Source organism: Panthera uncia (assembly GCF_023721935.1).
Source record: "Panthera uncia isolate 11264 chromosome A1 unlocalized genomic scaffold, Puncia_PCG_1.0 HiC_scaffold_17, whole genome shotgun sequence".
Lineage (NCBI taxonomy): Eukaryota > Metazoa > Chordata > Mammalia > Carnivora > Felidae > Panthera > Panthera uncia.
In genome coordinates this window covers 16,704,390-16,843,792 of record NW_026057577.1, presented here as the reverse complement: position 1 = coordinate 16,843,792, position 139,403 = coordinate 16,704,390, and the positions used below count along the sequence as shown (strand labels likewise).

Sequence of the window (139,403 nt, the reverse complement as noted above, 5' to 3'; positions counted from 1 at the left end):
CTCTCTCTCTCTCTCTCTCTCTCTCTCTCTCTCTCTCTCCCCTTCCCGATGATCCTTTGTTTTGTTTCTGAAATTGCACATGAGTGAAATAATATGGTATTTGTCTTTGACTGACTTATTTTTCCTAGCATAATACTCTCTAGCTCCAACCACATTGTTGCAAATGGCAAGATTCCATTCTTTTTTTTTTTTTTTGGCTGAGTAATATTCCATTGTGTGTGTGTGTGTTTGTGTGTGTGTATGTTTACTACAACTTTATCCATTCATCAGTTGATGGACATTTGGGCTGTTTCCATAATTTGGCTACTGTAGATAAAGGTTTTTAATTTTGATAGAGTCAAATTTATCAATTTTTTTGTGTGTATGAATCCTGCTTTTGGTGTTGTATCTAAAATAACTTTGCCTAAATCAAGGTCAAAAAATGTTTCCCCTGTGTTTTCTTCTGGAAAATTTATAGTTCTAGAGTGTACATTTGAGTTCATTTTTGTATGTGGTGTGAAATATACATTGAAATTTATTTGTTTGCATATGGATAGCCATTTGTTCAAGCGCCATCTGTTGAGAAGATAATTTGAATTGTGTTTGTATCATTTTGAAAACCAACTGACCATAAGTGTGTGGGCTTGTTTCTGGACCATCTACTCTGTTCCACTGATTAGTTTATCTATATTTAAATCAATACCATATTGCCTTGTTTTCTGGAGCTTTATAAATGTTCGAATTGGGTAGTGTTGGTCTCCTGATTTGGTTCCTCTTTTTCAAAAGTGTTGTGTCTGACTCTTTCATTTCCATATGAATTTCCATATGAACAACTTCTCAGTTTCTACAAAACCACCTGCTGGGATATTTTTGTTGTTGTTTTGTTTTTTAGATTCAGTGCAACTATACATTAATTGGGGCGAATTAACATCTTTATAGTATCTTAACATCTCCTGAGTTGTGAACAAGCAGTATCTCTCTGTTAATTTAATTCTTCTTGAATTTCAACACCATTTTATAGTTTTCAGGACTTATAGTATCTAAAGAAACAGGAAATGATACTGTTTTTAATTTTGATCATTGATGGATTATTGCTAGCATAAAGAAATACAATTGATTTCTGTATATCAATTCAATATTCTGCAGCTGTGTTAAACTTGTTTATTATTTCTATAAACTTTTTTTTGTAGATTCCAAGAGGTTTTTTGCAAAGATAATCATGTCATCTGTGAATACCATTTTATTTCTTCCTTTTCATATTGGATGCCTTTATTTGTCTTGGCCTGTTGAACTGGCTAGATCCTCTAGTATAATGGTGAATAGATGTGGGGACAGTAGACTTCCTCGTTTTGTCCCTTGTCCTTGGGGAAACATTCAATATTTCCCCATTAAGCGAGATGTAAGCTGTAGTTTGTTTGTTTGTTCTTCTGTAAATCTCCTTTCTCAGGTTGAAGAAGTTCCCTTGTATATCTGGTCCATTGAGAGTTTTGAGTATTTTTTATTTAGTTTTAATCAGGAATGGATATTGGATTTTTCAAATGACTTTTCTGCATCTATTCAGTTGCTCCTACATTATTTGTTTTGTAGTCACAAATTTTCGGTTGTTTTCAATATCTCTCTCCGTGCTTTAGAGTTAAGTATTTTTATGTTTCCAATTTTCACTCCTTTTTTTCTGCTTATTACTTATAACCTTTTGTTTTGTTATTTTACTGGTTTCTTTCAGATTTATAGTATACACCTTTTACTTATCACATTTCACTATCAAGTGTTCTTAGACAATTTTATGTATAGTTTAAAAACCTTAGAATAATACATTTCATTTCTCCCCCTGTGGTCGTTATACTATTGTTTTCATACATTTTTCTTACACATCTATTACTCTTTAAATAGTTATTTATTCATTCATTCATTCATTCAGACAGAGTAATAACACATGAGCAGGGGAAGGGCACAGAGACAAAGAATCCCAAGCAGACTCTGTGCTATCAGCACAGAGCCTGAGGCAGGGCTCTATCTCATGAACTGTGAGATCATGACCTGACCCCAAATCAAGAGTTAGATGCCTAACTGACTGAGGCACTTAGGTGCCAAAACAGTCATTATCTTTTAAAGATATTTAAATAATTTTTAAAAATATTACATACTTGCCTCTATATAATTGTACCTTTTCTGGTGTTCTTCTTTTATGTATATCCATATTTCCAGCACTATTATTTTCTTTCTTAGGGTCTTGCTGTAAATTTTTATATTATACGGGTCTCTTGGTGATGAATTCTTTCAGCATTTGTACCTTTTAGACAGTTTTTATTTTACCTTCATTTTTGAAAACTATCGTGACTGGGTATAGAATTCTAAACTAACACATTTTTTTTTTTTTTTTCAAAACCTCAAAGATGTTCTATTGTCATCTCACTTGTATTGTTTCATTAAGAAATGTGGTGTAATTCTGGTCTTTGTTCCTAGTTAGGTAATGTTTCTTTTCTTTCTCTGGCTCTCAAAACAATTTTTTATCACAAATTTTGTGCCACTTATGGGGCTTCTGGGCGGCTTAATCAGTTAAGCATCTGACTTCGGCTCAGGTCATGACCTCGCAGTCCATGAGTTCGAGCCCTGCATTGGGCTCTGTGCTGACAGCTCAGGGAATGCAGCCTGCTTACGATTCTATGTCTCCACCTATCTCTGCCCCTGCCCCACTGTCTCTCTCTCAGAAGTAAATAAACATTAAAAAAAATTTTTTTTAAATGCTGTTGCTCAGAGTTGAGTCTAAAAGCAAATTCTTTTGAGTCTTTTGTGAAATAACAGCATTGAGATCCAGACCTTGTTGAAATAGAGTTTTTAAAAGTAAATCCTAAACTTCCCTTTATATATAAAGAACAAAATGTGAAGGTCTGAGCATATTTATTGTAAACCATAATAAAGCGAAGGATGAAGAATGGTGTGAGGGAAGGCTCAAACCAACAGAATAAAGGAGAGATTCTTCCAGTTTGTATGCATCAGAGCCAAGAAAGGTCGAATTGGGTAAGGGGTCATGGCCAAGTATTCCAGCTTACCTCTTAGGGTCAGTGTTCCTGGGCTGAAGTGGAAAGATATCAAACAGGTCATGGGATGATTCAAGAGCTGATAGTCTCTGTCCACAAAACCCGTCAGGGAGAATACATTCCTTAGCAAAGCCCCACATCGAGTTTGGTGAGAGAGTAACAGCGAAGGCTGAGGGAAGGACCTTGAGCTGACTCACAGAATCCTGCACCCTGCCATATTGTGTGCAGAAGGCAGGCAAACACTCTGGAGTTTCCCGGTGGGACACTCATGAACAAGACACACAGACCCAGGAGACTGTGGAACGGGGGTCACTGTAAATAAAGACAATGGCTACATCCATGATCACTGGCGTATGCATGCCAGCAGAACACCACAGCACTAGTACAGACAAGACCCACTCCAACTCAGCAGACACCACACACTTTCCCAGGAACAAGGCAAGATGAGGGCATCTGAGCAAAAGGTGGTGAGAAAGACTGCCCTCCTCCGGTGTTCAAAGGCTGCTTTAGCTTCCCCTTATATCCAGATGCCAGTGTGGGCAGAAAGAAAGGAAGCACAAAATCTTGAAAGCGAAAGTTAACCCTGATTAACATTTTTGAATTTTAAGGGAATAACGTGCCTTTAATTGGCAAGTGCCATTATTTTTCTGGCATCAGCAGGAATAGGGTTGCCAAGGCAAGAAGAGAATTTTAAAGAAAAAAGAAACCACATTTGGTGTAGATTTGAGTCTTGGTGTGTACTTTTTAACCCCTTCCCTCACTGTATTGTACATTCCTAAGTGTTAGCAATCACCTCTGGGGCAGAACTCTCTGGAGAAGTCTGGTCCCTTAGGGTGATGCAGATTCCTCCAATCTCCTGAAGTCAGAGCCTAGAGCCAGATCCTGGAGCACCAGGGCCACTCCCCTCTCTGAGCAACTCATACTGCTGCCCAGTGCACAACAAGAACCTCCTGAAACAGGTAAACACAGATCATAGAGCCTTGTTGGATCAGTTTCCCTTTTTCTTGCACTTTCTCCCACACAGGAGAAGATGAAACATTAGACTCTTGTTTGGACTCCTCTTCAAACACGAATAGTGTACACGGGAGACACAACGTTTATATGCGTCTCTAGTCCCTTCTGTTAGTCTTATAAATAGTTCTATATAGAACATTTATGACTATAACAAAACTCATACTTTTAACTTCTAGTTGGTTCTGTCACATACAGTAGAAATCCTGATGTAATCTGAATTGATAGTTGGTTATTAACTTAAAAATTCAGTTCAAGCACTTATTCACAAAAAATTGGGCTTATCTTTAACTTTATTTTTCAATTTAAAAATAGACATTTATTCACTATTATGCAAATGCATACACATTTATACACAATCTTTTGATGTGTAGCCATTAGGTCAAATGATTGAATACATGCTGTTTTTTTTAAATAAACCTCTTCATCATGCATTACCTATAGTTTCTAATTTTTATTTCTTTAACGTTGAGAGTTTGAAGATTGCTTGTAAAGCAATCTGACTGTACAATCTTTCTCCCCTATCCCAATTTTTTACACTAATTGTCCACATGTAATGCAAATGCAGTTTTTAGTGACTCACCTCCATCAAGTGTTTTAAAAGCTTTCAACTTAATTTTCTTGGGAACAACTATCTTATTTTATTAACTTATATAGTAACTTATAAGTTAAAGTTGTAAATACATCTTCCATCAATTTTACTAATTTATGTAATAATTTATAAAAGTTGTAAATACAGCTGACAAAAACAGACTGGAGAAAGAATACAGCTGTTATATACGGGTAGGCATTTACCTCAACTGGTAAGAGCTTGATAGCCTGGAGAAGAGCCTGATGTCCATGAACATTCAGCAAAAGCTGTGAGCACCAGTAAGGATGCTTTCCAGAGAGGAAGGTAAAATATTGGTTAGCATGGCAAGTGGATGAAGTAGTCATAAGCTAATAAAATTTCTTACAAAACCATTCTTGGCAAATTTATATTGCATTACATAAGCAAATTTTTTTTTCTTTTCTTTCCTTTGTTTTACAGTGCCTACCAGCAGCATCTTTTATCAACAAAGTCAACTGAGCTTGGGAACCTGGGTAGCTCAGTTTGCTAAACATCAAACTCTTGATTTCAGCTCAGGTCAAGATCTCACCATTGTGAGATTGAGCTCTGCATTGGGCTCTGTGTTGGGCCCCGTGCTGGGCATGGAGCCTATATGGAGCCTATTTAAGATGTTCTCTCTCTACAAAAAAAAAAAAAAAAGGAAAGGAAAGGAAAGGAAAGGAAAGGAAAGGAAAGGAAAGGAAGGGAAAGGTAAGGAAAGGGAAGGAAAGGAAAGGAAAGGGAAGGGAAGGCAAGGGAAGGGAAGGGAAGGGAAGGGAAGGGAAGGGAAGGGAAGAGAAGGAAGGGAAGGGAAGGAAGGGAAGGGAAGGAGGCAGGGCAGGGCAGGGAGGAAGGAAGGAAGAGAGGGAGGGAAGAAAAGAAAAAAAAAGAAAAGAAAAGAAAAGAGAAGAAAAGCTAGCACTCTTTATACAATCCTGTGAATTTTTTTATTATTACCTCTATAATCTATTTCTGGTCTTCTCACATTGAAGTAAAAAGTTCCTTTTTTTTTTTTTTTTGTAATGTACATAGGAAGCTCTTAGCCAGGCTTTCTAGTTATCTCCAACCTGCTTTTCTGGGACTTGCCTTCTTTTCCTGCCACAGTTTGTTCCACATTTCTATCTACTCCCTGGATCAGTTCTATATCATCTTCTAAACTTGAGCAGGTTTTCAAAATATTTACAAGCAGTGAGGCAATCAGATCATGGAAGTGCCTAATGCTAGGAACAGGGTCATGCAGGTTCTCAATGGGGCTACATTCTAACCTTTTAGTTACTGGATCATGGGAGATCCAAGAGCCCGATGTAGCAGAACGTAGGAGGTTTAGAAATGCAGCTAGTCTCCTGTAAGTATCTTAATATTTTACCAAGTATGGCCAAACTTCTGTGTGCTGACTGAACATAAGCTAACAAACTATAGCATTATCTTACAATTCTAAGGCATTTTCACTGTGTGTTTACATAAGCACGCAAATACATACACACACCAACATCACTTCCCAAAATTGTTTCTTTTGACAAATTATAACAACAGGAGTTTTTTTAAAAACACGTCAGTGTGGCTGTTTTAGTAGACAAAAATAATTATGTTAGGATTTTCCTTCACAGAGGTCAAATATTAACAATTTTACCCTAAAAGTGGTGGTAACTGGAAAATATTCTTACTTCTGATGGAAAGCTTTATTAAAATTGAAGTGCTTTCATTTGGGTTTAATAATGTGGATCTAGTGAAATCATCAATATATCCTAAATTCAGTGATACAAATTAGAGGGGAAAAAAAGAGCAAGGAGAACTTTAAAATTTCTTGGGGTACCTGGGTGGCTCAGCCTATTAAGTGTCTGACTTCGGTTCAGGTCATGATCTCACAGTTCCTGAGTTTGAGCTCCGTTTTGGGCTCTCAACTGACAGCACAGTGCCTAGAGCCTGCTTTGGATTCTGTGTCTCCCTCTCTCTCTACCTCTCTCCTGCTCGCATTCTCTCTCTCTCAAAAATAAAATAAAAAACGTTAAAAAAAATTTCTCCCTGCTTGAGTAGAAGTAAGAGCTGGTCATACCAAAAATGTAATAGTACCTTTTAGGGTGAAATACCATTCTTGCTCATGCTTTGCTTTGACTAGAAATATTAAGTTCATGACAATCATCTATCCTTTCTGGCATATTTTATATTTTTCATTAACAAGTACGTTTGTTCTGAAGAATGTGTAGATAAAGTGATATGCACTCACGAATTGCTTTCAAAATAATCCAGGGGCAGAGTGAGGGGTCTCCAGATGAAGTGAGATTGGCATGTTTGGTAAGTGCTGAAGCTGGATGGTGGGTGCCTGAGAGTTCATCCTATTATTCTCTCTACTTTTATTGATGTTTAAAATTTTCCATAATAGAAAGATTTTTTTTCTCTTCCATTTTCTGGTTTTAACTTTAGGCATAATTATACTTACGCTTCTAATTCATTTTCTTAAAATGGAAAAGAAAAGACCATTGGAACAGTATGTGTTCAGTTAAAATAAAATCCATCTTAAAATAATGAGTCCTTTCCCATAACCATACCCATCATTATTTGTAATTTACTTATGGTAGTCATTTTTATGGTGACTGAAAAAATTATCTTGGGCTTGTTATCACAGAAATAACAAAATTTAGACTATTTCTTTAAAAAATTTTTTTTAATGTTTGTTTATTTTGAGAGAGAGTGATAGCATGAGCAGGGGAGGGGCAGGGAGAGAGGGAGACACAGAATCTGAAGCAGGCTCCAGGCTCTGAGCTGTCAGCACAGAGCCCAATGCAGGTCTCAAACTCACAAACTGTGAGATCATGACCTGAGCCAAGGTTGGACACTCAACCAACTGAGCCGCCCAGGCGCCCCTAGAGTATTTCTGTTCATAAATTCATTAAACAAACATTAATGGAGGACCTCCTTTGTACCAGTAACAGTGCGGTGGGCACTAGGGTTATCTGTGGTAAATGAACAGATACATTTTCAGAATCTTAGTGTGAGAAACAAACATTTATCAAATCTGTGCTGGATTTTATCTATTTTCCTGTTTGGAAGAACAAGGTGTACAGAATGCCTTCTTAAAATTTTCCCCAAATTTTGCTTTCTAATAGGAAATACACTTTTTATAACATTAACATATTTTTACATTACTTCAAAATTAATTTTCAAGAATAGCTTCTCATCACAGTGGGATAAACTGATAAGATAAATTAATCAGCTTCTGGAATTGGTCAGCAAAATACTAACTGTAGAATGGTACAGTATAAAAACATTAACAACTTGGGGAGGAAGCTATTGTCAGGTCAGGGATTTGATTTTACCCCACTTACAAACTAACAAATGAGCCTGTTATATTTCATGAGCGCTGGCTGAAGACTTGAGATCCTGAATCAGAAACACAGGACGCTATGACTCATTGCACAGCAAGCAGCATGAGGTTCAGCATATTTACACTGGCTCCCTTGTCCCCACGTCCCCCCAGTATGACCCAATATGCTCACTGGATTCAATGCATACAGTGGGTCTGCATCACAGCCAAAGAACAGTGAACTTGGAGAACCCACTACTTTGTTTTGACAAACAGGAAGCGAGCCTGTTCTTTGTCTGGGGGAATACACTTACCTCATCCTTTCAGAAGAGATTGGAAGTTCAATTCTATCCTAGACTAGAGTGTAGACTACAGGACATGTGCATTCACCCTGGTATGTATGCTAAGCTCTGTGATCAAAAATTGTGTTTTCCTGTTGAGATATGAGAGACCGTAATTCAATCATGATTTTTAAATAGGCTTATGAAGATAGGCTTTTGCAGTTATAGATCTCACGTGATTTCATGCCAAAAACTAGGGTAAAATGAGTAAAATTCAGCTGATTTCACAGATACTGAAGATTAACACACAATGGCATTGGAATGCCCCCCTCACTGCCCCCCCCCCCCCACCGGGGTTTGAAGCTCCTGAGGCTTATTATACAAAGGTCACCACCTTTGTATCAGCGACAGTGGGGAAGGTGTTCACTGCCCAAGGCTGGCTTCCTGTTCCACCTGTCACTCTTGTCACGTACAAATAGGCCATATGCGGGATGCTCTCCGATTGATGGTGAAGTCATGAGAAAAAGAGAAGAGATTAGCAGGTAACAAATGAAAATATTACCCTACCACACACAGCTAAGCAAACACCGTCTGATGATCAAAAGGGTGAGGACGTGGAACGGAATGAGGTCACTTACCTTCAGGTTTCTTTCCTCACATAGGAAGCCCGGCATGGAGTACCTGTGCGGAGGCACCTCATGCTGCCTAGCAAAGCAGAATCTAGAAATAAGCTCCTGAACATTACTCTCACTGACCAGGAGAGGGCACCTAGCACTAATGAATGAAAAAATCCTGTCCACAACAGATTCCTCGTGGACTCTACTACCTGTACTTTACAAATCAATTTATTTCATGTGTCTGTTGCAAACACCTTTCGATCTCAGGATAATTGCAGTCACACCTTCTTCTTGATGACAGTCCTGTGCGATATAATGTACCAGGTGGCCGAGATAACTGATTTTCCTGTACAGGGCACAGAAAGAAGTCCTTATGAGTAAAAAATAATTTCAGAGGGAAGAATTTATTTGTATTGACAATTTCCCAAAAAAATGAACACATTAGACAAATTAAAATGTATTTAAGTAATCTTTCAGAAGAGGGAGAACATACTTATTAAAACCTTCCTGTACCGAAGCACTTCTGATTCATTCTCCCTCCCATTTCTTACACACACACATGTGGCTTGGTTTAGACTGTGAGTTCAAAGAATTCACCTCTAAACACGTTAAAACAGGGGAATTCATATTCTACCATAAAACAAAATGTGACACTATATTTGTACCACCCTTTCCCATGCCAAAAAGAAAGAAAGAAAGAAAGAAAGAAAGAAAGAAAGAAAGAAAGGAAGGAAGAAAGAAAGAAACTTGAATTCTATGTATTTCCTTTTAGGTCTAGCACAGACATAAACAACAATAAATTGGCCAACCATATTCTTCAGGCATATAATTTTCTTTCTTCCCAAAGTGGACACTCCCTGGGAAAATACAAATAACTTCTAATTGCAAAGCCCTTCAACACAAAAAAAGTAGGCCACCTTGACCAGAGCACAAAATAATCTTTTCCAAGAGCACTTGAATGAGCACCTCATTATCCAAGGAAAAAATACATACCAAGATTTTTTACTACTTTATTTTGTTTCATTTTCAAATACTTTTTATAGCCATGGAAAAAAAAACATATTGATGAATCGATTTTTCCAAAACAAAACCATGATGTCTTTTAATTTTAGCCTGAAAGTAGCTCCCCATCTCCAGCATTTGAGAAATAATAACACTGTGGCAGAGTGTGGCTGAAAGACTTGCTCAGGGACACACAATGTGTCCAACTCTGGGGGTAATATTTCCACACACCAAGCACTGATTTCATATTATAAAATTACCTAGAAATTCCCAACTATTTGTGTCCTACTGGATATAAAGAAATCTCTGTAATCCAAAGTCGTGATGGATTAATTTACATTATAGCAACTGGAACCAACTTCAGTTTAGGAACCTAATTATTTAACACTCAAAGAAAGTACATTTGGCTCTTGGTTGACAATTATCTTCCCTGTTATTAATGATAATAAACAACGCCCTTAAGGAGTGGCTGCTATGTGTCACTGTCCCCTCGATTATCTTCCAAAGTAGTTTTTATTGTCTCCATTTTATAGAAGACAAGACTGAAAGGCTCAGAGATGTTACGTAACTGTCCCAAAGTACACAGCAATTAGCAGCAGAGGCAGAAATGGCACCAGCTGTGTCTGACTTCTCGACATTGCTGTCTGTCTCCAGTACCCCTCACTTCTCCTTAACTGCATAAATTATTCTATGAAATTGAACCATAGATGCCATTTTCTATTAATCTCATCAGTACCTGCTTTCCTAATTCCTAATTTTTTCAGTTTAGGGCAGAAAGAGATTGCAAAGCAAATTACCTGTATAGGGCACCTCATAAAAATCCAGAAAGGACTATGAATTCTTATGATAAAAAGTATACTTGTATTACTAGTTTGAGTACAAAATACCACAATATCCATTTTCTGAGAGATCTTGTTATTACTATTAAGGCATTTTTGCCTACTTATTTATTTATTTCACTTTTAAGCACAGGTAAAACTCTTGTTGTTAGTTACAGCCCTGATGATCTAATAATCAAGTTCTTGAAACAACAATGCACATTTACCTGTGATCAAATACAAATTTCAGGAGGTTTCAGCAGATCCTCTCAAAAATCCGTCCATGAGCTTATGCTTGGAGAACCATACAAGTGTTTAAATTGCTTTTCTATGCTTTCATCAAGTTCAAACTAGGTGACATTATCCGCTTTAGCAAACCCAGGGCCTATTTTTAAAGTATTAGGTACATAAAATCTCAGAAGTGCATACAATCCTTTCTAACAGTTGCCATCTTCCCAAGAGCCACGAGTGTCAAAACAACAGGCAAGGTTTTTCATGTGGTTACTGGCTGCCCGAGTCACTCCTTGGCAGGAGTGTTCAAGACCAGCTGAGCCTTGGGGAAAATACTCAGAAGATGAAAAGACAAAAGATAGAATTCTGGGGCTTCAAGCCATGTCAGACTAGCCCCCCCACCCCCGGCCCCGGCTCCTTCCCTCTCCCACGGGTTATGGCAATCGGAGCCCAGCCCTTACCAGGTATCTGGAGGAAGTGTCTGTAAGCGGCCTCTCTGTGGTTAGAGAGCTGGTGTGTCCAAGCAGATGCAGGAGAGAGGCTTTTCCTGCATGTCTCCGGAGCTCTTTATGGACATGGAGGAAGTGGTGGGCTCCCAGCCAGGGCTGGCCTGAGGGCGGCTTAGCCGTGGGGAAGGATGGGATCTGGCATTCCCTCTCACCAGGCTGTCCACCTGTTTTCTTCACACAAGCTACTCCAAGAAAGGGAATTCACCACCTTCTGTTCTGCTGTGCTCACTCCAGCTCTGCCCTCTACCTTGGGTTTGCTCCTGGGATGGAAACAAGGGAGACAGCCAGCTGTGGGGGTATGCCCCCTAGGAGGACTGAGCCCAGGCCCCGGGTCACCAGAGTGGCAGATAAACCGGTAGCTTGAAAGGCCGGGGTGTAAGGGCAATTTGTTTCTCATCATATATTCCTTGAATATTGAATATATTGAATATTGAATATAGTGAATATTGAATATTCCTTGAATATTCTTTTGAATTTTTTAGCATGTGCGTGATTTACTTCTTTTCCTTTAAAGTGGCCAAACACCTCTCTATAAAGTCTCATGTCTACTAGTCTAGACAGACAACTTAACCTTGGATCTGTACAATGATGATAAAACCCTAAGTTAGAACGTGCTCACCATTTTTAAAAGGGGCAAAGCTTACATATATTAGTTATGAGTGGCTTGTGATAGGTTTTCAGGCACTAGGATGGTGTGTGGTATACATGGGGCAGTAGCTTCCCGGATGACACAACAGTTGCTTTCCCTTCTTCTGGCAATCATATCCACATATTCCTTTGGAGAACTACCATCTTCCCAATTCTCAAGCCCTGTGTTTTGAGTGGACTTCATGTTCGCTACTGGAGGCTGACAATTAGACCTGGCCAATCAGAGCTTTGCATGCCCCAGTCATACTGAGACAGAAAGCAACAATTTGGCAAGATGGTCCTCAACGTACCATGAATAGTTCCCCCCCTTCCTGCCCAGACCACACATACATTGGGCACTGGTGGGAAGACATTTCCTCTTCTATGTAGACCCCAACTCACAAGAAGTTGAGCTCCATCTAGCACCAGAAGCATCGTCTTCAATAAGCCATTTCTTTCTTCTACCAGGCCAGATCCTTCTGTGCAATGAGGTTCCTGGTGAGTTCTCTAAATCTTGTGAGCATCAGCACATTTCTTTACATTAGTAAAATTTTCAGGGTTTGGAAGTGCAAAGCATTTGTTTCTAAGGTGTGGCTTTGTCACTGGCACCCTCTGGTATCTGAGATTAGATTCTACTTATGGTGGTGTACATAGGATGGGTCATGAGGCAAATTAGCATCCCCAGGAAGGGTGACTACATCAGCAAAGGTCATGACAGGCTTTTAAAGCACTGAAAGACTAGTACACTAGGTAGAAGGAGCTGTACCTGCTGTCATGGGAAGGTCAGGGGCTTTAGTTTGGGATATTAGAAACTTACTCTTCCCAAACAATGTATTTTAAAAATTTTTTTAATGTTTATTTATTTTTGGAAGAGAGACAGAGAGAGCACAAACAGGGGAGGGGCAGAGAGCAAGGAGACACAGAATCTGAAGCAGGCTCCAGGTTCTGGGCTGTCAGCACAGAGCCTGACATAGGGCTTGAACCCACGAACCATGAGATCATGACCTGAGCTGAAGTAGGATGCTTAACCAACTGAGCCAGCCAGCCACCTCTCAAACGATGGATTTTAACATAAGAAATCTGGCAAGTCTTTGAATTCAACCTATGGAGTAATTTGACAGGCTGTAGGGTCAGACTCTGTGATTGATTTCTGTACCAACAACCACAAAAAGAAAATTTGTTTAAGGCTAAAAAAATCCCTGGCTCTCTAGCCATACTGAGTGGAAAATTTAAAGCCCTCAATTTCTCATTTCTTTAATCTCGCCAGTGCACTTTTCAGTAGCCAGTTTAACCCCTATTCCTCATGTCATACTGTGCCATGGCCCTTATCACTCGGTTATGAAAGCTGTATTCTCTGTAGGTGCTTTATTCCAGGTGCTGTGGATTATTATTATTCCATCATTTCATGGTTAAGTCAGTCCTCATTTCCGTGAACCCCAAATTGGCTAAATATCTAACCTATTGCCTCCACTGCTATTGTCAATCAGGATACAGTCAGAGATAACAGAAAACTCTCCATTTTAAGCAGGATGTAACTTAAAGCAGGGAGTTCGGTCTTTATAAAATCCTTGAAAGAGATGGAGAATTGGATGCTAGCCTGGCCTCCAGCAATAATTTCAGAATGATTCTGTAACACTGGCTCGCCAAAGGCGCCGTTACCTAGACCACATTTAGAAAAGCTGGGAATCTGGAAGCCGTCCCTGGAGCTTTTGCTCTGGGAACACGTACCTTAGCAGCAGTCCAGGGATCTGGAAAGTATTGTCGGCTCCAGAGCCATCTTGCCCCTCCTGGGCTCTCTACTAGCCCTAGACCCATAAAGCTACAGAATCGATCCCGTGACCACATCATCACTCTTGCCAGCAAACTCAGCAGAAACGCAAAAGGGAGAAACCCTGCCTTGCCCCAGTGTCGGGTTTTGTGCAGCCCATCTGACTGCAGAGGCAAATTCTCTAACCCCAGCTTCAGGGGGCTCTGATAGGTGTAGATGTTAGCTTTCCTACCTCAGCGGTTCAGAAAGGCTCACGAGGGGGAACCGCACCCCTGACAAAATCCCCAAGCAAAATTCTAACAAGCCTGAAACAGATGACCTTGTTTCTTCTTGGATTTGGAATAAATGTAGTTCTTGGATGCCTCGCAGTTACAAAATGTTAATAAGCTGCATTCTGAGCCTAGCATCGGCTTAAGCACCATGTTTTTTCCCAGCTAACTGCCATTGGGTTGAGCCTAAACTATTTCTTGAGCTTTCTTCCTGATGTGGTCAAGGGCTGAATTCTAAGCAAAGTAAATTAACTTCTAGGGATTTATGAACTGAAAGGTTCTACAAACATCCTTTTAAATAATGTTTACATTTATTTAAAGTAGTTTTGAGGGTAGGCTTCCTATGTCTCAATGGAGGAGGTAAGGAAATATTTCAGATACTACGGATGTAAGGGAGGACTCCTATTTCCTTGAGCATTTTTTGTTTTACCTGTTTCCTAGAAAATGTATTGATCTTTTTATTTACATTAACTGACAAAGAAGCCAGATAATATCCTGTTTACGTATAACAATTTTCCAAAATAATGGATATTAAAGTGGATTATGTGCAAGGGAAAAATAGAATGGATGAGAACCCAGAGGTGCCCCTATAAAGACCCAGAGGTGCCCCTATAAAGACCCAGGTCCCTGGGCAAGTGGTGCCACATATGTACAAATTCTCTGATGAGAGACCCACAACCACATTACATGGTTTAGCATTTTTTAAAGTATGGATTAGTCAGAGAAAGACTTTGTACTTCTTAGTTGCTTATGTTAATGGTTTGACTTTTATTTTTTCTATTTATTTATTTATTTTTTCAACGTGTTTTGTTTATTTTTGGGACAGAGAGAGACAGAGCATGAACGGGGGAGGGGCAGAGAGAGAGGGAGACACAGAATCAGAAACAGGCTCCAGGCTCTGAGCCATCAGCCCAGAGCCTGACGCGGGGCTCGAACTCACGGACCGCGAGATCATGACCTGGCTGAAGTCGGACGCTTAACCGACTGCGCCACCCAGGCGCCCCAATGGTTTGACTTTTAAAAGCAAAAATGAGGGGTGCCTGGGTGACTCCATCCACTGAACATCCAACTCTTGATTTGGGCTCAGGTCATGATCATACAGTTTGTGGGATCAAGCCCCACATCAGGCTCTGTGCTAACAGTGCAGAGCCTGCGTGGCATTCTTTGTCTCCCTCTATCTCTTCCCTAACCCTGATCATGTGGACACATGCATGTTCTCTTTCTCTCAAAATAAAGAAATAAACTTAAAAAAAATTAAAAATAAAAGCAAAAATGAATTGTTCACAAAGATGTTCAATAGATTGAAATACCCAGGGGGAGGAAACAAAAGTTACTCTAACCACATTCAGAACCTCAAGAAGGTACAATCATGAAAAACTATTTAAAATTTAAAATTGTTCTTTAATTGTTCTCTACACTTGGGCACATGCCAACGAGTACTTTGGAGATAAAAGAGCCCATTCACAAGTGAACTTTTTGAAATGACCTTTGGAGCTCAGGGTATATACCATTTGCTGCTGAGGTGCTTACCTTTATAGTCTGCCTTTCCCCAGGTTTGGTCCACACACTGCCAAATTGGAAAGGGCAACGAGGAAATTCAGAGAGAAAAAGGTCAAAGCTCAGACTTGGACACTGTGACTGAGAACTGTGTAGCCCATATCACGTGGTTTAGCAGTGATGCCTATGGTCCTTGTCACTGCCTCCATTCCTCTGCATTTCTCGAGTTCCTCACAGCTCTGGGGTTAGTCCCGGTCCATGTATGTTGTTAAATAATTGACTTACCCTTCTTAACTTGACTAACTGTGGTCTTTGTACTTACACATCTAAAAGCATATAAGTTAATAAACAGTGTATTGTTCTAGTATAAAGAATAACAACCAAAAAGAGGAGTAGAGGAAAAAAAGGCAAAGAAATGGTTAAGAGAAAAGGGGAACTAATAGCAATAGGTGAGTGAAATTCAATGTTCAATTTGCAGAAAACATATACTCCTTTTCTTGGATGTGCTGAGTGAATCCATAAATCTCTTCTTCCAGCATATGGGGTTGACCTACCCACCAACTTTCCAACAGACGAATGTCTCCACCCAGCTACTCGCTCCAGAGTTTTAGTTATTGAGTCAAATGCCTTGGCCATTCTAAGAAAATTCCACAAGTAACAATTACTGTACTTGGCAGGCAGCCTGGTAATACCCGGCTGGAACTTTATTTTTTTATTGATTTAAAAATACATTTCTAAAATATTTCTCAGATCTATTGCTACTTAGGAAAGTGTATTATTATCAAAACATAAAGTGAAGAAAGAGCTAGAAGTAATTTTGGCAAATGAGTAGATAATAGTATTCTAAATCAGTATGTTATTTAATTATAATCTAAATGTAATTGAGTCCCTGTCCCCAAATGGCCTATTTTCAAATAGTAAATAAAAGCAGTTGGAATCTTCAGTAAGTCTCTTGGTGGGGGAAAATGCCTACAAACAGATAGTGTGTTGTTAATACAAGCCACATGACTTAACATTCTTTTTAATGGATAGTTTTCTTACTCCTCATCTCTTTATAAATTTCATCTCAGCCCCTCAGCATGGTCTTTCCACTGCTATCCTCTCTCTCATCTTCCTCCTCTGGAGGAGACGGACCCTGCGCCCAGTCTATAACCAACAGCTCGAGCTGCATAGACAGACCATCCCTGCTGCATGACTTTCCCTCTGTCACGTTTACTCTTGTCCTGTGCTTTGACTATTTTTCTCATAAGAATCATCCCATCACTCCAACTCTGCATAGAAAATGAGATGTAACCAGTAAGACTTTTTTCTCCTTGGAAGAGAACAAAGCAATGAGGGAGTCTCTGGATATTTGCCAAGTACACACTTCTATTTTCTCTGTTACCTTTGGCCCACTTAGATCTTTATTCCCACTACCAAGAGGAGAATGCCATATGTGTTTGTACAACTCACCACCACCAGGCATCACACGCCAACCTGGTTTTCTTCTTTGCTTGGGTCAGACAGGTTACTACCATGTGCTGAGGAAAGTGTAGCACGCCTGTGTCCATTTAAGTTTCTCCTATAAAACTGGAAAGTAGATGCATCAGCAGTTAGATTTTAACGCCCACCCAGTGTCCTTATTTTCAGTAACACGAGGATAAAGGTGATTTCACATAATTCTTTCTATTACATGGGCATGTGACCACTAGATAACCTGCACCAACAGAAGTGAGGCAGTATGGGGCCATGAAGAGCCATCAAAGTTTTGGGGAATCAGAGGTGGTCCAGAGCACTTTTTCTCCTATTCTAGGTACTATCAACTGTAGGGAATTGGGTAGCTGGAAAATTATACTGCTGTTAAATGAGGAGAACCCTTCCCAACCTGGCACTCCTCTAGTAAGATATGGTTAGAAACCTCACTTTAAATAAAACAACGCGCCTAACGAGGCTGAGTCAGCCTTGCCTCATCCCTTTCTCTTGAAGTCCTCCCTAGATCTGGGGTTTAGCCTCCTTCATGTGTAATGCTCTTGTAGGGCAGCTACACTCAGCTCATGGTCTACTTCACTAACCACAAACATTCAAGGAGATTCTGAGTGACTATAGTAAACATGAAGCCTGCTTAATGTATTCTCCAGTCTAAGGCTGTTTAACAATTCTTCCTAATCAGTCCTTCCCTCAGGAACTTGATCCTGGCAATTAGGAGCCTATATCAGACTCTATTGCCCCCTAGAGGATGACTCATTTCAGTGGTTTTCTGTAGGAACGCAAGAGCAGTTTCTCCCCACTCACAGTTAGGAACTTGACATATGACCTCCAGCAACACTCCATCCTGCCATACACTCATTCCTGAGCAGTGAGGAAGTCCACTATGGAAAGGAAAGTATTGTGTGGCTTCAAGCCCACAAGACCTATAGAAAACATTTTTCTGTCTGCAAGGAGGTCTACTAAAGCAGTTTTAAGTCATTTGCTAGCCACACCTAAAATTCCACTTCTTGGGTTCCTGGTGAGACACCTCCCAAGAATTTCTCAAATTCCTAGTAGTAAGCAGCCTGCATCAGTAAATCCAGAAGCTGTTTGACTTCAAGTGTCCCAGTGGAAGCCATGTTCTGAGGACAGGAAATTTTCAGAAGGGGAGTAGAAACATTTAAATAATAGGGGCGCCTGGGTGGCTCAGTCGGTTAAGCGTCCGACTTCAGCCAGGTCACGATCTCGCGGTCCACGAGTTGGAGCCCCGCGTCGGGCTCTGGGCTGATGGCTCAGAGCCTGCTTCCGATTCTGTGTCTCTCTCTCTCCCTGCCCCTCCCCCGTTCATGCTCTGTCTCTCTCTGTCTCAAAAATAAATAAACATTAAAAAAAATTAAATAAATAAATAAATAGATAAATAATAAAAGCATGTCTGCTATTGTCTTCTTTTCTTTTAGGAAAAATTGTTACAAAAAGTTGAGACAAATACCAAGCAACCGAGAGTCTGTTTAGAATGGATTAAAAACCAAGCTCAGAGATCCCCTCATTACAATTCTACATAAATCTAGTTCTACATGAGAGCATCCTGTCCCCAAAATTGACATTTTGCCCAGTACGTCTCCACATTTCACTGGCTTTCAGTATTACTCTAAAAACTACTGGCACTTTTTTGGGACCATTTTCTCATTTATAACCATTCTGTTAGTAGTATGGCAGGCATGGGGTAAGTATGTAGTTCTAGTAATTATTATATACTAGCCTCAAAATTCTAAAAAGTGGTCCTTAACACGTGACTCAAATAGAACTTGGGCTCCATGCCAACTCAGCAGGATGTCAATTCAATAAACAAAAGTCAATCATCCTAATAGCAATTAAGCAATTAGAAACTTTAGTCAATCTCCAAGGAAAATGTCAAAATAGGGGGTACATTCTTAAGACATAGACAGTTTTCTTATAAAATCTCTTTAGACATCACACAGTCTCAATCTCTAGCCAATATGAAATAAACATTGAATATTTAATACAGATCTCTGTTCTCAGAAATTAATTTAGAGCACCAGCATGACAGAAAAATCTTTTTGTTAGAGGTGATTCAGAATAATGCAGCACATTGTAGCAGTATTTTATTTAGTGGTCCCTTAGTATCATCAGCAAAGTATATTATTTTCTTCCAGAAATAAATGACTTAATAATAATACCCATTTATCAATACAGAAATGAGCAAATTTTGTCAATTCATTCTCACTAATCACTTATTTAAACTGATTATTGTTTTTTTAAGGTTTATTTTTGAAAGAGAGAGAGAGAGAGAGAGAGAGAGAGAGATGCAGAAAGAGATGGAGACACAGAATCTGAAACAGGCTGCAGGCTCCGAGCTGTCAGCACAGAGCCTGGTGCAGGGCTCGAACCCACGAACCATGAGATCATGACTTGTGCTGAAATCAGACGATTAACTGACTGAGGCACTCAGGTGCCCTAAAACTGATTATTAGTACAAGGTTATAGCACAGTAAAAATGTATTGATAAAAAAAAGCAGTAATTTCTGTTTCTGTTTACTCTTTGTTCCTATAGCTACTTCTAGGCAATATTTTTCCATTTTGAAAGCAAGCCTTTAATGGAGACACTTAGAGAAAAGCCTATTTGATTGTGTACATAAGTGTCAACACAAATTCTGCTGTAGTAATTTGTGGATTTCCTCTGTGGTTTGCTTGAAAGATCACTAAATGATCATTTAGCACTTCACATATGAAAATATCACCATTTGGAATACAGCTGGAACTGCTCTTAGCAGGGCTTTGTTATTTCCCAGGACAAGTCACAGCATTTTTAGGAACCCTATCTCAATGCTCATGCATGTATTTTGCCACATAAGCTTTGCAGTTTACTGTTAGATCATCTTCAAGTTTCTTCTCATCTCATTTACAATTCATCACATAGTTATGTGATAGTTATGGCTGCCTAAACACCATTCTCAATAAAGGGCAGTGCACAAAATATCCAAAATGTCCTAAGAAGATGTGAATAACAGTTCAGTTGAATGAATTATTCAATTTATAAATGAAAATTTAAATAGGATAAGGCTAAAATTCTTTATTATAGAACTGCTTTGTTTACAATTAAGTTACCCTTACCCTTTTTAAGTTAAGAAACATGTAGGTATTGGTACATGTAAATGTGAGAGCCTGACTAAACTCAGCTTGGTGTGGTCAAGTATTGGGTAAGATTTCCCATTCACCTCCGCCAAGACCCTGTCATTTTAGTGAGATTAAGCTTCCAATTGCTTCAGCCCAAGACCTCTGAAGCAGATGCTCTACTAGTCTGGTTAAATTATGCCCATTTCTCTCCCAAGTGAGAAAACACAAGTTCCCATGCTGAGACAACTGAAGGGATTTTTCATGTGGTACACTGATTCTGGGAGTGTAATACATGTTTGTTGAAACCATACCAAGCTGAGACAAAGTATTCTTATGATTAATGCTTATTAACATGTATTGAGAACAGATATTGTACTTGGTCCATACACAATACATAAAGTCACCATTCCTACAGATGGAAATAAACAGCTTGGATGAATATATTGATGAAATTTATATCCTTATGGAAATGATAGTTCAGTTGGGAAGACAGACACTGAACATGTAATTACAGGCGAGGCCAGCTTTACAAAGAAGGGCAGTATACTATATATGAGCAAAAGATAAGGAACTGACATTGTCTAGAGGTTAAGGGAAAGTCTCCAGAAAGAAATTCTGAATTGAGACTTGAAGGAACTGATGAGGCTGGTTAGCAAAAAAGAAGAGGGAAGTGTGGTTTATGTAAAAAAGGTCCTGTTGGAAAAAGGGCAGTTTGGCCTGGAAATTGCAACAAATAGTAGCAGGTGTAAAGGACATAGCACTGTGAGGAGAAGGGGGTGGTGGTACCCTTGAACCCGAGAGGTAGGCAAGAGTAGGGTCCATGAGGCATGGGGTTTCCACTTTATCTTAAGGGGTGTGAGATTCTCCTAAACCATTGTAATGACAGGAATGATATGGTCAGAAGTGTGTTTGTAATAAAATCATCCTGGCTGCTGTATGGAATATGTGAATGGTGGGCATGGGTGAATATGGGAAAATTGGTTAGGAAGTTATTGCCTAAGAGAGAGACAATTGGTGATGTGGACAGGGGCATTTGAAATGAAGATGGGGAGAAGTAAATGCCTAAAAAATTAAAGCAGATCCAATGAACAATTTGGTGGGTTGCATACTGAGGGTAAAGGACAGAGCAACTTGCAGGATGACTTCCTGGTATCTGGATTAGCCAGATGGGACTGTGGTTATTAAGATAAATGACAATAAAGGAAAAACTAAGGGGCAGAAAAATAATGTTTAGACATATTATATACTAAAAGTTTTGGAATAGATCCATATGTATTAATGTATTATTAACCATTCATTTAAAAATTATTTCCTTCTTATTCCAGGATTAAGCACAACTTTCATATATATAAATATTGCTCCTTCCTCCTCTTGTGAAACTCTTTAATTACTCTGTGTGGGGTTAAAATTATTTAAAAAGTAACTATAACACCTTATAATATTTTATCTTTTAATGAATTACCATAACTATTTGAAGTATTAATATTTTAGATGAAAGAACAAATGAATATTTTTGAAAACGTCTGGCCATTTTCAATATTCTGATTATGTGAAATGAATTATTCATGTTCTTTTCAATAGATTTTTTTATGGTCAAAATTATTTTCCCCAATAAAATGATTCATTCACAGACAGAATAAAGTATGTATCATATATATCTCTGAGAAAAAGATATAACTGAATATGAGTGACTTCATGTGAAAATAGCAGAAGAACCACTCAGCTAACTCAAAGATTGTGAAATAACAGTATGTGCATTCTTTTAAGCACAATGTTTTGGGTTGGTTTGTTATATAGCAAAAGTTAACTGATATGGAATTGTTTTTTTCATTACCTATTTCCTAAAATGGCCTATATAGAATCATTCTGGGTATTTCCTGATATTTTCTTTCTCTTATTTACATCCATCACACCTCTTCTGCAGTGTCTTGTTACTCTGCTCCCTAAATCTTAAAGAAGAAAAGTTTTTAAGAAGTTAAAAAATCAATTTATAAAATCAGTAGTATTACCATAAACTAGCAACAAACAACAAGAAAATTAAATTTAAATATTTTCAGTTACAATAACCTCAACACACATAAAATACTTAGGAATAAATTTAAAACAAAAGACACGAATGTAATGTTCTATACTGAACATTACAAAACAGTGCTGAAATAAATTAAAGAAGACCTGAATAAGTGGAGTGATATACCATGTTCATGGATTGGAAATTTTATTTATTTATTTTGAGAGAGAGAGAGACACAGAGAGCATAACTGGGAGGGGCAGAGAGAGAGGAAGACAGGTAGAATCCCAAACAGGCTCCACACACACTATCAGTGTGAAGAGCCTGATGCAAAAACTTGAACTCATGAAACTGTGAGATCATGACCTGAGCTGAAATCAAGAGTTGGACGCTCAACCAAACAAGCCACCCAGGCAGCCCTAGAAAACTCATGTTATTTAAATATAAATGGTCCCCAAACTGATCTATAGATTCAATGCAACCTCAGTCAAAATTTCAGCAGTATTTTCGGTAGAAATTGACAGGCTGTTTCTCAAGTGCAAGTAGAAATGCAAAAAACCTAAAACACTCAGAATATTTTTAGAAAAAAATGATAAAATTGGAGGACTTTCACTACTTAATTGCAAGACTTACTATCTATGATAATCAAGACAGTGTGGTACTAGCATAAGAATAAGTAAATACATCAGTGAAAAACAGTAAGAAGTCCAGAAAGAGATCTACACATTTAAGGCAAATTGATTTTTGAAATCGGTGTCAAGGGGCCTCTTAGAGAAAGAATAGTCTTTTCAAAAAATAACGCTGTATCAACTGGATATCCATGTGGAAACAAATAAACCTCAACTCCTATCTCATACTATATCCCCCAAATATTTCTAAATGGATCACAGACCTACAGATAAAGTTAACTCATAAAGCTTTTAGAAGAAAACATGGAAGAAAATCTTGTGAACTTGGGCTGGAAAAAGATTTCTTTGACAGGATATAAAAAGCACTAACCACAAAAGAAACAAACTGGTAAACCAGATTTTATCAAAATTACAAACTCCTGTTCTTCAAAAGACATAATTAAGAAAATGAATAGGTAAGCCACAGAGAAAATATTTGTAATACATACGTCTCACGTAAGTCTGTATCCAGAATATATAAAACACTCTTACTCCTCAGAAGGAACATAAAAAAATTAAAAATTGGGCAAAAGGTCAAAACATATATTTCACAAATGTGTAGCGCATGAAAAATAGCACACAAAAGAAATGCTCAAAATCATTAGTCATTAAAGAAATGCAAATTAAAACAACAATGAAATACCATTATACAGGCAATTGTTAAAATGGAAAAAGACTGAGCTATCAGGGGATGCCAAGGATGTGGAACAATGGGAACTTTTTATGTAGCTTCTATGAAGGTAAATAATACAATTACTTATAAAAATATTTAATAGTTCCTTATGAAATTAAACATGTACCTACTCTAAAGCTGCAGCAATTCTGCCCTTAAGTATTTATCACAAAGAAATGAAAAAATACATCCACAGAATTATTTGTAGATGAATGCTCATATCAGCTTTATTCATAATACCGATCTGGAAAACAAATCATTGTATGTTCATAACATGAAATACTACTCACTAAGAAAAACAAATGAACCTCTGATTGAGCAACATATGTATGAATTTAACAGACATGCTGAGCAAAGGAACAGACACAAAAGGGTACCCTCTGTATAATTCCCAACCATATGAACTTCCAGAGGAGATAAAACTAGTCTAAGTGGAAAAAATAATTCAGAACTGTGGTTTCCTGGGGCAAGGGTGGAGTGGGCTCACGGGGACTTTGTGAAATAATAAGGAAATAACCTGTGTATTGACTGTGGTGCCAGTTTCAAAGGCATACCATTTGTGAAAATTCTTCAAAGTATACACTTAAAAATTATACGTTTTAATTTATTTAAATTATATCTCAATAAAATTTATTTTTTCAAGGAATGTTCATGCCCCAAAGTAACAAAATGGGCACTTTAGAAAGTAAAGACTGTTTCTGTTTCTATATATATAGAAAGCCTTTTAGCTTGATTGTCTATATACAAATAGTCTTTGTTGACTTTTCAAGTTGAATACCCAAGTACCAAGTAGTAACAATGGTCATTATGTACTTAGTGCCTGCTATAAGCTAGAATCTCTGCCATACACTTACATTTAATCCACACAACAATCCTGCAAGGTAGGACTTACTATCTTTATTTCTGGTGGAGTAACTTAAGTCTCAGGATAAAGTAATTCGTCCACGAACTACTTAGTAGTAAATAGTAGAGGTAAGAGTTTCTCCAGGGACTGTCGGTCTCCATCACCCAGCTTCCTTCTACTATGTGCCACCTTCCATTTGACTTGTATGTCACACCTATTCCAAAGCCATTTAACTACAGGCACTAGGTAAGTAGTCACTGCTCATCTACTCATTTAGTTGGCCTGCCCACAATCTCCTTATCGTGTAACCTTTAATAAGCCTAATTTCTCCAATAATTAACACACTGAAAATCCCCCCAAAATTGATACTTACCTCCTTTCTACCTCACATGGCAAGAGTTTCATATAATGTGTATCATAGGATAGAGCTGGGTTCAAGGTCCAGCTCTGTCAGTTTTTAACGGAGCACGTTACTTAATCTCTCTAAGATTCAGCCCTTTATCCATTAAATCAAAGTATTAACAACTACTTTCACTGGGGTATTGTGAGGATAAAATGAGGTAATGCCCTTAAGCATTATGCATTGTGCCAAAAACGTAGTTAATGACAAGAAATAGAAATGTGTCTTATTAATGAGAAGACAGGTATTGTCCTTTTAGAGAGGGTGCTTATTTTTCTTATTATTGCATATTTCCTTATTATTTCCTTCCTCTGCTAGGGAACAATTTAGCAAGTGTGGAAAGGCTCTGGGTAGTCAACTCAATCATTCCAGCACTGGCGATTCCTTAGCTGTGGATCATTTTGATGTATGTATTCATTTAAGATTTTTCACTTGATATTTACTATCTACATTTAATATTTTTCAATATGCCACTGTTACAGGCCCCTGTACTAATTACTTGCAAAAACTTACATAGACCAGGGTCAATAGAGTATAAAAGATGGGTCAGTGTAGAAAAACCTGTCTGGTTCCCATACACATGTCCCATAAACTGACAGTTTCTACCACTCCTCAAAGAGTGGTCTTTGAGTGGTCAAACTGTCCAGAGGAGTGGAAAAACTATCCAGGGCCATTAGATGACCTGTAGGAGACACTACTACCAAAGACTTTATGAATTTCAGTTTTTCTCTTTTTATCACCTACCTTCTGGAAGAAATTACTATGATCCATGAAACAGCAGAAAGGTACAAAAATAAAACAGGTAGAAGGCAAAAAAAAACACCCATGTTTACAACAATGTCCTAACTGTAACTAACTGGGTGTGCTTTAAGAGACTCCCACTGCTTTAAGAACCATTACATATAAAGCTTTGATTCTGTGCTGAAGGTGCTATATCATCAAGAGGAAGTAGATGGTTTAAATGAGTAGTGTTCTAATAATAACAAAAAGAGAACGAACTATGATTCTCAAAACTGATGTCAAGTAAAATCAGGAAACAGGTTTTTTCCTTCATAGCCTCACCAAATCTTCCTTCCACTCTGCCTCTACTCCAAACACACATAACACTCTCAAATGTTTTGAGATCTATTTCTTTGCAGGGGAGGAAAAAAAAAACCCCTCCATATAATTTGGATTAGGTTGTTAGTAATTTGTTGTCTTGTTCTTCCGGGCCCTAGGGTTAAGTTAAAACAGAGAGATGACTCATGATCGGCTGCAATCATTGCATGTGATGGGCAAAGAAAGAGATGCCCGAGTTAAGCATAAACGTCCTCCCAACTTCTAACCCACCCTCTCAGAGGATCACACCCAGGTTATATGAAATTCAGTAACTTCCAGGGTTCTAGGACGGTAGAATGCGGGAAGAGATGAGGGGCAGCTAATAGACCAGGACGTGGACTGAGGAGATCGGTGGGCTCTCCGTTAGAAACAGAAATGAGCCTAGTACATTGCACGGTGAGACGAAGAGTTGCTTCTTTGCCATTGGACAGTCCATCAGGCCCAGTCAAATCACTTGGACTTCACTCATGGGCAGTTTTGCCAACTGGCTGACCCCTCATTTTTGTGGTCAATATAACCAAACTACTGTGAACTCTGGGTTCAGTGAATTTCAAAGAGTCATTCTCCTATCATAAGTTCATCTCTTCTCGTTTTTCCATTTTGTTATAAAGACTACCATTATTTACTTAATCACATATGAATATGCAGACAGACACTAGAATGAAATCCTTTTCCATTCCCTAGGGTTAAGTTCCACATTTCCATTCCCTAGGTGGCCCAAGGGGATGGGTAACCAAACAAGATATATTTAAAATTCATAATTTCTGGAATTCTTCTACTCAGTCTGTTTACAGATTTTTTTTTTCAGTTCCGCCTTGACACACAGACAAGTGTGTACCAACTGTCTACTTTTTATATTTGGGTGAGTACCTGGAGGTGGTAATGTGGCATAAGACAAGAATGAGGAGAGAAAACAAGCACACTGTGAACTTTAAGGCGAACTCACTCTCTTCCATTTTACTCCAAGTCAAATGATTTCTAGCTCTTGATTTCACTCTGGTTACCCTTTCTGAACTACTTGTTAAAAATGTGCCTCTTATTCACCTCTCAAGACCCACCTTGTGTTGACGGCATACTTCCCTCTTTCCTCGTTTTCCCCTACGCACCTCCAAATTCCCACCTTCTTTATTTGATTCCCTGTGGTGCTTCCCAGGGACGTGGCCCCAAAGCACATAAGCACATTCGTCTTTACCAAAGAACAAGTTTGATATGAGCTTCCTGAGCCCCAAACAAAAGAATTAATGCTCAGCCTGAGTTCTTTGACTATAGCATTAGTGTTCTGGCCTTGGTCATTCAACAGCACTGTTATATGGTTTGGGCTTCTTGCATAATTCTACTTTCCATTTATATGAATTATCCCAGAACTATAAATACAGTTAACAAACATGGTGTACATAGCTTTAGGGCAAATTCCACTTCTTGGTCAATGGGCCAAACAATATTTCTGTTTAAATGCTTGATATTGATCGGGTACCTGGCTGGCTCATTCAGTAGAACAAGCGACTTTTGATTGCAGAGCAAGCGATTCTTGATTGAAGGGTTGTAAGTTTGAGCCCCATGTTGTTTGTAGAGATTACTTAAAAATGAAATCTTAAAAAAAAATAAATTCTTGACTTTGATAGCCTAGAATAGAAAAAGAGAATTAGTATCATTTCAACATTCTTCTGCATATGGTATATGCCATATGCAGAACTGTCTATGAAAAGAAAGTACCAAGGTCAAAGTGGAATCAGATATGGCTCTTAGCAAAACTAAAATGCTAAAGGTATTTTGATGTAGCTACCATTGTTGTTGTTGTTGTTGTTGTGATTGTCATTATTGTTATTATTTCAGTGTATAGAAGGAAGTGTGGTTTCTCCAATTTTGTGAATAATAGTTTTGTCATTGAACAGAGAGCACAATGTGTGGCTAGACTGTCTCCTATAGGGCTTGCACACACTTTACATTGTCCCCCATGTGGTAGCCATATGTTTGTTTTCACCTGGCTGAGTCTTAAGTCACAGAGAGTTTAGAGAAAGTGGAAGAGAGAGAAAACTAAGTAAACACCTCATTAGGATGGGTGACAAAGGGTAATGTGTCTTCTCCCCTAAAGTACTATGTGTGTGTTTTAAAGAAAATAAAAATAAATATTGAATACCAAAAATAAAGATTGCATACCACTATTGTTCTAGTTATTTATACTCTAGTTATTTATACTTGTACTGATAAGAATTTTTAAGTCTGTTAGAGCAAATTTGAAACAAATGATAACCCTCATTCAGCTATAAATTCTCCAAATGAGTGCATCAGTTGACATTCATTGAGTATTCATGAGTGTAAATCAGCATTATGATATATTACACTTCAGAGCATAAGTGTATTCAAGAAATATTTGTAAAACAAAAATGTAGACTGAATTTCAGTGAAGGGAAATCTATAAAAAGGGAAGATAGTCTGCAGACTCTAACTCACATAAAATACATCCAATGTTTTAAAGTCCAACTAAAGGAGTAATTTAATGAAATATTAATAATCATAATGCAACATTATAGTGAATGAATTGAAAGTTGCTGGAATTACTTAGACACACAAAAATCAGCAGTTTTAAAGCTAGGAAAAAACACTTCAGAGAGAATTTGGGTTAACCCTCGAGTCCTACAGATAACTAACAGCCAGGGAAAGTAAATCAGCTGTCCGAAGATACACAGCTTTTCTTATTTGAGCACCAGGATGGGAAACAAGAGTATTTTACTCAACATCCAGCATAAACTGTCTACCCTCCCATTAAGGGCTGCTCTGGTCTGCCAATCCGACGGTCACATCTCACAGAAAAGATCTTGCCTCAGCGATGTGTGGTCAACCACTGGCAGTTATGAGACTCTTTCCTGAGGAATAAGCTGTTCATGGGCAGATGAGAGATAATTACAAATTATACTCTCTCCCTTCCTGCTTCCCCCATCATTCGGCCTGTCCATCCAAATTATATACACCTGTTTCTTCTTTTTAATCCATCTTCTCTTAGGGGGGTTGGAGAAATTGAATAGTTTAAGCACTGCAGAAAGTCTATAAAATGTCTCTGACTTTCAGAAAGAGATGCGGCACTGTCCACCTGCCATCAGTGGGATTTCCACTTGCATTTTTGCCTTTATCATATAAGCAATAGACTTGCCAATCCACTGAGAAGCGTTCATCTGAAACTCTTTTGTAACCAAGGATGCTGTGCAGTCATGGGCAGAGCAAATCTAGCCTGACTGAAAAAGAACTAAACCCATCATGTTTGGTGCAGAGTCATGAGATCTGATTATCTGAGAGAACCAATCACAACCCCCTTCAGTGTCAGCCATGGTTCTTAAGTGGCAGATAACAGCAATTGACTCTGACCATGTCATAACAGCTACACACACACACACACACACACACACACTGGAAAAATTGTGTGTGTGATTCTTCAGGAAAAGCTGAAGAATCAGTTCTTGGAAGGTACTGGCCTGAAACAGCTCAAGGGCAGTCTGTGTAGCAAGAAGTCATAGAAACTTTCTCCAGTAGTGGGAAGGGTGAATTCCAACATTTTTGACCCTTGTGTCCCCCTGCTCATAATCCAATTGTAGGGAGATGGTTTGATGAGCCAAGCTCGGATCTCACTGCCATTGCTCGAAGTGGCAAAACTCTCATGAATTCTCAGTAAGTCCCACCATGCAGTTGAATAGGAGAGTTTTACCAAAGGAAAATACAGTTGCTCTTACCAGAAAATAAATAAATAAATAAACAAACACATAAATAAACAAATAAATAAAGGAAGGAAGGAAGGAAGGAAGGATGGTAGGCATTCGAGTCAGCAGCTGTCCACCACATCATCAAAATGTGGTGATTAGGGGCACCTGGGTGGCTCAGTCGGGTGAGTGTTTGACTTCACTCAGGTCATGATCTCGTGGCTTGTGAGTTCGAGCCCTGCAACCGGCTCTGTGCTGACAGCTCAGAGCCTGGAGCCTGCTTCAGATTCTCACTCTCTCTCTCTCTCTCTCTCTCTCTCTCTCTCTGCTCCCCGCCCCCACCCCCCGACTCATGCTCTGTCTCTCTCTCTCAAAAATAAATAAACATTAAAATTTTTTTTTAAATGTGGTGGTTAAATACAGAGAGACAGAGACCAACAGTGACAGACGAATAATGAAGTATATGTAGACAACATCTCAATGATGAGACCAATAAAAAGGTTATTAAAGCCTGGTTTTGAGTCACAGCTTTAAATCAGGCTGGTTAAAGATTCTTTTTTTTTTTTTTTTCATTGAATGCTTCCAACACTACCTAAACCCTTCCTCCTATGTGAATAACTGCTCCATGAAACATCTCTTTCCAGTGGGCATTACTTACCTCCAACCCATCTTCCACCCATTCTTGCCTGGCCACTCCTACTCCCTTGTCCTTACCAGAATCTGAACCCCAAGGCTGTTTCTTCAGCACCCTCTTTGTTTACACTGGAAGATCAAACAAACACCATAGGGTGTTTTATGGGACTTTTCAGCATTTAACAAACAGTGATTTAATTATAAATTCCAAAGTCTATCCTCCTAAATAGTCGTACAAGGAGAAAAGTCAGATAAAATGCTTCTTTGAAGCTGCCTTCTGAGTGCTATAGCTCGCCTTGCTGAAATATCCTGGGAGACACTGTCCAGAAGAAGGATGGTTCTTCACTCCCACTCACAGTACAAATCAGGCCGGCATTTTGAAAAAGAGACAGGTTTATTCATCCCTTCAGCGTTAGATGGCTTGGTTCCCTGCAAAATTTCACTTTTGGTTATTAAAATATTCACTGTAGGAAACAAATTTGTAACCCATTTCTCATATTACCTACACACAGAAAAACAAAATCTGATATCTCAGGGTTTATTTGCCGAGGGCGCTTCCCATAAAAGCGAGTGAGTATGCATTGGGAAATTTGTCTGGTTAACTCCTTATGGATAAACGTTAGTCACAATCGTCCCTCCCCGCCCCCTCTTCCCCGACTCTCTCGCCCCCAGCACCCTCCCCACCTCCCGACTTCCCGCCTCTCCAGGGCTGGTGACCTAATAGCATTTTTCTTCGTGCATATTTTGGCGTCGCCCCACGGCCTGGCTGCCTTCGTCTGTCTGAGTCTTTTGAAATTCCTGCATGTTCGCCCCAGATTAAGCCGAGTGTGTCTCAGGATGTGTGTTCCGTTTTGTTCTTTCCCCTTAACGCTGCCTGTGCAACGTGTCTGGGGGGAGGAGGACAGGACGGGGAGGGAGGGGCAGAGGCGAGGAGCTGTCCGCCTCGCACGTTTCCAATCGCATTACGTGAACAAATAGCGGAGGGGCTGCCGGGCCAGAACTGCTTGTGTAACTTTGCAAACGTGCCAGAAAGTTTAAAATCTCTCCTCCTTCCTTCACTCCAGACGCTGCCCGCTCGCCGGGGCCGCCGCGCCGCTCCCCGTCGCTTTCCAGAAAGAAGGACTGGGAAAAAGGAGCCGGGCGGGTGCCACGTCCCGGCAGCCGCCTGTACCGGACGAGGGTCTGCAGCCCACCGTTGGCGTCGCTCGCTGGGGACTGAGTTACCCGCGCTGCGCCCGCCTCCCCGGTTGGAGAGTTGTCCCTCTCTCTCACGTTTGGGCCCCGTTTTTCTGGTCTCCGAGCTACGTCCTCCCGGAGTGGGGACAACCGAGCAAAGGGAGCGATGCGCTTCGCCTGGACCGCGCTCGTGCTCGGGCCGCTGCAGCTCTGCGCGCTCCTGCGCTGCGCCCAGCCGGCCGCCGGCCAGCAACAGCCCCCTCGCCAGCCGCCGGCGGCCCCGGCCGCCTGGCGCCAGCGGATCCAATGGGAGAACAACGGGCAGGTGTTCAGCCTGCTGAGCCTGGGCTCGCAGTACCAGCCGCAGCGCCGAAGGGACCCGGGCGCCACCGCCCCGGGCGCTGCCAACGCCGCCGTCCCGCAGCCGCGCACGCCCATCCTGCTGCTTCGCAACCGCACGGCGGCAGCACGGGAGCGGACCCCGGGCTCGTCGGGGGCCGCCGGCCGACCCCGACCCGCCGCTCGCCACTGGTTCCAAGCCGGCTACTCGCCGTCCGGGGCCCGCGACGCTGGGGACTCGCGCGACGGCAATGGGACGGAGCCAGGAGAGCGCCCGGCGCTCAGTAACCTGAGGCCGCCTAGCCGCGTAGACGGCATGGTGGGCGACGACCCCTACAACCCCTACAAGTACACCGACGACAACCCTTATTACAACTACTACGACACGTACGAAAGGCCCCGGCCTGGGAGCAGGTACCGGCCCGGATACGGTACCGGCTACTTCCAGTACGGTAAGGACCCCCAAGTCGCCCGAAGCAGCCGGGCACCCCTTCCCCAATTCTGGCTCCCCGACGTGGCTGCCTGGGCGCGGCAGGCCTGAGTCCCGCAGATCCGATCCCTCCCCCTGCGCCTGCAGAGGCAGCCCTGGAATCTGGTGCAAACCGCACTCCCAGCCCCTCCTGCTTTCTTTCCACTTTGCTTTGCAGCCCAGGGCGTCCCGTTCTCCTGCTACCCGCAGCCCGGTTGGGAGAAGGGTGAAGGGTAAGGGGCATGGAGGGACCCAAAGCCGGGGAGTGGGGGTGGGGGGCTGGGTTGTCTCACTGCTACCTCTCCCCCTGCCCCCCCCCCCCCATCGCCTGGTGACGTTTAGGTCTCCCGGACCTGGTGCCAGATCCATACTACATCCAGGCTTCCACGTACGTGCAGAAGATGTCCATGTACAACCTGAGATGCGCAGCGGAGGAAAACTGCTTGGCCAGGTACCGACAAGGATCTCCTTGGCCTGGCTACATGCACCCGTCTTGGTTCAGGCGCTGCTCAAGTGCCTGGTTCCCACAGCTCTTGTTCCATGCAGACAAGAGTTGGGCAAATGGGGCAAGTGGAATGCGGAATGTGGTCTGCTGGGCATGCTGACCTGGATGGAGAGTGTTTAACATTTTGAAGATGTCTGTGGGTTCTTCTGTCTTTCAAACTCTGCCACAAATCAGGGAGGTGGAGCAAACCCTTACGGTGGAGAGTTGGGATCTCATGTTCTTTTTCCAAGATCCTCATACTTTGGAGCTAAAGAACTGTACAATAACGTGGAAAAAAAATATTGTAACGGAAGAGCTTGTTAATATCCCCTTAAAAAACGGAGGGCTAACTTGCTCGTGTGGCAGCCCTCAGAGCAAAGCTTCGGTTTTCTTCTTTTGTTTAAGGCCACAGTTTAGCTTCATTGTTTTGGTATTACTTCAGCCAGAATAAGCCCGAGCAAGAGCTTTGTTTTTGAATCCGTCCTAAAATAAAATCATAGCAATTTGGGGAATGGAATCCTCTGACTTTGCCGCTGGGAAACCAGCAGAGGGAGCAAACGATGTTTTGATAGGTCTCATAAAAAAACTGTTCAAGTGCAAAGTGAAAATATTCAGTAGTATTTGAATATGTATCCACACAACATATATTAGAAGGAGCAAAGTAATGTTGATCTGTTCAGCTGGATCTTTCTCCCACTTTGACCCTCTGTAACTGTCAGGCGGAAGGAAGAGAAGAAAACCAAAGTTACCATTTTCATTCCTGAGTCTCGCATCACTTACTCCGCTGCTCTCCCTATGATATTATTACAGTCATGCCATTGTTTTGCAGATAGCAAAGTTACAAAATTATTTATCTAATCTGGGTGTATGCTTTTAGAATTATTTCCTCACTTTAAGAAGAAACAATGTTAAATTCAAAATTCTTTAAAAAAATTTTTTTAAGTTTATTTATTTATTTTGAGAAAGAGAACAAGCAGGGGAGGGGTAGAGAGAGAGGGAGAGAGAAAATCCCAAGCAGGCTCGGTGGGGTCAGCATAGAGACCAATGTGGGGCTTGAACTTAAGAACCATGAGATCACGAGCTGAGCAGAAACCAAAAGTCGGGACGCTTAACCTACTTAGCCACCCAGGTACCCCAAAATTCAAAGTTCTTAATAAGGGCATACTTTTTTCTTTTTTTTTCTTTCTTTTTTTTTTAATTTGCAATCATTTCTACTGATTCATGTGGTTCAACAAGAACTGATTACAAATACAGAATTTACTGATCGCGCATACACATTTAATGCTGATTTTGTTACTTTTTTTTTCACTTTTTAACTGCAGATGTCCCTAGTTGTCATGCATTTACTCATTCCACAAACATTCACAACTGAGATCGGGCCACTTGCCAGGCACCATTCTGGGACCCGGGGATTCAGCAGTAAACAAAATAAGCAAAATGCGCTGGGCTTTTGCAACTGATAGTCTAGTGGGGGGTGGGAGGCAGTCGCCATTATAAACTGGAAAGGTTTTGCTTGTACTTTGTCTTGAGTTAATATCCTGTGGAAATTAAAGTGCTTCCTTTTTCAAAATCACAGCTCAGCATACCGGGCAGATGTCAGAGATTATGACCACAGGGTGTTGCTGCGATTCCCCCAAAGAGTGAAAAACCAAGGGACGTCAGATTTCTTACCAAGCCGACCAAGATACTCCTGGGAGTGGCACAGCTGTCACCAGTAAGTGGATGGGCCTCCTGTCACCAGTAAGTGGGCGGGCCTCCTGTCACCAGTAAGTGGACGGGCCTCCTGGGTACTTGTGAGTTGTTTTTTCCTTTTTCAGGTGGTCCTGGAGGTGAAAAATGCCAAGGTTTAGTTTTTATAGAAGAGGGAGAACACTGCTGTTGGGTATTTCACATTTAGAATTTTCTCTGTGTAATGTGACATCATCAAGGGAATCTGTATTTAAGAAAATACATTAGCTACAAGATCCTTTTATCTTTTAAAATGGAAACTCTAAGTCCAGCTGATTAAAACTGCTATAGGATACAACAGTGGGCTTCATGAGAATTTTATTCCAACATACTACAGGTAAGATTTCTAAAAACAACAATAACAACAACAAAAAACTTGTTAACAACAGCCAAGATCATCTACAGTAAGATAACATTTCAGAAAGACCGCAAGTTGTTAGTAGAAGGATTTATATGCCAATTGCAAAGAAAGAGATGATATACTCCATGAGGTGACAAGGACTGACCTCTGTTTTACAAGGCCTGTATCAAACCCAGGGTAAATGCCTGTTCTGTCCTGAATTTAAAGATCCTTACATTAGGCAATTCTATAATTCGCCTTGGTAACTTGCCCAGGTATTTAATGACAGGAAATTCTGAAGGATGCCCCTTAAACCTTCTGCAATTTGAACGTTTTTTTTTTCTCGTTCTTTCCTTCTGTGAGAAGATAAACAGCTCAGCACCTTTCCTTTAACAAGATGAGAAAAACAGATATGAACACCCAATTTTCTGATCAAGTAGAATTATTTTATTTATAAATAAAAGTTTACACTAGTTAAATAACAGTGGTGGGGAAAACACACCATTATTTCTCCTTTGTATTTGAGTAAAGGTTTTAAATATGTGAGAACTCACTTTTTTAAAAACTCACAGAAACCTCCCAAGAGTGCTCTTCTTTTATTTGGAATGAAACATGAGTACTGGCAGCCAAAAGAAATATACTAGAGAGCATATGGCAAGGTCTACTTAAACACAGATAGTTTAATGTCTATTTCTATTAAATATTCAAAGATGAAACAGGGTATAATAGGAAAGCAAAATGCTCAAAATAAGTCTGTTTTTCCTAAAAGCAAAGTTAGATCGCTGTCCCTGGGGTGGGGAGGGAAAGCTAGCATGAATCTGGCTTTAAGATAAACTTGATCTTGGGGTGCCTGGGTGGCTCAGTCAGTTAAGTGTTGGACTTCAGCTCAGGTCATGATCTCGTGGTTCATGGGTTCGAGCCCCACGTCAGGCTCTGTGCTGACAGCTCAGAGCCTGGAGCCTGCTCCAGATTCTGTCTCTGTCTCTCTCTGCCCCCCCACCCACTCGCACTCTGTCTCTCTCTCTCGAAAATAAACATTAAAAAAAGGTAAACTTTATTTCAATTTCTGTAAGTTTCTTTTTTTAAGTTTATTTACTGTGAGAGAGAGAGAGAGAGAGAGAGAGAGAGAGAGAGAGAATCCCAAGCAGGCTCTGCACTGTCAGTGCAGATCCCGACATGGGCTCACAAAATGTGAGATCAGAGTCGGATGCTCAACCCACTAAGCCACCCAGGCACCTCAAACTTGATCTCAATTTTAATGCGAAAACAAGTGTGGGAGGCAGTGGGGAATTCATCTAAAATCCTCATGGCTTTCTCTGTATGTTCTGTCTCTGTGTTGTGTGGGACATCAGACATTACCACAGCATGGATGAATTCAGCCACTATGACCTACTCGATGCCAGTACCCAGAGGAGGGTGGCTGAAGGCCACAAAGCGAGTTTCTGTCTTGAGGACACCTCCTGTGACTATGGCTACCACAGGCGATTTGCATGTACTGCCCACACACAGGTAGGTTGGCTGCCTGAAATCGGGAACCCACAGGGGGTCATCTGGTCAGGATGGAAAATAATTGGGAAAAGGAAACTGGTGGCTTGGTGATCTGAATTATTCTTAAAGCATTTCCTCATCACAGAAGGTCAATGTGCATGATCGCTATGCTCCACGATGAAAAGTAGTGGTTTAGCCTCTGAAAAAATCCGAATGGTTTCCAGTATCTGCACTCATTCTGTATTCTGTAACTGGCTTGGTAAGTAACTGTGGAAAAGACACCTCTGTGTTCTCCCCTTCAAAACCATTCCTCCCTCCACCTATTAAGTTAGCAACAGAATGGTGATTGGGGCTCGCCAACAAAGAGAAACCTGTTTCTTGAAAAGCTCCTCAAAATCAGTCTCTTTTAAGCATGAAAATAAGAATAGAAGGACACAGTTTCTTTCTCCACGCATATATATTTAAACTACAGTATAATTGATGTCAGATGTCCCTTGGATGGATTTTTAAAAATAGTGCTGACCTCAGCAGTGTGTATGCCTTATAACGGGAAAATGTGTGTCAGTTAAAAGCCAGGCCAGTATTTCCATAAGAAGCCCTCATTTGTAAAAGGACATTATAATTTTACTCTAGCCGGAATCTTGGCAAGGAGTAGTGAATGTACATCAGGCAGGGCACAAAGGGATGAGCAGCTGGTATCTTGGGGAGTAAATTCTAGGGCTGTGGCAGGAAGCTTTTTGGTGACCTAAATGTCACCACTGCTTCTTTCTCTGAGCTTAAAACACCATAGCAATTGGAGGAGGCAAAACGTTCAATTCTACATGCCCTGGAGGCAGCACTTATTGTTCAAATAGAAGATGTAACCTACCCACACATTACACATATGTGGGCAGAGAGGTTCCCTTTTCATTCGGCAATCTCCGGCCCCATAGTAGCCGCCTGCCTATGCACGGCACCTGGAGTTTATTCCCTCCATGTAGGAAAAGAGGCGCTCTGGAAAGCTCTCTGTCGACATATTTGAATTTAGGTCTGTAGGTATTTATAAGACTTCTAGTCTTCCAACTCCTTGGGGTGACCCCATTTCATTATTTATGGTAGCTTTCTCATCAGTTACTTTCCATGTTGTATGTCCTGTTTAAACACTGTTCACCAGGTCTTGTATTACAAGTGATTTTTGTATTCGTGTTTTTCACTAGACCGATGTTTCTTCAACACAGACTTTATTTAAAGGGAAAAAAAATTCTGACAAAGCCCCAATGATAACTTAGACTAGTTGTATTTTAATGTAGTTTAAATGTACCCAAACATAAAAATAGATATAACTTCCTTTTATCTATACTTTCATCTAACTTGTAAGTTCTTAGATAATAAATTTACATGTTCAACACACATGAAACTAGAAACAGTTAAATTAACTTCATTAATTTAATGTAACCAATGGTTCTCTTTTGCTAAAACCAAACAGCGAATTTAGACAATGTTGGCTAAGGTTCTACGTTTCATTTGTGTTTACAGTTTGACTTTGAATATGTGAAATGCCTGTTTGTTTGTTTTTTTTAATGGCCTTAAAAATTCCTGTTCTTGGTGTGGTAGTTCAAATAATCAAAGTTAATCACTTAAATTCTGCCAGCTGATGTACCAGTTTCAGAGCTCTTAAAGCTCTTTTGGTAACAAGGTGATCTTAAGCACCAAAGAAATTTTGGGTGCTGAAATTCAGTGGCAACAAGGAGTTAAAATGATTCCAACATATGCTTTAAAATTTAGTATTCGGATGAAAATATAACAGTTAAATTTCCTCAAGAAGGGGCTAATCGCATCAAGAATATACCTATGGACTCCAATTTGAACAGATTTCCCTAGACTGTAACATTCTGGAGAGCAAGGACTGTACCTTATTGGAATTCTCCTCCTCCAGGCCGGTAGAAGGCACTCATTTCCTCATTGAAGTGAATATCTTAGCAACTCGAGTGATGTGGTATTCATTCATTGAGGCATACATTCATCCCTTTAATTTAATAAAATATTTCAGTGACAATGTGAGAGAGAGGGAGGGAGAGAGAGAGACAGAGAGAGAGAGAGCATGAATAATGTGCTGGTTAAGAATAGGGATCCTGGACTCCTGAATGCCTAAACTCAAAACCATCTCAGCCACTTACCAGCTATATATCCTTGAGTGACTTAATTGACCTTACAGTGCCTCATGTTCCTCATCTGTAAAATGGGGATAATAACAGCTCCTGTACTCCTGTAGTTGTGAACATTGAATTTATAGATGTAACATGTTTAAGATTGGTCCTGGCACATGATACATACTTCATAAATGTTAGCTACTCAAAAATGTAACATAGACACCACCCTAAAGGAGCTTCTAATCTCTAGTGAGATAAATTGTTATACAGTACAATTATAATGTAGAGCATGAGAGCACAAACACTATAAAATCCAGGCACTCAGAGTGAAGGAGGGTAATTCCAAGAGAGACTGGAAAGGCTAGTTGAGCTGAGGTTGTGTGAGTTAAGGGGATTATTACATGGCCTTTATCCCTGAACTGGTGCTATTCTAGAATTTTGGTGGAGGCCTGTCCTGTCACTTAGAGTGTATTTATCACTGGTAACTGATGACACGTGCAAGAAGCTAGATGTACTACTACTTATATTAGTCCTGTGTTTTTTTAGCTGGAGGTTCTATAAGGCTGGGTAATATATACTTCTCAAAGGAAATGTGATAGAAGTGTAGCTTTATGTCAAACTCTTAAGTAAGTACGCACTTAAAATTTAATTTGCAACTACTAAGCACATTCTTTAACATGTTCTAACCTTATACCATCTTTTTAAATAATCTTTAAATTTTCTTTCTTCTAGGGGTTGAGTCCTGGCTGCTATGATACCTATAATGCAGACATAGACTGCCAATGGATTGATATTACAGATGTAAAGCCTGGAAACTACATTCTAAAGGTAGAGAGACCTTTGAAAATAGAAACCTGCAATTTATTTTGATTGCAACTCAATGGACCTCCCCTTCTGAATCCAATGTTAAATAATCACAACCCTGCAAGCAATTATATATCTCATAGGACTATTTCTTTAAAAAGTGTTTTTTTTTTTTTTTTTTTGAAGTTTATTTGAGAGAGAGACAGATATTCTGGTAGGGGCAGAGAGAGACAGAGGGAGACGGAGAGAGGAGGAGGGAGGGAGGGGGAGAGGGAGAGAGAGAGAGAGAGAGAGAGAGAGAGTGAGAGTGAGAGGGTCCCAAGCAGGCTCCACACTATCAGCACAGAGCCTGATGTGGGACTCAAACTCACAAACTGTGAGACCATGACCTAAGTGGAAATCAAGAGTTGGACGATTAATCAACCGAGCCACCCAGGCACCCCAAAATATTTTTTTTAAATGTTTATTTTTGAGAGAGAGCAAGAGAGAGAGAGAGAGAGAGAGAGAGGGAGCGAAAGCGAGTGAGCAGGGGAGTGGGAGACAGAATCCAAAGCAGCCTCCAGCCTCTGAGCTGTCAGCACAGAACCCAACATGGGGCTGGAACCCTGAGCCCCAAAGTCTGACCCTTAACCAACTGAGCCACCTAGGCATACGGAAATATTTCTAAACCAACATACGTATATGAAAAAGTTATTTTAAGAACTTCAGTGAAAAATATATGGCCGTCTTCTGTAACTTCTCCAGAGTTTGACCACTTGCCTCACTTTTTAACCCCCCGCCCTGCTTGATGAAGTTGACGCATTTCCTTGTTGTAGCCTTGTGGAAATAGGAAGCTATTAACCAGCAAACACTGCTGATGAAATCTGAAATACGGATGATATTTACATTGCCTAGGTCAGCGTGAACCCCAGCTACCTGGTGCCGGAATCAGACTATTCTAACAATGTCGTGCGCTGTGAAATCCGCTACACGGGACACCATGCGTATGCCTCGGGCTGCACAATTTCACCGTGAGTCCTAACTGCCTAGCTTAGTTGATTCTGTTCTCAAAGCGTTTTAGCGCACTGACAGGCGTTATACATGTGTCTCTTTCTACTACTACTGCAGCTTGCCTGGAAAGCAGTCTGTGCTATCCCGTGATTAGAGCTGATCTTCCTTTAATGATGGTGGAGAAGGGGGAGGGCAGATGTCCTCTGGTTTTTATCATCCTAAAGCTGAGTTTGCAGGACAGGATATACACACAGAACAGACTGTTTACCCGCAAAGCCCCTGGGGCGGATGAATATGTAAAACAGGCCATATGCAGTGTGGGTGACCTTGGGGGATCCCAAACAGTTGGATTTCCTCAATCTTCACCAGAGTCCATGAAGCAGCCCTGAAGAAATTCCTAGAGTTCTTTAAAGTACATTTTGGAAATCACTGCCTTAAAGTACTCCACCGAAGAGGTCAGACCGCCTGTTCTGTACAAAACCAAGATTTTACAAATTTGAGTTCTAAAACCACAATTACTAGAGAAATATCCTAGGAAGGGAGGCGTGTGTGGAAGTTCCTGCACACTTTTCCTAGCCCCGAAACTCTTCTTTGAATGCAAGCTCAGAGGGACTCCCAGCACATAAATATTAACAGGGGTGGTGCTGTGATGAAAGTAACTGAAGGAAGGTTAGGGAGTTTGGCCTGCTGGTCTCTGCCCTGCACGATCCCTTAAGCCCTGCCTGCTCTGGCGGTACTGGCTTAAGGACCCAAACCATCACCTGTGTGACCTGGGAGTGCTACATTCCCAATCATACAAACACCGTTGGAATGATACTGAAAGTGTCCAGGTGGGAGAGGCACCAGTGCCACTGGGCCACGGTAGAAACGTGTCACAGAGCTGCACTGCAAACTCACACTTAATACCCCTTTCTCCTTGATACACAGCCCAGGACAGTGGTTGGTTGGCCCCACGTAAGTCTGTGGTTTGCGGGATTTCCCAGACCTACCCAAACCCAGTTGTGCAGGCTTTCCCCCACACCTGGGCTCCTGGCCAGAGGAGGTGCGGGGTTCAGAGCAGCCCACGTTCCATGCTCTGGGCCGTGCGCTGTGGCTCAGGCTGTATTCACCTGAGAGGGAGCCCTTTCCTTATTCTGTAAGGGAGTCGAGCCTGTGCTTTACAAACGGCACCACGGCTTTACAGATACATGCAGCCTAGGATGGCACAAGGACGGCACCGAGAAAAGATAATCAAATGTATTCTTGGGAACATGCCCACAATGCAGAAAACCTGGCTGGGCATATGGCCCATATTGTATGGAGTTCATCAAAGGATAACTGAAAATCCTTAGCACACCAGTGTAATTAAAAGGAAAAAAAATATGCTTATTTTTGAGAGAGAGACAGAGCACCGGGGTAGGGGCAGAGAGAGAGGGAGACACAGAATCTGAAGCAGGCTCCAGGTCTGAGATGTCAGCAGAGCCCAATGCAGTGCTTGAACTCACTCATGAACCGTGTGATCATGACCTGAGCCAAAGTCGGACTCTTAACCAACTGAGCCACCCAGGTGCCCCCACATCAGTGTAATTTAAGCTAAACTAAAATAGCGTAAAATGCATAGATTAATTAATTTCTCTCAATTTTTATGATTCCTTATTTACTCATTATTTGTTGGCATTCTTGCTTTTGCACTGCGGATTCACTGAGGTCCTAAACTAGCTATTAAAGACTAATGCAAAGATAAATACGGTTTCTAACCCTTTACTGTGTGCCCTTGGAACTGTATGACAGGAATTCTCAATTACTTTACATGTGAATCTGCTGTGTAATGTCTGTCTCCTATCTGTCCCGTCATGGCTGGGACGCAGTCTCTTGTCCATCACTGTATATACCCAGGTACAAACCTGCCACCAAGTAGCCTCTCATTCAATGCTTGGATAGGAGAGAAATGACCCTCTCTTTCAGGGAATTTAGGATGTGGAATTGAGAGGCTCAGAGAAAGACACATAGAACTGTAGGAGAGCTACACTCTGAAAATTCCACAAGGGGTAAAATAAAATGCAGGGAAACAGAAGGATCTCTGCTACAAGCCAGGTGACTTTGCAGGTACAAAGGCTGAGCTTGTGCTAAGAATGGGTCTGGAGATGTGACTGTTGTAGCACAGAGTGTGTCTTGATTTTCATCAGTAGAATCTATTGAATTGGTTATCGCCAGGTGTTTGAAACAAATAAAAAACCTTTATATTGCTCCAGCACAGAGTTGTTTTATTTTTCCTTCTTTCTTTCTTTCTTTCTTTTTTTAAACCAGTTGTCATTGACTGTAACTAAAGTGCAAGACTGGTTGAGGTAAAATTTTAATAAGTAGTATTGATCAGATAGATGGAAATATGAGAAGGTGAAATGATCTACAGTGATATGTAATCAGATAACAAGATGGTACTTCTCGAGGGGTGGATAATAATGGGAGATGTGCAGAGACCTTGACTCGAGAGAGGAAGCCTTGCCTTCAGATGAATTATGCCTGCCTCCTTTGTTAGGACTTTTGCTTCTGGTCTCCCTTGCTAGGGATAAGCATTCAGAGGAAGGAGCCATCTTCTCGAGCTGAGATTCAGGACTGGCTTTAGGAAAGAATTTGAACTAGGCCTTGAAGGTTGAAGAGGACTGAGCTGCAGGGGGCAGTTGGGGAAGGGCATGCCAAGAGGAGTTAATATCACTGGTCCCCCCCATAGCAGGAAGAAACTGTAGGGACAGATTTGGAAAACCAAGTCTTCTTGTGTGGCTAAGGCATGTGTTTCATGGGGTTAAGAACTGGGCTAAAAGGATGCTAAATTGGGACCAGATCAAAGGGATCACTGAAGAGGAAGCCAGAAAGTTTGAACTTCATTCTGAAGGCCATGGGGAGTCTTTGAAGTTCCTTGATCAAGGAGTGTAACTTGCCTAAAGCCATGGGGTCAGTCTGGTGGCTTGTAAGTGGCACTGCACCTGATTCCCTTGGTAATGTTATAGTACTTTTTTAACTTTAAAAAAAATAATTTTTAAAAAATGTTTATTTTGAGAGAGAGAGAGAGTGAGTGAGACTGGGAGAGAGAGTTCATGCATGCATGCACATTCACAAGCAGGGAGGGGCAGAGAGAATCCCAAGCACAGAGTCTGATGTGGGCTAAATCTCATGAACCATGAGATCATGACCTGAATGAAAATCAAGAGTCAGACACTTAACTGACTGAGCCACCACCCAGGAATCCCTACCGTTTTTAACTCTTTAAAGACATATCATCTCTCGGTTCACAGATTGTTTTTCATGCTAATCAAACACTGGAGAGTATTCCACTGGTGTGTAAAAACTACCCAGTAAGACAGGGTATGCCTTTGATATAGCCTCTCTCCCTCATTGTCCTCACTGTAAACAAAATGTATGGACCCAGTGACTGTGGCCCAGTTCAGTTTTATGATACTGTGATTAAGTTCTCCACTCACAAAACTTAGTATCTGGAAATTGACGGTCTGTGACTTAAGACTGCTTATTTTCTTTATGTGGGGATCTGTGATCATAGTATAAATACTGTATTTCATTGACTGGCTTTGACCCTGTATCTGCCTATGAATGCATCATTCTACATCCAAAACTGTGCTGAGAGAGGAGTAACGTGGGACAGTGCAGAGGCCAAGACCCTGCGTCTAGGTGGACATACTGTACTTGCTCCCTGGAGTGAACTCATCTGGGCAGGGCTTCTGGTCCCATAAGGCCTGCTTTACTCTCCGTTCTTTTAGAGGCTGTTTCTTTTACCTCTACACATCAAGTCTGTAGATACCAGACATACACTTTCTATTAACAAAGCTACTAACAAAGTCACCTCCTTCAAATCAGTATTAAAAGAGTGTATTCATGGGTAACTTCATACGGTGACTGTTGCTTAGGTGGAGAGAAACTGCTACAGATTTTTTTTTTTTTTAAGGGTCAACTTTAAACGTGTCTACTGTACTCATTCATAATATTATCAAGTTAATAACTTATCTTATTTTGTTTTCTTAATCTAGGTATTAGAAAGCAAGCCAAAACTCCCAATGGATAAATCAGTGCCTGGTGTTCTCAAGTGGGAAAAAATAGATTAACTTCAGTAGGACTTATATATTCTCAAAAACAGAACAGAAAACAACAAAAGAATTTTTTTTTGGACTCTTTTACACCCAAGCACATAACTGGATTTTGGACATTTAAATTGGCATTATTTGGGACATTTTTAATATTATTATTTGTATTACCTTGCGAATGAACACAGTGTTTCCATTCTGTAGATGTACACGTGGCCCTTTCAAGGAAATCCAAATTTCTTAGGCTCCTTCAGAAATTACAGTGTAAAAGTGAAAATAACATTTCAGTGAATGAGCCAAAATTACTATGAACTGAGAATTTTCTTAAGTGCTGAAACTTCAGTAAACCATAGCAATAACTGGCTTGTATATGTCTTAGCATAGATCCGTTTAGAAAGGAGGTTCCTACTGTGCGAATAGATACGGACACATCTGGTGCTGAGGAAGGACCAAACATGTTACCATTGGTGTCAAGAAATATTATTATATAGCAGAGAAATGGCAACATATGTATTCAGATAGTTACATCCCTATATAAAATTTATGTTTACATTTTAAAATTAGTAAACTCCTGTCTTTCTGTTTAAGTGTACCATTTCATTCTGACTTAAGTCAGCTTTGTTTTGGAACAAATTAAGTAACTGAGCTGCCCAACTCCTGTCTGACATTCACTGTTGCTGCCTCAATTCTTTAATTTTCCTATGGGCAGAGACCTTTTAAGTGGCATTCTTAGAATCACCATTCTGGGGACTGGTATACGGAGGACGACTGTGTGAATGGGAAGTCATTCTGATGATAGATGTGATACATTCAGAGATACTATGTATGCATTTAAGTATATGGACCTATTAGCTAAAAATATTTTCCTTGTTGACATAAAAATCATAGAAACAAGTCCCCAAAACCACAACTGTCTCTCAAATACTTTAAAAAAAAAATTGATGAAAAAATCTTAGGATTTTCAACTTTTCTACATTTTTTTAATGTAGAAAATGAAGAATGCTTTAAAATGAAGAATGCTAAAAAAAATTTTTTTTAATTATCCAGAATAGAAAACATCATATCTGGATATAGGAACATTATCAGGTCATCCAGGAATCAATCATACATTTTTTTTTTCTTGTGTGTCTGAAGTGTAAACCAAATTAGCAAAGCATGTAACACTACATACTTGAGGGGTTGGTGAATAAGGGAAAGAGAATACTTTCTATACAACGAAGGGCTGTGCTGCACCATGAGACAGCTGTGATTTTATTTTCAAACTGTGAAACCATGTGCCACAACAAAATTTGGAAGATTCCTTTTTTTCCCCCCTAGATCCAAAAGGTGCAGAGAGAAATCAAATGACACTTTTAAGTTAGTGGTGCTCAGGCAGAAGTCTTCCTACGTGAACCAGTATTAAAATCTCAAGCAAGGGATTTCCAGTGCCAGGACATGTTTGGTAGAATTTAAAAGTGAGGTGGCATCCCTCACTGTTATGTCACGTATATCATACGTCATAGACTCGTAAAGTCAACACCAACTACTAAGAATCGTTCCCTACTCACTAGTGCCTAGCGTGGCAAGAGGGGCTAGAGATGGACCATCGTCCAGGCGCCGATGTGATCCTCCTCTACCAGGGCACACGCTTACCAACAGAGAATGCGGCTTGATAGAGACCCAGAACTTTTACTGAGCTAGTATCTGAGCTACGGAATAGCTTCTTTGATGTACCTCTTTGCCTTATGTTGCGTTTTTTAGTTTTAAGACTGTAGAGTGACCCTTTCAAATTATTATCTTTTCTAATAGAGATATTTTAATATACTTGCTTAAAAAAAAAAAACACAACAAAACTACTGTCAGTATTAATACTGAGCCAGACTGGCATCTACAGATTAAGGCCATTGAGATTCTTATCCTTGTAAAAATTATAGCATGGCCTTTGAACACATATGAGAAGACATTTACTATCATTCATGGAGCTTTCCATCTGTCTGTCCATCCATCATCATTTAAGGGCCTAATTACATGCCAGGTGCTTACATGCTAGGCCTTGGGATATTAAAAAACAACAACTGTCCCCTAACCTCAAGAAGTATTAAAAATGTCATTATCTCCCTTTAGGTCCACTTTATTTCATTTTTAACAACTATAAGTACATGTCTGAAATTTTTCTTTTTTTAGCACTATTATTTTTCATGACCATATTTTATTTTAAAAAAATAAGTTAAAATAAATAGCTATATGCATGTATGTGTTACTAATAATTAAAACTATGTTTTCAATCCTTGAAATGTCTGCCTCTTAAATATAAAGCCTACTATTTGGTTGATTTTGAGAAAAAAAAAGTTTCAATTAGGAGGCTAAACTTTCTTGCTTATTCCTTATGTAAATATTCCTTCCTCCCATTACCCTTAAACACTCCCGAATAACTCATAAGTATTGATTTAACACTCAATATTTTTGAACCTCAAGGGATCTTGTCTCTGAATAACCACAAAAATTCACATATAGTGATTAGCTGGTCAAAGTTATTCATTAATAAAATTTAAACAAAAAACATAATCCAGCCTTACCAAACTCCAAATAAAATATTTTTTAAAAAGGAGATAGAAATAATCCTAAGAATGTGGAGTGCTGGAAAGAGATTGGCTTTTAAACTAATAAAGACTCTGAAAAAAAGGACTAAATAAGAAAATAACTTATTGACTCCTTCCATATGCCATGTTAGTAGCCTCATAATTATTTAGACTGCAGTCTGCATTAAAAGATGTCTTGACCTTTGAGGCTAGGATTCAGTCTCCCAACAGTACTATAACATACGAATCCACAAGTATCCACAAGAATCCATTGCCTGTTTCCAGGAAATCTTTATATTTTTACATAGTAATTTTATCCACAATTTCTATCATCTAATTATTCACTATGTTTTGTTTGTAATAATGAACAATTTTTTTCTCTGTGAAATCTCATAGGATAATCACACTTACAAACATTTGTAACATTCAGATTCTGAAGGAAATGCAGTCCACTAAAATGATCATGGCACTGAGAATTCATCTTTAGCAAACTGTGTGAAAATATAATTTAAAAATACTTGTTTTGGTATTAACTATATAGTAACTGATAAGTAAAAACTGCCCCTTTTCTGGATTTTTTATGTTCAGAATTCATATTCACAATCAGCATATTCAATCAACAGCTCTATCTCATTCCCAACTACCCAAAGGCCTGGGCCACTTTTGAACACTTAAAGCATTTCATTTATCCTTCAAACCAGAATGGTGCTGAAATATTTCAACTTGAATGTAAAATGTATTAAGTCTTAGCTCACAAGATAGAAACATTTAATTAATATATAACTGCTTGCTATGAACTAAATGACATGTGATTTGGTATTGTAATGTTTTTGATGAAGTTTTAGTTTCTTCCAAATTTTTCAGGAATCCTATTTGTAAAACATCTGTAACTTTTTTAAAGAGCTTTTATTTTAAATGCCCAGACACTGGCTTTATATTCTTCTTTACATTCTCACATTCTTTTATTATATGCCTATACTATGATTGCAAGATTACGTAAAAATGCCTTGAATAAATGATTTCAAGTGTCTATAGTGGTCATTTGTTGTTAAATACAAATAAATGATATGATTTTCATTTTAGGTTAAAATCTTAAAACCATGACTATGGCTGGTGGTTTTGCTTAGTTGCCTTTTGTATTAACAAATTGTTTAACGAGCTCACATGGCTTGAAACCTGTTTCTGATGGATAAAAATGTAGCTGATGTTTTAAAAAGAAACTTGCACATGAATTGATCCTAACCTCTCTAAGGATGCACAGCAGGCATTATGAGAACAACCACACTCTGATTTATAAGAAATATACATGAGCATATATATACTGCTAGGGGACTTATCCAACTCAAGCTACAAATTATTTATATAAAGAGAATCATTGCTATCACAGATGTCTTATCTAAAGGTGTATCAGATTAGCCTGGGAGCTGATAACCTGGAAGGACAAACAGGCACCAAAGTGTGGACAAGTGCTTTGGAGGGACAATTTGCAAAATCAACTCACAATTCACCTTTAATGAGCTCTTGCAGGTAAAATGGATGTAGGCTTGTGGCCAGCAGGTTGCAGACCTGAGTAGTCTGTTCTCAGTGACACCACAAATTTCATGCTTCCCTTGCTTGCTCAAGGCAAAGTATCTGAACACACTTTCATTATTAATAAAAATATGATTTCTCTTATCTCATCAGTGGTCAGTGTTTTGAGTACTCTTCATTCAACCAAAAGCTCATGAAACAAAGACAGGGGAGAGTGGACCTTTCCTTGTGTTAGAAAAGGTGCCTGTCTTATGACACTCATTTATTAATATTTCTAATCCTTGCCACAGGTATTAGTAGAGGATTAACAGAGAGGTTGAATAACCACTTAAAGCATGTATAGAAGAATTCTAATTTTGCAAGATACTGTTACTCAGAAAGAATCACATAGAAAAATAGATATGGGAGATGTTATCTCTATGGTGGAGATTCCCAATACATATTAGCATATTAAAGAGTCTCAGAGATCCTGCAGTAAAGAAATCAATTTGTCTGTGTTATCCAGTATTTCTCACATTTGTTTTGCCACAAAAGTTTTGTTTTTTGGTTTTTTTTAAATAGCACTTGTTATTCTGTTAAGCCATTTATCTTGGACAACTCTGGCATATGACATACTAAGTAATTACCAGTTCATAAAAATGAGATAATTTATTAATTAATTAAAACAAATTGAAGAGGGCATCTTTTGGGATGAGCACTGGGTGTTGTATGGAAACGAATTTGACAATAAATTTCATATAATAATAAAAAACAAAAACAAAAACAAAAAACAAATATATGATAGTGATAGTATTTGGACTGTGGGACACAGAAACACTTAAAACCCACAAATTCATTGCTTGCCTTGCTTTCTAAAAACCTAATGGTTAAATAGGATCCTTTCAGTGGAGATCATCATTTCAGTCTCTAAACCATGTTCTGTTTTAGAAGGAAACATACATCTTTCCTATCTATCCAATAATTTGAATGCTTTAGATACTCCTCATTAAAATCTCTCCTCTCCCAGATATTAGTTGTTTATAGCATTCAGGGCGAATTAATCATTTTCTTCATGGTTCATTCATTTTGTATAGTTGAAATAATTTCATATGTGATAGCATCATTTAAGTAAATTTCAAGTAAATCTTAATATTTCTCAACAAGGACAGGGAAAAACAGGATTGGGAATGAATGACTTGGAAGGATATATGCATATATTTATAATTTGCTGCCAATAATTCGCTGCTTAACTATGGGTAACAGGCACCAAATCTGGAGAGAGAGAGAGAGAGAAAAGTCACAAACCAAAAAGTGAATGAACCATCAATACAATGACCAAGAATATGGACTGTTAGAACACTGCTAGTTTTCAGTAGCTTTACAGACCAAGTCAACTCAGCGGTCATGACAACTGTATGTACCAAGGACTAAGGACAAATATAATGGTAGAGACGGGTCAGAAACAACTCCTTTTTGCAAACGGTTCAAATAATATTGGATCTTCATTGCACTTATCTTTATTGAACGAATGCAGATATCTGGAGCCAATGTTACCAACGAGTTATTTGCAAACTAGTGAATTATACCACAGCAAACATCCAAGTCAACCATTTTTAGTTATTACAATGACATTATCTTTTTAGACGGATGGTATTAGGGAAAAAAAACCTTTTATGAGAATCTATAGCTAGGGTGCTGCTGGAGGTAACATTCATGGATAAATAAACAATCTGGTAGGTGTGATCACTTCATTTTTGTTTTAGTGCCCTTTGGTTTCTGGTAACAGAAACAGATCTCCAACTTGCTTAGTCCAAAAAGGAATTCATAGGCTCATGTAACCAAAAAGAGGAAAAGCAAAGTTAGGGTTTGCTGAAGGAGCAGCTGTTATCAGGAAATCAAACACCATCAAGGCCACATTCTTACTGCCTGTTCTCTGTTTATTTATATGTCAACTTCAGGCTCTCGGTTTTAGTTTCTTCATGAGGATGGAAACCTTCTTGCCTACAGATACAAATCTGGGTGCACAACTACCTGGCTCGCTGATCAGAAAGAAAATATCAATAACCTGTAGCTCAAGTTTGAAAATCTAGGGAAGGTATTTCCTAAGCTCAGACTCAGTCATGTGAATATTATGACAGGTCTAGGTTGAGTCAAGTGCTCTTTCTTATTCAATCACCAAAGTCAAGGATGAATCGTCAGGCAAGAGACCGGCTGCTCCCATCCAAGCACATGACTGTATTTTGGCTTTATGCGTGGGTGTGAAAGGAAAGTGAGGGAAAAGAAAATGATTGCTCCAGAGGCAGGGGTGAATTATTATGGGTACTGTCAATGAGAAGTTTACTGGGAGCCAGCAAACCACCCTATTTATGTCTAACAAAAAGATTAACAAAATCAACATCTATATGGTCCAACTCATGACCTTTTCTTCCAGCTAGTCATTCAACTGATTTCTGCGAAGACAATCCCATATTATCAGTATCTAAGGGCTGATTTTTCCTCCAGAAGGAAACAGTGCTGTCCTGCTCTCCCTTTCAACACTGCCCTTCCTCCCCTACTGGCAGGTCTAAACAACCTATTCACTTTCACCCCACCTTCTGTGTTTCATGAAGTCTTAGTAGGACATTTCAGGAGGGAGGCTTATCCTTACAAGTGAGAAGACTTTAGTTCCTTCCTATCCAAACACAGTGGGGTTGCAAAAAGGAGGGTGGAGTCCAAGATAAAACAGGAAAAGAACAAGAGGAAAAGCCATTCTTTTAAGGTTTTGCTCCCCCAGGTGCTACCCATTTCCAATGACCCCTCTCCCATCCTTCTATTTTCTTGTTAATCATTGAGCATCAGTGAGAGGCTGTCTCTGGAAGCAGTACCTTGGGGAGAGGGCATTGCACTCTTTATTTCTATTAGTTACATTGTGCTTTTAACACATTTACAGTCCCTGTAGCATGGGTACAGTTCAGTGGTGGAAAAAAGTCAGAGGGAAAACTCAGAAAAAAGCGCGGCAACATACCAGTGTTCTGGAATAACTGCAGTGGTATTGAGAGCCTTGGGTGACAGTAACTAGCAGTGAACTATGCTCATCTATCTCTCAATATTCACCCCATTCATTCTTTTTAATCCAGGATATAGAAAAACTGACGTGTGGTTGATGCTGGAGAGGCGGGGGTGGTGCAAAGGTGTGACAGCTCATCCCAGAGGTTTCTGAACCTGATTCCAAGAGCATCGGTGGTTCAGCTACATTTGCTTTGCAGATCAGAGATCTAAGGAGATGAGGTCAGAGGGATGGGAACAAAAACACACACATGGTGTGGCTTCTTCCCTAATTTAGGCAACCTGCTCTCTGGAAAATTCCCTACCAAGCCAAGATTGTGTCCAAGGTCCAGGCTGACCAGGGATGCTTTTTAGTCCACAGGGAGTTATCCTGTTATTGTTTCAGAGTTTGAGAAGGCTTATCAGGCGTGAGGCACACATAGCTTTATTCCCTACCCCCACCTCCCCAATTTTCTCAGGAGAATATTCTGTGGAAAAAAATGACATACTCTCCTTTTCTCTCTTCTCATGCACAGGATTTCACAATTTAGCTACAGGGGGTCCTCAGGGATTCTTTCTCAGTGATCAACAAGAGGCCAGTGTGAGTACTTTAACCTCAGACACTGGTCTCATTTGAAAATGCAAGGAAGAAAAAAAATCCAAGACTTGGGACTTTACCCTATCAGAATATTTTGGACCTTTACTCAAAATCAATATGTCCATCCTGTTTTAATGGAAATCATTTAAGTTCGTTGCCATTAATAAAAAATACCCATTTCTCACAGTTCTCTAATATCATGAAAAAATCGAGTTAGTATTCAAACTTCAAACACTGTCTCATGACTTGTTTCTTTCTTTTCTTTTTTTTTTTTTTGAGTTGGTTTATTTAAATCAGGATCAAAGAAGGACCACACATTGAATTTGATTATAATCTGTTTTTAGTCTTTCTTTTTAAACATCTTTTTTATCATTTTTCCTTTGTCTTCCTATTAATATGTATGAAAAAATAGGGATTTTTATAGGATACCTATTCTCTCAGAATTTTCTACATTCTAGATTTTGTCGACTGTATCCTGGTGGTGTCATTTAATCCACTCCTTTGTTCTTTGTATATCCTATAAAAATTCTGGAGGAGTGACCAGATAGGGCCTGGGTTTGATCTGGGGGAGCAAGAAGACTTGACAGGTGGTAGTGTGCCCCACACAACTGCATCCCATGAGGAAGCCCAGGATGTCCCCAGCTGTCTCTCTTTTTGTGATGGTAAGAATGATCTGGGGATTCAGTGTTGTCTGATGCATCCACTGTAAAATTCCCCGCCATGTTTTCACGCACTCATTTTAGCAGCCATTAATGATCACAGCTAGATCTATTATCAAATGACCAGAATCAGTGACTTTTTCTGAAGAGCTGAGAGAATTCCATAATGGCACGTATGGTCTCTCGTTTGAAATGAACTACTTGTTCCTTTCATTAATGTACTTTATTAAATTAAATAACATTTAACATGAAACTTGATAACTGACCTTTTTTTCCCCCCTCCTTTTTGTAATTTGAGGTAATTTTGGAACCTTATGAAAGACATTTAAGGTGCTGTGTTCTTTCACAAGCAAAGCCAAAACGTTGTTTTTGGAGCTGTTTTTATCGTGCGTGTGTATTTTTCCCCCATTATTGTCAAGTGTAATTTTAACCTTACACAAATGATCTGTTGATCTGAAATATCATGGGAAAACTTTGACCTAGAACATTTTCAGAGAGGTCAGTTACTGGAAATGCAAGAAAGCTAAGGACACTTGGCAAGGTGGATATATTACATGCTTTAAATCTCTACACAAGTCCATAGCTTTCTTCTTCCTCAGACTTTTCAGTTTTAAATTTGGTTTCTCAATTTCCTGTTAACTAAATCTCAAGAACTCTAACAACATTCAAGACCTGCCTTTATCTGGCCCCAATTCCCCACTTCATCGGTTGTATACCCTACCATTTATGTGCATTTCCCTTCTAGCCAAGCTAGACAAATGTCCATTCCCCTTACACCTCTTCTCTCTGCAAGAATAAAGTACTTGTGCTCTGAACACGCAGGAGTTTTACTTCTCTACTGCTTAAGGTAAACACCTTCTTTATAGATTCACGTATATGCATGCTCTCTTATTGGACTTGCACTGGAAGTTACTCTTTCGTGGTTAACACCTTGTGTTTCTGCTTTTGTGTGTGTGTGTGTGTGTGTGTGTGTGTGTGTTCTTGCTTTTAAAAGAAATGAGCACCTTAATTCCTTCTGGGGTAATAATACCTCCCCCACATGGCCTTGATAATCATGGTGTCCTTTGCCAAATGGTAGTGAGTTCTTGGTCCCAAGCTAGATGGATTGAAATATACTTTCTCCAAAAAATTTTAATTATAAGAAAAGTAACTAAAATATTGATAATAGTTAGAAGTGATTATTGGCAGCCAGATGAGTTTTGCAAGAATAGCTAACACTCACTGAGTGCTTGTCGAAGAACCCTACGTGCTATGTAGAGACTCCTATTTGCAAATGGGGCAGAACTACGTCTTAGTGTTTATTTTGTTCTGTTCAGAGTATTTCTTATCTTTTTTTCTCTCTCATTTACACTTAATGGGTCATTTCTCTACTCCCAATTCATATTCACTCAGCAGCCAAGATTCAAAACAAACCTTAGCCCTAAAGTGCCAGATGAGTTCTTTCAGGCACACTTGGGGGGCTGTTTTCTCTGTCCCCAAAAGAACAGATAAAACTGGAAGGGGAAAAAAGAGTCAGAGGGAGGGTAGAGTGGAAGTCAACACGGAGAAGGAAATAGTCAGAAGGAAGAAGAACAAAAAGTTTCAGAGGTTCAGGGACAAAATGAAAGATTTTCTGATTTTTCCCCTACGAATAACCTGTCACTCAGTAATCCTGGACAGCCGTGGGTTCTCCTGAAGAAAAGGAATAAGGGAACTTGGATCCTTCGTATAAAGATGAGGGCGTTAAAACAACAAACCATACCAAACTTGACTGTAACCACAGTCACATTGGAACTGAATAAAATCCTATACATGAGGCAGTAGTAAAAACCAGTATTAATTCTATTTCTTCCTTTCAAGTTAGCTGCACCTATCATATTTCTTTTATTTCAAACTGTACTGGCTTCAGCTTTCAGTACAATGTTAAATAGAAATGTAGTAACAATATAATAATAGCCATCCTTGTTATGTTTCTAACTTTTAATATTTCTTCATTAAATACAATATTGCCTATCAGTCTAAGATACCTGTTTTCATTTTGATGAGTTATCCTCTATTCCTAAATTTTTAAGTGCTTTGCTTAGAAATGGGATAGATTAGTGAGTCTTCCAGTTTTTTACTGGGATGAAAAAATATTTTTTTATTGGTCTTACTGGAGTGATGTTTTTTAATTAAATTCAATAACATTTGAATTGAATTAACCATGATAATGTTGAACAACTTTAAAAAATATAGAGAACTTGGTTTGCAGGTTTGACATTTTCACATCCACATTTATAGATGATTTGGCTCCTCTCAACCCCCCATAATTTTTGTTAGTATCAAGATTAGCGAAGCTTCAGAAAAAACATGGCAGCATGATGTAGTTAACAACACAGGCTATCCAAGTTCACCTAGTATCCTGGTTTCAACCACTTACTTGCTATGTGACCTTCAACAAGTCACCTGACGACAAAGATAGGGTGACAGAACAGAATGTAAATGCTCTAAACCTTATGGTTAAAATGGCACAATTAACTAAGGTTGAGAAGGGATGGGAAAGAAAAGATGCGTTTGCTACTTCTTTATATTTTCATAGTGTGGGTTAAAATATGTAATTTAAAGCTGATAAATATATCCATCTGTCTATTCTGAGATTTATTAACATAAACAAACCCTAAACTCATATCCAGCAGTGGGGGAAAGGATGCTGAAAGGAAGAAGAAATATATTAATGTAATCATTATTCAGAATAGACTGTCAAAAGCATGGGTCGAAACATAAGAACCAGTGGCTAACTCAGGCATACCACCACCTGTTTTGGCAGATAAAATTTAATGAAATACAGTCATTTGTTTACATATTATGTATGGCTGCTTTTGTGCTACAACAGCAAAGTCAGGTAGCTGTCAGAGATAAGCTCCAAAGCGGCCAAAAACGTTTGTTGACACCTGCTCTAAAGCAACAGAGTACTGAGTAGAGCATATAAAATTACGATCATAAAGATAGCCTCTATTAAAAGATACAAATATTTCATATTATCAAAGAATCACTGACACACAAAATTGCCTAAAAGGGATGACAATGTGATTGACAGCCATCTTCTCAATAGAAACTACGTCAGAAAACAAATGATATATTTTCATAGTAGTGGAAGAAGATAACTAGCCAAGATTAGTTCCTCTACTAGACTATCGTTAAGAAAGAGATTAAAATAAAGACATTATTTTGACAGACAAAAAGTTAGAAAGCTTACTAGTGATAGATCCTCACTTGTACAAGGTTGAAAAATATGTACTTAAGAAAGTAGTTAATAATACTAGAAATAACATTGGAAACGAAGAAAAATGATGAACAAAGAAACTGGTAAGCATGTGAGATCTACATAAATACTGAATAAAACAATATTGATATTGTCTAATTCTAGCTAAAAATCAAAAGGCAGAGCTAAAATATTTGACACATATACATGCAAGATAAAACAAAGTGGACTAAATCTATGAGGCCCATGTGTCGTTCTGGTAGGCTTAATGAAATTAATTTAGATTTTAAGAAAAGATTCACTTTAAAAGTTAAAGAGTAGTTACCAAAAGAAATTCCAAAATAGCAGAGAAGAAAAATGGGGAAAACAAAACAAAACAAAACAAAACAAAACAAAACAAACAAAACAAAAACACATTTGAAAAGCAACTGAAAAACAGGAGAGAGAAAACCAGTAGCCGAGAAATCGTGATGTATCAGAGTCTGTGGGATATGGTTAAAAGAGAGCACAAAGAGAAAACTATGTATCTTACTTATGTACACCATTAATCTAGAAAGTATAAAGCAGATATGCAAAATAAGACAAAAGAATTGTGAAACTGAGTCAAAGAAGAAACCTCATTTAAGGTGCCATCGGAGGACAGAAGGGGGAGCTCTCACCCCCTTGGGTTCCCCACAGGAAGAAGCCTCCAGTACTGCTCCAGCAGGAGAGAGGAAGGATTTCTCCTCAACCAGCAACACGTTCAGACAATAAGAAAGTACGGCAACTGAGTCAATGAGAAGCCATCACCCTCCTGAATTCTCACTTCCCTCCAATGGACTTGTGTACAAAGTAGCGCCTCCCAATTTTCTCCTTTTCTCTATAAAGTAACATTCCTTTCCTTTGATCTCTGGACTTGCCTATGGTTTGCCATAGCTTGCATGTGCCGAAGTGCAATTCTTCTGCTATTTCTAAAGAAAGCCAATTTATTGGTAAAATAACTGGCCATTCTATTTTTAAAGGCTGATGGTGAATTACCCCAAATGTGCAGAGGTCATTTTAAAAATCAGAGATTACACTGTTTAGCTCTGTAAATAAAATATGTCATGAATAAAATGGTTACTTAAAAAAATGTATATATAAATTGAGTTCAGGTGAAAATCTAAAAAAATTAACATAGAAAACATAGGGAAAGCTGTCAAAATACACCAGGCTGAAATATTTTTTTCAGACTTATTCTATCCACTAAAATCACATAGAACATTTTCATAAATGGCTTGAAGGTGTTTGATAAAATTCAACATCTATTCTTGATTTACAAAAATACACCTAAGTAAGAGGAATGGTTCTTAACACCTTAAGACATATCTACCTGCATCTAAATAGACAGCACTGGAAGTATTCCCATTAATGTCGGGAACAGAGAGGAGGTCCACTCTCAGGGCTATTATTTTATGTTGTCCTGGAAGTACTGGACATTCCAGTTAGGCAAGAGAAAGAGTGTTACAAAAACTAAGAGCAAGTAAATGATCACTATCTTAAAATGATATAATTCTGAGCCTGGAAAAATGGAAGCGAAATGATGGGATAACTATGAAAAACAGTGAGAGTTCGATAAGGTGGCTGAGGAAACTAATGATATACAGAAATTCACAGTCTTCCCATACACCCACCATAACCAGTTAGAAGGTTAAAGAATTTACAACATGAATAAACCATTTATAACATTAATAAAATTTAAAACATGAGTAAAATCATATACTGTTTGGGAAAAAATCAAAGTCAAGAGACAAACGATAAGATGAATTTTGTTTTTTTGTTTTTGTTTTTGTTTTTTGGAAATCACGATAGACAAAGGGCTTATTTCCTGAACATATGAAGAGCTCCTACAAGTCAGAAACAAAAATACTACCAGGCGCAAATAATTATGGCCAAAAAACAGGTCACAGAAATGAAGATTCAAATGGCTGTGCTAATTTCTCTGACTTCAAATTAATGACAATGGACGTCAAACGGGCTCCTAAGGCTGCCCAGAATTCATACTGGTTTCTGACTTCAGTTATTCTCATACTTTTCATAGATTAATTCATACCTTCTCCTCTATAATCAGACATTACCTTCTCTCCCATTTTCATTCCCCACTGTTACTGCCCAAGTCCAAGCCATCCTATCTCTTACTCGGGTTCCTCTAATAGATTCCTAACTGGGAGCTGCAGCTAGTCAATTACAGGAGTCATTAATAAACTGAGGAGGGGCGCCTGGGTGGCTCAGTCGGTTGAGCGTCCGACTTCGGCTCAGGTCACGATCTCCCGGTCCGTGAGTTCGAGCCCCGTGTCAGGCTCTGTGCTGAGTGCTCAGAGCCTGGAGCCTGTTTCAGATTCTGTGTCTCCCTCTCTCTCTGACCCTCCCCCGTTCATGCTCTGTCTCTCTCTGTCTCAAAAATAAATAAACGTTAAAAAAAATTTAAAAAAATAAATAAATAAAATAAATAAATAAATAAAAATAAATAAATAAACTGAGGAAACTTGTATATAGCCATGATTATTTATTCAAACTAGTATTTATTCATATATTTATAGCATATGTATTCAAAAGGCAAATCTCTAACTGAGCACCTACTATATACTAAGCACTGGTCAAGTCTGGAACATGACAGAGAAGAAAACAAAGTCTTTGCACTCACAAAGGTGGGGAGGCTGACAGCTATATAAGTATAGCTTTAACGTGGTGGAAGTCAAAGAAGAAAAATCAAGTGAGGAGGATGGAATAACCAGTTGATGTTTTCAAAGGCAGGTCAGAGAAGCTCTCCCTGACAGAATGACATCTGAGCAGAGACCTGAAATACTGAGGGATGGACCAATCTCAAAGTGGAGAAAACAAATGCAAGCACCAAATAAAGTAAATCCTATGCATTAATCGTGCAATTATAGCACTTACAAAATCTGAAAAATTTGATAGGGCCTGAAAAACCTCTCCTTCTTCACAACTGGTGCCAACAATGAAAATACAAAATTCAGAACTAGTCCACATCTATTTAAGACACAAATAAGTTGGTTGTTGTTGGTATATGTGAGGACTATGAACTTTGGTCCATGATAGGGGGAGTTAAGCTAAACACTGAATTTTTATACCATGCTTAGTTTAAAAATAAACACAAATAACCTTCCTTCCTTCACTCACCCTCTAAGTTTTGGCTGTCTTTACTAAAAAACATCCTTTTAATTTAATCCTGAAAACAACATGGAGAATGACTTTCTTTCAAAACAAGTTTTCCCTTGAAGAGAAACACATGTTCAAAGTACAAACAACATTCCAGTGTCTGACTTAAGGCTACTTAATTTCTGCACGATGACGTCATACTTAGGCTACTGAACATGTTCCTGTATGTATCATTTCTTCTACAAGTCTAGAATTTAGGCCCATTCATGGAAACAGACCTATCATTTTATGCAACTAGAGAATAAAGAGAACCTGTGTACTTCCCAAGTCACAACTTCTCAGAGTAATCAAAATTAATATTCCAACATAATTTTTGAAAATAAAATTTACTAGCTACTTTTAAAATCTGTTTGTAAAGAAAAGGCCTAAGAAGAGCTAAGAAAATTTTAAGAAAAAAAGATCAATGATTAAACCAGGGTATTGAGTATCTAGGGAAAATATAAAGCTATAATAATTTTTAAAATATTTATTGTAGTAATGTTTTTGATTTTGATTTTTTTTAAGTTTCTATTTAAATTGCAGTTAGTTAACATGCAGTGTAATTATTAGTTTCAGGTGCAAAATTTAGTGACTCAACACTTACCTACGGTAACACCAGGTGCTCATCACAAGTGCACTCCTTAATCCCCATTGCCTATTTCACCCATCCCCCCATCCACTGCCCCCTTGGTAACCTTCAGTTTGTTCCCTCTAGTTAAGAATCTGTTTCTTGATTTGTGTCTCTCTTTTCCCCCCTATGATCATTTGTCTTGTTTCTTAAATTCCACCTATGACTGAAATCATATGCTGTTTGTCTTTCTCCGACTAACTTATTTTGCTTAGCATAATACTCACTAGCTCCATCCACGTCGTTGCAAATGGCAAGATTTCATTCCTTTTTATGGGTGAGTAATATTCCGGTGTATATATACCACAAATTCTTTATCCATTCAGCTATAATAATTTAGGGTGTAATACTGGATCAGAGAGATAGATAAAAGAGAGCTAGGAGCTAGGAGCAGTTCTGTAATTATAAGGTGACATTTCAAATGAGTAGTGAAAGGGTGGCCCAACTACTCAAAAATAGAATTCATATTCATATTAGAAAAACAGAATAGTTAGATCACCACCACTTATTATACATGTATCAAAATAACCCTAGCTGAGTAACAGATACACATCCTACATCTCAATGACTTAAACAAATACTCACTTCTTGCTCATGTGAAGTTCAATAGGTGGCTGGATGAAGTTCAGGTTATCTCTTCCATGCAGTCATGCAAAGACCCTGGCTGATGGAAACTTCATCTTCAAAAGCGATCCTGCAAGGGTGCCCAAGATGTCAGCACCTTGCTGGAAAACAAGGGAAGAAATGTGGAAGACTGCCTGGAACATTTTGTGGGGAGGTGAACATCATGTAATAATTTTTACCCACATTCCATTGGCTAACATTTGCCTCACTTCAAGGAGGCTGGCAAATGGAAGTTAGCCAGGTACCTAAGGAAAAGAAGTAGACGAAGTGAGCACTTAGGTTTGACACAGTACATCTTTCTGGTTACCAAGTATCCTCTACCACAACTGGAACACATTTCTTTCTTTCTTTTTCTTTTTTCAAGGGAGACAACCCAAAGTTCTATCCAGTTACTGCAAACAGCTTCAAGTGCAAGATCTCTGAATGATGGCATGGTTCTTTCCATCAGCTCTGGATATGGCTCCTTGATCTTCAGTGATACTTGCACAAACAACACAGTTACAGAAATGTCTTTACTGCCACCTGGCCCAACATACTATGATGAAACAAGGATAAACTTGTAATAAAAACGACATCTGGTATAAGGTATAGCAGAGACACACAGAAGGCACTGGTCTATAGTAGTTACAAAAAACTTCTGGCAGGAATTTTTAGTTCCCCCTATTCCAGCATTAAGAACATATCCTTGATTTCAACTTGGCTACCTGGGAGGAGTTACTTGTTCAACATTCTTCATAGTTCTGAACCTACTCTTTAGCAGGTTTTTTGTCTATTAGCACATTCGAGATACATGATGGGGACTGACTCTCCTTGGAGGCCTTTAAAGTTTTGTAACCCATATCTTCCCTGAACAAGTGTAAGAGCCCTAAAATACTTTTAATGACAGAACATCCGAAAGCTGGTCAAGTCCAGGCTTGCAATTTTTTTTTTTCGCATTACAAATAAGCAGGTTATTGTTTTTGAGAGAAAGGGGATCTATTCAGCTGCATAAGCCCATAGCACTTTCAAAGCTCTTTCCTAAATATAATTCTCAAGGTTGACTTACTTTCCCCCTCCTCTGCCCCGTCTTGAAGCTATCATCCTTAGGAGGAAATGCCACTGTTACTCAGATCTGTGCTGTAGCCAGAAGTCTTAATGGATTTTTGTGCATAATCTCTTGTCCTTTGGGACTAGAAGCAATGGCTTTTTCATCCTATTACTTTTTGTTTTTCTGTCTTTGCAGGCTAACAGGCTACTGTCACATCCCATCTCTTGTTTTCTATCACATTGATAAATGCAGGTCATAAAAGTCAACATTACATTTTCTAGCCTTTCCCTAGAGCTATGGGGTCAAGGGCTCAGGTTCAAATTCCAAGTAATTGTAAATGACCTTTCTAAAAACTGTTTTGTCATTGCATTACACAAACCTCATTTTCTAATACTGGATATTAGTTTTCGTCTTGTCTGTGGGGGCAATGCCATGTATAGTACTTTGGATTTATTTTTACAGTAGCACCCTCCTTCCACCAGCCATTTCTGAGAGTAATGATACTTATTCTATCAAAATCTCTATTGAAATCTCTAATTTTCGCTGATTGAACACGATAGGTGTTTGTTATATAACTTAAATCCAATCGGCCTAAGTGGAGGAATAAGTAGAGGACTAGAATTCTCATAGCTACTTAGGTTCCTAGGCTGATGGCTACTCCTTCATTTTAAAAATGGTGTCTTCTAGTGTCTTGCTGGGAATTGACATCCAGCAGGTGGACACAAGAAGAGTGGAGGACAGAAGAGGAGTTTATGGGCTGGACCTGGAAGTGGTTTACAAAATTTCCACATGCATTCCACTAAGCAATTCTTAAGTCACAGGACCGACCTCAACCTAACTTCAAGTGATGCTGAGAAATACAGGTTGGTTGCGTACTAACTGATTTGATTAAGGAGCATACCAATCTGTCAGAATACGTAGGGGTAAGTTCCAGACAAACTAAAGGCTAAATATAACATAAACCTATAAAAAGTACTAGAGGAAAAAAGACCTCTATTTACCTATGTTAATACATTTGCAGAATATGGGGATTCCATGGGCCTACACTGGGCACTCAGGATTCAGATGGGGAACAGAGTGGAGAAAAAGTTTTCATTGATGGTACAAGCCTGAAAGGAGAGGGTACTGCAGCAGGACACAAATGCCCACAAGGACTCTTGCTCCCTACTGAGAAAAGCTTGTCACTATAGGTCACTGTAAGGTCATCAGATACTGTCAAGAGGGCACAGGTAAAAACTCACCGTGGGTTGGGGAACGGTAAATGAAAAAGAAAGAAAAAAACCTGTATCTCTGGTAAGAGTAAGGAAGCTAATGTGTGCCCAGACTATGAGATAGATATCCTACATCGGGGTGGGGCAAAAAAAGTCTTCCAAACAAGACTCACCAAAGATGCAAGAAGAGTTTTGCTGCCACAAAGAGCTGCAGAATCAGTGGATCCACCCATAATCCTTTAACATATGAAAACCACAAAAAATTTCGAACATCAAGAACTCGAAGAATTCTTTCCATGAGTCCTTTCTTGAGGAATCTATTAGAGAATAAACCCAATCCAAACAAAAAAATGACTTGGAAAACTCTAGCACTTCATTGAAAATCTAAGATTAAAACTAATCTCAGAAGCAGAGTAATGTTATACGATAATGCTCTATATCATGCATTGTAGGTTCCAATTAAGTAAAAATAATGCAACCAGAAATGGGAGGTGAATGGAGATCAGATGAGGGAAGTTAGAATAAGCTCATTAAAGGTAATTTAGACAGTGAAATAGAACATGGGCAACACAGTGAATAAAAAAATGTGACAATGGGCATTAAGGTGTAACCACTAGAATAGAAATATTAATCTTGCTAAACACAAAACTAATTTTTTAATAGAAAGTAGTTTGAAGAGAAAGTAAAATAATAAGTATGATAATTACAGTAGAAGATGACAGAATTGAAAGCAAACGTATTTGCCTTATCAACAAATGTGCATGGGTTGAATTTGCCTATTAAGTGTTAAGATTTTGAGCTTAGCTCATGAAGACCTAACTATATACTGTACTGAAGAAACACACATAAAACAGAATGATTCAGAAAGGCTAAAAATAAAGGGATGGACAAATGTATTCCAGGAAAATGGGAACACTAAAAACGCAGGGATAGCAACACTGACATCAGATCAAGTAGGAAGCAAACAATAGGGAAAGATTTTCTATGATTTCAAGCGCATATGCAAAAATGAAATAAAAGGAGAAACTGAAATATCTGACTACATACAGTAAGTGACAGAAAAACAACTTTGACAGAAAAACAAAGTAAATAACACAAAATCAGAAGAGTTAACAAACTGGGAAAAAATACTTGCAATACCCGTTAAGAGATAAAGGGCTAGTGTATGTAATATATAAATAAATCTTAAAAATTATGGGGAAAAGTCAAAAACAAAACTCACTAGTAGAAAAATGGGCAAGACATGAAAAAAATTCACAAAACCTGATGTAGAAAGTATTTAACAATTTTGAAAAAAGTATCCAACTATACCCATAAGAAAATACATAGTAAAACCACAATGGAGAAGTTGTGAAGAAACAGGCCTCTCTCTTGTACTGAAGCACAACCTTCATGTTGGAAAATTGGCAATTTTCAAACAAAACTACATATGCACTTACCTTCTGACGTAACATTTCCACTCCAGGAATAAATCCCAAAGAGAGAACTCCAATAATATGAAAACATATACCGTTGTTTGTATTTTCTTTGCAATATTTTTTGTAACTGCAAGACAGGGAAAATAACTTGTACACCCAAACATAGATGAGTGGTTGAATAAATTGACAAGTCTACCTAATGGGGTACTAGAAAGTTTCTTTTAGTTGTTGTTCTTTGTTTTAAATAAGGAAAATCTTTATGGACAAATTTGCAGTGATTTCCAGGATACATTTTAATTAATTATTTTATTTGTTTTTATTTTAGAAAAAAGAGTGTGAGTAGGGGAGAGGGGCAGAGAGGGAGAGAGAATCTTAAGCAGGCTCCATGCTCAGCGCCAAGCCCGACGTGGGGCTCAGTCCCACAACATTGGGATCATGACCTGAGCCTAAATCAAGAGTTGGAGGCTCAATGAACTGAGCTACCCAGCTATCCTTCAGGATATATTTTTAAATGAAAAAAGTAGTTTATAAAATCATCTAGGAGTGTTAACTTCTGCATTAAAAAAGGAGAAATAAATACATACACATTTATTCATCTGTGCAAAGAGAAACACAGAAAGGATACACCAGGGACTAATGAGATGGATTATCTAGAGGGAATGGGTGGGAATTGGGTAAAAAGAAAAGAAACAATTGGAAAGAGGAGTTGCCACCATCTCTCAGAGTATACCATTTTGTGCACCTCTGACTATGGAACAATGTTCATGTTTCACACACATGAAGAAAAAATAAAGTAAAATTACCAAGGATGGAAGAAAAATCCTTTAAGGAAAATACATCAGAAACATGTGAACTAAAGTTCATTTCAAATGATGTACTTACTACATGGAAGGAAGGCATGGAAAATGCACTAACCCAGGTCACTTTTTACTGTTATTACTCTAAAAATTAAATATAATTCACATACCATATATTCATTTTCTTAAAGCACATAATTCAGTGGATTTTTGTATATTCACAAAATTGTGCAACCAACACCACCATCCAATTACAGAACACATTCGCCAATCCAAAAAAGAATGCCTCCATATCCATTAGCGGTCATTCAGTCACTACTCCTCCCTCCCCTAGCCCTTTGTAATCACTAATTTACTTTGGTCCCTATGGATTTACCTATTTTGGATATTTCATGTAAGTGGAACCATGTTTTTGTTTGGCTTCTTTCTTAACCCAATGTTTTCAAAGTTCATTCAAGTCAAGGTATATATCAATACTTCATTCCTTTCTATGGCTGAGTAGTATTCCATGGTATGTGTGTGTGTGTGTGTGTGTGTGTGTGTATATACTACTATTGTTATCCAGTCATCTGTTGATGGTTTTTGGGTTGTTTCTTTCCGGCTATTGTGAATAATGTTTTATGAACATTCATGTTTTACTTTTTGTTTGAACATTTTTCAATTCTTTTAAGGTCTACAGCTATTAGTGAAAAGGCAGTTCACATGAGACTCTCATTATGCTTGTTGGTACACTTGATGGTATTCCACACATCTTTGAATATCTGTTCATTGTCATTGTTTTTTTTTTTTTAAATAGGAAAAAAATTGACCAATCTTTAGCTTCACCAAATATTTCTTCTGCCTGCTCCAATCTGCTATTGGCCACTTATGTTGAATTTTCCGTATCATTTACTGTACTTTTCAATTCCTAATTTTTTTTTCTCTTATAATTTCTATCTCATTGTTGATATTCTCTATATGGTGAGACTGTGTTCTCAGATTTTATTTTAGTTTTTTAAACATTGTTTCCTTTGGTTCTTTGTACATCTTCTCAAAATGGTTTATTTAATGTCTTTGTTGAATAATTCTGAAGTCTGGGCCTCTTGGGGAACAGTTTGTTTGCTTTTATTTCTCCGTATATGGGGCATACTTTGTTTCTGCAGGTCTTCTAGTATTTTAGAAAACTGGTCATTTTAAGTAATATAATGGTGCAAATCTAAAAATCAGATATTCCTCTCTCCCTAGGGCTTGTTGTTCCTGTTTTTTGTTGTCGTTTAAATGTACTTTTGTGAAACTGTCAAGTCTGGATTCTTTGTTGTGTATGGCCACTGAAGTTTCTGCTTCATTAGTTTAGTGGTACACTAATAACTGGACAGAGATTTCCTTCAATGCTGGAATCAACACTTCTCCAATTTTGCTGAGAGGCTCTGTGTGTGTGTACGGGGGCACACCTTCAGCACTTAGCCAGGAAGTGGACAATTCCACCTGAGCCTTCATTTCCTGCTTGAGTAGAACCTCAAGGTCAGCTAGAAGTTAAGAGCTTAGCACCTTCTCAGCTCTTTCCTGAACAAAGACACAGCCCTATGCATGCACATGACTTGCTTAATTCCAAGAAATGTCAAAACTTATCAAAGTCCCTAAGGATACTGAATTCTCCAGATTTCCTTTTAAGCTTTTTGATAAACGCATTTGTCTCAACTGTTATTCACTGCCTTAGGCAGATGTGATGTTAAACAATTACCTCTGATAGTTTTTGACAAGTGACATCAGGATAACAGGCTTTTCACACTGAGCAAGTTCTTGGTCAAGACAGACTTGCAAGTGGGGTCTTCCAGTGGATAACCACACTGGTCAAATAATGACAGTTCTCAGTGAATGTATCTTTGAAGCAGGTCCAACCCTGTTCTTCTTCCTCTAGTGGCTGCCAGGGTGCTGGTTTTCACTATGATTGTGAGCTGCTGGTTCTCAAAACTATCAAGGATCTGAGGAGTGAGAAGTTGAAAATAGGGCAAGTTAAAATGTCACAAAGATCACTGTTCCTATCAAGATGCATCCTTTCCTGAAAAATACTCCCTGGATTGCAGTCAACCTGTGGCTAACTCCATAGTTCAGAACAGGTTGATTCTGACAATATAGTTTTCTCACTGCTTTTTAGGGAGAGAATTCCGGTATGTCTTTACTCCACCATTTTTGCTGACATCATTTCGGGTAACTTTCAAACTTCGTTTTGAGACCATTTGTCCTTGAGCTAAAGAAAAAAGAACTCTAAAACTATACTGAACTTTGGCTAGCAGACTTGTATTTTGCAGAGGCATCAGTTAGCAATTTTGAAACTAACTTCTGTGTATTCTAGGGTTGAGAAAATAAGTAAATATACTGTGGATAAGGAGAACCATCTTTCTCACTGTTAGATAGCAAAAGGACACAAGACAGCCTGAGTAGGCTCCGACTGGCCAAATTAAGGACAATTTGAACATCAAAATAAACAATGGATTTCTAATGCTGACCATTATATAGTAATAGGAATCAGACTGGCCATTCTACATTAAATGACTAGAAGACTGGATAAAATATATAAAACTTAGGTTTTCAGACAATGGACAAAAGGCAGTACAATATAGTAATAACTCAGAGAAAGAAAACAAACCAGTTGAGCGCTTTAGCTCATTGCATGGAGTTTCCAACTACACTGCTGAGGGAAGGAACCCTAGAATAGCTCAGTGGCCTTACTGAAGAGACAGAGTTCGGAGTTTACATAGACTACTGTGACTAGAATTTGAAGCAAAATACTAGAGAAGAAGGAGATGAACAGAAAACAAGTGCTCTGGAGATCTTTGGCAGGACCCTGTCAAGCCTATGGCTTAAGACTGATCTGTGCAATGTATGAGGAATCTGCCAAGGCCAGGAAAAAATTCACCAGAAAGGAGTTTGTGAAACAACCTACAAAGGGCCAGGTGTAGTTTGTGTTCTCATCTCACCAGATATAACAAAAGGATTTGCTAAATAAAAGACAAAGCATCAGGCAGGATGCTCAGAAAGGGAATGCCTCTGGAGTGGAGCCAAATGAACCCTAGGCCAAGGTTTCTCAATCTTGGCACTGCTGACATTTTGGGATGGATAATTTCTTGCTGTATACAAAGTAGAATGTTCACTAGCATCCCCGGCCTATATTCACTAGATGTAACACAAAATATTGCAGATGTTGTGAAATGTTCCCTAAGGGTAAAACTCCCCAAAACTGAGAGCCACTGCAGACAAGATCATTAAAACAGCTATTAACGTCCCACATGTTCAAGGAAGTAGAGAAAAACCTGAACGTGATAAGAAGACAAATGAAATATTATAACAAAACCAATGGCAAAGAGAGGGGGGGAGAAGAGAAAAGGAGGAGGAGGAGGAGGAGGAGGAGGAGGAGGAGGAGGAGAGCCACGGATAAAGCAAATGTGGTAATGTTACTGTTTGGAGAACCTGGGTGAAGAATATTGTGCAGTAAAGAATTTGGCTTTGCCCAAAGAGAGAACTGCCTTTGCCACTTGGCTTCTTGGAGGTAATCTGAGGAATACCTGATAGAAGTCTCTTTGTTTAGGGCAGCAGCTAGCTACAATCATTTGGGCAATCAACTGATCATGCTTACATATTGCAGCCACCACAAAAATTCTGGACACCAAAACTTGAGTGAGCTTCTAACACTGGCCAAACTCTAAGCACACTGATGCCAGGATGGTAAAGTGTCCTGAGGACAACAGAAGCTTTGTGTTAGTTAGAATCCTCACAGACATGGTCCTATGCATCTCTTTCTTTGAGAGGTTCTAATTTGTACCCTTCCCTGTAATAAACAGTAACTCTGAATAGGTTTCAGTGTGTGTGTGTGTGTGTGTAGGTTTCAGTTAGTTCTGGGAGTTTTGTAGCAAATTTTTGAACCTAAGGGTGTTTGGGGAACCCTTCCCCCACAACCCCCACCTCCAAACCTGCAGAAGTGTCAGAAGTATCGGAAGTGACAGTGGTCTTGTGTCTTGTGTGGGCTCTTCCCTCTAACCCTGTAGCTGGGCCCTAATTCCTTGCAGTAGGATAAGAAGTCTAGGGCAGACTTGGTGGTCTGGAGGACAGTACTCTCCAAGTCACAATTTGGCTAAACCTGGGTAGGCATGGACACATTTTTCTTTCACCTTTCCTGTAATAATTTTTCATAATTAAAATTTCAATGGAAATTAATTTTAATTTTATATAACTGACATCTCAAAATAAAATTTTTAAAGCAGGGAAAGTAAATTTTGCATTCAACGGCAAAAAACAATTTTCTTTCTGTATACACTCTTGAATTCCATTGCTTTAGTTATCTAAATTCTTAAGCTCTTGAAAATGACAGAAATGACTCTCCAGAGCTTATGAATTTCTGCTAACCAGAGGCCTTTTCCTGCCATTAACAGCAACAAGGAATTTCCTTATCTTTAGTTAGTTAACCAAGAACCTTTAATTTCTTCCAGAGAAGCCAAAGTGAAACATTTGAAAGGAGTTTCAAAATCCTGTCTTCCTTTGAAATAACAGTACTGTATAGCGAGAGTAGTCCCTTCCCCTGTGAGGCATCTCATAACCTCATTCAGTTCTCTGGAAATGCTCCTTCAATCATACCTCCTTCAGGATTTGTCCTTATAAATAAATTCCCATTCATGATTCCACAAAAAAAAAAAAATGTTTCTATAAAAGCACATTAAAGTAACTACATGTTATACATTCTTGATATAAGCAAGTATTTCTATGCAGTGACATATATAACTAATTTTTTGGTCATGTTGCTACACTAAAACACGTATGTTTCCTAAAAACTAGAGATAAAATTCAGAAATCAAAAACTGGGAACTTATTTTAAAAGTCAAAGAGATCACAAATCATTAAAAGTATAATAAAAATTAACATTTATTTTTATAATTTATTGTCTTCATACCCATAAAAAAAGTTAACTTAGTTTTGCTAAGAATAACTCTTAGGAAAGATGATCTATTTTAAATAACTATAATTTCCTCATATTTTCCACTATAAAATATATCTCCTAAACATTCATTTTCAAGGCAAGAAACAAGAGCTACACTTGTCATATTCACTTCATGATAAGTGCACATGACCAAGACCGAGAGAGTTGTGATCTCAGAATTCTTGCACAGAGGGAAGAGTGCGGGTATATTATTAAGAAACAATTTAAGTATGTACTTGATTTGTGCACAGCTTATGTAAACATAACTTTAATAACAGGCTGGTTCACAGAAAGAAGTCCTAATCAATCATCAAATGTAATTTTTTTCCCCTGAAACACAGCAATTTTAGATTGCTGTTCTTTCCGCCTCCTGCTTGCTTCCCATGAAGGATGAAGAGGCAGCTGTGACTGCTGTTTTGTATTTTCAAGTCCTCTCTGTGCACTCTTATTAAACGGATTCTTGAACTGAAGTTCACTTTGCCGAAAACCTGGGAGGAGAAAGCAAAATTGTGAAAACTAAATGCCTAAAGACCATACAAGAGAAAGACATTTCATTTTCTCACATCAGCGTTTAAAGAAGGAATTTAATTTTACTTCAATGGAATATACCACAATTTAAAATCTAAGTCTAACAGGAATAGTTTGAAATTGTAATATACATATGAATAGGCAATTTCGGGACACATGCCTTCTAATATTTTATACAGATGTTTATTGTGTATCTCCTCATGTATGTTGTGCTGTCTTATTTGCATTGAGGAAACAGTTTAAGAAAGGAAACAATGCAGACAACATGGAAGGCCAAGAAAAAAAAAAGAAAAAGAAAAAAAAGAAAAGAGCATCTTATATTTTCAAAGGAACATCATTAGTTTAGGATATCTGTGTATGATGTAGCCAGAAAATTCACATGTATTTACTAAAATACTCGATCTGACCATGGTGATGGGAGGAGAGATGAATTTTTAAAGGGCTACTGTTTGATTCCACTGCCTTGTTATTGAACATAAAATTATTATGAGATAAATTACTAAATTCACTCCAATTTAAGACAAAGCTCTTTTTCAATCATAAAATTATCCACCAGATACAAGAGTGGCAAGTTGCTTCTAGTCCTTACATCCTCTTAAATTATAAGATACTTAAAACTACATTATTTTGAACAAGAAAGTAGCATTTGTGAGAAACACATCAGCCAGAAAAGACATGAATTAATGCATGTTTATAGAATGAGGGTGGGGGAAAGGGAGACAAAAATGTAACAGAGATTTTAAGTAGTACATGGGAAGTGTAATTTCTCCACTGCAACTTAGACATCATTCACTGTCAAAAGCGTTCTCAAGATCTCCTTAAAAAGTAAATGTCGTAACATTACACAAACAAACGCACACAGTTTGGGACAACATTTCCAAAACATTTATTGTACACAGAATTCAAAACGTCCTGCATGCTACACAAATCACATGTGGTCTAAAAATCTGATATAATACTCAGAGTGGCTCTAGTGATGAAGAACAAAGAGTTTAAATGTTAAAAGAAACTGCTTCATAAAAAATGAGATTTAAATAAGGCAGTATTCTAAACTAATATATATTTTAGATAATTAGGTAAAGTATATTTGTAGGTGTAAACACATTATAAATTAAATTCTATAAATATATAAGCTAAGCGAAAAAACAAAAGCCCTTCCACTTGGGTCTCCTCACTGGGAAAATGTGGGGGGTGCCTGCAGTTTACAGTTACTCTGTGTCTGAATACAAGGTAAATGAGGCAGATGCCATGTGTCTGCCAGACCTACTTTTCTTTTCCTCCTGGGTGCACAGCCAGGATGCATTCCCCATCCTGGCCACAGCTAGATGAGGCCATGAAGCTGAGTTATAGCCAAAGACATGTGAACAAAAGGTCTGATCAGAAAAACCTCACATTCGATCCTTTAATCTCTTTCTCTCTCTCTGCTCCCAGAGAGCACAGAGAAATCCCAGAGGCACGAGATGGAAGGAGGCTGCAAAGAGCACAAAGGCTGTGACGAATGAGAATTCAATCACCACGATTTGGTGGCTGCTTGCTACAGCAGCCAGTCTACTACGAATAAGAGCAAAGTGCCACTCGGAAGGAGGATGCAGCCATCACAACATGTGCATTTGGCACTGGCTCGGCCGTTCAGTGGTAGGTGGTAAGGAAATGGATACCCGAGGCTGAAAAGTGGGCACATCTCCCATGCCAATGAAATGGGCAGAACTGTGGCCATTCTCACTGTTGCCAAGTGAGAACCTGGGAGGCAGGCTGTATGCCTATGGAGTTCCCAACACCAGGGTAGGTGGTGGGAAAGAATAAAAGAATTAGTGTACTGATGGCTCTTTGGCAACAGACTACAAAAAAGAGCAGCGTCCAGGAAAGAACTGGCCAGCTCATACACAGAAACTGAAAGCAACAGAGAATCCAGGTATCTGGGAACTAACTTAAGGTTAAGAAAAGCCTTTGGACTTTGAAAGTTAGACGGGAGACTAAGATTTTAAGCAGTAAAGGCCTCTGGAGATTCAGCCCCAGAGCAAAGTTAAGAGTAGAGTATGGCCTTCTCAACCAAACCTGAGAGTCTCAACACAGCAGACACATGGAATGATGCTTGGGGTGGGGAAAAAATACCCTCAAACATAAAGAAAGCAAGTTTGACAACTTGCTCTAGGAAAAAATTGGTGGTGTGGTGACTAGCTCATGGATGGACTAACGGGAAATGAAGAAGTCAGAAATCCACTAAGTTTTGGAGGGACCTGTGTTGTGAGAGAAACCCTAAGTCTGGGCTGAAAAAACTCTCTTGAATGTTAAAGACTCTGAACGGTCTCCAGGACCATATGTTTTTACCAGTCACTTGGTGCAGCCCCCAAGGAAATTATACCAAATGTCTGCTTCAGGTGTAGCCATAGAACAAAAACCTCCCAAGAAGACAGTCAGAAGCCAGGAAGAACAATGGATAAGGAAGTTCCTCCAGCTCCTCTACAATTTTTGCTCAGTAGTGGTAGACATGTTATGTGCCTCCCAATTCTCTCTTAACTGACTGGAAGTTTATATTGTGGTTACCTTGTCCCTGATCTGCCACTAAATATTTGGTTATGAGCTGGGGACGGGCAGTCTGTGTTTAAGTGGCCAGGCCACCAAACTTGGGGCAGTCCCATCCAGGAAACCGGATGGAAAGTACCGCCTCATCCAGGGGATGGATGATGCTGGGCTGGGACTCTGAGGTGGATTCCCTGGGAAGGAGAGAAGTGTGCTCTGTTTGGGGGAGGGGCAGTGAAATGGAATCTCTCACATCCGGTAAGGGACGTGTTTAAGAAATTCCACTCTCTTTTTTCCTCCTAACCACACAATTAGACAACGTTTCTTAGCTCCCCTGTGGCTAAATGGCACCATATAATTGAATTGTGGCTAATGAATTGTGAGTGTAACTGATTCCTGCCACTTTCTGGCCTGGCCCATGAAAACCTCGTGCACAATTCTCCATGTACTTCTTCCCTTCTGCTGTCCAAAAGGAAACTGCAGGAGGAAGGAGCTACGAGATGAAAGGAGCCTGATCCTTGAATTACTCTATGAAACACAGCCCCTCTGTCAATTCACAGTGGACTGTGATGTGAGTGAAAAATAGATTTTCATTATTTTAAGCCAGTGAGAGTCGGGGATTATGTATAGAAATGAGACTACCCAAATATATTTAATTTGACTTGTTATGAATTAACGTGAAAATACTTTGATTTTACTCTTAACCCAGAAAGTAACATACTTGTTACTGAATATTTAATGGTATGGTGCTAAGACATAACGTATCTCAGTTCAAGAGAAATCAAATAGAGCCAATATGTCCTGGTAAGTTTTATTTACACCTTTCCTCCTGGCACAGATAGGTAATAACAACAACAACAGAAAAACCAATTACAATTTAAAAATCACACTGATAATTAGAAAATGTTCTGTTCCCCTTTCTGTGGGTACATAATTCATTCAGACTATTAAGCAACCCGGAGTTTTTATCCTTCCATTCTGGAAAAGTATCAGTTAACTGTATAGAAAGGGCAGGAAGCCAGTAATACATACCTGGGGTTTTGCTTTTTGGAGCCTGTTCTCTGTAATTTCCAAAAGAAGAAAAGACCATTAGGACTTTAAAAAGATAAATAACTTTACAAAGATAAAATAAAATAAACTAGGGATAAAACTCAAAGGACTATCGCACTCCCTCATCCCCCCAATCAATAAAAAAATGATAACCCCCCCCCCCAAGTTTTAGCTGTATCAAAGTTTGATTTTACAATCAGTATTTACAACCAATATTACAACAGAAACATGTGAATTTCCTTCTCACCCCACTTTCTTACAGGGACTTCTGGTCATAAAATATCCTATCTTGGTTACATATGTACTGTCTCCACTCTTGAAGACCATCCAGACAAAAAATTTCGAAAGTCTTCATAAAGCAGGAAAGAGTCACATGTAACAAAAATTAAGATTTACATTTTGTGAGAGATGGAAGGGATAACGGTATGTTATTCTCAAGTGAGAAAAGAAATGGAGCCTTGTGAGGCAGGTTTGGGACACATAAAAACGATTTTAATTAATTTTAAGGTTCCAAATATGGTTGTGTGTCTTTCTACACTTACTTCCCTGGAAAATGTTAACATCACAAGTTTCTGTTCTATTAAAAATTATCCTTGACTTTACAAAAACAATTTTCTGAAGAAAATAGCTGTTACTGAAGAAATAAGCTAACCGTGTGAAGCTATCTCCTACCAGATTAGAATTACAAATGAAATTAAACTTACTGACTTATCACAGGAGAGCTGTGGAAAGTGGTGCTGAATAGCAGGGACAGAGGCAGCAACATTACCAAATACATAGGAGTCCGGAGAAGCTCAGTGAGAGCAAACATTTCATAAGAAAAAGACTGATGTTTAAAATAATGATGGCTCTGGGTTGTCAAAAACAAAGCCCACTGTTCTTTCTTTTTTTTTTTTTTTTAATTTTTTTTTTTGTTTATTTATTTTTGAGACAGAGACAGAGCGTGAACAGGGGAGGGGCAGAGAGAGAGGGAGACACAGAATCGGAAAGAGCCTCCAGGCTCTGAGCTGTCAGCCCAGAGCCCGACACGGGGCTCGACCCACAAACTGTGAGATCATGATCTGAGCCGAAGTCGGATGCTTAACCGAATGAGCCACCCAGGCGCCCCAAAGCCCACTGTTCTTTTCAGAAAGTTCTATTTAAAGAGTAAGATATGTGAGACGTTTTCAAAAGGTTTTCATCAAAAGCAAATTCAAAGTTTGAAGACTTTGGTCATCTAAGGGATAAACTTAAATTAGCTGGACAAATTACCTGGCTACAGGATAAATGTGGCACTGCCATTTAGGTATTTTTAAAAATTTTTATTTTAAGATGTCCCCCTTTTTTTTAAAGTTTATTTATTTATTTTGAGAGAGAGAGGACAAGCAGGGCAGAGAGAGGCAAAGAGACAGAGAATCTCAAGCAGGCTCCAGTCAGCGCAGAGCCCAACATGGGGCTTGAACCCAGAACCATGTGTGATATCATGACCTGAGTTGAAAGTGAGTCAGATGCTCAGCCAACTGAGTCACCCAGGCACCCTCCCATATGTGTATTTGTAAATATGATCCGAATATAACATTCAAAAGGGCCAAGTCTAAACAAAGGATGTGTTCTATAAACTACATGTATGCTGGGAGAGATTCTGTCGTAGTTAGGATGTGCAGATATTTCTTATCTTTAAAAAAATTAAGAACTAATAATTATTTTAGGATAGAAAAAATACTCTTACCTTCTGGAGATTTTAGATCCAGATAAAGAATGGAAAAACACTGACTCAAACTTCCTTGATTCTGTACTTGGCGGGTTTTTGTCTTTTCTTATATTCTGATGGGTTTCAAGTAGATCTTCTTCAGGTAACACTTTTTTGGGGGGGTTTTGTTCCTTAACTGAAGAATGGCAACTACTTTCCTTCTTTCGTGTCCGTCTGACTTTCCCAATGAAGAAGTCATCACCACTGTCACTATCCTCAGACATTGAAGACTGTTTGTAAAACCTTTCTTCTGTGCTATCATCAAAATACTCCTTTTCTTCTTCCTGTAATTCTTCTCCATCACTGTTATCACCAAGGGAGCTATCGGACCCTTTCCTTTTTTTAGTTTTACTTATTGTTTTCATTTTTGGGTCAGCAGGTGTCTTCCGCGGTTCAGACGGAACTACAGAATCCCTTTCAGAAGGCTTTGATGGAGAATCTGGAATGTCTACAGCATTGGGTCCATGTTCCATCTTGGTTATTTTTTCTTTTGAATTTCTTGGTTTCTTTGCCAATATTTTGGCTTCTTTCTCTTTTTGCTCACTGACAATAGTTCCTTCATGCTGTAACTTACTGGCATCATCATTTGAACACAAAGTGTCCTTGGAATGATTTTCTACTGAAGCATTCTTTGATGAGTTAATTTCAACAACATTTTGTCTTGCATCTTTAAAAGCTTTGACAGCAGCTGCAAAAGAAATAGCACATGACTTGTTTCAGCACTAAAACAGATAATAAAACATAACTGTTTCAGTACAGTATTTCTTCAACTATTTGGATATACTTAAGAGGAGAACTGCAATTACATTAAATATATATGATAGATCTGAACCCACAGAAGAACTCTAGTGACTTTAAAAACCAAACTGAGAAGAAATGCTCAGAGGTATTCAATTTAAAACTCTAAAATTAACCATCCTTTCAGGCCTTGGAGTTATGAAAAATAGTGGAAACTTCACTGAATACAAATAAGAAAAATAAAATGGCCACTTCAATTTCTTTAGCAAAATTGTGTTGATATGATTGTGGCACATTATAAATTGTGCTTTCAAACATAAAAATAAATATCTTCTAATCTGTGACAACACTTAATTCTTTCAACGCATTTTATAATAATGAAAATTATGTGAGTACGTGGCCACATCAAAAGTAATATTATGAATTACATTAATATTTAGCAAACCAATTGTATTCAAATTTACCATGAATATATGTTATATATATAAATACATACATATTTATATATTAGAATTTAGGAAAAAATACAGATTTAATTTTTCATTAGACATCAGATAACTTCCATATTATCAGGCACCTTACCACATTTAAAAATATTTGAAGGAGATATTTATAAAAGGTCCTCAAAATGAAAAAAAAAAAAACCATAGAATAAATAAATCAATAGCCATTTATTCAGAATCATATACCCAAGTGCATTTAGGTACATGGCTTAAAAATCATTTAATTCATACCTTTTAGCACATCTATTTTTTTCTTCAGAAGAGGATGCACTGCTAGTCTAGCAATTGCTCTTTCAGTTGCAGTAGAATCAGGCTGCAAATTGAAATAATAAACATGGGAATAAAAGCCAGATAGTACTATTAAGAAGTGAATAAAAGAAAATCTATTGTAATTTTTTTAAAACGAAGAGCTAGGTAACAGGAATTTGTCAGTATTCTCATTAGATAAATCACTTGTATAATCCATGATGAAGAAAAAATAAAGCTCATGGTGACAAAAATAATACTGCCCTGAACAATTAAATCATCTAATCAGGAACACCTTGGTGGCTCAGCTGGTTAAGCAGCAGACTCTTGCTTTTGGCTCAGGTCATGATCTCATGGTCTGTGAGATCGAGCCCAGGGTTAGGCTCTGTGCTGTCAGTGCAGAGCCTGTTTGGGATTCTCTCTCTCTCTGCCCCCCCTCCACTCATACTCTCTTTCTCAAAACAAATAAACTTAAAAAAATTATCATGTCATCCATTAACAAATATTCTTTGTGGTCTTAGTATATTTCCAGAACTGTGGTAGGCGTCCTGTGTGATGGGGGGGGGGGAAGCTCCTGCTTTCAAAGAGCTTAAAAAATCTAGTTAAAAATAGACTAAATCAATATGAAAGAACCAAATAACATATTAGTACTAAGCTGGGTGATTCAAAATATTGTAATGTTTGAAATTCCAGTTAACAGAGATATAGAAATTATCTGATGTTAAATATCTGTATTTTGAATGTCTCAATATCTCTACTGTACTCTCAGAATGTTCTACCAGTGCTTGGCTGATAGCCAACAGTTCATAAACTTGATGATGCCTGAATGGAAGCTGATTCTATATAATAGTTAATATATTTATGAATTTAGAAAAACCAATGATTTGGGATAATTTCTTTGAATATCATCTGTAGGCTGACAACTTCCAAATTTCTAACTGCTACTCTAACTTGAGATTGAGGCTCCTGTATGAACCTCCTGCTTGACATATTAAAAGAGAATTCTTTGATATCCTTCCCAAAGCTACTTCTTCAGTCTTTCCTATCTTACTGTATGTAATTTCAATTTTGCTGGTTGTTCAGAACTAAAACTTTAAGAATTCTTCTATCACATTTCTCCTTCCTTCACAGCTCACAATTATTCCTTTAGCAAATCCTATAGTTCCAAATGCAAAATAGATTCAGGGCCAGTCACTTCTCACCACTTCTGCTGTTAAGACTTTTGACCAATTCACTGACACCTCTCACCTGCAGCACCAACGAAATATCCTCAAACCTGGTCACTTGCTCCCCTACACCTGATTTTCCATATAGCATCACAGTGAGTTTTTAAAAGGTAACCAGATGATGGTATGTCCTTATCTCTTCTTCTTCAAGCTTTACTGCCTTCTGATGCTTAGGCTATTCCACTATAAGCTCTTCTCTACCTGGAATGGTATACTCCCAAATATATACATGGCTGATCATCTCCTATTATTCATATATCTGCTCAAATGTTATCTGAACTAACACAACACTTGCCATAATTCTTTATTTACTTCACATCACTTAGCACTGCATGTCAGTGAAGGTATTTTCCAATCTGTGAGGCAGGGGCTTTGTTTTCCTCATTGCTACAGACATAGTGCTTGGATCGGTAACTGGTAACAGGCTGGATTCGATAAACATCTCATAAAACAAGTGAATACATTTCACTAGTGTGTCACGTAGAGCTGTCAGCCTCAAATGTCTTTATTTTAAATTTACTCTTCATTGTTAATGGACCAATATAAAGCTTTTTTTCCCTTAGTAATACAAACTTATGAGCACATTAGTATGTGCAAGATGATGGCAGTTTGAAGTCTACTGTGTTTGAAGGACTTATCCAGGCAATGTACAAGAATCAGTTGCTTTTCTATGAAATAGCTAAAAGGAAAATAAAGAAAACAATCCTATTTACAGTATCATAAAAAATGATAAAATACTTAGGAATAAATACAACAAAGGAAGTAAAAGATCTTTACACTTAAAACTTGGTAAGACTTTAATAACACGAATCAAAGAGGTTGCAAATAATTGTAAAGGTATCTGTAATTATAGATTGGAAAAATTAGTATTGTTAAAATATCCGTAGTTCCAAAACTACCTATAAATTCAATGCAATCCCTATAAAAATGCCAATGGCATTTTTCATAGAAATAAAAAAAAATCCTACAATTTGTATGAAACCACAAAAGACCCCGAGTAGCCAGAGCAATCTTGAGAAAGAAGAACAAAGCTGGAGGCATTATGCTTCCTAATCTCAGACTATAGTACCAACTTTTAGTAATAAAATAGTATGGTATTAAAATAAAAACAGACCCATAGACTAATGGAATAGAAAGGAGAACCCAGAAATAAACATTTGCATGTACAGTAAACTGCTATTTGATGAGGGAGTCAAGAATACATGATAGGAGAAAAGACAGTCTTTTAAATAAACAGTATTAGAAAAACTGGATATTCATATGCCAAAGAATGAAACGAGACCCATATCTTACCACTCACAAAAATTAACTTAAACTGGACTAAGAAGAATGAAATGTGAGAAGTGAAACTGTAAAACTCCTAGAAGAACACGTAGGGAAAAAAATTCCATGACACTGGTTGTGGCAATAACTTTTTTTGGATGTGATACCAACGGCACAAGCACCAAAAGCAAAAATAAACTAGTGGGGTAAGATCAAACTACAAACTGGCTGCGAAACATAAAAAACAGTCAACCAAGTGTAAAGGCAATCTACAGAATGGGAGAAAATATTTGCAAACCATATCTCAGATGAGGAGCTAAAATCCAAAATATGGAAGGAACTTATACAACTCAACAGCAAATAAATAAAACCAAATAAAAATAAAATCTGATTTAAAAATGGGCAGAGGACTTGAACAGATACTTTTCCAAGTAAGAAATGGCCAACAGGTACATGAGAGGAAGCTCAACATTACTAATCTCTGGGGAAATGCAAATCACCCAAAACCCCGATGAGAGATCATCTCATACCTGTCAGAATGGCTAGTATCAAAAACAAAAGAGCTAACAAGTGTTGGTGAGCATGAGGAGAAAAGGGAACCCTGGCACACTGCTGGTGAGAATAAAACTAGTACAGACACTAGGGAAAACAGAGGAGGCTCCTAAACAAATTAAAAATAGAAGCAAATGAAGTCAGTTATCTCAGAGAGATGCTGTGTTCAATGAAGTATTATTCATGATAGACAAGACATGGGAACAACCAGGAGTCCACTGATAAATGGAGTGAATAAAGAAAATGTGGTGTCTATATACATATATATGTAAGTATATACATATATATATACACATATATATACACAACTGAATATTATTTAGCCATGAGAAAGAAGAAAGTTCTTCCATTTGCAACAATGTGGATGAACCTGGTTGGCGTTACAATGAGTGAAATAAATCAGACAGAGAAAGACAAATACTGCATAGCAGGACTTATAGGTGGAATTTAAAAATACCCAAACTCACAGAGACAAGACCAGATTGTTGGTTGCCAGAGACTGGTGTTAGTGGTGCAGGAAAAGTGGTGGAGGGGGAGACTTCGGTCAAAGGGTACAAACCTCCAGTTAAAAGATGAACAACATCTAGAGATCCAATACTCACCAGGTGATTATACATAACTATACTTTATTATATACTTGCAAGTTTCTGAAAGAGTAAATCTTAAATGTTTTCACCACACAAAAAAATTTAATTATATAAGGTGATAGATGTGTTAATTAATTAACCTTATTATGGTGATCTTTCACAATATATATGTGTATCAAACCATCAAGTTGTAGAACTTAAACTTACACAATGTTTGCTATATGTCAATTATATCTCAATAAAACTACAAACAAAAAATAAAAAAAAAAAATTACCAAAATATTTAAAGTTACTATATCAGCATCTGTAGACAAAAAGAAAAGAAATAGTTTCTCAAATTCTCATTCATTTAGCTGTAAATCTATTTAACAATAACACTGTCTTGTAGCTAATGTGACAAACCTACTTTGTGCACTATGATATCTGCAAATATACATTTCAACATGTCCTTATTACTTCTAATTTTTATAAACTGGAAATTTTGATAAGGTCAGCTACTTAACACCACCACCAAATATCTTAGAGAACAAAGTACTCCTGTTCTACTGAAATCTGAAAAAATGTCAAAGCTATTTAAGAATACTTAAACATCAAGAGATAATACAGTGTAGAAATTTCATGAAAATCTTGGTGAGTATGTGAAGGTGCACAAAACATTTCATTTTTCTGGCAAAATGAAATTGAACACTGAGAGGATCAGCCCTGTCATTTTTAGATCTGACACAAAAAGGACTTTGGAAGGGGTTGAAAATGCATTACCAGAATGTTTGATCTGGAAGAGTTTATCAGAGAAATGAAAAAACACAACAAACAAACACAAACGAAACAAAACAAAAAAAAAAAAGCAGAGCCAGAGATAGTGCCCTGTCTAAAGCCATGCAACTAATGGCAAATCAACAGTAGCCAGAATGCAGAAACTCCTAGAAATTTAAGCTTCTTCCCTTTGCTGACCAGCAATCTTTGTAAAAAGAATGCATTGTACAGATCTCCTTAAGGTACATCTAGTCCTTCAAACTTCCTTACATTTAGTTGCCAGTTGTTTTTAATTAATTTAGATCTGTTCTTGATGGTCTGTTACTAATTTGCAAATCTGAGTAGCTTATGATTTGGGGAGTAGAATTCTAACTGGGAAAAAGGGCAAACCGAAAAACTGTTAATGGCATATACATACTTACATGCTTTATCAATACTAAGGATTTCAGTTAGACCAATAAAAAATGTGACACATGTATTTCTTAAAATATTTGATTTTAAAAAAGTCTTAGTTGGGGCGCCTGGGTGGCGCAGTCGGTTAAGCGTCCGACTTCAGCCAGGTCACGATCTCGCGGTCCGTGAGTTCGGGCCCCGTGTCAGGCTCTGGGCTGATGGCTCGGAGCCTGGAGCCTGCTTCCGATTCTGTGTCTCCCTCTCTCTCTGCCCCTCCCCCATTCATGCTCTGTCTCTCTCTGTCCCAAAAATAAATAAAAAATGTTGAAAAAAAATAAAAAAAAAAAATAAAAAAAAATAAAAAAGTCTTAGTTAAAAATATCACCTTTTATAAGCGAAAACAACCATTTAAATAAACTTTATTTCTAAGGAAACAATGCCAAATTTAACATTTTAAACTTCTTTTGAAGTTTATTCTTAATACAGCAATTTGAATTCATTCAATGCATTTTTTTGAATTCAAATTTTAACAAGAGGTAAAGGGAATACAGACCAATGATTTTACCCAATAATTAGACTAAACAGTCCTGACTTGATTTCAAGATTACCCAGCAAGTTGGGAAGAAGCTAAACTCACAGTCCAGTTTCTGAACTCAGTCTAGTATTCTCTATCAGTTTTCTTCTAAAGTATGTGAGATCACTTTTCTCTCATTCTGTGACTCCCCTTCAAGCCCCCTCCAAGCTTTCTGGAAAGGAATCAAACATAATTATGAACAAAGAGGCTTGTGAACTGAGTGGGTGCAGGTTTGTGGCGCTGGCAGTGCCCTGGGTCTCCGCTGCAAGCCGCCAGGTCTCCATTCTGCTGAGGACACGGGGGGAGGTGTAAGAGCTCACAAGAACAAGCAGGGCAGAAGCTGCCATGAGACCCTTCAAATCCTTTACCCCTCCTTATTTTGTTACTGGTCATCTTTCTGCCTCACTTACATTTTCCTTCTTTATATTTACTGATACTTACATTTATATAAACATGCCTCAATATGTGAAAGAACGGACTTACACATTAAGGACACAAACATCCTCTTCCGAGGCTCACAATCTTGCCCTAATTTCAAAGGTTAAGACAATAATGTACAAAATAAGTGAATGTGATAAACCTCCTTGGACGGATGAAAAATGTTATGGTGGTTTATAGAAGAAATTCAGTCATATACCTTAAATTTAAATGAACTCATTTATTGTGAAACTTAAAATGCTACGTATTCTCTATGAACAGTTTTTACACCTGCATGAAAAAAGCCTTCACAATATTAGAGGATGTGTGAAGGAACCACAGCTTTCCTTATTTAACACTGACACAACATTTGCCATGGAAAATTCTCAGGAAACTGTGGTTTTCACACACCTCCAGATTCTTCCATTTCAAATAAATTACATAAAAAAAGGGAAAACACCTCATCTTTTTATGGAAAAATTTTATTTTGGCATCTGGGTATTTATTATGAACACAAGCATTTGGTGTTCAATTCTGAAAGGAATTTTGAGAATGTACATGTGAATATAAACAACAGTCTAAAAATGAAAAAGCTCTCTTACATGCACTATTCATTCCTGTGAAATGCTGCCTAGAACAAAGGGACTCTTAATGCAGTGGTAGAAGTAGAATGCTGGTATGTTTCTGACATTAATTAGACTTAATTTCAATTCTAGGTTTTACCTAAAGATATATGAATGTTTGTATTTATTAAAAATATCTAGGGAGGTAATATGAACCAGTCCTTTCAGCTGATTCAGAAGAACTGTGGCAACCTAAGGCTCTGAGTCCACACTTAAGGCAACGGGAGACCTTTCTAGATTTGTTCAGGTTGTATAAAACCTAGGACACCATGTTTCCAAGATGTAGTCTGACCGACAGGGGATCCATTCCAGCATTTTCTCTTAAACTTTTGTTTTATGGGCAGGACCAGGGTTTAGACCTTGGACCTGCCATCTGCTAATGACTGACTATAGGTGTATTTTTGACCCTTCTGGGCCCCTGTGTCTCATTTGTTAAATGGAATTATTATCATCTTCCCAGAGAAAGCTAATATATAAAAAGCATCTAATGAGTCAGGCAACTAGTAGATGTTAACAGATATTAATTTGCTTCCCCTTATCCTGTGGTTGTTTACTATAACTATCTTTTACTCCCCAGAAGATGACATATTCTGACATATTCCTCTAGAAAATACTCTGTGTCTCCTATTCCCTTCCTATATTCCACACTGCCCGGCTGATGGCTTTGCAAGCAACAGATGTTTTTAATTGAGAAGCTCCTGAAATTCTGGCACCAGCTGTCTGGAAATGTCAGAATTATCATCCTTCAACTCTCTAGCTTTAAAATTTCATCATATACATATTAACTGCCTACTTAACCTTTCCACCCCTTTTCTGCATTTCACTATTACGACTACACACACACACACACACACACACACAAACCCATGTGTGTGCACATATACACACCTGAATGCTTTCCACATGAGATCACTGTTGTAAGATCAATTGAGATAAGACTGTATATGGAAGAACTGTGCAAGTTGTAAGATATTACACACATTAGTTTGCTCTGCTCTGCTCATCAGACAGCCTCAAATGTGCAGAGCTCTACGTAACAGACTTCATTTCTATGAGGTTATCTTCCACTGAGCAGCTTTTCTTTTTTTTTTTTTTTATTATTTTTTTATTTTTTTAATGTTTATTTATTTTTGAGACTGAGAGAGACAGAGCATGAACAGGGGAGGAGCAGAGAGAGAGGGAGACACAGAATCTGAAACAGGCTCCAGGCTCTGAGCTGTCAGCACAGAGCCCGACGCGGGGCTCGAACTCAAAGACCGTGAGATCATGACCTGAGCCGAAGTCAGATGCTTAACCGACCAAGCCACCCAGGCGCCCCATGAGCAGCTTTTCTATGACACACTGAAGAACAATCAGTCCTCCCTCCACAACACTGCTACCTGCCTCATTTTATAGAAAATTAGCAAATTTTCATACACAAGAACCAAATCCAGTGGAAGAACACCACAAATGAAATAAAATACTAACAGAACAGGTGAAATCAAATAGCTTGGGAGGAATCTGAAATGGTTTCTAAAGCAGGGCAGTCTCCCTTGGCTTTAAATCCCTGCAGGATTCCATCAAGAACTTTGATGAAATAAAACAATTTTTCCTCCCTTCCTCTCTACCTTCCCATCCTCCCTTCCTTTGTTTGGAGGAAGGTACTAACAGGGCAAAAATATAACCAGGTTTCACTTGACACTTCACAGTGAGATCCTAAACTTTTTACCTGAACTGCTATTAAAAATCTCATGACTACAAATATGGTCCTATGCAAATGATTTTACTTATACAAAGTAACAATGATAAGCTAACATAGACATTTGTTTCCCCATTTTTTTGGACAAAAGATATTTCACACAATGGAAAAGCTGAACAAAGGGTTGTACGTAGAAGATACTCTAAAAAACTGATGTGCTTTAAAAAAAATATTTATTTTTTGAGAATACGCGCACGTGCGCGAGCAGGGGTAGGCAGAGAGAGAGAGAGAGAGAGAGAGAGAGAGAGAATCTCAAGCAGACATCGTGCTGTCAGTGCAGAGCCCGATATGGGGCTTGATCCAGCAAACCATGAGATCATGACCTAGCAGAAATAAAAAATCGGACGCTTAACTGACTGAGCCACCCAGGCACTCCTAAAAAATGTACATGACACATGTACTAATATTAACCTTCCAAAGTGAAAACAATCAGGCTAGGAAGATTTAAAAAAAAAAAAAATACAAACATTGGATTTTTTTTATCGTGGGTATTTTCAAATACTGCCAAGTTTTACTGTTAAGAGTTTAAATGGAAACGTTATTATTAGGATACTACATTGCTTTTTGGTCTCACCGTAAGTGAAACATTAATGAAATAGTTCTAGAATTCAAATTTAGCATCCAGAAAGTTCGAAAAATTTATTTCAGTAAAATCTTAAAAGATTATTTTTTTAAACTCTCAAAACAAAAATACATTCTATGATATTTTTACAGTTATCACTATTCTATTTAACATGTATGTCACCATTATGCCTGAGATACAGACCAAACTACAGTTTAAAACCATAATAGGATCATATTTTTTCCTTCTCTTCATGAATAAAATCCTATGAAAAATTACGTAAAATTATGCTGCTACAAAATAGGCTGTTGTAAAACCACATTCAAGACTTAAGTGTTTTTTTTTTTTTTTTTGGTTAATGTTGGACAATGACAACAACAACAAACTCTCCCTCCCTTCAAACAAACAAAACTCTTTTATGTTCTTACCATCTTAAAATGCTTTAAAATTCAGGGGTGCCTGGGTGGCTCAGTCCAGCTCTTGATTTTGGCTTAGGTCATGATCTCATGGTCATGGGATCAAGCTCTGTGTAGTGCTCTGTGCTGAGCATGGAGCCGGCTTGGGATTCCCTCTCCCTCTCTCTCTGTCTCTCTCTCTATCCCTACCCCATCTGTGTGTGCACTCTCTCTCTCTCAAAATAAATAAACATTTTTTTAAAAAATGCTTTAAAATTTGACATGTTTCATACCAATTGTAGAGAAGTCAGTGGGCAAACTGACATTCATAGTTGGAGATTCCAACACGTGTCTCTTGGTACCCAATAAAACAAGTAGGCAGAAAATCAGTAAAGAAAGAAATCACCTGAACAACACCAACAACTAATGTGACCTACCTGACATTTTAGGACACTGATCCCAAGAGAAAACATATCGTTTTCAAGTGCACAGGAAATATTCACCAAGGTAAGGCACGTCCTCAACCATAACACAAATAAAAATCAGAGAAAATGTGCTCATGGATCATAAAGGGAACAGTAATGAAAAGATACCTAGAAGATCCCCTAATTGCTCAGAAACTAAACAATACACTTAGAATTAAACCACAGGTCAAAGATTAAGTTTCAAAGGAAAATTAAGTTCTTTGAAAAATTGAGTTCTTTGAACTCAAAGAAGACGAGAATACAACATACCAAATTTAAGGGTGCAGGTAAAAGAGTGCTTAGAGGTAACTTTATAGCACTACGTGCTTCTGTTACAGAAGAGGAAAGGTCTAAAATCAGGGCCTGAAGTTTCCACATTAAGAAACTAGAAAAAGAGCAAAATGAACACAAATGCACGAAACAAGAAGCAATACGGGTTAGAACAAATGCCAATGAAAGTGAAAATAGAAAAACACAAAAACATCAATTAATCCAAAATCTGTTTTCAGGTTGGAACTCTTATATGTAGACACTACAGAGTGAGTGGAAATGAAAAAGGGGAAACAGGAAGGGAAAGAGAAAAGGGGGGGGGGGAATAGTATGGAGCAGAACTGGTTTGCAGTCCTAACTGTGCCACATAACAGTAGTCTCCTTGACTCAGCTCACTCCATGCTTTGTGATCTTCCGTTTCCTCATTTGTAAAACCAGGGGTAAAAATAATCTTTCACAGAGCAGTAAATATGTTGATTAAATAAATTAGTAACAAAAATTACTTGGAAAAAAATAAAAATACTCTTTGTACTCATTAGTAAGAATAAGAGACTAATTGTTGTCTCACATAAATGCCACATTTTAAGTTCAACATACCTTTGAGGACTTTGAAGGTGTGATGTTACAAGCAAAGTAGTATTCATAAATTACCATAAAATATTTTTTTAGTGGCAATATTGGAGCTCAAGTGGGGAAAAATCATCATACATTAATAGTAACTGGCTGGTTGGTAAGTTTTCTCTTCAAGGAAAAGGGTGACAAGAAAAAGAAAGTCAACCAATTATAGATATACCTTTTTGCAGATTTTTTCGAAGTTGATATCATCACCGAGAGCAGATTTAGTTACTATATCAGGTTTCAATTCCTATAAAAAAAATAAAGTAATTTTAGTTATGAGTCTAATTTTAAAGCATCATTCATTACTAATTATTATGAGGTACATTCCTTCCCATGTTTTGCTTTTAAGAAATTTGATATTAAATAAGTTCTTAGTTTTTAGACAAGAATAACTCCTATCATAGTAATAAATTATCATACTCTGAAAAACCACAGAAAAAGGAATTTAAGAGCTAATCCTCCTAAGATAATTACACTCAGATTCCAAGGAAGCCAGAAAATTCAATGTGCCAAGAAATCTCTAGCATAATAAAAACTCTTTAACTGAAATAAGATTAAAATAATTCAAAATGTTAATTTAAGATTTCAAGATTCAGGGCGCCTGGGTGGCTCAGTCGGTTAAGCGTCTGACTTCAGCTCAGGTCATGATCTCACGGTCCATGAGTTCGAGCCCCGCGTCAGGCTCTGGGGTGATGGCTCAGAGCCTGGAGCCTGCTTCCGATTCTGTGTCTCCCTCTCTCTCTGCCCCTCCCCTATTCATGCTCTGTCTCTCTCTGTCTCAAAAATAAATAAACGTTAAAAAAAAAAAAAAAAAAGATTTCAAGATTCAAAGAAATTACTTATTTCAATGACATTTCAGGACATAGGCAATTATATCATTTTATATCAAAATGTAAATCTTTATAGAGAAATACTTAATTTTAATTATTTATTAAAAAATCTAACCTACACAATACTTTTATATTATGCAAAGAGTTTATTTTAGAAAATTGAAAAACAGAAAAGCAGAGAAAAAATAAGTAAAATTACTAGCACTGTTTATTTACATGGTTACAATTCTATTACACACTCTTCTACATGCTTCTTTAAGAGAATTTAAGTTTGATATACATTTCACTAAGTAACAAAGGGTGACTTTAGACCATACAAAAATGAAGTTTCTCTTAACAGCTATCAAGTTATTCTATTGTGCAGGAAAAAATACAGTGAACATTTGCATATTTTTTTTTCATAATATTGTTGAGAAGACAGCTAAATAAAAAATCAGCTAGTTGGTTTTAAAACAACATTGACTGACAGTGAGGTAGACGTGCGTGATATGGTAAAAATTGTGTAGGTACTATTACACGAAAATGATTTAATTTATATTTTAAATAAAAATAGAACCATAGCATTTTGTGAGCTAGCTTTATCATCTAATGACAGGGCAAATGTTTATCCTTTTTTTTTTCCCATTCTCCTACATCACTGTCCTTATTTGTTTAACCAAACTTTTATTATTGGACATATTTTCTGATTTTTATCTTTTAATAAATAGGAGCAGAATGATATCCTTGTACGTACTGACTTGTGTATCTCCTGAAAAATGTCCACATATTCTATATTAAAGAGCTGTGTAAAACTATGTTTTTGGAAAGAGGAGAATGGAAAAAAATTAAATATTGATAATTATGATCCAATGTCATAAAGATTAGAAAGCATGGTTTCTGAGAATATTCATTCTTATTGTATATACACTAATATGACTGTACACTAATATAAATATTAAAAAAATCTATATAAACAGCATAAAAAGATTCTTACTTTTAAGTGTGTGTGTGTGTGTGTGTGTGTGTGTGTGTGTATGTATACATAATACGTCTTTAGGAACTGATGAATTAATATGAAAGATTAGCTTCCCCGAGGTAGTTTAAAGTCAGTAAAATTATTTACAGTACAGCTAAAAAAAAAAAATCCAAATCTTAAGACTTGCCCTGCTTTTGTCAATGGCTGGCTTTAAGTACTTTTTTCTACTCTGTAAGTGAAAAAGTCATTCTAAAGAGTGAATCAGTTAAATTTTATTGCAAATATGAACATAATGCTTCCAGAAGGGAATGATGTTGCCTAAATCTCAAACCATCCACATACTCCTTCCTAAAGAATAAATTCAACAAGGACTACAAGAACCATGCCTTCTTCATTATTAGGAGATACAGGAGAACGGAAACTTCAAAACATCAAGTTGAGAAACTTAACACCAAATTCAACAGAGCACTCACTGCATCACAATCTTGTGCACACAAAAAACCAGGGAATACCAGATTAAGAAGACACTGGGAGAAAAAAAAACGTGAGTGAAGGACATACACGAATGACAGACAAAAAGCACCACTAGAAAACAAAAACTACTACAGAGAGTCAAAATGGATACAAGACTGAGACTTGGTAATTCATAGCAGTGGCTACAAGGGAGGACTTGAAATCAAGTGGTTCTGAAGGCAGGGGCCTCAAGAAGCAGGCACAGAATCAGATAAATAGGGGCTTTGTTCCTCCTTTCAGATATAATGATGAAGGTAAAGGAAGAAAGAGAGAGAAATTAAGGGCCCTTTGGAGACAAAAGAAAAGACAGGTAAACTAATTCCTTCTTATCAACATTCATTAAAAAAATGATATATGGTGGATCCAGATGGCTAGGATTTCAAAAAAAATTAAATTCATATAAAATTAAGGAAAGAAGAAAACAGAAAATGTAAATAAAAACACTTTATTTCATAGATTCTCTCCTAAAATTATGAAACAAACAAAACCTGTAAACACCCTCCAAACTGTATTAGGGAGTCTCAAACTAACATTTGGATTTATACAAAAAATATGCAAAATTAGAAATTAAGACACTAAGAACAGAAACAGGTAGAACAAAGAAATACATGAACAGCTGATAAAGTTTAGGAAATAAAAAGAAAAGAAAAATAAAACATCTCAGAGATGGAGAACAGATTCAAAGAAAAATTCAATAAAGCATCTTGAAGAAAATCAACTGGGGCAGTTAGGTGGTACAGCTGGTTGAGCGTCATCCAACCCTTGATTTCAGCTCAGGTCATAATCTCACAGTTTCAATGAGTTCGGGCCTCATGCTGGCTGTGAGCTGATAGCATAGTGCCTGCTTCCCCCCTCCCTCTGCGCTTTCCCTGCTTGCATGCTCTCTGTCTCTGTCAAAATAAATAAATAAACTTAAAAACAAAAACCAAAACCTGGGAGGCTCAGTTGGTTGAGTGCCTGACTTCAACTCAAGTCGTGATCTCACAGTTCGGAAGTTCAAGGCCTTCATCGGGCTTTCTGCTGTCTGTGCACAGCTCCCTTCGGAGCCTCTGCCCTTTCTCTCTGTGCCCCACTCCTTCTCATGCTCTGTCTCAAAAATAAATAAACATTAAAAAAAGAAAAATAATTTTTGAAGAAAGTCAAGAAAACTACCAAGAAAATGAAAATGAGATAAAGAAAACAGCAAAGGAGGATCCCACATATCTATAATTGATATCTCTGAAGATGAAAAACAAAACAATGAAAGAAACCAATACTTAAAACTGTGATTCTAAAAATCTGGGAAAACAAACAATAGAAAACTTAAAAAACAGAAAAGCTAAAATGAGTTGCAATGATCAATAATGCAACCTATCTTTGTAAAGCCATTAGACATTAAAAACAAAGAAAAAAATCTTCAGAGACTGGAGGCAAAAATAACAATTTAGTTTAAGAGTAAGAAAATAAAGGTTGTTATCAAGAATAATATTCAAAGCGAGTTCAGAGAAGCATTTTCAAGGTAAGCAGGTTCAAGACAAGGATTTTATACCTAGTCAAGCTGCTCTACAAGTATCAAGTCTACAGGAAAAAGTTTTGAACCTGCAAAAATTCAGAGAATGTTGCACACATCTGCCTCTCCAGAGGAATCTTTAAGAGGAAAAGCTTTGGCCAACAAGAGATAACTTTGGTAGAAAGACTGATGATGAGTATCTATTTGCTGAGCTATAATGAAAACAAATATGGGGGCACAGGATAAAGAATTGAAGGTAAACTTGACATAATCTAAGTAAGATGAAAATGCAGTTGAAAAAATAGGAGAGAAAGGAAGAGTAGAATAAGATCACTCATTGACTACTGTTTAGGTAATATGCAGGAGTCAAAGGACAGGGTTTAAAATGGACTGAAAAGTAAAATATTACATAAGAAAATGGGAAAGTAAGGGCACTATATAAAATATGTAAATACAAAGATAAATAAACCATGGAACAAAAATATGTATCTTTCTAAATACCACAAACTTCTTAAACATTGCAAAAAGAGACATCTAGACAAATACAACATAGAATACCCAATAATTAGAATGTAAAATATTATATGACAGAGTTGAGAACACAAGGAGTATATTTTAATGTGAATTAGTTTAATGTACCTACTAGAAGGAAAAGATGTCCAGACTAGATCAAAAAGCAAAACCTAAGTCTACGCCATATATATGAGACACACAAAAATGTTATTCAAAAACGCTAAAAATAAAGGAATTTGCAAAGATACATGAGGCAAATAGAAACAATTAGAAAACAAGAGTTGAGATCATGTATCAGATAAAAAATAATTTAGATAAAGACAAAAAATGGGGCGCCTGGGTGGCTCAGTCAGTTAAGTGCCTAACTTTGGCTCAGGTCATGATCTCGTGGTCCATGAGTTCGAGCCCCGCGTCGGGCTCTGTGCTGACAGCTCAGAGCCTGGAGCCTGTTTCAGATTCTGTGTCTTCTTCTCTCTCTGACCCTCATCCGTTCATGCTCTGTCTCTCTCTGTCTCAAAAATAAATAAACATTAAAAAAAAAAAAAAGAAAAAATGAAACAAGACAGAAAACTACAGGATATGGAGAAATAGAAATACGTTACTAACAGAAGACTTTCACACAACACTCTCCATTCAACAGATCTCAAAATAAGAGGAAAAAGGCATTAGAAAGTCTTAACCTAATAAGGTATATCTATCTGTCTTATGGATTTGTTACGAACATTATGCTCTTATAATACAAATTATACCTTCTCAAGCATACATGGAACATTAAACAATTGATCAAATATTAAGTCAAAGTAAAGTAAGTATTATCAAGCAAAATATGAACAATACTCCCTGATCACAATGAAGAAGTAGGAATTAAAGAAAATCAACCTATAAACAAAAAAGCTCTCCTACCAGGAATTTTTAAAAAAACAACAAAATCCTCAAACAACTCTTCAGAAAGGGAAAATATAAACAGAAATTTCAGGGTTTCTGAAAATTAATAAGGAAACACTATATTTTGGAATTTATAGGAAGTAGTTTTTATTCCTTTTTTTTTTTTTTAATGAAATGAGGATTCCTGAATCTTTAAAAAATTTATTTAGTTTTGAGAGAGGGCATGAGTGAAAGAGTAATAAGCAAGGGGCAGAGAGAGGGAGGGAGAGAGACAGAGAATTCCAAGCAGGTTCCGTTCTGTCAGCGCAGAACCTGAAGTGGGGCTTGAGTTCACTCGAAGCGAGCCTTGAACTGATGAACCGTGAGACTGTGACCTGAGCGGAAGTCAGACGCTTAACCAACTGAGCCACACAGGCACTCCTAAAGTGGTTTTTATTGTTAAAACAACTATATAAATAAAAATAAGGTACGAAAATAAATGAACAAATGCTAAATAAACTAAAAGGAACCCAAATTATCTTTGTTCAATTCTTTATCAAAGGGAAAAGAAGACCCAATTAAATCATGTAATTTGTCCAAGGTCCTATAGTTATTTTGTGGTAAGACCAATTAATTAGTGCTTCTACTAGATCACTACTTATTTTATTGCTTCTATGATGTAATCCAAAAGATCTTCACCATATTTAAAAGCATTCATGTGAAAACTAACACAAAAGTAAACCGTATTTCATGGTTTCCAATGTCATATGACCATTTGAACATCATCAGAGCCTGCTACTGTGTAAGAACCTTCTAGTTTTAAATGAAGCAGTAATGATTTCTATAAGCTGTGTTTAATGTACTTTTCAACACAAAAAAATAAATGTTTTTTAATAAATGTGAGGTGCTGAGCAATCCCAGTAGGTAATTTTGGCAACTTCTGTGGTCTTTCAGAACTACTACAGGGAAAATGTTACAAAGGTTCAAAATAAACACAATACGGGGCGCCTGGGTGGCTCAGTCGGTTAAGCGTCCGACTTCAGCTCAGGTCACGATCTCGCGGTCCATGAGTTCAAGCCCCGTGCCAGGCTCTGTGCTGACTGCTCAGAGCCTGGAGCCTGTTTCAGATTCTCTGTCTCCCTCTCTCTCTGACCCTCCCCCATTCATGCTCTGTCTCTGTCTCAAAAATAAACGTTAAAAAAAAAAAAAATTAAAAAAAAATAAACACAATACACTTAAAAGAGAAGTACAGACTGAAGTTGACCTGAATTTAACAATGTTGAATATATTTAAAGAAATGTTGCCACTAAAAAAGACTGGGCAGTTTTTGGGCTAATTATAAACAACAGCCATTATCAAGATCTGTGAAGGGTCTGAGAATTTACCCTCCTTGAAAGTTAACAGGTTAGCCTGGCATAGTCTGATGGATGACAGCAGTAGACGCAAAACTCCTGGGCCAGAAACAAAGGACAGTTTATTACTCAAACAGCAAGAACCAGAGTACCTGCTTTTTATCTTATCCATTGTTTTGCAAAATATCAAAGGCCCCAGACACATAGTAGACAATAAACTTAACAAATGCTGCAATCAAAACTAAGGGAGCTTTTTAGGAATATAACACCTTTGAAAATTGACTATTAAGTACGGAGCATATTCTCAGAATGAAGAAGGACAACTGTTTACATTTGTATCTTTGATAGTACAACCCGCAAACACAAATTAGGGTTATAATAAACCCCTAGTTTTACAACATAAGCACCTATTATTTACACATTCTGTACTAGGTTGAATGGTTTCCCAAACATGCCTTGAAGATGGAGGAAGGGGCCATGAGGGCAGGAAGGCAAGTGGCTTGTAAAAGCTGAAGACGGCAGCAAAATGATTCTTTAGGGTCTCCAGGAGGCATACAGCCCTGCTGACATCCTTGTTTTAAGACTTCTGACTTTTAGAACTCTAGGATAAAATATCCTTCTTGTTTTAAGCCATCAAATCTGTGATAATTTGTACAGCAGCACTAGGAAACTAACAAACTTTCTATCTCCTACCAATCTTCATATTACAAAGTAATTCATTACACTGTATTATTTGGACAAGCACAATGTACCATAAATAATGCCCAGAATTAAGTATCTTAATACCAAGTTATGAAATTACCAAAGTAAATTAAGATGCAATATGGATGGCTTAACCTTTCCTTATGACAATACTCACTCTAGGAGCCAAGTTGTTATTGCCTTAGTTTTAAATGTAACCACATGACAACATAGGGAATGCTACCTCCCAAGTTATAGTTCATACAAAACTTTTAAATCATGTTTAAATAGAAAACCTATACGGGTAGGGATGCTGTACCCAAACTAAAGTTTCGGTTTAGTGCTATCGTAAGTAGGCACGGAGAATCTAATAAATCCAATGTCTTTCTAGACCATGCAAAAACACCATTAAATATTATATTATGAAGTTATCCTCCCTTCCCATATGTTTATTCACAAGAAATCAGGCACTGCCTTTTAAATAAGACTCTTCTTGATGTATTATCACAAATGGATAGATAGCACCTCAAATGTTAGTATTCACTTCAGCATGGTAAGAGGAAATTTAACCCATAACCTTTTTGCATCCTTCTCAGAGTGTGTTGTGGAGTTTACTTGGGAAGTTCATGTTAAACTTTCAAAACTCACAAACTGTCTCTCATTGCTCTAAATTCTAGATTTATGTACTTTCTGACTCAGAATATCTAATATACATTCATTCATTCATTCATTCATTTATTTATTTATTTATTTATTTATTTATTAAAACTGTTTACTTACTTTGAGACAGAGAGAAGGAAAGACAGTGCAAGCAGGGGAGGGGCAGAGAGAGGGAGACAAAGAATTCTAAGCAGGCACCATGCTGGGAGTGCAGAGCCCAATACAGGGCTTGAACCAAGGAATCCTGAGATCATGACCTGAGAGAAATCAAGAGTCTGATGCCCAAATGACCGAGCCATTCAAGAGTCCCCTCTAATACATTTTTAAAGTGAGAAGTTTTAAACAACATTTTCATTTTTCTTGGATTGTATGAAAAACTAAATAGGTTATAATTTGGCCATATGATTTTAGTCATATTTTAAGAATGAATTACACTTCAAATGGATTATGAAAGCCAGTTGCTATAGCAAATTCCACTAAGGTCCACTAGATCAGTGATTTTAATTGCGAAGATAGGGAATTTATTTATTTACTTATTTATTTATTTATTTAAAATTTGAAGTAATTGACAATTTTCAAAGAATGCTTTGGATGATGGGTAATTTTTAGGATTTTCCGCTGTGGTGTGTCTTACCTGACAATACATCTACTCTCTTTGTTATAAATGAATGGCTCCCCACAAGAGTTTGAAAAACAAGTGAAATTGCAAGGTTTGGGGATAAAACTCCAAAAAGCCTTAATTTAGTTAAAAAAGTAGACAGCTCTGAAAGTACAATGATATTTAGAGGCTTGAACAATAAAGAGATGCGACAATTCCAGCTTTTTGGCTAACTATTCAGAAGTGAAAGTACATTCTAACCAGCTTGTTGGGAACAGTTCTGCTTCAAGAACATAAGAAGGAAGCAAACTTTAACATGGCCAGGTAGTAAGCTATCTAGTCCAAACGAAATGGTTTTAGGCATTATACAAAACAGTCACCGAATAAGTTATGCTTATATTAACCTCTGCCTTCCATTTTCCTGATATAAAAAAGGAATGAAAAACACAGAGTGTAAGGTTCTTCCAGGTTAAGAAAGGTGTCTTACACATCTTTGCCCCTAGATTCCAGTATAAGACATTTGTTGAAAGGACTGGACCAGAGTAAAGAAATTTAAAATGCCTATTTGTTAGTGAGAAAAGAGAAAATCTAAAGGAGGTCAGTAAAATCTCTTATCAACAGAAATGGCCAATTCAGGATTTGCGAATAAAGTTTCAGTTGCACGTGTGGGCGTTTTCTTTATGAAGCAAAAGAACAAATAACTGGGAGAATGGGAGAAGGTAAAATATGACTTAGGGACTCATTGAAACCTACATATCATATTATGAATGGGTGGGAAACTACCTTAGCTAATAAGCCAGCTAAAAGATTTATATTCTTTCTGAGAAAAGATTTCATACCAACTGTAAAACTAAGATCCATTTTTACACCCAGCAACAGATATTTTACATAGCAGCTAAGTAATGTATTTTATATGTACTTGGTGTTGAAAGGTTATCTGGTCCCTGCACGCACCACACATGAACATGGTGAAAAAAATATTCATTAGAAATTGAAAGAAAACACACCAGTTCAGGGCTTGTACGATAATTTTGCACTACGATATTTCTAGTGTATGGGGTTAATTCTATATAAAATGACTAACCAGAAAGGAACACTTAGCTTTCTTTCATACAAAATAAATTCCAAAGCCTTTTTGCAGAGAAAAGTATTTCTCTTAAATTTTAAAAAGGTCCGGGCACCCGGGTAGCTCAGTTGGTTAAGCGTCCAACTTCAGCTCAGGTCATGATCTCACGGCTTGTGAGTTTGAGCTCCGTATCGGGCTCTGTGCTGACACCTCAGAGCCTGAAGCCTGCTTCAGATTCTGTGTCTCCCTCTTCCTCTCTCCCCTTCCTCGCTCATGCTCTGTCTCTCTCTTCTCAAAAATAAATAAAAACATTAAAAACAATGAGAAAAAAATTTAAAAAGGTCCCTATTTTAGATTGAATATAATCATCTCAAATATTCTACAATTTCAAAAGAACAAAATCCATTACTACATATGGAAATTTGATTTTGTATCAAAGTCATATGCTACAGACTTAGGGAAAAAACACCTAGATATATTTCAATTTAGGAAAACGTTTTGAACATTTCTGAGTCAAATAAGTATGGCCTAACACATTAAGTGACAAAAAAAAAAAAAAAAAAGGAAAAACGTTACAAAAGACAGAAGAAAAAACAAAAAACCACAAATGAAACCATTCTCAACTAGAAAACTATGGATCAGGGATAAATAATGGGAAAATGAAGATACCACAGTTATATTGCAGGTGCTAAATATGGAATACTGCACTAAACAACTTTAAAATGAGTGCAAGAAAGACTCACACTAAATTAGACAAGCAAAACTTGAGCAATTTTACTCAACAGTACAGAAATCCTATAAAGGGTTTTCATTAAAAAAAAAAAAAAAAGGTCTTTAAATTTATCACCAACACAAGAGAAACAAAAATGATCAGTGATTTACTAATCAAATACTAACTAAACTTAGCTTCTGAAACTGGGCTTAAGTAGTTTCTTTTCCTTAGGTTTCCTTAAAATTACTGAAGTTTGAAAATCTTGGAGTTTATTCACTTGGGAGTTCATTCGTCAGGGGAGCAGGGCTCTGTGTTGACTTGTGCAAGACACACCTTCTTTTACTGTCAGACATTCAATCCAGCTTTATTTTCTAGCATCAGTATAATTTCTTTTATTTAAGCTTTCAAATAGAATTATCCAAACCATTTCAAACATTAAATAAAGCATTAAATTCTATACAATTTATATGAGAGTAGTTAGCAATCCATTCATTAAAACACCGGAAATATAAGAGACTTAAGCTAATGAATAATTCTACCCCCATGCAGGAAAGGGCTAACTCAGCAGACCTGGGATGCTCAAACTTCATGTAACTGAGAAAGGTTTATCCTCAGGACTGGCCACTGACTAGCTCTTTGGGATGAGTTCAGAGCGCTTGGATATGTACACATAGAACCAATGTGATCAGATAGTTTATGTGATTGATGGTGGCTATGTCTTTGCTCTGGGAGGCTTAAGTCTTAGCAGTTGAGGAGGACAGTCATGCAGATTAATTCATGCCTACGTGACTGGCTCCCAACAATGTGGGCACCATGACTCAAGTGAGGTTTCCTGGTTGGCAACTCTTTGCAAGTGTTGTCACACAACACTGCTGGGAGTGTGACCATGTGACTACATTGGGAGAGGATGCAGGCTACAAGCTTATGCCTGGTGTCTTCTGGACTTTCCCCTCATGTGCCTTTTCCTTTTGTTGATCTTAATTGATATCCTTGAACAGTAATAATCTGTAACTGAGCATAACAGCTTCTCTTGAGTATTATGAATGCTAGTGAATCAATGAGCCTAAGAAGAAATGATAATCCAAGAAAGTTTAAGAGATCCATTCAAAGAATTACAATAGAGCTAAGTGTGGAATCCCCACAGTTTGCTTTTTGCCATATCCTGTCAGTGGTGATATATTAGAAATTGTTTTCATTCTTTCCTAATCACATTCAACTAAAGTTGCTCAAGTTTCCTACATTAAAAGTAGTCATCCACCAATAAGATTCACCAGAATATTCCAGTTCCTTTATTCCATACTATGCTGCATGCTACTGCTTTGCTTATATTCAAAATAGCAAATGTAACTGGAATTAGGTAATCCCAATTTTGACTATTTGGCTATCTCCTTGTCTTTGTTCTCTCCAGAGTACTGAGTATACTGACTCAAAACTAGATAACCAGTGTAGTGTTGTCTCTCACTCAAGGGAGAAAGTATGTTTGCATCCAAACTGTTCTGTATCAGGCTGTGGGGAGGGAGACTGAGTCAAGACAAAAATAACTTGGACGCAGTAACCATGCTGACATTTTTAATTCCAAGAGGCTCTCATTAAAGTTGGGCTTTTAACTTAATAAAATACAAAATATGTTTGTATTCTCCAAAATGTGATTAAAATTGGAGTATGTTTAGCTTATGAGGGGCTAATACTGGACACAAGGAATTAAAGGGTGACAAGAGAAGTCTGAATTCTTAAAGATTTTTTTTTTTTTTTGTCTATTTGGAAATGAGGAAAGAAACGCATTTCTCTGAAATAGAGAATCTGAAATAACCCGTGAGAGCTACTGACATCCAAATCTTCATGCTTTTCCAGATGGAAATCTCATTATGGTTACCCTTCAGTGACAACAAAAAACTCTGTTCCTAAATATTGTTCTACTGTTTCCTAAATACATTTCTACCAGATGGAACTTCAATAAGGTATACTCTGTCATCATACTGCCAAAGGATTTTTTCCAAATAAAATATCTCCATCTTCCTCCTTCACCTATTCCTGTGTTCCCGACTGCAATTAATGGCATCTCCAGCCTCTGCTACTCAGATGAGACAGCTTAGAGTAATCTGACACTGTGGGCCTCTTCGTCATGCTTCTGTTATGTTCCTACCCTCCCCACCTTTTACTTTCTCTCCTGTAATTCTGTTGAATTTGGTCCCCTCTTTCTGACTACCCATAGGTTCAGGATTTCATTATGGATTATGTGTATTGTAACAGCCTAACTGGGTTTCCAGCCTCCAGGCCCAACAACTTCCAAGGCCCATTGTGTCAATATGCTGAATACAGAACAAAGACAAAGACCTTCAGTCTTATATTCAAACTCTTTCATTATCTGGTTTCCATGTATCTTTCCTATATGTATTATTATATACTATATAGTATATATAATTATACTATAGTATATATAATTATATATAGTATAAATATATAGTATATACTATATATACTACATAGTGTATATAGCATATATAATTATTATATTATATAACAATATATAATATATACAGTAATAGTATATACAATTATATACTATGAAGGGTCTCATAGGCCATCCAGCTTTACATAACATTTACAAAAATTTTACCTCCTCCAGTGTCAGTATCTTTAGTAACTGTCTGCTTTTTCAGTTTTTATTTGTGGAATGCCTTTCTGCCATCGGTCACCTACCTTTTACACTCCCTTGGTCTCCAGTTAAAATCTATCCATGTTTCAACTCTTGGTTTCTAAATACCACTGAAATGAAGCAGGGCTTCTTAGAGAAATGGCTGATTATAGATTGGAAATATGAAATGTATAATCCCTACAACATTTTGTTATGCCAGAAAAGGAAGAACTAATCAGATTCTCTCAAAAAGACAATGATTCTCTCAAAAGTCACGTAGCCAGCTTAGAAGGGATACTACTGGTCAAACTTGGGTGTCAAGTAAAACAATGACAGCAAGAGATCATAAACCCAGTGACCGCATAATTTGTTGTCCAAAACAGAACACATGTGGGAGTGACATGATGCCGTATTAAAAATTAAACTGAGACAGGTGGTGATTATCAGAAGAATCCTGGGGAAATCTAGCCTTTAGGGAACCATATAATTGTAACTCTAGTTATCTCCAAAAGCTCTTTATCTTAAATCCATTGCAAGTAGGCTTCTGCCCCCAATTATTCCCCTATGCATATTTTTGTGAAAGTCACCAATGGCTTCCATGTTGTTCAATCTCATGAACACATCTCAGTACTCCTCTTACTCAGCATATCAGTACCATCTGGCTCTTCCCCTACTTGACAATCACCAGCTTTTAACACGTTAATTCCTCCTTCTCCTTAATTTCATTTGACTTAGAGGACCCACAGTCTAGGCTGTTCTATCTTAGCCTCCTTTGCTAGTTCCCCTTCTCCTCTCTGGCTTAAGAGTGGACCAAGATTCTGTACTTGGTAATTTTCTATTCACTAGTATTTAGTATTTAGTGATTTCATCCAGTCTCCTGACTTGAAATATCACATAAATGTCAACAACTCCCCAAAGTCATTATCTCTAATCCAAATCTCTTCTGCACCCCAGACTCATTTATCAAACTGCTACTTCACATCATCTTTCCTAATCCTTCCTACTTTACTCTGTTTTTTCCATTGCACATTATCTATTAGCATGATATATAATTAACTTAATATGCTGTCTTCCCTTGGCCAACAGACACATGAAAAGATGCTCGACATCACTCACCATCAGAGAAATACAAATCAAAACTACAATATCACCTCACACCTGTCAGAATAGCTAAAATTAACAACACAGGAAACAACATGTATTGGCAAGGATGTGGAGACAGGGGAACCCTCTTACAATGCTTGTGAGAATGCAAACTGGTGCAGTCACTGTGGCAAACAGTATGGAGGTTCCTCAAAAAGTTAAAAATACCTATTGTCCTTTGATCCAGTAATTGCACTACTAGATATTTATCCAAAGAATACAAAAACACTGATTCAAAGGGATACATGCACCCTGATGTTTACAGCAGCATCAACAATAGCCAAATTATGAAAAGAGTCCAAATGTTCATCGACTGAGGAATGGATAAAGTTGTAGTATATATACACAATGGAATATTAGTTGGCCATAAAAAAGAATGAAATCTTGCCATTTGCAACAACATGAATGGAGAACAGAGTATTATTCTATGTGAAATAAGTCAGAGAAAGACAAATACCATATGATTTCACTCATATGTGGAATTTAAGAAACAAAGCAAGTGACCATGGGGGGGGGGGGAAGAGACAAGGACTAAGACACATACCCTTAACTATAGACAACTGATGGTTATGACAGGAGAAGTGGGTGGGGGGATGGATGAAAAAGGTGATGAGGATTAAGGAGGGCACTTGTTGTGAGGTGCACCGGGTATTGTATGTAAGGGTTGAATCACTAAATTCTAAACATGAAACTAATATTACACTGTGTATTAACTGGAATTTAAATAAAAACTTGGAAGAAAAAAAATACGTTGCCTTCCCCAATTCTCCCAAAAAAGAAGTTATGAAAGATTAGGAAACTCTGTCTAAATTTCCCCCCCTCAGATGTATCACAGGAGCCTAGAAAATCACATGGCATGTGGTAAACGCTAAAAAAATACTTACTTAAGCTATACATGCTTGCTAGGTATTATGAATTGTTAAAGAAAGATCTTTGTTATCTCACTATTGGGTATATAGCACAATCCAGACCTGCCAGCAAACACTGTCCCTATTCAGGAACTATGGCAGAGAGTACAATTAATAACTATGTCTTTCATTCAAGTTTACTACTTCTTATTTTTCTAAATAAAAAAAAAAAAATGGGGTGCCTGGGTGGCTCAGTTGGTTAAGCATCTGACTTTGGCTCAGGTCATGATCTCACAGTTTGTGAGTTCGAGTCCCACGTCGGACTCTGTGCTGACAGCTCAGAGCCTGGGGCCTGCCTCAGACTCTGTCTCTCTCTCTCTTTCTGCCCCTCCCCTACTCGTACTCTGTCTCTCTCTCTCAAAAATAAATAAAACATTTTAAAAAAATTAAAAAAAAAACCCACCAGTTAATTTTTACTCTTGCCCACAATGAGATGTGACTATAAATATCGAACTTAACACAGAACTTCTTGTAAGAAAACTAGAAAAATAATCTAAAAACTGTATTTCTTTGTTCTCTAAGTACTTCCTTCACAACCTTTTCAAACTAAGAATAAAGCAATATAAATTTAAATCTACATTTTATTACTTGTGAAGTCACAGTCAGTCACCTTTTAAAGGCTCAGCTTCATGCTACAGAAAGCCTTCCTTGAATCCTCAAAGCTATATTAAATGGCCCTCCTCTGATACATCTATGAGTGTTTTGTACATTGTACTGAAATTCTGTTCATATGTCCATCTCTCTCTTTATACACTTCTCAAGGGCAAACATATTAATTCCTATATTTGTATACAGTAGCAGAGCATCTGGCATAAAAAAGCAGAGACCTAATGTATTACTGTTGACCTGAAATAAAGAGCCTTGGTCATAAGAATAGCCCAGATAGGACATTACAAAAGTATGCGAAATTTTCTGGCAAATTACAGGACTAAATAATATTAGGTAATTTTTTTTTTTTTTTAAATCCTGCAGTACTAACTAAATTAATAAGAATGATTTCAGCTTCTGGTCTAAAGTCACGACGCAATGTGGACAATGATGATGGATTGTGTAGTATAGTGGATTTCTAAGAGATCTCTGTTCAAGAACACTGTCACTGAATAGTTTTAGCATAACTTTACAAAAGGCTATTAAAGGCAACAGCTATCTTAAATATTTTCTCTAGGGGCGCGTGGGTGGCTCAGGCTCAGGCGATTGAGCATCTGACTCGATTTTGGCTCAAGTCATGATCCTGGGATTGTGAGACTGAGCCCCACACTGGTCTCCGTGTTGTACATCTCTCTCCCACCTGTCCCTCTGTCCCTCTCCCCAACTCATGCTGTCTTTGTCTCTCTACAAAAAACAAGTTTTTAAAATTTAAACATTTCGTTGTCATTTATATACAGTAAAAAACTACAGACTCAAAATCTTACAAAGCATAAGAGACTCTTAAAAACTGAGAACAAACTGAGGGTTGATGTGGGGTGGGAGGGAGGGAAGGGTGGGTGATGGGTATTGAGAAGGGCACCTTTTGGGATGAGCACTGGGTGTTGATGGAAACCAATTTGACAATAAATTTCATATATTAAAAAAATTTTTAAAAAATCTTAAAAAAATATTAAAAGAGTACTATGATAGGAAGACTGATGTTGCATATTTTATTTAATCCCCACAGCAGTCATATAGGAAATATTTCCAGTTTTAAGATGAAACACACAGACGAGAGTACAAAAACGTATCAACCCAACTTGTTAAACATTTCAGGAAATGACACAAATGGCTTTAATTGTTGTTTTTTTTAAATTATATTTTTCCACATCTTAAAAGTTATGAACACACTGCCAAATTTATTTTGAAATTCAAATTCTTAAACCTGAAATGAAAAATTAACTAACAACAAAGTCTAAAGCATTAACGTTAGATAAAGGATAAAAAACAGGAAACTAGAAAATTCACAAACAACTTTGATAAAGACTTATCTTCATTCTGATTAGAAAAATGTAATGGTTTGGGGTGCCTGGGTGGCTCAGTATGTTAGTCCTCCAACTCTTGATTTCAGCTCAGGTCATGATCTCACAGTGAGTTTGAGCCCCATGCTGGGCTCTGTGCTGGCTATGTGGAGGCTGCTTGGAATATTCTCTCTGTCTGTCTCTCTCTCTCTGCCCTCCCCACTCATGTGGTCTCTCAAAATAAATAAATAAAAACTAAAAAAAAAAAAAAAAAAAAAAAGAAAATTTAATGTTCTTTGCTATAGCCTCTTTAAAAACCTATTTATAACAGATATGCATATGAATATTTAAACATATTACTGAGTTTTCTATTGTGCAGAATATCAGGCACTGAGTGAAAAGGCAACCAAATACAATATTATTGTTAGTACATACCTATCAATAATTACTTTATTTATTTATTTTCCTACCAATAATTATTTTACATGTAAACAGACTAAATGCTCCAACCAAAGACAGAGGATGAATAAATGGATAAAAAAAAAAATAACACCTACCTATAAGCTGCCTAGGAGAGACTCACTTCTGAGTGAAGGGATGGAAAAAGATAATCTACACAAACAGAAATGAAAAGAAAGCTGGGGGAACAAAACTTGTATGAGATAAAACAGACTTTAAAACAAAGATTGGGGACTTCAACGTTTTCCATGTGTAGTATAAGACAACAATAAACAATGAGAGTTTTATTTTTTCCTTTCCCATTTGGAGGCCCTTCTTTTCTTTTTCTCGTCTGTCATGGCTAGGACTTCCAGTATTGTTTAATAAAAGTGGTGAATGTGGGCATCCTTGTTGTGTTCATGATTTTAGAGGGAAAGGTTTCAAACTTTCATCACTGGGTGTATTGGCTGTGGATTTGTCACACATGGCCTTCATTATGTTCAAGCACGTTTCCTCTTTACCCTCTTCACTGAGAGTTTTTATCATAAGGGGATGCTGAATTTGTCAAATGCTTTTTCTGTATCTCTTGAGATAACCATAATCTTTATTCTTCATTTTACTTATGTAGTGTATCATGCTGAATGGTTTACAGATACTGAACCACCGTTTCGTCCTCTGAATAAATCCCACTTGACCATGATATATGATCCTTTCACTGTACTGTTAAATTTAGTTTCCTAATATTTTGAATTGAGGATTTTTGCATCTTTGTTCATCAGGGACACTGTCCTGTTAAGTTTGTGTGTTTTTTTTGTAGTGTCTTTTTGTCTGGTCTATCAGGGTAATGCTGGACTTGTAGAATGACTTTGGAAAAGTTCCTTTCTCTTCAATTGTTTAGAATAGTTTGAGAAAAAAAGGAATTAACTCTTCTTTAAATGTTTAGAATTGTGAAGCCATCTGTTCCAGGACTTCTGTTTGTAGGGGGTTTTTTGATAACTGATTCATTTCATTACTACCAACTGGTCTGTTGAGATATTAAGTATCTTCCTGATTCAGTATTGGAAGATTGTAGGTTTCTAGGAATCTATCCATTTCCTATAGGTTATCTAATTTGTTGGCACAGAATTATTCAAAACAGTCTTATGATCTTTGTATTTCTGTGCTATGTGCTTTAACTTCTTCTCTTTGATTTTCGATTTTATTTATTGGGGGCTGTCCCTTTTTTTTGAGGACTCTTTGTAACGACTTACCCATTTTGTTTATCTTTTGAAGGAAAACACTTCTTGGGGTGCCTGGGTGGTTCAGTTGGTTAAGCATTAGACTTTGGCTCACATCATGATCTTGTGGTTCAGGAGTGTGAGGCTGGTGTCAGGGTCTGTGCTGACAGCTCTGACCCTGGAGCCTGCTTCAGATTCTGTATCCCTCCCTCTCTCTGCTCCTCCCCCATGTGCACTCTGCCTCTCACTCAAAAATAAGCAAACATTAAAAAAACAAAAGAAACACCTCTTAGTTTCTTTAATCTTTTCTACTGTGTTTTTTTTTTTTAAGTCTCTATTTTGTTTACTTCCACTCTGATCCTTATTATTTCCTTCCTTCGACTAACTCTAGGCTTTGTTCTTTCTCTAGGTACTTTAAGTGTAAGGTTAGCTTGTTTTGAGATTTTCCTGTTTCTTCAGGTAGGCCTGTATTGCTATAAACTTCCCTCTAAGAACTGCTTTTCTTGCATCCTATAGATTTTGGAGCATTGTGTTTCTATTTTCATTTGTCTGAAGGTGTATTTTGATTTCCTCTTTGGCTTCTTGGCTGACCCACTTGTTGTTTAGTAGCATGTTGTTTAGTCTCTATGCATTTGTGTTTTCTCCAGTTCTTCTTGTATTTGATTTCTACTTTCATACTACTGTGGTTGAAAAAGATGCTTGATATGATTTTTCTTGAATTAATTGAGACTTGCTTTGTGGCCTAACATACAATCTGTACTGGAGAATGTTCAATGTGCACTTGTGAAGAATGTGAACTCTGCTGTTTTTGGATGGAATGTTCTGATTTATCTATTAAGTCCATCTGGTCTAATGTGTCATTCTAGGCCAATGTTTCCTTATTAATTTTCCGTCTGGATGATTTATTCATTGATGTAAGTGGGTTATTAAAGTCCCCTACTATTATCTTATTATTGTCAATGTCAAATTCCCCCTTGGTGTCTGTTAATATTTGCTTTATATATTTAGGTGCTCCTATGTTGGGTGCATAAATATTTACAAGCGTTCTATCTTCTTGTTGGGTTGATCTCTTCATCATTTGGTAATACCCTTTTTTCTCTTCTTACAGTCTTTGTTTTAAAATCTATTTTGTCTGATATAAATAATGCTACTGAATGAAATCAGTAAAGTTGTAGAATACAATAATCAATATGGGCATACCTTGGAGATATTGTGGGTCTGGTTCTAGACAACTGATATAAAATTAATATCACAATAAAGGAAATCAAATGATCTATTAAGTGTCTAATAGTATTATGTCTAAAATACAATGTACATTCCTTAATTTTAAAAAAAATGTTGCTAAAAAATGCTAACCATTATCTGAGCTTTCAGCAAGTCATATTCACTGAACATAGATCACCATAACAAATATAATAATGAAAAAGTTTGAAATATTGCAAGAATTATCAACATGTGGCACAGAGATGTGAAGTGAGAAAATGCTATTGGAAAATGGTGCCAATAAGCTTGCTCAACACAGGGTTACCACAAACCTTCAATTAGTAAAAGATGCAGTATCTGTGAAATGCAATAAAGTGAAGCACAATAAAACGAGGTAGGCCCGTATAAAAAGTCCGTTGCATTTCTACACACTAATAACAAGCTATCAGAAAGAAAAACTAACAAAACAATCCCAATTACACCAAAAGAGTAAAATATCTAAGATTAAATTCAACCAAAGAGATGAAAGACCTTCTCTGAAAACTATAAGACACTGACGAAAAAAATGGAAGATGGCACAAATGAAAGGAAAGTTATACCATGCTCATGACTGGAAGAATTAATACTGTTAAAATGTCTATACTACCCAAAGCAATTCACTGATTCAATGTAATCCTTATCCAAATACCAATCACATATTTCAGAGAACTAAAACAAGTATTTCTAAAATTTGTATGGAACCACAAAAGACCCCAAGTAGCCAAAGCAATCTTGAGTAAAAACAAAAAGCAGGAGGTATCACACTTCCAGATGTCAAACAATACTACAAAGCTATAGTAATCAAAATAGTATGGTTCTGGCACAAAAAACACTTAACCAATGGAAAAAGAATAGAGAGCCCAGAAATAAACCCATGCTGTATGGTCAATTAATCTATAACAAAGTACACAAGAATGTACAATGGGAAAGAGGCAGTCTCTTCCATAAATGCTGGGAAAATTGGGCAGCTACATGCAAAAGAATGAAAATGGACCATTTCCTTCCACCATAAACAAAACCAAACAAAACCAAAACTCAAAATGCATTCAAGGCCTAAATGTTAAGACCTCAAACCCTAGAATAAAACATAGGCAGTAAGCTCTTGGACAATGGTTTTACCAATATTTTTTGGGATCAGCCTATAGGCCAGAAAAACAAAAGCAAAGATAAAGAAACAAGGACTATAGCAAACCAAAAAGCTTTTGCTTAGCAAGGGAAATCATTAACAAAACAAAAAGGCAACCTACAAAATGGAAGAAAACACTCACAAGTGACATATATGATAAGGGTTTAAAATGCAAACTAGAAAGAACTCCTAAAACTCAATATTAAAAAAAAAAAAAATCAATCCTCTAATTTAAAAGCAGGTGGAGGACCTGAATAGATGTTTTTTTCCAAAGAAGACCTATAGATGGCCAATAGGTACAGTAAAAAGATGCTCAAAATCATTAACCATCAGGGAAATGACAAACTACAATGAGATACTACACCATACCGGTCAGATTAGCTATTATCAAGAAAAAAAAAAAAAAAAATTAAAATAGAACTACCACATGATCCAGCAATTCCACTTCTAGCAATTCTGCTAAGAAAATGAAAACACTAATTTGAAAAGTCACATGCACCCTAAGTTCACTGCAGTATCATTTACAATAACCAGATATGGAAGCAACCTAGGTATCTACTCATGGACAAATGGATAAAGGAGACGTGATGTGTATGAGACAACATGGATGGACCTACATGGTATCATGCTACGTGAAATAAGTCAGACCAAGAAGGACAAATACCGTATGACTTCACTTAGATGTGGAATCTAAAAAACCTGCTAAATGAACATGCAAAACAGAAACAGAATCATCAATCCTGAGAATAAGCTGCTGGTTGCTACAGGGGAGGGGAGTAGTGGAAGGATGGGTGAAATAGGTGAGGGAGACTAATAGCTATGACTTTCCGTTATATAATAAGGAAGTCACAGGGAAGAAAAGTATAACATAGGAAATATAGTCAATAAACTTGTAATAAGTTTGTGTGATGACAAAAAAATAACTAGATTTACCACAGTGATCATTTTATAATGTGTACAAATGTTGAATCTCTATGTTGTATACCTGAAATGAACAGAATGTTGTATGTCAACTATACTTCAATTAAAAAAAATAGGGGCGCCTGGGTGGCTCGGTTGGTTGAGTGTCTGACTTCGGCTCAGGGCATGATCTCGTGGTCCGTGAGTCTGAGCCCCACGTCAGGCTCTGTGCTGACAGCTCAGAGCCTGGGGCCTGCTTTGGGTTCTGTGTCTCCCTCTCTCTCTGCTCCTCCTTGACTCGCACTCTGTCTCTCTCTGTCTCTCAAAAATGAATAAATGTTAAAAAAAATTTTTTTTAATAAAAGCCAACCAAAAAGAGAGTTTAACTTTCAAAGTAACATGCAAATGACCTGAACTGATAACACAAAGGAAGATACAATGCACCACACTGTTAAAAACTCCTTAGCTAAGTACTTTTGGGCATGAAGATGAAGTTAAGCAGGGCAACTTCTGGTTAGGACTGTACTTCTCAATGGTGGGAACAACAGAAAGATACAAATGGCTGTGGGACTGTTCTCAAATTGTACATATTTCCCATCCATTATGATATTATTTCCCCAGGCATGAATCTTCATGCATTTATCCCCTGCCTCCCCCAACCAAACCACTGTTTGTGAGGTTGGTGAAGGCTGTGACAATGATTCACTCTAGTTTTCTAAGAGTGTGTGTGAGGTGGTGATGACTGTTGCCTTTTCGGAGCTAGAGAGTCATAAAAACAGGAATGCACCAAGTACATGTGGGAAATATAATGGTGACTGTTATATGCAGACAGAAATAGAGATGAAAGAGAAAGCTGCTCAATATGAGAAAGGCCAAGTGACAAAAAAGCTTTTAATACCTATGAGGAATTAGACTTGGTGTGGGAGACCAGAGGAAGCTAATTTAGGCTCCTGAGCAGGAGAGTGATACAATAAAATAAATCAGTCTTACTACTGGGAAATTTTACTAGTGTCAGGTTTTCTGCTGGCAGCCAGTTAAAGAATTACTAAATGTCTACAAATAGTACTGTCTCACTTCAGTTCCAAGTTGACTTTCATGTTTAAAATTACATCTTCATATTCTCAAAATTAAACTGCATACATCTTTCTACTATAAATTATTTTCATCAAGATAGGAAAAAAAAATTACTGATACAAAAATAACTACAATCTCAGGGAGCAAACGCTAAAACAATTTATATAATTCAGTATTTCTAAGACTTGCATTTCACTTAACAGTAAGTATCAAATAATTTAGCCAAATGAAACTCCAAAACCATCTTGTCATTACCTAGTCCTAGCTCTCACAGCAGAAATACGTTTTAGAAAACAAGACAAAATTGCTTGTTTAACCCAAGCAATCAAAATGGGATATATCTTTTAAGACAAAAAGAAAAAAAATCTAAACTCTTCCTAACACATAAAATTACTCACTTCTAACATGTCCAAAGAGATAGAGATAAGGTCCAGCATTTACATCAACCTGAAGATTCTACCAAGAGCACTTCTGCATTCTAACAAGCCCGAGGAGACAGATTTTTTCGCTGTAGAGATTTTTTTCTAACAAAATGGCTGGCGTTGGGGAGAAAGGTTTTCTCTTTTTCCTTTGTTTAAAAGAACATATCGTGGTCAATTTATAAGGAGTAAATGAAATACTTAGAACCACTTAATTTTTATGTCTTCTCAGGATAACGTGTTAAGAACAAAAATAATCAGTAAAAGTGAGAGGTTTATAGATAGTACGTGTTATTACTCAGTACGTCAAAGAAAAAGAGGACAAAATTACAGTGTGGTATGAACATACTGTATTTGCTTTTTTACTCCGAAAATATTTCATGCTAGTTTTCCTTGCCCAACCATAACCAGAAACAAAGAAAACCTCAAACTCAATAGACAATTACATAGGTCTATAGCACATTCCGCCCCCCTCTTCCCTCCCCAACAGTGAATCACCTTGAGAATTCATCAGAAAGACTTAGTTAGGGAAATTACATGAGGTGATTGAGCCAGCATTTTCCTGTAATTTCGGAGTTATGACTAAGATATACAGCTGTGCTAGAAGGAATATAGGAATGTATTAAAAGAGTGGTTTTTAAAAGAATGAGAGAAAATTTTTCAAACTCCCAACGAAGTCAAACTATTTGTTATTATAAAATTCCTTCAAAGTATTTTCCCTAGAATCGTCAAGTTTCTGTAATCTTTTTCAAGGGCACATGATAATGAAATCCATATTCATTTCTTAATTATGTGTTAACAGTTTAAAAAGCCTATACCAATTAATACTGGAGTTGTGTTACACTCAATGTTTTTATACTACCAAATTTGGCAAGAAATGGGAATTTTTTTCCCATTTAACCGAATCATTGTTACTAACTCACGGTCTCAAGGGAATTATTTTGGTCTTTAGCTTCCAGATAATATTTCTGAATGTTAAAATCACACACAAGACCTTTTATAGATATTGAGGCACTCTGTATCCTTAGGAAGGCCCAACTACTCTAATTAGGTCAAAATATGAACCGATCCAAACTTTTTCCCCCAAGAGGCAATGATGATATCTCATCTTTATTTTCCCTTTTCTATTAACATTGATCATTCAAACTATAATGCACAAGCACATTTCTCTACCATACGTAGTCATTCTTGATAAAATTATATATTTAATACTTTTAGGGGGTTAGGTTAGTAAAGTGTTAACACATGGACTACCAGTTCTGACAGATTTGGATTGAATCCTGGTTTTATCAAGGGTGTGTGACTTTGAACAGAGCAATTATCCCTTAAACCCTGGTTCCCACATCAGTAAAATGGAGGAGCTCAAGAGGAACCTTGGAGAGATACTGCGAAGATGAGAGATACCACATGTAGGCTGCAGCAAAGTGCCTCCTGGCGCGGGGTAGGCGCTCCACAACTACTAACTAACATTATTATTACATTGCTTATGAGCAGCGGTGCTCTTACATCCCAAGGTGAGCTTCCTTGTGCTAGAAATAAGTAAGTCTGGGATATGAAGTTGTTGCATTGTATCCTGCTATCTATCCTTCAATTAAAGAATATTAAAGAAATAATCAATTTGTTTAATAAGTAACATTAATATTTTGTATTAAACTGTCAGCTTTCCCAGGAAACCTTCTAGCTAAAAGCAATCTCTTGCTCTTTAAAAAATTTCAAACCACCCATTGTAACTTACAGCCTGTTTTTAGAACTGTGTGTCCCAGATCCTTTCTCTGACAGGGTTAAGATTTTTGCAGAGCAGGAACAATGAATCACATGGCATAAGACCTTGTGTAAAGACATGTTAAGTAAATGTACATGAAAAAATGAAGTCAGTCATTGCTTTCCGTCTAGTTAGCTAGTCTTCAATGTCTTTTCCCTCTAAATCAATCTTCCGTGGTCCTTCAGATTGGTCTTGCCAGAAAACAAATATGATTACTTAAAAACCTTTGGCCATCCACGTTTCCTAAACAGCTTTAAAAAGTAACTTCATCTACCACTGTGATTACTATCTTCAACTGTCTGTGACTCCATTCACCCCATATTCCATCCAGGACATTAATTCACTCAAGAAGTCCTTGGCTGAATGTCTGCTTTTTGCCAATTAGTGCACTAGCACTGGGTAAGGTCTTATCCTCAAAAAAGGTGACATACAAAGAAAAAGCTGCAATTCAACTGGCAAAATACTATAAAAGACAGAACTGAATACTCGTCCCAAATCACACCATGTACTTTTAGGCCTGTATACTTTGTACTCAATGTGCTCTCTTTACCTAGATGGCCTTTTCCAAACCAGAATCCTATCTATTCTTAGAGCTGCAACTCAGTGTCCCCCATTCAGTAAGGTCTTTCCTAAGTCCTATAAGTAATTAAATTAACTGATCCCTTTCTGGACTTCTACAACTCTGTGGTTACAATACTGGAAGAGTATGTATCCTAAACAGACACTTACGCTTATTGCTTGTTTCCCACAGAACAGTAGGTCCCCTGACAGAAGAAATCCATCCATCTACATACACAGTAGGAGGTTCCCAATCAAAATTTATTTAACTAACCTGAGCACGTAATACAGAATTTATTGTAAAATTTACAAATTTTATGGATCTTAAGGTAAATGATCATTAATAAACTGGGATGCTATCTTACATTGTGATGAACAGAAGAATAATTTTTATTGGTTAACTAAACCCAAACCTACAAGTTCTATTTTAATACAGAGTTTTAACAGATATCAATAATTAGAAAAGTGAGTATTTCCCTCTCCTCCTTCTCATGAGTATATAAAATGGAACACCCTATAAAGGGTTTGGGCAGTGTTTATAAAAAAGGGGGGGAAGTAAACTATATATTTTTATTGTAATTTCTAAAGAAGCATTTTCAATTGAAACAATCACTCCCCTTAGAATTACTGTTATTTCTTAGAAGACTACACAGCTTACATAATTTAGTGGCAAGTAGAGAACACAAAATAAAATTCTTCATATTCAAGAAAAAAAGCTAAAATAATATTTTCTCTTGTGATCATAAAATAGTAATTCTTTGAGGAGCCGAGACCCTAATACCAGTTATTCTAACACGTAGGAAAGAACAAAAAGAATACAAGGTTTGCACTGCGATAGAAATCTAGCAAAGTTGGAGATGTGTTCAAGTTTAGGAGTGTAAACGTTTGGATGTGATTTGTCTCCATTTAACCAAACTTCAGGTGACGTTCAGTTAAATAAAAAAGAAAATCCTATTTTGCAAGACCCGTTATTTACTCTTCTTATTGTTGCTTTTCTCTAGGGCCTGTTCTCTTCCATTGTGTGTTTCCAACAAAGTATGTTGTAATATTTGCCTCTTTTCTCAAACACCACATTATTTCGTACTGGAATTATGATAGTACTATTGGTTGTCCAAATTTTTAAAATTAATAGTTGAAAAGGGCTTTGGGTACTTTCACAGTTAGTAAGAATGTTCTGCCAAGGTTGTAAGTTCAAATTTCCAGAATTACAAAACTTAAAAAATTAAATAAAAACAATACAAAAATAAGAAATATTTTTTAAAAGGTCATGGGATACTCCTTTTTTACTTCCTACTCCTAAATCCTGTTTATCCACTCAGGAGCCTTTGAACTAGGCTGATCTCGAATGAAGCAATTCCAAAATCAGTTTTTTTTAAATTAGGTGTGTAGAGTGACTCAGTAAATGATAATCACATATTCATCACTTTTGCCAACAAGAACCTCTAACTTATCCTCTGTTTTCAAGCAGAAGTAAGCAGGTTCAAAGTGAGGATGGGCACCACTTTTATTTGCCACAAATACTCTTACTTAAAAGATAAAAATAAAATCTGTTAAGGCCACCAGAGACTTGATACACTATCTTCCTATCAACACAGCTTAATAATGCAATACTGTTAAGGGTTTCCGGAATATGACTTACTCAGAAAGCTGGCTTAAAGCTGCAGAAACCACATACCAGGAAGCAAACTGAAATTCCAATGTCATGATCTGTTTCTAAACGCTGTTCCATGAGTGTGAGGGGAGCGGTATATACTGATCTTTTAAAATACCGCTATGACTTCCTGTTTATCATTTCAAATACCACAAGTTGGGTATACAAGGCATCCTACACTGCCTTGGAAGCAATATAAATTCTGGCTTAAAAAAAATTAAATTAGATGGAAAATGGTCCAAGAGCAATGGCTAAGGTGACTGTGAAATGAAGAGCCTATTCATCTTCTGTTGCTGATATTTAACACTAAAAACGACTCTACGATTTTAGACTGCTCTCAATAATGGGTGAGTGTTCTACTTGTCTACAAAGACACAGAGCAACCCAATAAAAGTAAAAAAGTATGCTTAAAATTCACTCAGTCAGCTAGCTAGGCAACATCCACTATGTACCTCACACATTAGTAGGTGTGGGAACAGAGAGAACTGAATAAAACCACCAATTTTCTTCTTTTTTTCCTTAAGGACTGATAGTTATTTTTTTAAATGTTTATTTATTTTTGAGAGAGAGAATGTGTGAATGCACAAGTGGGGGAGGAGCAGAGAGAGGGAGAGAGAGAATACCAAGCAGGCTCCATGCTGTCAGTGCAGAGCCTGACGTGGGGCTCCAACTCACCAACTGTGAGATCATGAACTGAGCAGAAATCAAGAGTCAGATGCTTAACTGAGTGAGCCAGCTAGGTGCCCTAAACCGCTAATTTTCTTAAGGTCTAAGTAGTAGGAATGGCATGAAAGGAGAATGTACTCCTATGCAACAGAAGAAATACATACAAGGTAAGGGGGCTGTATGGAGGAGGTGGTGAATAATTCTGGGGTCAGAGTGGTGGTATGAGAGACTGTTTCCAAAAGCAAGGAACCTAAGAACTAGGTGTTAAAGAAGAGAATAAGTCTATTCAGGACAGAGAATATATAAAAAGCCTGATCAACAGCAAGGAGGCATGAAATAGACTGATACGTCTGGGATTTGGTAGAGCTGGCACAAGAAGTATGGGGTACATGGAAGGGAGAGGAAGAGGAGAAGTGGAGCCAGAGTTCAGATCACACAGGGCCTTGTGTGCCACACCGGAGACTCCTGATCACATCGGCATTTTAGAGAGGTCACTGATCACAGTGAAAAATGTGATTTGAAGGAGGTGAGACCAGATGCAGGAAGTCAAGGTGAGAAAGAATAAGCACCCAAGCTAAAAGTGGTTACATACTTAAAAGAGACAACAGATTTGACAAAGGACAAGATTTGGGAGCAGCAGGTAACTAAGGGAGAAGGGAATGCAAAAGGATTCCTAGATTTCTGGCTTAGGAAACTAGATGAACAGTGTCAAAACCAAAATCAGGAACAGAAGAGAATACCTGAATAAGAGAGTCATGGTGAGTCATAAAACGTTAGGGTCAATATTCATATACTGACATCTTTTAGACTATCTGGTCAGCCACCATCTCTTCTCTATGGTACAAGTGAAAGCTGTCTGGAGAGTCAGAGAGAAGGGGAGGGAGAACAACAGGACAAGTGGGTGAAGGGATGGAAAATGAGGAAAAGCAGAGACGAGCAAAAAATGGAGGCAAAAGGGGCAAGAAGGAAACATGTGTAAGAACCAGCTGAGTTTCTTTTTTTTTTTTTTTTTTTAATGTTTATTCATTATTGAGAGACAGAGCATGACAATGGGAGGGGCAGAGAGAGGGGTGACACAGAATCTAAAGCTGGCTCCAGGCTCTGAGCAGCGAGCACAAAGCCTGATGCAGGGCTCCAATTCGCAAACCACAAGATCATGACCTGAGCTGAAGTCGGATGCTTAACTGACTGAGCCACTCAGGCACTCCACCAGCTGAGTTTCTAAGAGCTCTCTACATTCTGACTATAGTCCCCAGCAAGAAACTGCGTTCTTGCCCTTAGGCTTCTTAAGAAACTCCACAATCCTAACAAAAGGCCTTTGTAGCTTAGCTCTGTGAGTCATGTACAATGTTGAATTTCAAGTGCATGCACAAATACCTAAGTGGAGCTAATATAAGCGTGCATATCTTATACGAAAGATTTGCATCAAAGAGAGATTATAGTGTCCAGAATAGTGATCGTAGTTCAACTTGCAAGCAGCTGGGTTACAGGCTGCCGTGTGAGAAGCTAAAGAAAGAACTGAAGGGGAGGGGCATCTGGGTGGCTCAGTTGGTTAAGCATCTGACTTCTGCTCAGGACATGGTCTTATGGCTCATGGGTTCCCGCCCCTTGTCAGGCTCTGTGCTAACAGCTCAGAGCCTGGAGGCTGCTTCAGATTCTGTGTCTTCCTCTCTCTTTGCCGCTCCCCTGCTTGTGCGCGTGCGCTCTCTTTCTTTCTCTCTCTCTCTCTCTCTCTCTCTCTCGTAAAAATAAACATTTTAAAAAATTAAAAAAAAAAAAGAAAGAAAGAACTGAAGGGGAGCGCCAATATACAGATAAGAGTTAATGCTACTCAAAGAAACGGAGGAACAGGGAGGAGCGAAACTCAGTGGCTACCAGGGGAATGTGAACTGAGGAGGTCAAGGTCACAGAGGCTATACTAGTAGGAACAAAGATGTTATTCTAATAAGGGGAAAAGAAGACACTGAGGGGCAGTTAAAGGAGGATGATGGGTGTTCAGGCACAGACTAAACAAGTTTATTAGCTGAGGAACAAACAGAAAGAGGGAGAGTTTGAAGCTATTGGTGAAAAAAGGCATAAGTAATAAAAGAGACAAAAGGGACATGGCAAATTAAGAGGGATGGGTCCTGAATAGAAAGTGGAAAAAAACAAAAAACAAAAAACAACAAAAACAACTTCCCCCTCAAGACCAATGAGAACAAACTATCAGTCTGGAGTTAGTTTCTGAAGAAACAAAGACCTATAATAAATTTTAGAATCACCACATGTCACTTTTTAAATACCAAAGTACAAGGAAGATTGTATCTAAAACAATTATTACCATCACAAAAAATTAGATGTTAAAAGGGTAAATGTCTAGAAAGGCCTTACTCTACCAAAAATATAAAATAAGGAATTGCTGATTTAGTAAAATAGGTATCTAAGGGGTGTAAGTAGTATCATGACAACATGTCAAAACATGTCAACTGCTGCTCTGTAATTAAAAGAGAAATTCCAATTATTACACTACTTCAAAATCTAAATACTATCTCAGTATGAAGCTATAAAGGCACTCTTGCTCATGCCTGAAAGAGACAGGAAAGTAAAAGTTGCGAGTAAGCAAATTCATATAAAAGAAAAGAATGTGGGAGCAAGAAATGACTTTTTGAAAGCTTAATCCATTTGATCTTCTTCATTTGATGGTTGCAAAACGGAAGCCTAGAGAGAGGTCCAAGTTCATCACATGAATTATAGTTGAACTCTACAACTTAGATCTCCATTTTTTAGTTATCAATTTATCCTTACTTTTTTTTCTTTTGGCCTAAGGACAGGGGTGGAAAAACTCTTACTACGTTCTAACGAAAAAGTAGGCAGAAGCATCGAAAGAAAAAACCTACTCAGCTCAGCAGGATAAGACTGCTTGTTCATGACTGATGTCCTCTCCAGCAACAGATGCTTTTCAGATTTACCTTAGTGCAAGAGCCACTGAATCTGACTTCGTTCAGTCTCCCTGTTCACCTATTTTATAAGCTATCTATTCAATAAAGTGTCCACCAGAACAGATACTACCAGGAGCTACCGTAAAAAAGAAAAGCAAACAAGGGAAAAAGAAGCAAAAATATGATGGGACAAGTAGGAATAAAGGAGAAAAATTAAACAGTCCCGCAGGTGGAACTGTTCTCATCGGTGCCTGGATGGCGAAACTGTTTTGGAGAAGAGTGTTACTTCTCTCCCTTTTATGAATGAATACCATGCTGAGTTTTTATTGGGGATCTTTAAAGTTAACCTAAAGGTTTCAAGAAATCATTTATTACTTGATTTCCTTAATGCACTACAGAAAAATAACCTAATAAAAAGTACAGATTTATGAAAGTTACTTTCAAGTCACAGTATGGATTGTTGCAGACCCCGGAGCCATAAAAGATCATAAGGCACACATATTCAAGGAATCTGGGAAGTAAATGAGAAAGAGAAACACTATACCTCTTCCATGCTTGGGCCAATGTCTGCAGCTTCTAGGTTTCAGAACTGAAGAAAAACAGGGCTTTGAAACAAATTCAGCCTTCAGAGTTGTCAGACATCTTTTTATAGGTACAAAACAGGATGGGGACAGGGAGGAGGAAAGGCATACTCAGGATCGCAGGAGTAAGAACAAAACCCATTTTGTTGCGATCAGCATGGTTCTGCAAAGTAGGCTAGGCCACAAAAGAACTATAACTTAAAAAACTCCTCAATAATCATCATCAAATAATGGAGTTTGCACACTGAAAATGATACTGCTAACTTTGAAAACACAACCACTACCACTGCTAACAAAGACACCTAGATGATCACTCCCTTGTTGAACAAGTCTTTTGGTTTCCCAGATATCAAACTCTCTTGGTTCTTTCTCCTCCTATGGCTATCCTTTCTCAGTCTCTTTGACTTATTCTTCCTCATCTCTCTAAGATGTAAATCTACATTGTCTTGGAGTGCTCAGGTCTCTTTCCTTAGCTAGTTACAGTTACTTCCAGCTTTGGATACCTTCATTTCTGGGTAGGAGACTAAGATACTAACAGATCATACAGTTAACTCCCTTGTCCCTCACTTCCCCCAGCAACAGCCATAAAGCTTGGACATGCTAGAAAAAACCCTGCCTGAAGGTAATAGGGAGTAAATGAAAGCAGAAATATGGATAGGGAGTGGAAGCTGACTAAGCTAACGTAAAGATGGGAAGCTTTACAAATAAATACATTCTCTTCAAAGTATACTCTTCAGAGTACGGCCCAAGGCTAACTGCAGTCTGCATGGTTACGGTTCAAGAGCAGTGGCAGGGGAACATGTGGAAGAGCCAGTTTCAAGCAGGTCACTGAAGCAGAAAAGACCTGAACTGAGGTGGAGCTGCTATCTAAGAAACAAAGTTTGTGGATAAAGCCTAACCAAAAAAATTAACTGCTAATACAACCACTCTTTGCAGAAAACCAATCAAACCCAGAATCTCTACTATCTGACCTCTATTATGTCCAGGGTAAAATCCTCATATGAAGAACCAAAAAACAGAAACACCTGCATTCTCCAGAGGCAAAAATGGCTATTATCAATAACCTCAATGATACATACCTGCATATATTTGTAAAAATTCCCCTCAGTGAATTACAATTTTATCAGAGAAAAAAATCTCAGCAGAGAAACAGAAACAATAAAAAACCGTTGACTGATTTAGCCACAGAACATCTATCACTGGGTGAAAGACTACAAGATATTCATATTGTCTCAAACTTGTAATTTCACAAATTTACTTAATAATTGCAAACAGAAAAAGGTGCCTTTAAAATGGAGAAATTGAGACAACATCCAAACCAAATGATTAGAACTCAACATCACCAATAAACATGGATATGACACAATGTAGCATTATTCTTATTATACTGCACAATCACAATTTTTCTATAGGTTTGAAACATTCTCCCAACAGGTGGAGGGAAGCACAAACAAAGGAAGCCAAAAGACTATTACAAATCCAGGAAGAATTAAAGCAGTTGTCCCGGGATCCATTCACTTTATCAGAAAGAAACTCTAAGAAAAGTAGGTAAAGGAGTTTAATGTACTTGTTAATAATAATATACTGTTAACTGGTCCTCCGGTAAACAGATTAGTGATTTTTGTTAAGAGGAAAATCTTTACATGAGGAATGCTCTTAGTAGGATGTCCCCTGTTAAGGATGCTTACAGTAAACAAACTCAAAAATCTACAGACTTATGAGGCATGGCCCACTGGAGAAAATCACTTAAACTATACAACCCTGGGGAATAGAACGGACAAGTTTCAAAATCTATGTGCTCTCTGCTATGAGGTAATAACTACACTTCCTCATTTAAAGACCTCATCTATTCTGGGCCAGAAAGTGCCTGCCTGACGTAGAAAGGACGGACATGGGGCATCGCCCAGAGTTCCAGATATCTCTCCTTGTTCCAGATATGTGCCTTCTGACTGCATATCCTTGCAACTATTAGTAAAGTTGGATGGTTGGTAAGATCTTTAATATGTGTCTGATTGATTCTTTGTACTGGCTTATAAGCAAAAGATGAAAACATCAAAAATAATTATGATCTAAGATGAATTTAAATAAAAAGTAAAATGTTAGTAGAATAAGTGAACTGTTCTATTGATTTGATAAAAATAGTTAACACAGTATACTTACAGGAAACATAAGGCATCTTTTATCCTATGGCAAAATTTCTTTTTAAGCATTCACAGAAGAAAACTTTAACTAAAACCTAAGTACACGAGATTTCTCCACCAATTTTTAAAAAGCAAACATAACCAGAAATATCACAAAATTTTAACACATGAAAATATATGATAAGCCTGCAATTGAGTGGGTGTATGTAGCCCAGAACTCTTCTCAACGTGTCCTTTGAAATAGGAATATGCCTAATTTACAGAGTTGCGGTGAAATTCAAATGATATGACATAAATATTATCATAATCTACACATTTTTCCTATCTGTGGTCCACAATGACAACCACTTAGAAACAGGCTATGAAGGAGCCAGAGACAAGGCGATCCTAACAGCTGATGCCAGCTCAAAGGCTGCTTTGAGTAAGAGCCCTGAACATGTAAAAAATAGGGGATGAAACAAAATTAGAAAGTTTTAAAACAGAGAAATAAGGGCAGCAGGCCGGATAAGGTCTCCTAGAACGTGCAAGTTCTCAGTGTCCAGGAATACTTGGCACGGGGAAGAGTAACAGCCTCAGTGAGGAACAAGTAAGAAAAGACATGCAGACACAGGTAACTGAACATATTTAGCTGGGAGGAATCAAGGAAACGGAAAACATGTTGCACGTCTTTGGGCCTTAATCCTCTAGAGGACAGCTACCGTGTTTATTATATTATCTCATCTGGGAGAGCAGAATCTAGATGTATTTCAGGAAATTCTTAACTTACTGAGGCAGCACCATCAAGAAGCTACCTCCATTCACTTCAAAATAGTTAGGAAGCCCATCCTCTAATAGCTGTGTGACCTTGGTCAACCTGCTTAATTTCTCTAAGCCTCAATTTTGTATTCTGTAAGACTGAGACAATAATCATGTCAACTTCATTAAATCATGAATATAAAATACACAATACAGTACCTGGCACATACTAAATGCTCAGTAAAAGCCAGTCATTACCTTTATTACTTAAGAAGGAATTCCTTGAGCATTTTGGTTGGCTGCATGTTATGTCTTAATTTTACTATCTCCTTCTCTGGCTAGCTAACAAGAATCTGTAAAAGTTAATAAGCTACTTTAACTTCCAAAGAAAAAGGAGCTGTTTCAGAAGACAGTACTTACATCAAAGTTTTAAAAGTATGAATACTATTAGCAAAGACAGCAAAGACCTGGTATTCATACATTACAGTCTATAAAATTAGAACCTATGATTTTGAAGTAACATAAAGATCAGGACTTTTTTTTTTTTTTTTTTTCTTGGCCAGAAAACGCAAACTCCCATTTCTAAAAATATCTCAGGTTTTCTTCTTGAGGAAGTCAGCTTGCAACAAAATTCCCTATTATCATAGAAGGCAAGTATAGGACGATATGTCATGAACAAGTCTATAAAAATGTAGTGGTATAGGAGCTAAAGAAAAAATTCATCTGGAAAAACAATTATGTAGAGGGTTTTCTCCAAATTTAATTGAGACTGTAAGTTTTCTGTTTTGTAGCTATTTCTTTGATACTTCCATGTAGATGATGAACATTTCCTTAAGAAATCACAGATGACCTTTCAGTTTTGAAAAGTCCTCTACGACTTGCTTCTTTTAGAAAAGTACACTGATTGTGTAGAAGAATCCGGAGCGAGAAATTTCAATGTAAGGAAAGCATACAGTCTTTCTAGTACACTTTTTAGTCTGTTTTTTAAATTTAAATGTAATCCAGTTTTTAAGCAGCATTATGAAAGAAGTTGATGTCAGAGTAACCAATCTAGACCACTAGAACCAAGAATTCAAAGAATATATACACTATTAATTTTACAAATACAAAGAACATACAGGTGATAACTTTTAGCTTTCTATGAGCCAACAATTCCATAGCGGTCTTATATAATCTAGGAAAACAAACAAACACACAAGGTCATGACACAGCAATTCTGTAAACCTATAAACTTTAATTATCACTGGGCCTGATTTCCTATTGCTGATGAGGTTTAAGAATAACAGAAAACAACTTTCACATGCAGACCAAATAGGCCTTTTCTTTTTAATTAACTAAACTAAATTTATCATTGAGAGCTACAGAAGGGAAAATTAATGAATATATTTTAATCTCAAACTTCATACACCACATATAGGCTTATTGTATACAAAACATCCTTTCCAGGGTAAAATAAAATCAGCAGTTATACAGTAGTTCAAAGCATCTCAATAATCTAGGACTGCAAAAATGACTATTTGGAAGAAATTACAGGGAAAAATTTAGGTAAGGAATGTAATTTAGTAAGGACCTTGGTTAAGAGAAAGTGAAAGAGAAAATGGGATAAATCATAATTTCCTATCTCAGTGTTACACTCAAAACAAAAATCTCGAAAGATTTTATTTCTCATAGGAATTTCACAGGAAAAAAAAAAAAAGGTCTATGGAAAGGCCTATGTGATGTGTAATCCATAGTCAGACAAACAATAATTAGGAGTCACATACAGAATATTTTGACTGAATGTCTTGATAAAACGGGGATTAAAACTACGAGAAAGGAAAGATGTATCAAATGAATTCCATGATTTTTGTAGACCTGTGAACATAAATAAAATTACCCCACAAAAAACATAATTCACACCAAAGGAGAATCATGTCCTACCTTTATTTCTAGTCAGATTAACTGTGATAACTTTGTTATAAAACACTTTACAATCCCTTCAAAAGGAAAAAATGGTGAGAAGCTTTGATGACCTAACTCAATTAGAATACTGTTAGAGAAATCTCTTGCTCTTTTATCTATCTCAAAACTTGGAAGATATACCAAAACGTAATAGTCAAACATACATGCAAAATGACCCTGCAATTAAGATAATTGCTGGTACCAAATGTTGTTTTTAAGTTCTGCAATAAAACAGTCTCCCAGACATTTAATAGTATGTCATTTGGTAAATGAAAGTTTCCACAAAGTAAGAGCAGTGAGAAGACCTAAAAATTATGCTAGTGAAGAGTCTGGCTGAAAGAAACAAAAATACGGATCATTTTGGTCCAACACTAATTTTATTTCAAGTTACTACAGAGCTGAATAAAATGCTGACACCACCACACAAAAATTTATTGAATTGGCAATAGGCAAAGCATGATGTCAGCCACCAACATCACCATCCGCATTACCGAACAGCATAAACGCTTTAATTCTAGAACTTAACGTGGACTTGATGTGTGTAGTTTGGGTAAAAATAAAAATCTTAGGCATGAGGCATTATTAAACATAGATGAGTTTAGTTTGGCAGAGTTTCGATGCAAATTATTCTAATGCTTTAACAACTTCAGTAAAAAACATGGAAAAATGTAAGCTTAAACATACAATTTTGTAAATGTGCGACATTCTTCAGCAAAGAGACCCATAAAAATAAGTCTCAAACAGCAATAATATTCAAATAACAACACACACACACACACACACACACACACACAGCAGGCTGAGAGGAGACATGGAAACACACGTGTATATTCACACTCACACAAGGCCTGACCTTCATTGCATGAATTTCTTCAAGCAATCGTTGTGCCCGTCTCTGGTTTTTTAACAGTGCATCTTCAGTACCCCTGTAAAAATTACATGAAAATGTACAGCCAGGAAAAGCATTTATTTTAGACTCACATCAAAATAAGTCTTCATTTTTTCTAGAAGAGCACCAAAAGTCTTTAAATAACAAGCACTATTATCCTGCATTGTCCTGAACATCCACTGCATAACACATATCCCGATTCCATCAACAAACCCAAGTTTTTGGCAAATTATAAGCATTATCTGGCATTATATTAATGACTATTACTACTGAGAGACAGTATGCCTTTTAACTCCTTAATGGAAAGGCGAAATAGTATTTTTTAATCAAATGATTAACAGCACACTGCATTTAACATAACATAGGCTAATGAGCTACCATTAAAGTTTGGATACAATTATATTCAACAAAATTTTATTCTCTGCAATAAAAGGAATACAGAAAGAGAAATACCTGATTATATCAGAGTAAAAGGTTATTTATGATAGAAAGAACAAAAAATTAAGCAGGAGCAAAATATCTGAAGACTATTCATGCTTAATGAGTAAAAACTAAAAGTAACACATTTACTTTAATATTAGTGACAATGAGGTTTCAAAATATTAAAAAACTGATGGAAAACAATGCTTTGATAAAGACTTCCACAAGGTTCTAAAGATTTCAACTTACGTAGCAATTCAATGGATAAAGTGCTATAAATTTTTTATTACTGATTCAAGGTATTACCAGATTTATTAAACGACATCAAACATCTTAAAATAACTTCTAATAACATAAAACACGTAAGTAACTCTGAAGGACTTTCACTCTGCAAAGGCTTCCAAAACGAGAGCTCTGCAAGAACAGCAGAATTCATCGTGTATCTTAAACAAACATGGCCCAGACCACGTGAGGATGTGCTGACATAGCACACTGTATCCCACTCAGACCCCCTCTCCGTATAAAAAAAAAGTGCTGCATGAGTAAGATACTTAATTATTCCTCCAGGTCCCACCCTCAGATTTTGTAAATATTGAATAAACAACTTCTGACATTTCATTAGTCATAGGACCATGACTTCAAATGACTAACTTTTTTGACTTGAGTCTGCCAACGCTTCTGACAAGTTTTCGGATAACCAGCACTCGGATTCTCTTCACATCTTTTCTCATCTTCACAACCTTTGAGGAATGAAACCAAAATTAGAAAGGTATCCTTTTCACTCAAGGAGAAACACACTTTATTTTGAATCTTAATATTAGAGATTAAGTCTAGTCACTCTAACTGAATTTTTAAGCACAGTTACAGTTAGATGAAATCCAACTTGTTCCATCAACACTGAAGCAATAAATCAACATTCTAAAAATGTGTCTGAGGGCTTAAGAGAAATGAGTTACAATTTTTTAAAAAGTCACAGCATTCTCGGTGATTAGTATTTTAATACTGCACTTGTGTTTTGAGCTCCCTGAGATGGGAGAGCATCATATTCATCTTGGTACCCTTGGGTTTAAAACAGAGCTTCACTTATAATGGTAGGAATTTAATTTACTGAGTGTTCCTATTACCAAAAACAAACGTGTGAAAGTGGTAACATTTTCCTTATTTATGCAGCATCCCTTGCATTTGTTTCCAGTAACAAATTTCAAGCATAACTTTAAAAGAGATGTGAAAAACACAAGGGGCATGCGCACACGCATGCACACTGACAGATGCTTTAAATCATCCTATTAGAGAGGAGTGTTGAACTCTAAGAATGAAACAACAGAAAGATCAGCCAAGAAATGGAAATATTCTAATAATGAAGAACTACATGTTATAACAGTACTTAGTACAACACGATGCTATCATTCTGAGTTTGTATTTCGTCTATCATTATTAGGAGTCATATATCATTCCTTATAATGCCCTTCTTCCCTTCTCCACTTTAAGAACTAAATAAAATTCAGTTCAGATAAAATCTTTCCTGAGAAAATTTCCAATGACTTCTTCAGATAGAGATAACCCGTCTGACGTTTGCATCCCTAGTAAACTTTGTAGGCAGCATCTATTTCAGTGAACTCTCTCTATTTATTCACATGGCCATCTTTTTATTTTTAATTTTAACGTTTATTTATTTTTGAAAGAGAGAGAGAAACAGAGCACACGTGGGGAAGGGGCAGAGAGAGAATGAGACACAGAATCCAAAGCAGGCTCCTGGCTCTGAGCTGTCAGCACGGAGGACGCAGGGCTCAAACTCATGAACTGTGAGATCATGACCTGGGCCGAAGTCGGATGCTTAACCGACTGAGCCACCCTGGCACCCCAAGTGGCCATCATTTTCAATGCTCTGGGCACTCCCAAGAGGACAGAGGCCTTGTGGGACTTACATGATGCTTTCTGGTCCTTGAAAGAATGCCTGGCACATACAATCCCTCAAATTCTCCTTACTGAAATAACAATATCAACATAATCCTGTCTCTTCAAGGCTCTTGCATTTGGCTATTCTCTTACCCTCAATACAACTCACCTGCTTATTCCTTGAAAATACTGGCAACCAACTTAACAATTTATTTCCGCCCTAACATTTTCCACCATTCCAGGTGACGTAGATGTCCATGTTACAACCTAGCCATTATTATATCCTTACTTCTTCATTTCCTCTTTATGACCTAAACTATTCTATCTCAGCACCCATTAATTCAAATACTCCACACTAAGACCACAATGTCTATTAACTTCCTTTTTCAAGTCTAACCACTACAACCATTTTTTACTTCATTGTAACCACCAGTTCACTGACCCCTACACATTCTCTCATATGATTAGTCCTCTTCTTTTAAACTTTCCTTTTATTCAAGTCATATGCATCATCAACACTTGTGAATACCTGAAACTCCCCTATCCCTCCTTTTAGCAATCCCTCTAGTTAATCCTGGATGAAAACAATATCCTGAGTTCTTTATCACAGCACCCCAATAGCTGGGAAATACATTCTATCTACTTTAAATTCATCACAACTAAACTGAAATGGGCCCAATACTCTTAACTCCTATCCTACGTTTTTTGATTAATTCCTTCCGCAATGACTATTTTAAACCTCTGCTCTCTAAAACAAGAGACCTTCCTCTTCCTCTCTCTTTTCCAATTTCCTAGAGAAGACGAACATCAGATGGGATCCATCATCTTTCTACCACCTACCACCATGAATGCAAATTATCCTCTATTCATAAAGTTACAATGTAAGAAATTCCCCTACACAGCATCTGATGGTAATGTTCTAGTTGTGTTTTGGATCTCATCTTTTCTGCCTTCTTAGAACCTTTACTATAGACTGTCCCTTTACTCTAACTCTGTCAATCTCTTACATGGATGTTTCCATTAATTGTTTTGTTTCTATTAATTTTTATTCAAGCTTGACTCATTTTCACTAGAGACAAGACAGACAAAACATCCTCACTATGAAGATCACTAGGAGTACCTTCTCTCTACAAATGCCTCAGAGCCAAGCTTTCAGACAGGTTCAAACTCCCTATCTCCACCTCTGAATATCACATAATTTCAGTTGGATTTCCATCCCCATTATTCCACTAAGAGCTGTCACAAAAGACACCGATGATTTTTAAAAGTCCCTCAAATCCAATGGAAATGTTTCAGGCTTCATTTCACTTGAAGTCTCAGAAGCATTTGACACTGTTGACCACTTTCTCCTTCTTGGAACACTTTCCCCTTGCTTTCCATAACAGAATACTCTCCTGGGTTTCCTCCATCATCTCTAGCCACTCCACCTTGGTCTTCTTTGAAGGCTCATCCACTTTAAACCAGTCATAAAGTTCAAAGGAATCCTAAACCAATTCTTCTTTTCACAATATACTTGTTAGCCCTAAGTGATCTTACCTATGTATATTGTAATTTGCCAACTAAACAACGGTGACTCAATAATTTCTGCCTTCAGCTCAGATTTCTTTTAGCTCCAGACCTAAGTGTTCAACTCTCTACTTGACAGTTCCTTTTAAGCATGCTTAAACTCATCTACAACTTACATTTAAACTCATGTTCTTCACCCCCAAATGGATTCTTTTTGTTGTTTCATATTTCATGGAAAACAACAATCCTTTTGTTCAATTATAAACCCCGGGCTCGTTATAAGTAGTTCTCTTTTCTAAATCCCTCACAATGAATCTGTTACCAAGTTGGGTTAATTTTATCTCCTAATTATATCTCAAACTGTACTGCTTTTTCCCCTATCTTGACCTCCTAGCTCTCCTGGCTGAGTTACTGCTAACTGGTTTCTCTACATCCATTCTTGCCTCTGTCCAATCAGTTATTCACAACTTAGAATACATTTTTTTAACACAGAGATCTGATGACAGACCTTTACTTTATTCTCTTCAGTGGCTTCCAATTTATCTTAGGATGGCACACGGGCTTTCTTTTATTCCTTGGTCCTCACCATGCTCCCACCTATTACCAAGCCTTTACACTTGCTGTTTCCTCTGGTAGGCATGCTCTTTCTTATCCTTCTGATTTTGGCTCAACTGTCATTTCTCAGTAAAATCTTTTCTGGCTTTCTTAAGTGGGTCACAATACGCCTATATAAACACCTAAAGAGTGCTACTAGAACTTATCATGACCATTATTTTAAGTTTAATATTTTACTTGTAATCTGATTACAATCTAATTTGTCTTCTTCCCAGGTTATAAATTCCATAAGGATCAAGTGTCTGGTTTTAGTCAACATTACGTCTTAACAGCTAATATAGTGATGGTATAGTGTAAGTTTTCAATAAACATGTGTTAAATAAATGACCAGAAAGTCTACAATACTCACTTGTTCATTCACTGTTTCATATGTATAATATATTAACAAAGTGCAGAGTAATCAGGTTTTTTTCCCACTAGATATGCTAACCTCTTTGGAATTTATTTTGAAGTTAGATTGAAAAAAAAAATTTACTTGTACAAATAAAAAGCCATTTAGACCAGGTTTAAGTGAGAAAAGCTTACATTTCATACACAGCAAAGTGGGAGTTTAGGATACATTTTCTTTGAAAGTCCTTTATAAATCGATAGTGAGTGACAAATTATGCATTAAAATATATTAACAACTGTTTCTAATTGCTGCACCCTGAAGTTGCATGAAGTGATTATATGCTCTTTTGCTATCCGCTGTGAGCCAAACGTAACTAAGAAACTACAGTAAGCAGAGTTGGTCCTCAGTTATGTTCCGACCATGGGAAAGCTAGATGCCAATTTTAAAACTCCAATTTAAGAAGTACTATGTTCGTCATTACTGCATTAGGGAATTCTAAATGAAAAGGGAATGCTTTACGTGTGTAGCTTCATGTCAAAACCAAAAAATGCTCCTCTAACGTATTGACTTTTCCAGGATTTCTGTGGAAGCTATAAAAAAATGTCATTACTATATTAGAAAACTAAGTACATTCATTTTATGTAACAATGGAATTATAATTTTATTTTTCTCACAACTGCTTGCCTCAAGCACTTCATTTTCTTCAAGCACTTAACTTTATTTTTGCAAAAGTGACAAACAGGTACCATGAGCCTCTTAGTTACAAATGCAAAATTCATTTGCACCTAGGAATTATGAAGTTGGTTGACAGAAAACCCACAAGTCAACAAATAGTCCTAAAACATTCAATACTGTCAGAAGGCCAATGCACTACTTAAGGGCAATGTTCTTGGGTTTCCCAACCCAAAGCAAACAGAACTATCACTGCTAGAAATGTGAAATAAGTATGATACTGTCTGGGAGGGAAGGAAGGAAAGAGAAGTAAAGACAGCAAGGAGAAAAAAGAGGCATAATAATGGAAATGAAATGTGTTGACAAAGAAGAAATAAAAAGGAGAAAAAGTAAAAGGAAAGAGCTTGAAGAAAGAAACTGAAGGACAAATCTGTAGGTCATGACCAGCAAGACTGCCAAATCCAAGCTGAGGGCTTCCAAGCAGCAAAAGAATGTATTTAATTTGTAAGAGCAGAAGAAAAGGACACACACACACACACACACACACACACACATATCTGATGCATATGCTCAAAGTGAGGTGTCAATGAGAACTTAGGCATATGGATGCTCTCAGTTAACCTGGTAAAATCTTAACAAATTAACGTAACTTGGGTCAACTCTTGGGTAGACAGTACAAAAATAAGATCATAACTAAATTAAGTGGAAAGCTAATACACCTGCTTGAGGAAAGACATGTGGGCACATGGGGAAGAATCAGCATAAACACAGGAAAGGGAGCCACAAAGAGCAAAAGCTAGCAGTGTCTCATTCAAGGAGATTCCAAAGAAGATTACCCAGTTCAGAGACGAGTAATACAATTTGTACTGGAATAACTGAATTATGGGGACACATGTATCAGAGCCCAACAATGAACTGTGTGCAGCCAGTGGAGGTCAGCAGTGAAAGAATCTTTTGCAATGTCAGCATTACTGTCCTACATTAGATGCATTTAATAAACTAGCTTTCTCACTTATACAGACTCTTATAAGCTATGGTTAATGTGAATTTGCTTTTGAAAGAGTGAGCTACACTTTTGGGGTGACAAGGATACCAAGTTTCTGATATATAAAGCTGAGAGCAAACTACGGTCCCAAGATAAAAGTAAATACTACTCTGAATTGACCCTTGTTAGCCATCTGAGAACCAGACTACTAGCCAGCGTCTTTTGGTAATTCATTGACTTTGTCATGCATTTAAATTAACCTATAACAAAATCCCATAGTTATTAGAAAACAATTGCTCCTTAGACCTTGTATTGCTCTAGGGGAGCTTGCAGTGCTAAGAAAAATCTGAGCATACCTGTGTTTCATTACACATCTATCAGACCGTGACACACACACACACAATCATGGCACATCATGTCCATGAGGCTGTTAGGAAATAGGCACTCTCACGTGCTATTGATAGAGGACTACAAACTGGTGTACTCCTTCTGGAGGGAACTCTGGCAACACCTGATAAAAATGCTATTTCTAGGAAATCTATCCAGAGGATACATCTCCAACAATAGGAAATGGCTACGCACAGGACCGTTCACAGCAGCCTTCCTATAAAATGCTACATTTTATAACATAAACATATTGCATATGTTTATATGCATAAAATAATGCATATAAATAAAGCACAAACAATGTGGTATTCTAAATCAATGCAGGACATATGCAAGTATAATTAGGAGTAAACTCTAAAAGTGATGAAAAGTAATTTTTAGAACAATACATGTGGTATGACACTGCATTAATACAGTAACACACGTAAAGTATAAAAATATACAACATATACGTGTACTGTGGGTACACATAACATAATACATGCTGGTAAATATGCTACTAAATTAAACATATAGATAATAAAATAACACTGAAAGAATAATAATTACTTCTGAAACAGAGAAGAAGGTAGTGGAATTAAGCATTAGAATATGGCAAAACATTGATACTTGCTAAACACAACAATGAGATTATAGGGACATTTGTTATGTCATTTTCCATATGACTGAACAATTTCATATTTGATACAATTAATTATGATATGATAACTTATTATTAGTTATTATGGTATTAATTATACAGAGGACTTCTAATTTGGCCGCTTGGATAATTTACTGTTGAATTATACTTTTTTATTTTTGACGAGCAACAATTTAAAAATTCTAGAATACTTGGTGATTATAACTTAATCATTGAGCATATGCTGCCACCTAGCACAACTTCTCAGAATAGTTTAACAACAGAACAGAAAACAGTTCCTTCTTTTGGACAGACCCTCATTTACTATTTCAGTAAAAAATATTAAAAAGGACTACACACTCAATTACGAAATAGAAGCTTTGCAACTTCAAAAGCACATACAAACACGGTTCTTGACATTTTTATCTTTTACAATACGTGGAGACAAATCACTTTGTTCTCTGGCAATTCTGTTTCACGTTTAGGATCTAAGAGGAGGTAGAAAGCAATTTTCTAATGAGCTTCTTGGTAATGTGCTATCAGAAACAAAATAATGTCTGTTTCACATAAAGGCCCTTGGCCCCCCTATGGAATTAAAGTTCATAATGAGATTGTTTCACCTCCTAATTCTGATTGTGCATGTCACTGCTGCCTAAAGAAAGAGATGACTGGAGCAAATTCAGCACTAGTTTTGCAAATTGTGTACTTACTACATGCTAGGGCATTGTTTCCAATTGTGCATCCTTTCTCTAGTTCAATGGAGAGGGAGGAAAAAAAAGTCTACAGTTAGGAGATTTCCATCGTTCATGTGAACATGAAGTACCTCAGGTTGAGCTATCCATACTGTCCTCTGCCCAACACTATTTACTCATTGTTAACTGTACAAACTAGGTACTATGCTTCAAGTCAGGGAAGCTGCTATAAGAAGTCAGTTAGATAGTCTCACTTTGAACTCCACATAAAGTACAGGTCAAGATAAAACATGTAATAAATAATCATAAAGTGAAGTATAAAGTGATTTTTTAAAAGAAAAATAGAGGTAAAATTAAAAAGGGAAGATTTTACATACTTAAGAAGAATAAACATTATTTTAAGAACTGAGAATCAGGAAGTCGTCTATAAATGTCAGCTTTTCTCCTTGGAAAATTTTTGAAAAGAATAAAAACATTAAGGGTAGAAGACAATGAAAGTCAGTACAATAGGTGCCTGTGCAGGCAGGCTTTTTATTTTCACAAAAGATATTTTGGAAAATTAAACATGCTCTAAATTAGATGGCCACATAATTTATTAAAAGAAAAAGCCTTAAAAATTTTGCACAGATAATGAGTATCAATATCACAAAAATAATACCAGAGATTTATAAACATTTGAGAATCTGGGTGTGTGCGTGGCTCAGTTAACCGTCTGACTCTTGGTTTTGGCTTAGGTTATGATCCCACAGTTCATGGGATTCATTTCTGTGTCAGGCTCCAGGCTGACAGCATGGAGCCTGCTTGGGATTCTCTCTAACCCTGTCATTCCCCTGCTCGCACATTCTCTCTCTCAAAATAAGTAAAGTTAAAAAAAAGAGAGAGAATCTGTTGAAACCTGTGAACTTCCCCCCCCCCCCAGAGACACACATATAAACACCAATTTACACATAATTTCAGGCAGTTATTGGATCCCTGAATTCCTAAATCTCAGTTAGGGAGAGCTAATCTAAGTTATTAAGAAGCATAAAAATGATGGCTCGAGTTACTCACTGAACAGATGGGTAGTGAAGATATGATGGTGAGCAAAAAACTTCCAGATAAATGGAGGAAATAAGAAACCTCTCTCACATTCACACACATATACCCTAAGCAACTATTGTAAGAGCTAAAAAGTAAATGGAGTTACAAACGCTTATAGAAGGGATAAAAGGATAAAGTCAAACTCAGTTTTCCTGAGAAAATAACAAGTAAAGTAGAAATATGAAATGGACTAATGAGAAGAAAAGGAGTTTTGGGTACAAGGGAGAATACGCCCAAAGGAGGAGTAAGAGTGCGATGCTTCCTAGTAGAGGAAGGCCAGTGAGGCTGAAGTGGGGTGTGGGGTGGGAGGCAGTGGTGTACTAGAAGGGGGAGAGGGGACTGGTCTTGTTTAGGCAGGTTTTTACCAAAAGCAACAGGAAGCCATCAAATAGGCTGTAAGCAAGGGAGTCATGGGATTAGATTTCTATTTTGAAGCGAGCACTCACTCTAGCTGCACTATGGAGATCAGACTAGAGGGAGAGAAGAATCAAGGGAAAATAGTTGGAAGGCTAGTAAGCAGTTCTGGTCAGAGATATAACTTGGACTGGGATGGGACGGTAACGAAAAAGTAATGGATTAAGATAGTGAACTCTTTTTCTGATACATTTCTTCCTTGGAGGAGTTATTTCATTTCTTTTACCAATTTTCTATGAGATGGTTTCTCCTAACTCCTATTTAACAGTAATGACATTAGCCATTTATCTGTCGTATTTGCTATATATATATATATATATATATATATATTTTGTAATTGGCTGTCTTTCTTAAATTTCAGGATATTTTGCCATTTTTATACGGACAACTCTATGCTTGTTTTTCCCTTTGTAAATTTTCCCTCCCATTTATTTTAAATTATAATGTATGTTTACAAATATATGCTAAGATCTTCAGGATTTCCCCCTTCAATGTATCTGTACTCCACTGCCAAGTGAAATCTAGACTCATTAACCTGGAAGTAGGGCAGTATGTAATATATTTTAATTTCCTACTTCATCCACACGTTCTCATCAATGGAGAGTTACCTAGCCCTATACTACCCAAGGGTGTCCCTACTACCATCCCTTTTTGGTTTACACCAGTCCTTTTGCCTGGAATGCCTTTTTCCTTTCAGTGAATCACTGACTGCAATGCCAGTCTAAGATCCTTAAAGACAAAGAATGATCACTTCATTTAGCGTTCTTTGGAAACTTTTCTGCACTACTTGTCTTTCTGGGCATTATTCTATACCATAGGCGGGTGCTGCTTACCCTTTCCTATCTGAGTTGCAACCTACAGGTTGCCTGAAAATAGAAAGTATGTCTACACACAACTGTGCAAGGTGAACAGTAGATCATGCTCATAGCAAACACAGAGCCACTGAATACAGGAAAAAAAAACCTCCTTTGCATTAGCTGGGAGGTCCTCATTTGATTCTTGCTTCTGGAAAGGGGATAGCGCTAGAAATGGTAGCCTAGTGACACAGACACGATATGTTAGCAGTGATAAGAGCAAATACCTGGTTTCAGACTGAATTTAAGAGAGAACGAGAGAAGAGGAGTTAGCGACAGCAAGTATAAACAACTCTTTTTAAAAATTTTGCTGTAAATGAAAGGAGAGAAATGGGACAGTAGTTGCAATAAGAAACGTGGTATTGAGTGTACCTCCTTACAAACGACACGATCTCACTGTAGATCAGCAATATCTTAGTATAAGCTATAGTTCTTAACCTCCCGCCTTCACTTTCAGCACCCGATAAAAGGCAGGTAATGCTTAATGAGAGTTTACTAGCTGTCCAGCACCGTGCAAACACTTCCCATATTCCAATTAATTGCTCACAACATCCTTGCGAAGAAAGTAGGATCAAGAGCTTCGTTTTACAAACGCGGACAGTTACCATAAAGATTAAATGATACTCCCAACGTCTCAGAGATAAAAATTCATGGGGCCCAAGGGCAAGAGACAGGTCTCTTGCTTCAGCCACCTCGGAACCGTGAAGGGAAGTTACTGTGACCAGGCTCAGAGTTCCGGTAAACCTGCCTGGGCCCACCCAGCGGCTCCTTCAGCCGCACTCCTTACCCTCGCCCCTAGGAGACCACGCGCCTGTCAGAAAGACCCAAAGACCCGTTCGTGGGGGGAGGGAGGGTACTAAAGGGCAGTCCCACAAGTTCCCAGACCTCGGCGCCTACCTCGTTATTGAGGTTTAGACTCCCCTGTTGAGCCATGGTGGGTTCAAGAAGCGCTGCGACTAGCACGTGAACTCTGCGAATCAAATCGCTGTTGCGTCGCCACGCCCCTCTACGGCACGCTCTGTGGCCCAAAACTCACCGACCAACCTTCCGCAACGACGCTTGAGGAGAAGGGAGATTGACTCTTTCAGGGACAGAACGGAAGTGAGTGGAACGACTTCCGGAGTGAAGTGCTACGCGCCGGAACTGCACGTTCCTATGGAAACCGAGCCTGCGCAGGTGGCTTAGAGGAGGCTCTAACTGTTGGCAAATTTGGAAGTTTTTTAAGATGCTTATTTATTTTATTATATTTGTTGGTAGACTTGGCTCGGCTGTTAAAGACCTTGTTTTTGTGTCCCAGTGGGGAGTGAAAAGACGTTTTATGAAAGGAACAGTTGAGTGACCAATTTTTGCACCGAATTTTTATCTGGGGTTTGTGAACATTCTTGCGCTTCTCACAAGGAGCCCTAATTAGATGCAGCTCTCCCCAACGCCCCCCCCCCCCCCGCCCCCCAGGCTCATACTATAGCTGAAGCGTGGACCTATTTTTTCTGCACACTGTAATAAGGTTTGAATTTAGGTAACGAACGTTTAAATAGATTTAATACTAATATAATAATAGTAATAACTGTTTAAGTAGATTTAAATAGATTTTTCCCTTTAGAAAAGGAAACAAATAATTGAACATTTGAGGAAAACTTTAAAAGCACGTTTGCAACTGCCTAAGGGAATGACTGTTTTGAAGTATTTGCCTGCAGGTTGAAGAGACATTAAGGAGTAAATCTGAATTAGATAATCTTTGAATTAATACTTAACACCTGGTAGTATTGATCATTAAAATGGGTCAGAGGCTGGGGCAAAAGCTTTACATGAATTATCTCCAAAATACAGACATGCGATGAGATAGGAACTATTCTTATTTTACAGATGTGGAAACTGACTTCGGAGGAGCCAAGGGTCTTACCCATAGTTTCCTAGCTGGGGCCAACCACTGCCACAGGACTGAGGGAATGGTTACATAAATCTGCGGAGCCCAGTGCAAAATGAAAATGTAAGACCCCTCATTGAAAAAGTAGGAAAAAGGTGTTTTTGTTTTTGTTTTTGTTTTTTTCATTTCTTGCATGGTGTTTCTTGACCTGTCCTTTGTTTTTATTTGGTATGTAATGTAGTGTTCTGTCAAGCACAGGCATATTGGTGAATCTAGTGCAGACCTTTACAGGTGCCTGGGACCTGTACCCCAGGACTCAGGGTAGGATGCGTGTTTTGTAACAAGATGGCAGCAGTTGCTGAGCAGAGGCAGGAAAGTGGGAAGCCGGAGAATCCAACTGGAATATGTGGGAGGCAAGACCAAAAATGACCCAGGACTAAACCCTTGAGATATGTTTCATTGTCACACTGGACTTCACTTACAAAACTCAAATTCATAGATAAAATTGACAATTTTAAGACTGATGAAAGAACATTTAAGCTAGGCCTCCTTAGGCTCCTCTGTCCAAAAAAGACAGCTGTGTCCAGAGTCTGTGCTCTTAACTGATGATTCTGTATTCAAATTACATTAACTCAGACTTGTATTGTGGTTGTTTTTTTTTCTTCTTTTTTTAGTTTATTGTATGATTTGGGCACAAATCATTGATGGTTGACTTACTCTTTGAATAATGTTGCACAAAGGTAGTTTTGCCATTAATAAGCCATACACTAAATTGTAATTGTCTCCTTAGTCATCTGTTTCTCTTTCTTAAAGCTGAGCTCCTGGAATGTAATGGCTTCTTCAACCTAGGTAGGTAGTAGGCACTCCATGCATAAGTACATAGGAAAGGACATCTTAAAGATAAGTGTAGAGCTTTATGGAAAATGTGTATTTTAACTTGGGACAAGGTGTTTTTATGATTTTATAATAATTCAGAAAATGTATTCTTAATATGAAGTTTGTCTGTAGTTCTTAAAGGCCCTGTAGTGTTTTCTCTGGACGACTCCTCTTGTCCAACACTTCAATCTTCTCAGGTTCAAGGTTTGTTTTCTACCTTTTCTTGGCCCAGGCTCTCTCCTTTGCCTTTTCACATGCCAGATCTGCTTTCTCAATGGCTACTTTTCAAGACTGGATTAAGTTCCATCCATCCTTTTAAAGAATCCTTTCCGTAACTCCCAACAGAAGTTAATTTTTTTTCATCAGCACCTCATTTTTTTATATTACTTACAATAGTCTGACTTGAAATTTCTTCTGTAAAAACTATTCTCATACATTATAAACTTTTAGCAACCTTAGATGCTCATTTTAAACTACTAGTAGTTTTCCATTGTCCCTGATACATCGCTAACAAGTCAAACCATTTCCCCCTTTTGATGGTACAATCTCAAAAATTATCTTGATTCTTTGCAAAGATGATTCTACTAACCTGCTCTTTTAAGCTACATGCATTTCCTCTAGTAATAACAATGTATTTGTATTAATCAGGGTACAGGTTTCTCTGGAAAGCAACACATGAAAACACCTCTTCCTTTTATTCCTGAAGTGTTGACCTGGATCAGTTAAATGCTGCCAGATACATGAAAGAACAATTCTATTATCATTAAAAGCAACTACTGTGAGACCTCTTACCTCTTTATTACAGTGTTCCAATTAGTGGAAGTAAGGATCCAACAACATGTTCAATGGGAATCAAGTTTTCCATTTTTAGGTTTCTCAAGAGTTTGTCAAATCACACTATTTTTGTCTATGTGGGTTGCCATAACAAAATAACACATATGGGGTGGCTCAAACAACAGAAATTATTTTCTTAGAGTTAGGAGGGTACAAGTCCAAGATCAAGGTGGCATCGTGTTTGTTTCTGGTTGAAGTTCTCTTCTTGGCTTGCAGTGGCCACTTCTTGTTTTGTCCTCATGTGGCCATTCGAATGGACACACCTAGAGAGAGACTTTTGTGGTGTTTCTTGCTTTTCTTTTAAGAATACAAATTCTGTTGGATTCAGGCTCTACCTTTATGACTTCATTTCATCTTAGTTACCTCCCTAAAGACTTTATCTTTAAATACCAACATTTTGGGGATTTTAGCTTCATTGTATAGGTTGGAGTAGGGGTAGAGGACACAATTGAGGCCACTTTCTTTGAGAAAAGAAAATTACCTAAAAAGTAATCTTTTCCAGGGCACCTGATCAGGGTAGGATGCATGTTTTGTAACAAGATGGCAGCAGTTGCTGAGCAGAGGCAGGAAAGTGGGAAGCATCTGTTAGTTAGGCATCTGATGCTTGATTTTGGCTCAGGTCATGATCTCAGGATAGTGGGATCGAGCCCTGCATCTGGCTCTGCTCTGAGCAGTAGCCTGCTTGAGATTCTCTCTCTCTCTCTCTCTCTCTCTCTCTCTCTCTCTCTCTCTCTGTCTCTCTCTGCTCCTGTCCCTGACTCATGCTTTCTCTAAGGACTTTAAAAAAAATTTTTAAAGCAATCTTTTCCTTATCTAACGTGCCCATTGATCTCTGTTTCTATCATTAGATATTGGGTAACAATTGATATTAGGACATTTGCTAAGTGAAATAAGCCAGACACAGAGGGACAAATACAACATTAAATATGTACATTATGAATTGAAAGCAGTCATATTC

The 139,403-nt window shown here is 37.7% G+C and overlaps 2 protein-coding genes and 1 long non-coding RNA gene across 6 annotated transcripts; 1 reads left to right on the top strand and 2 right to left on the bottom strand.

Annotated features, from left to right (window-relative positions):
- The first annotated feature begins 31,135 nt into the window (after positions 1 to 31,135).
- LOX (lysyl oxidase) lies at positions 31,136 to 40,102 on the top strand. The gene is made up of 6 exons (XM_049649086.1): positions 31,136 to 32,098; positions 32,458 to 32,566; positions 34,176 to 34,313; positions 36,020 to 36,176; positions 39,017 to 39,112; positions 39,983 to 40,102. Exons 1-6 carry the CDS (start codon positions 31,474 to 31,476, stop codon positions 40,100 to 40,102), a joined length of 1,245 nt encoding a protein of 414 aa, XP_049505043.1. The 5' UTR covers positions 31,136 to 31,473.
- Positions 33,547 to 63,924, bottom strand: LOC125935431 (uncharacterized). Of its 4 annotated transcripts, none has more exons than XR_007461670.1 (4): positions 63,823 to 63,924; positions 60,107 to 60,246; positions 38,047 to 38,160; positions 33,547 to 34,422 (listed from the first exon to the last, which is right to left on the bottom strand). It is a non-coding gene; the product is annotated as an uncharacterized LOC125935431 (long non-coding RNA). The 4 variants fall into 4 exon arrangements; XR_007461668.1 differs by lacking the exon at positions 63,823 to 63,924 and adding an exon at positions 62,557 to 62,696; XR_007461669.1 differs by lacking the exon at positions 63,823 to 63,924 and having other exon boundaries at positions 60,103 to 61,042.
- A 5,544-nt stretch (positions 63,925 to 69,468) lies between these two features.
- SRFBP1 (serum response factor binding protein 1) lies at positions 69,469 to 135,901 on the bottom strand. Its single transcript, XM_049649087.1, has 8 exons — positions 135,769 to 135,901; positions 125,472 to 125,560; positions 124,365 to 124,437; positions 87,471 to 87,542; positions 76,846 to 76,927; positions 75,353 to 76,061; positions 73,627 to 73,655; positions 69,469 to 70,034 (listed from the first exon to the last, which is right to left on the bottom strand). Exons 1-8 carry the CDS (start codon positions 135,802 to 135,804, stop codon positions 69,850 to 69,852), a joined length of 1,275 nt encoding a protein of 424 aa, XP_049505044.1. The 5' UTR covers positions 135,805 to 135,901; the 3' UTR covers positions 69,469 to 69,849.
- Between the last annotated feature and the right edge of the window lie 3,502 nt (positions 135,902 to 139,403).

Coding starts and splice junctions, on each gene's coding strand:
- LOX (XM_049649086.1), top strand. CDS start 31,474: ATGCGCTTCGCCTGGACCGCGCTCGTGCTCGGGCCGCTGCAGCTCTGC. Junction 34,314..36,019: donor GAGTGGCACAGCTGTCACCA/GTAAGTGGATGG, acceptor GTGGGACATCAG/ACATTACCACAGCATGGATG. Junction 36,177..39,016: donor CATGTACTGCCCACACACAG/GTAGGTTGGCTG, acceptor TCTTTCTTCTAG/GGGTTGAGTCCTGGCTGCTA.
- SRFBP1 (XM_049649087.1), bottom strand. CDS start 135,804: ATGGCTCAACAGGGGAGTCTAAACCTCAATAACGAG. Junction 125,561..135,768: donor GTCTAAACCTCAATAACGAG/GTAGGCGCCGAG, acceptor CATTCCTCAAAG/GTTGTGAAGATGAGAAAAGA. Junction 70,035..73,626: donor TCCAAAAAGCAAAACCCCAG/GTATGTATTACT, acceptor TTCTCCTCCCAG/GTTTTCGGCAAAGTGAACTT.